Source organism: Anabrus simplex, chromosome 6, assembly GCF_040414725.1.
Source record: "Anabrus simplex isolate iqAnaSimp1 chromosome 6, ASM4041472v1, whole genome shotgun sequence".
Lineage (NCBI taxonomy): Eukaryota > Metazoa > Arthropoda > Insecta > Orthoptera > Tettigoniidae > Anabrus > Anabrus simplex.
This window is the reverse complement of record NC_090270.1, coordinates 54937696-55081874: the sequence shown is the minus strand read 5'-3', so window position 1 is coordinate 55081874 and position 144179 is coordinate 54937696.

Genomic DNA, 144179 nt, shown 5'->3' with positions numbered 1-144179 from the left:
AAACAGGGGCCTTGTAGGGGGATGGGAAGATTGGAAGTGATAGACAAAGAAGAGGGAAGGAAGCGGCCGTGGCCAGTACAATTCCGTCATTTGCCTGGAGGTGAAGTGGGAAACCACGGAAAACCACTTCGAGAATGGCTGAGGTGGGAATCGAACACGCCTCTGCTCAGTTGACATCCCGAGGCTGAATGGACCCTCGTAACGCTTTTCAAATTTCGTGGCAGAGCCGGTAATCGAACCCGGGCCGCCGGAGGTGGCAATTGATCACAGTAACCACTAGACCACAGAGGCGGGTTTAAATATTTCTTACTTCTCTGAAAATGTTGACTCCCATTTTCTGACCAAGACGCTTTGCCCGCAGTGTTGACAGATAAAGAATAAGAACAGATCATTGAAGTTTCATGTATTACTATTTTAAAAAATGTATTTTCTAACTATCCTCTTTATGACTTTTGAATTAAAGCATAATGTGACTACTCTGAGTTCCCTGAGAGAGAAATCAATTTCTCGATGGTCTTTCCGATGATATATTTATACGAGGAAAGATTTTCAAAACTTGTGTTCGGTTAAGGTATACACAGTAGCGCTAGTAACATTCAAACTTATTTGTGTCTTTAATAGAAAATCATATATCTTAAGCTAAAACAAGTGTTAATTTGGGTGACCATTAGTAAATATTATTATTAAAACGTGAAACTACTTAATAATTATTTAATCAGTTTTGTTCTAATTTCCATCTTGGAAATGATCTCTCTGTATACAAATGTGTGACCTCAGCTACCGTGCGCAATTTGACGCCATCTGACTGCTTGTTCGTCAATTTCGACGTTCCGTTTTACTCTAGGCCTACTAGATGGCATGGTCAACAGAATCTCTCTTGGGCCTCTATGACTAAGTTTTGTGAATTTTGTCGGGTAGACCCCAAATTTTACACCAGAAATCTTTTAGATGTCGACATCGTGCGACCTGGAGTGTGGAATGGACATTTTTTTCCGCCCTTCAAAAATACTACTACCTCTGCCGGATTTGAAACCACTATCTTGGGATCCACAGGTCGACACTCTACCGCTGATCCACAGAGGAAGCTAACAATCTGTATAAAGACGTGGCATTATTAGCTTACGGGGCTCTCTTCAACTTCGAAAGAATTATCTTTATAAGCAACAATTAATGTCTTGGTCAAAATGATATAATCTTTCTAAATGTATAATTTAATATGTTTACAGACTCATATACTGTAGAAATACTCTTTCTGTGGTATACTTTGTCCTGTGGCAACCCATAAATTGGGAAGTATGGATAAATAAATACATTCCCATTACTACTTCGCTCCACACACGTATCTCTTCACTAGCACGGCGCTTTAACGCGTCATATTCTGTTACCTGTCCAAGAAAGGACCTCGAACGTGTATTTAAGTGGTCAAATGATGATAAAAAGCTGAATTTAGAGGATATATACAGTGGCTGATACAAAATAGTATTAATTAATTAATTAATTAATTGTTTTATGTATATATGTATGTATGTATGTATTTATTTATTTATGTATTTATTTATTTGTGCCTTTTTACAGTGGCGAAGTAAGGACTCGAGGACCTCTCTTACACTTAACCACATTCTAATTCAAATCTTGCCCCACTGTCGGCAGCCCTGAAGATGGCATATCGTGGTTTCCCATTTTCACACCAGGCAAATGCCAGGGCTGTGCCTCAATTAAGGCCACAGCCGCTTCCTTCCACTTCCTAGGCCTTTCCTATCCCATCGTCGCCAAAAGATCTATCTGTGTCGGTGCGACGTAAAACAGTTAGCAGAAAAAAAAAACAATCAAACAATTAAAATCTTAAACAAAATGCTAAGATATTTACAATAGTTAAAACTACATAAATTAATATTTAAAACACTTATAACCTATCAATCCTTAGGCATACACAAATTCATATTTCAACTATTCAGTCAGCTGTCCTCAGCTAGGTACTAGGTACCATCCCGGCATTTGCCTGGTGGAGAAGTGGGAAACCACTTGGAGGATGGCTGAGATCGAATCCAACCCCCCCCCCCCCCCTTTACTCAGTTGACCTCCCGAGGCTGAGTGGACCTCTTTCAGTCCTCGTACCACTTTTCAAATTCGTGGCAGAACCGGGAATCGAAGCCAGGCCTCCGGGAGTGGCAGCTAATCACACTAACCACAAAGGTGGACTCACTAAATCTTACGAAAATGTATTTATGGACAGTCTAAATTACTTCTACCGCTTCTAACTCTGTATCCGTATGCATGAAATACCGATATGCGATTTAACAACTCAGCATTAATGTTGTGCGCCTCTGTGGTGTAGTGGTTAGTGTGATTAGCTGCCACACCCGGAGGCCCGGGTTCGATTCCCGGCTCTGCCACGAAATTTGAGAAGTGGTACGAGGGCTGGAACGGGGTCCACTCAGCGTCGGGAGGTCAATTGAGTAGAAGTGGGTTCGATTCCTACCTCAGCCATCCTGGAAGTGGTTTCCCACTTCTTCTACCACCACGTGTGACGTCACATAGCCGACTCCGCTCCGACCCGGAACAGTTTCTTACTGTAGCACCCGACAGGGGCCAGCGGGTTCGCGCGCACTTGGACTCGCATTAATGTAATAATTTCAGAAAATACTGAAATATACACTTCCACTGTAGTACTCATGATGACATGAGATCATCCCCAGCAGTCATTATTAAAAGTAACTATAAGTATATTTTAAAATTCGAAGTTCTTTTCCTTTTCAGAAATATAAATACAAAGTACACAATAAATTTGATATTAGACTAAATATCACTTTTGTCAGAAACATAATGCTGCTTATTCGTTTAGATACCATAATACAATTGTACAAAGATAATATACACAATTTTATTCATGAGTAGCTAGTTATCTCCCTAAAAATTATGTCTTTAGTTAATCTCCGTTTCAACGCAAACCTCGTAATTATCTCTGTTTCTGTTTATATCTCCATGACAGTGAAAAGGTGGTGGTGGTGATTATTGTTTTAAGAGAAAATACAACTGGGCAACCATCAACCCTTAATAAACTAATAACAGGAAGAGGTCCGACACTTCGACAAATGAATGAATCGGCCAAAGAATGACAAGGGGCACACAGGGTGTGAAAATGAAAGATCCATTCGCAGATCTAATACCGCCGGGGTCGGAAATGAACAAGAGTTGACCAAGAGAGGATGGATAGGACTGATGAAAGTGTGGAGCCTGGCACAACTAGTGGAAGCGATGCCAGGACTCAGCGAAGAACCAACCCATGCTCCCAAATTGAAAGCCCCGGGGACCCCTTTTAGCAGCCTTTTACGACAAGCAGGGGATACCGTGGATATATTCTACAGGCCCTGCAACCTCAGAGGGTACCGAGCGAGTTGGCCGTGAGGTTAGGGGCGCGCAGCTGTGAGCCTGCATCCGGGAGATAGTGGGTTCGAACCCCACTGTCGGCAGCCCTGAAGATGGTTCACCGTGGTTTCCCATTTTCCAACCAGACTAATGCTGGGACTGTACCTTAATTAAGGCCACGGCCGCTTCCTTCCCATCGTCGCCATAAGACCTATCTATGTCGGTGTGACGTAAAGCAAGTTGTAAAAAAAACATCAGAGGGCTCCATGAAAGCCGTTATATATTACGAACAAAAAGCCTACACAGTACCTCAGTTAAACTTTAATATTAAAGATTTCTAGATTGGATACTAATTCTGAATTTTAAAAAATAATATGCATAGCTAATTTATAACAAATAAAAATGTTTATTTAACAGATATTATCCTACGCTGCTATTAGCTCCGTAGCTTCTGGCCAGCATCAAGACCTCTATTTCAGAGCGTCATAGGTTCGATTCCCGACCGGGTAGCTTTTTAACTGCGTCTAGTTAATTTAACTCGGGGACGGGATGTTTTCTTTTTTTGCTAATGGTTTAACGTCGCATTAACGCATCAGAGCTACCGACGGTGGGATTCAAACCCACCATCTGCCGCATGCAAGCTAACAGCTGCGTGGTCCTAACCGCATGGCCAATTAACTCGGCACTCGTAATACTGAATACATCCCTCCACATATATTTGGCGTTAAGAAGGGCATCCGGTCGTAAAGCAGGCTCCAGTTCACATGTGCAGCGCAGTTGGCGTACTACTAGTATTCACGAATAAAAACTGTGTATATTTTCTTTGTATAATTTTATTATTTATTGAGAACTGGTAACTAATCGAATCTTCGTTTTACTTTAATATTAAAGTTACACTGAATTTTAAACATATCGTTTGCCGTCATGAAAATATTCCTTTTGTAACAGTAAATATTCGTTATTTACGGAGAGACAAAAGTCTAACAGAACAGTTCTGAATAAAATTATTTTATGGTATATTCCCATCCCGCTGAAGTTCAGCATTACGTTTCTGACAGTGATATTTAATATAAAATGTATTGTGTAGGCGTATTTTGTATTCATATTTCTGAAAAACTTCACATTTTAAAATATACCTCCAGTTATTTTCAATAATTATTATTACTGGGGATGACCTCATGTCATCATTTATAAAATGCGTACTACAGTGAAAGTGTATATTTCAGTATTTTCTTAAATTATGACATTAATGCGAGTCCCATTAAACGCGCAACCACTGGCCTCTATCGTGTGCTGGAGTAAGATACTGTTTGGGGTCGGAGCGGAGTCGGTTATGTTCGGCTTTGCGTGACGTCACGCTTGGTGCTAGATGGCGGTGAATCTTAGGCCTCCCCTTCTCCTCCAGGCAAATGCCGGGATGGTACCTAACTTCAGGCCACGGCCGCTTCCTTCCCTATCCTTTCCAATCTTCCCATCCCCCACCAAGGCCCCTGTTCAGCATAGCAGATGAGGCCGCCTGGGCGAGGTACTGATCATTCTCCCCAGTTTTATCCCCCGACCCAATGTTTCAAGCTGCAGGACACTGCCCTTGAGGCGGTAGAGGTGGGATCACTCGCTGAGTCCGTGGGAAAAGCCAACCCTGGGTAAACAGATTAAGAAAGAAAGAGAAAGCAGTAATGTTATAATTATTTGTATGTCCAAATAAGGGCAGGTTAATAATTATAATTTTAATACAAGTTATCCTGTGGTATAAATTTATGAATTTAGTATAAATGTTTATATATAAATCTGTATATCAATTTTTCTATGGGACTGATGAGTAAAGAAATAAATGTAAACAACACAAAACAAGTGCAATATAACCCAAATATTTTACATCATAATTTTAAAATGTTCGGTGTTCGCAACTAGGCAATCGTTCCTCCTGCTCTCCAGTGGCCACTATGAGTAACACAAAACTGTGATGACGTGATACTAGTATAGCGCAGGCAGCGGTGATACGCAGAATCCATACGCTCCATCTTGCTGAGTAAAATATATTTCTAATTCCCGAAAACGTTCAGTCGTATGAGTTCAAGTGGCAAGGGCCAAACAAAGGGGAAAATGTCACATTCCAGTGTCTCGTGAAAGTGATAGATGGTAACATGGGCGGTGACTACTACCCCGTCGCCGGTATCCCCTGCCTGTCGTAAAAGACGACCCGGGAACTTTCATTTTGAGAGCGTGGTTTGGCGGCTGAGTCTGATATTTCATCCACTTACTGGTGCCACACTCCTCGCCTTCATCTACCCTATCCGACCTCCACTTTTCCGACCCCGCCGTATTAGGTCTTTGAGACTTAGGGAGTCTTTCATTTTCACGCCCCTTGTCTTTCTTTGGTCGATGCATTCATTTTTTAAGTGTTGGACCCCTTCATTTTTAATATTTCACCCCTCTGATTGTTTTCTTTCTTTCTTTCTTTCTTTCTTTCTTTCTTTCTTTCTTTCTTTCTTTCTTTCTTTTCTTTCTTAATCTCTTAACCGTCTGGTTTGGTTTTTATTTCCGACTCAGCGAGGGATCCTACCTCTACCGCCTCAAGGACAGTGCCCTGGAGCGTGAGAATTTGGGCCGGGGGATACAAGTGGGAAGGAGGACCAGTACGTCACAGAAGCGGCCTCACCTGCTATGCTGAACAGGGGCCTGGCGGGGGACGGAAAGATTGGAAGGTATAGACATGGAAGAGGGAAGGAAGCGGCCGTGGCCTTAAGTTAGGTACCATCCCAGCATTTGCCTGGAGGAGAAGTGGGAAACGACGGAAAACCACTTTCAGGATGGCTGAGGTGGTAATCGAACCCACATCTTCTCAGTTGACCTCTCGATGCTGAGTGGACCCCGTTCCAGCCCTCGTACTACTTTTCAAATTTCGTGGCAGAGCCGGAAATCGAATCCGGGCCTCCAGGGGTGGCAAGCTAATCACACTAACCCATACACCACGGGGGTGGACGTATTATGAAAGTTTACATTATTGTTAAATAGTCTGTTGACAGTACAAGTCAAATGCGCTCAGTGTAGCTGTATCTTGTGTTTCGTGAATAATTAAGTGAATAAATAATAATAATAATAATAATAATAATTAATAATAATAATAATAAACTGAAGAATTTACCTTGGACACAAAAAACAAAAGTGGAACATGAAGAACGCACAAATTCAACCTGAAGAAATTTTGAATCGAGATATACACTGACTGACAGAGCAAATGCAACACCAAGGAGGAGTGGTTCGAAAGGGAAGAAAGTTGGGGAAAAAACAGAGTCGGCACGGAAGAATAATTGATGTTTATTTCAAACCGATATGCAGGTTACACAATGCGCACGGCATCGACTCAGTAGGATGTAGGACCACCGCGAGCGGCGATGCACGCAGAAACACGTCGAGGTACAGAGTCAATAAGAGTACGGATGGTGTCCTGAGGGACGGTTCTCCATTCTCTGTCAACCATTTGCCACAGTTGGTCGTCCGTACGAGGCTGGGGCAGAGTTTGCAAACGGCGTCCAATGAGATCCCACACGTGTTCGATTGGTGAGAGATCCGGAGAGTACGCTGGCCACGGAAGCATCTGTACACCTCGTAGAGCCTGTTGGGAGATGCGAGCAGTGTGTGGGCGGGCATTATCCTGCTGAAACAGAGCATTGGGCAGCCCCTGAAGGTACGGGAGTGCCACCGGCCGCAGCACATGCTGCACGTAGCGGTGGGCATTTAACGTGCCTTGAATACGCACTAGAGGTGACGTGGAATCATACGCAATAGCGCCCCAAACTATGATGCCGCGTTGTCTAGCGGTAGGGCGCTCCACAGTTACTTTTTACTGCCGGATTTGACCTTTCTCCACGCCGACGCCACACTCGTCTGCGGTGACTATCACTGACAGAACAGAAGCGTGACTCATCGGAGAACACGACGTTCCGCCATTCCCTCATCCAAGTCGCTCTAGCCCGGCACCATGCCAGGCGTGCACGTCTATGCTGTGGAGTCAATGGTAGTCTTCTGAGCGGCCGCCGGGAGTGCAGGCCTCCTTCAACCAATCGACGGGAAATTGTTCTGGTCGATATTGGAACAGCCAGGGTGTCTTGCACATGCTGAAGAATGGCGGTTGACGTGGCGTGCGGGGCTGCCACCGCTTGGCGGCGGATGCGCCGATCCTCGCGTGCTGACGTCACCCGGGCTGCGCCTGGACCCTTCGCACGTGCCACATGTCCCTGCGCCAACCATCTTCGCCACAGGCGCTGCACCGTGGACACATCCCTATGGGTATCGGCTGCGATTTGACGAAGCGACCAACCTGCCCTTCTCAGCCCGATCACCATACCCCTCGTAAAGTCGTCTGTCTGCTGGAAATGCCTCCGTTGACGGCGGCCTGGCATTCTTAGCTATACACGTGTCCTGTGGCACACGACAACACGTTCTACAATGACTGTCGGCTGAGAAATCACGGTACGAAGTGGGCCATTCGCCAGCGTCGTGTCCCATTTATCGTTCGCTACGTGCGCAGCACAGCGGCGCATTTCACATCATGAGCATGCCTCAGTGACGTCAGTCTACCCTGCAATTGGCATAAAGTTCTGACCACTCCTTCTTGGTGTTGCATTTGCTCTGTCAGTCAGTGTATATTTTACTTTTTAGTTCTCAATACATTATAGATTATGCAGAGGATATAGGTTTTAAACTCAAAAAGAAGGCGACCAGTACACTGACTTAGCAAATGTCATGGGATAGTCACCTAATAGTGTGTGGGGCCTCCTCTGGCCCTGCGAACTGCAGTGAGACCCCGTGGAAGTGAGTCGACATGTCCCTGGTAGTCCTCTGGACGTAGCTGACCCCAAATCGTTTGCAGAGCGGTCGCCAATGCTGGTCTGTTCGTGGGTGCAGGATCCATGGCATGAAGCCTGCGTTCCAGGACATCCCCGATATGCTCGATAGGATTCATATCGGGGCTCCTGGGTGGCCATGGCAGTCGTTGGACCTCCGCTGCATGTTCCTGGAACCATTCTCGGGCGACGTGGGAGCTATGTGGGGCGCGTTATCATCTTGAAACACCGCAGAACCGTCTGAGCGCTGGAAGGCCGAAAATGGGTGGAGATGGGCTCCGAGCAGCTCAACGTACCGCGTACCATTCAAAGTCTCTTCCAGAACAACTAGGGAGCCCATTCCATACCAGGAAAATGCACTCCAAACCATAACAGAGACACCAGCGCTCTGGACCACACCTTCGAGGCAGGCGGGATCCATCGCTTCATGTGGTCTGCGCCATACATGGTGCCTCCCATCGGCATGGTGCAGTTGAAATCGTGATTCGTCCGACCATATCACGTTACGCCATTGTTCCAGTGTCCATCCCTGGTGACTGGCGACAAATGCGCGTCGTTGTGCCCGATGACGTTGGGTTAACAGTGACACCCGTGTGCGGCGCCGGCTCCCATAACCCATAGAACCCATGTTCCAACGGATTGTCCACTGGGAGACGTGTCTAGCACGGCCTGTGTTGAATTGACCCGTGATTTGTTGCACGTTTGCCCGTCTATCACTATGGACAATCCGTCTCAGATGTCGCCGCTCACGGTCATCGAGGGTGGCTGGACGGCCGGTCGTTCGTCTGTTGTGGACGGTGACACCCGCATTCAGCCATTCACGATACACCCTGGACATGGTTGATCGTGTGAAGCCGAATTCCGCACCACTTCCGAAATCGCACTTCCCATCCGTCGGGCACCGACCACCATACCCCGTTCGAACGATGTCAGCTCACGACGACGTTCCATGTTACACCTGTCACATGCACAGCCACTGTTCACAAGGTCTCCTATACAACTGCCGCTAGCACAGGGGACTTGTGGTGCGCAGACTACACACCTGCGCATCAGTGCTCCGCTATCCCATGACATTTGCTCAGTCAGTGTACTTCTAAAACGCACAATCTAGCTAGATGCAAGAGCGAAAAGTCGTTGGGTCAGGTTCCGGTCACAACCACCATTTGACCACAGTGCAGCCGTTTTTCTTTTAAGTACTTGGCCTCCGAACATTACCGTTGGCTATGTTTCTTGGAGAACTGGCCTGCTGTCACTAGAGAGCTCCGGTCACAAGCAAACTCTGACCGACCGGGCAAGTTGGTCGTGCGGGTAGGGCCGCGCAGCTGTGAGCTTGCGTCCGGGAGTTAGTGGGTTCGAATCCCACTGTCGGCAGCCCTGAAGATGGTTTTCCGTGGTTTCCCATTTTCACACCAGGCAAATGCTGGGGCTGTACCTTAATCAAGGCCACGGCCGCTTCTTTCCCATTCCCAGGCCTTTCCTGTCCCATCGTCGCCATAAGACCTATCTGTGTCTGTGCGACGTAAGGCAAAATAGCAAAAAAATCTCTGACCGAGAAAGGTAGCAGGTAGGTCTCTGAAAAAAAAAAAGTTACACTGTTCACTGATTTGTATTTACGAATGTGCTATTGTTAAAAATAATAATATAACCATACCAATTACTACTGTGGAAAGAGAAATACAAATATATGAATAAATATATCCCGAGAAGAGCAATGGCAAATGTGAGGTAAAAATGCGCTGGCTGTGATCGACCGATTTGCTACCAGTGGAGAAAGAAGGGTGGATCTGTCGTAAGAATTATTGATACGGTAAGCCTGGGTGAGTTTTGACATATTGTCTTTTAATGTTAATGTTTGCTTATATTTACGTGCCTGTAGTTCAGACTTCTATTATCCGTGTCTGTATTTAAGCCACAGCGTGACCTTCCCATATGAGACTTTACGAACCGCCACTGCTTACAATGTTCTTTCGTTAGTGGTTTCTTGTGAAAGTTACTTTTAATTGCGGATATGGTTCCACTGACTAGTGCAGTATTTATGTACTTGACAAAAACAGACAGTTAATTGCCACAGTGTAATAAACAAAGCTGTAAATATGTCAGATTCAGCTTGGGTGGTAGTGGTAGTTTATTGGTGGGTTTATTATATCATTTCAACTCAAGTAACAACAATCCACAGCTAACTCCTTATTCTGTTAGGGATATTTATAAAACATGCTCCTTTTCTTTTCTTCCTGGCCTTTTTCCAATCATCTAGCTGCCTCGGTGGATCAGTGGTAGAGTGTCGACCTCCGGATCCCAGGATAGCGCGTTCAGATCCGGCAGAGGTAGTCGGATTCTTGATGGGCGGAAAAATGACCGTTTGACACTCCATGTCGTACGATGTCTGGGGACACATTTGGTGTTCACCGGACAAAATTAACTAAAACTCAGTAATAGACGCCCGAGAGAGATTCGGTTTACTCTGGTCTCCAGTAGGTCTACAGTAAAACGAAACGTGAAAACTGATGAGCAAGCAGCCAGATGGCGTCAAAATGACATGCTTCCGGGCGAGTTGGCCATGCGGTTAGGGACGTGCAGCTGTGAGCTTGCATCCGAGAGATAGTGTGTTCGAGTCCCACTGTCGGCAGCCCGGAAGATGATTTTCCGTGGTTTCCCATTTTCACACCAGGCAAATGCTGGGGATGTACCTTAATTAAGACCACAGCCGATTCCTCCCCACGTAGGCTCTTGCTATCCTACCGTCGCCATAAGGCCTCTCTGTGTCGGTGCGACGTAAAGGAAGTTCTAAAAAATGGCATGCTTGAACACACTGTAGCTGAGCTATTATTATTATTATTATTATTATTATTATTATTATTATTATTATTATTATTATTATTATTATTCCGCGTATCTGTGGAACGCAGAGGTGATGAAAGAAGATGCGGGCTTGAATGGGTCTAACTACAATATGAAAATTAATTTAAAACTTAAACTGAATGTTATATTTACAGAACTTCAAACTTAACAATTTTTCATCATAATAATGAAACATCAGGTACAGTGATAATCATAAAACAAGTCTAGGAAAAGACAAGATTAGTGGTCTTAACAAATCCTGGGCCTCAAGCCCCTCGCTTTACATTTCATGAGCTCCTAACTCAAATTTACAAAAAAACACAAATTATTCAAGGGCAGAAGTCCCCTAATTCAAGAGCACTTGCTCTCCAAAATACAAAAATCTAGCCTTCCAGAGGCACTCTTTACATTTACAAGACTTGCAAAAGAGCTAACAGGCTCTCCGTTTCCTTTCAGCCTTCTCGAGGCAAGATCAAAAATCTTACACTCTCTGGCCTTCCATGGCCCAGCTTACAGTTTCAAACAGGGGTATCTTGTACCCAACCTACAGGGCCTTTGCGGAAAAGAACAGGTTAAGTAAATGGCCCGAAACACAAACTGAATGGAGGCGTATGCTTGCACTCCTAGATATGAACACTAAAACAACCTAAAGGCCTCTAGGCCGATAAAACAAGGGCTATTCCCAAACTACTGAGGTGACTCGTATAGGATTTACTTTAACACATTACGGGAGGAAAAACTGTTACAACGTAGTCACCTCAAACCAAGTTGATGGGGAGCTCGAGGGGGTACATCACTCTCTATCCCCGATTTAAAGTCAAAGCTTTATGAAATTTTTACATTAGCCGAAGAAGATTTACATTTTAGAAAAGTTTGTTACATAACAAAAGAGTCGGGCCTTTCCTTCGGCTTAAACTGCGGAGGTAGCAAGAAAGAAAGAACGAACTTATGTGGCCATTACCTTGTAGATGTTCTGTTGACGGATGAAAGAGGCCGCCCGCCTCCTGCTTTGACACACACACTCAGTAAAATGATGATGAATTGGCCAAGAAACGTGAAAAGCCGCAGTTTATAAACCGTCAGGAAAGGTTCGAGATAATTCAAGACTAAACAAGCCAAACCCTCTCAATTTTATTGGTAGATTTTAAAAGTAACACTTAGAACCAAACAAGGAGCCTGTGATGGGTGGAAAATTAATTACAGAAATTAGTTATTGGCTAGATTCAAAACTGGCGGATATAAAAAGGAAATACTGCCAACCCAAAAATAAATGAACATCAATAAGTTACCAAAACCTAGATATACCAAACTTCTTTAAATTATAAGCTCTTTTACTTTGCACCAGGGTGAATGATCTTAGTTTTAGTGGTGTCCTCTGTGGGGAAATGTCCAAACTTCTTGATAATGGCAAACAAAACAAGGAGAAATTCATCCAGTTTAGGAAACTTTACAATAACAAAATTACTCAATATTTTAGTGGTGACATCTTCTGATTAAAGTTCCGAGTTGGTGTAGTTTCAGTTTCACTGTTTCACCAATAGAGGAGTTAATTTAGGCGCTAGTTTTGAATGTGCGGCGTTGAGGTTTATCTCCTGGTACAATTATTATTATTATTATTATTATTATTATTATTATTATTCCGGGGTATTCTGTGGAACGCAGAGGTGAAAGAAGGTGCTGGTGGGATTGGGTCTATCTACGATAGTTAGAGATTAATTTAAAACTTGAAAATAAAGGTTATATTTCTTTTCAGATATTAAATTTTAACAAACAACAAGATTTCAGGCACAGAGGTAGTTTTGTACAAAATAGAAAAGCAGATAAACCAAGAATCGGTAAGTTACACTTTCAGCTTCAAGCTCATAATTTACAAAGGTTCCAACATCTCAAATGTTGCGCTTAGGTAGATAGTCAAGGAGACGAATCTCCCAATTTCTTTCACAGGAAATTCTAAATCACAATTCAAAGAGCACTTTGCTAGAAAGGTTACAAGTTATTGCCTTCCAAAGGCACCACACAAATATCTATTACCCTACAAGAGAGCCTCTATGCTCTATAATACAACCAAGGAGACTGCGCTCCCAAACCCTAACCTCCTACTCAAGGCAACTTTTACCTTTCACACTAGAGATTAGAGCGTCTTTGCACAATAAAATTACACTTTCAGGCCTCACTAGACACAGCCTACAATTTACAAAACCATATTGGTAGTCTCTTAAGTTTACATGAAAGAAATATTACACAGGTAGTGAGTACCCATTCTACCGGATCTTTGTGGAAAAGTACAGGTTAAAGTTACTGGCCCCAAAATCAAAATGTATGGAGGCTGAAACTTGCGCTCCTTGAAATCAAAGATTAAAACCTTACTTGGGCTAGTGGCCCGACGATGCAGACGCAAATCCCACACTACTGAGGTGACTAGATGGACAAGTTAAGTTACAATTTATAAGCGAAACGGTTACAAAATCAATCACCTCAATTGAAGGGGAACTCGAGAGGGTAACGCACTCTCTTTCCCCGGTTTTCATTTTAAGTACTTATGACTTACTTGAACTTTTATATAAGAAGAAAGAGAAGTTTACATGTTAGGAAAGTGACTGTTACATAGTTAGAGATTGGAACCTTCCGCTCGGGTCGGCTTACGGAGATAACTACTGAGTTAGAAACTGATGGCCATTACCTCATCTGATGTTCTGCCTGCCGAAGAATGAGACCCCCGCTTCCTCTCTTAACACATACACTCAATAGCGCGACGATCAATAAGACAAGTTAACTCGAAAAGGCGCCAGCATTTATACCCTAGAGGAAGGTTCGAGAAAGCTCTGGACTAAATTCGGACACACCCTCTCATTTTTATTGGACAGTCGAAAGGTTACAAGAAGCCCATGATTGGCTGAAAAATAAATACACAAAATTTCTTATTGGCCAGACTCCAAAGCTAGCGGGATGAGTAAGAAGTATGCAAACCTTGAAGTGTCAAAAATAAGGAAAGTCAATTCAGTTCAGAAAACTTATGAACACAAAATTTCTTTAAATTTCTAGTTATTCCACTTTGCACCAGAGTGCATGACATTTCTTTAATAGAGACGTCTATGGAGAAAAGTCCAAACTTCTTGAAATCGCTGTTGTAAATTTTGATACACTCAAAGAAAAACAATCCAGTCACTTTCTTTTTCTTAATGTGCCATCTTCTAGCGAAGGTTGGCGGTCAACATGGTGATCTTGAATTTGGATGCAGCGACACGGAACAGAGCCATCGTGTCCAACCCATACCAGTCTACGGGGTTCTTCATCCATAGAGTTCGTCGTCTACCAGGACTCCTACGTCCTTCTATTCTTCCTTGTATAACAAGCTGCAGGATTCTGTACTTATAATTCCGCATTATATGGCCGAAGTATTCCAGCTTCCGCCTTTTAATGGTCAGCATGACTTCAGTCTTCTTTCCAAGTTGATCCAACTTCTCGAAATTCCGGATTCTGTCTGTCCACGAAATGCGAAGCATCCGTCTGTACACCCACGTTTCGAATGCTTCCAGTCTTTTACAGAGGGCTTGAGTAAGTGTCCAGCCTTCCATTCCATAAAGTAACGTGGGAAAGACGTAGGCACGGACCAGACGGAGCCTTAGGTTTAGTTGTAGGTTGCACTTGTTGAGCAGTTTCTTCATCTGCATGAAGATGCTTCTCGCATGTTCAATGCGGACCCGTATTTCTTGGCTGCAGTCCCATTTCTGGTTGAGGTAAGATCCTAGATACTGGTATTTGTGAACCCTAGGGATGGGTTCATTGTCGAGAGTGTGCTGCACATGGACGTCTTGCCGTTTACTGATGACCATGAACTGGGTTTTCTTAATGTTTGTTTTCAGTCTTCTGTTGTTGCAAGCAACAATCACTTTGTCTAATAATACTTGAAGGTCTTCTGCGTTGTCTGCTACCAATACCATTACTCTATCATTTTTGTAGTGACATCTTTTGGTGAACGTTCCAACTTCTTGCACTAGTTGTTTCAAGTTTTGTATGTTAGCTAGCGTTCTTCAATCCACTTCCTTTAAATGCACGGGGATGAGATGTACCTCCCGGTACGATTATTATTATTATTATTATTATTATTATTATTATTATTATTATTATTCCCAATCATCTGGGATCCGCAATTATAAGGATTAAGCCAAATCTGAGCACTTTTGCTCATGAATTTTGCACACAATTTTGTTCATTATATTTCCTCTTCTTCTGCTGATTTTCCCACACTAGTGGTGTCGCGAGTGCGCACAATGTCTGACATGTAGACATGGTCCTGTTTTACTGCCAGATGCCCTTCCTTCCACCAATTCTGTGTGGAGGGATGCATTTTCTATTACATGTTTCTGTGGTGGTTCGTAGTGTGATGTGATGTGTTGTGTTGTGTGAATATGAAGAGGAGAGTGTTGGGACAAACACAAACACTCACTCCCCGAGTCGTATAAATTAACCATAACCGGTAATCGAACTGAGGCCCTCTGAACCGACCATTCAGCCAAGCAGCCGATTTTGTTCGTTAAGGCTATATTTAATTCTCTTAATTATCTTGTTTTTTTCTTGGAACTGCCGTAATTCCGAATTTACCATTCTTCAATAACATTTCGAATCCTTGTATCTTGGAAAGAGAAAATCCATTTGATATCGAGCGATATCGATATTTTGTTTTGATAATGTGTGGCGTATCGATACATCCAATATCGAATGAATTGCCGATATTTTAGTATATCGGAACGTCCCTAGTTTCGGTTGGCTTGTGGCAGAACACGGCACCAAGCAATGAACTGTGCGCAAATTAAACCTATACAAGACGTCACATGACTATCATTCGTCTTAGACTAAATCATGCCTTCACACCTAAACATCAATTTAAAATAACAATAAAAATTATAGTCCGCCTCTGCGGTGTGGTGGTTAGTGTGATAAGCTGCCACCCCCGGAGGCCCGGGTTCGATTCCCGCCTCTGCCACAAAATTTGAAAAGTTGTACGAGGACTGGAACTGAGTACACTCAGCCTCGGGAGGTCAACTGAGTAGAGGGGAGTTCGATTCCCTCTTCAGCCTTCCTCAAAGTGGTTTTCGGTGGTTTCCCCCACTGCTCCTCCAGGCAAATAGCCGGATGGTGCCTAACTATAGTGTTATTTGCTTTACGTCCCACTAACTACTACTTTACGGTTTTCGGAGGGTACCTAACTTGTGGACATAGCCGCTTCCTTTCTTCTTCATTGTCTATCCCTGGGCGAGGTAGTGGTCCTCCTGCCCAGTTGTATCCCCAAACCGAAAGTCTCACGCTCCAGGACACTGCCGTTGAGGCGGTAGAGGTGGAATCCCTCGCTGAGTCCGAGGTGAAAACCAACCCTGGAGGTAAACGGATTAAGAAGAAGGAGGAGGAGGAGGAGGAGAAGAAGAAGAAAGTTATAGAGAACAATACTGCATGTGTGAATGTTGAAATGAAGTGGTACCATTACCCATCTCTTGTTGCAATGTGACAAATATAAAATGCAAGAACAAAAATTCCTTAAGAAATGATTTTTATTAAGATATCAATTACCTCTAAATATTGACTATTTAATATACAGACCTACAGTTCCCATTGCTGAATTGCCGGTACTAATTAAGTTCCCTGAAGAACGTAAAATTCACAAATAAATAGACGCTTCAAATCTACAGTTCCTATTGCTGATTTATTAACTAAATCCCACCTCTACCCCCTCAAGGGCAGTGTCCTGGAGCGTAGGACTTTGGGTTGGGGATACAACTGGGGAGGATGACCAGTACCTCGTTCAAGTGGCCTCAGCTGCTATGCTGAACAGGGGCCTTGGTGGGGGATGGGAAGATTGGAATGGATAGACAAGGAAGAGGGAAGGAAGCGGCCGTGGCCTTAAGTTAGGTACCATCCCGGCATTTTCCTGGAGGAGAAGTGGGAAACCACGGAAAACCACTTCCAGGATGGCTGAGGTGGAAATCGAAAGCCCCTCTACCCAGTTGACCTCCCGAGGATGAGTGGACCCCGTTCCAGCTCTCGTACCACTTTTCAAATTTCGTGGCAGATCCGGGAATCGAACCCGGATCTCCGGGTGTGGCAGCTAATCACACTAACCACTACACCACAGAGGCGGACACTAAATTACTTACAGAACGTAAAATCCAAATTAACTCTACCTGTATGTGTTATCCAGTCGTGTACGTTCAAATAGGAAAGCCATGGTGGATCACTCAGGCGGGAAGACATAGTGCCCCATATCGCTGTGCTATTTCTTTGTGATATGAGGCTAACAGCACAATATTTTATTTTATCCAAATGGTATTACTAATAGATAACCTCACAAATGATCCTTATAAGCACTTCTATTTACTTTATTCTCTGATTTGCTCATTTGTTAGTTTAAAGGAAAATAGTCATCGTAACTGGTTGTAGTGCTAGAAGCCAAGTCCAATAAATGATCAACTAGAAGAAGAACATGTGCAAGGTCAGGAGTGTCGACTTGTGAAGATCTTTTGCCCATTTTAGAGGAACCTACGTGTAAGTGGAATTGCGGGAGTGTAGAGTGTTGTATGTGAGGCAAGGAACGTTAAGGACGACACACCCAGTCCCCAGGCCAGGGATATTAATCAATTAAAATTAAAATCCCCTGACCCGGCCGGGAATCGAACCCGGGGCCGCCGGGTGATAGGCGGTCGAGTTGCCCCCTACACCGCGGGGCCGGACAAGGTCAGGGGTACTCCAAAAAAAAAAGGACGGAAAACGGATGGGAAGTATATGACTAGCACTGAGGAAAGATGATGGGCCTCTGCCTGGGCCCTTCCCCGAATCGTTGCATGTGAACGCGTCTGTCGAAGAGCAACACATGTGGACAGACATTTCGGCACCTATTTTTCTTTCCTTGTGTCATCAGTCCTTGGAAGATGCAATTCTCCACACTATCTCACCTTACTCCATCCTACCACACTTTTCCAATTAATCTACTGTATATAATAACCTCATCACTGCAGACCGCCTATTAAAAACCTATTACAAGCTTGTTAGAGCCTCCGTGGCTCAGGTGGCAGTGCTCCGGCCTCTCACCGCTGGGTTCCGTGGTTCAAATCCCGCTCTCTCCATGTGAGATTTGTGCTGGACAAAGCGGAGGGGGACAGGTTTTTCTCCGGGTACTCCTGTTTTCGTAGTCATCCTACATTCCAGCAACACTCTCTAATATTTCATTTCATCTGTCAGTCATTAATCATTGCCCCAGAGGAGTGCGACAGGTTTCGGCAGCCGGCAAAATTTCTACCCTCGCCGCTACTTGCTGGCTTCATTCATTCCATTCCTGACCCCGGTCAAATGACTGGAAAAGGCAGTGGATTTTCATTTATGAGCTGTGCTATTATTCCTTTATAAACAACAAAGTACATACTAAGAAATTATGTAGCAAAATGTTATGTTATACTCCCCGAAAACCTGCAGGATTATTCAAAAATATTTATCCTCGACGGTGCCGAAATATACAGTAAATATTATATGCCAGAAAACTGAATCTTAATGAGGCTCATGATAGTTCAAGTTTCATTATGATACAGGTTCTCTACCAATCAGAGTTCAGAGTATCATTATGATACAGGTTCTCCACCAATCAGAGTTCAGATTTTCATTATGATACAACTGTTTGACCAATTAGGTAAGGATAGAATCGCGCCTGCGCTCAGCGCACTAGTTTCGCAATTGTTTCCAAAATCAAACATATCGGAAACACATATTAACATCAATGCAGCTTCTACTTTCAATATTCCACAACCACACGGCACATTCCCGCAAAATTCACTTCACCAACTGTACAATAAACAATTTGAATTTGAAATCAAGCTAACTGTTAAGCGACATCTCGACAGAAATTTATGAATATTTAGAAAATAGAGTTATAATTATCGTCGAGCATAAACAGTCGTATGCAACACTCCTATAATGGTAATTAAGACGCTCGTATGGAAATGATTAAACTCGCTTCGCTCGTTTTATGAAAACACTCATGTCTTAATTATTGCCATTATAGGCTTGTTGCATAATATACCATTTTTACCACGAAGTCCGGCACCATGGCTAAGTGGTTAGCGTGCTAGTCTTTGGTCACAGGAGTCCCGGGTTCGATTCTCGGCAGGGTCGGGAATTTTAACCTTCATTGGTTAATTTCGCTGGCACGGGGGCTGGGTGTATGTGCCCTCCTCATCATCATCATTTCATCCTCATCACGACGCACAGGTCACCTACGGGTGTCAAATCAAAAGACCTGCATCTGGCGAGCCGAACATGTCCTCGGACACTCCCGGCACTAAAAGCCATACGCCATGTCATTTACCACGAACAAATGCAAAGAGACATACAAATTCTCTTCTTTATAGATCATGGTCATTATACTCGTAAAATAATAGCATTCTCTTAGTATTGATACATTTTACTATACACGACGACAGTGTGATATGAAAGGGCTAGGAGTGAGAAGGATGCGGCCGTGGCCTTAATTAAGGTACAGCTCCAGTATTTGCTGGTGAAAAAGAGAAACTACGGAAAACTATCTTCAGATCCCCTGACAGTGGAGTTCGAACCCGTTATCTGGCGAATGCAAAGCTCACACCTGCGCGACCCTAACCATACGGGCAACTTGCTCGGTCTGGAGAATTTAATGGATTTTGTAGTATATTAAAAAGTATTTTGAATTATAGCTGCCATGTTTCCAGTTCAGTTTATTTATTATTGTTTGTTTCTTATTGATTCTTATTGTTCTTTAAGTTCCACTCAATTATTTTAATATAATAATGCATGATATTAACTTAATCTTTTCATTTCTTAGTGGTTTAACTTCGCAATAACACATCGATGATTTTCGGCTACGTAAGAATGTGAAAGGGCTAGGAGAGTGAAGGAAGCGCCGTGGCCTTAATTGAAATACAGCCCCAGCATTTGACAGGTGTGAAAATGGGAAACCACGGAAAACGAACTTCAGGGCTGCCGACGGTGGGATTCGAACTAATTATCTTCCGAATGCAAGCTCACAGCTGCGCAACTCTAACCGCACGGCCAAATTGCTCGGTAAAGTATGTTTTTCTCTTTCCTATGTAACAATTGTATGGTTAAAATCATGAATTATTTACTATTTGTCTTTATGAAATCTGGATAAGTGTGTCATTTATGTTTCTACAATATAATTGCTTTCTTATATACTTTGTTTCCCTTTTTGCTTTATTTTTCTTTGTTTCCCTTATATATTATTTCTTTCTTTCTTAATCCGTTTACCCTCGAGGGTTAATTTTTCCCTCGAACTCAGCGAGGGATCCCATGACTACTGCCTCAACGGCAGTGTCCTGGAACGCAAAACTTCGGGTCTGGGGATACAACTGGGGAAGAGGAGTAGTACATCCCTCAGGTGGCCTCACCTGCTATGCTTAACAGGGGCCTTGCTGAGGAACTGGAATATTGGAAGTGATAGACAAGGAAGAGGGAAGGGAGCGTCGTGGCCTTAAGTTAGGTACCATCCAAGCATTTGCCTGGAGGAGAAGTGAGAAACCGCAGAAAACCACTTCGAGGCTGGCTGACATGGGAATAGAACACCCCCTCTTTCTCTAATCAGTTGACCTCCAGAGATTGGTTATATATTCAAATATTGAACTTGGTCTGCCTCTGTGGTGTAGTGGTTAGTGTGATTAGCTGCCACCCCCGGAGGCCCGGGTTCAATTCCCGGCTCTGCCACGAAATTTGGAATATAGTACGAGGGCTGGAACGGGGTCTACTCAGCCTCGGGAGGCCCGGGTTCGATTCCCAGCTCAGCCATACTAGAGGTGGTTTTGCGTGGTTTCCCACTTCTCCTTCAGGTAAATGCCGGGATAGTATCTAACTTAAGGCCACGGTCGCTTCCTTCCCTCTTCCTTGTCTATCCCTTCCAATCTTCCCATCCCCCACCAAGGCCCCTGTTCAGCATAGCAGGTGAGGCCGCCTGAGCGAGGTACTGGCCATCCTCCTCAGTTGTATCCCCGACCCAAAGTCTCACGCTCCAGGACACTGCCCTTGAGGCGGTAGAGGTGGGATCCCTCGCTGAGTCCGAGGGAAAAACCAACCCTGAAGGGTAAGCAGATTAAGAAGAAGAAATATTGAATTTTTATTAATTACTGTATATGCTGAATGTATCGCTGAATGAGTGAATAAAGGAATTGGACTTACGGCCTGTATATTCATATTAAATAAATAAATATTCATGTTTTTTATCACGTTCGGGTGACGCGTTTTGATGTTAAGTACTTTTAAAGTGGATGTAAGTCTGTAGAATGCTATCTTCCTTTGTTTCTGAGCACTAAAACAGAGAAGCGTACTTTTTGACTTACTTTGGTACATACAGTACATGCGTATGTACGTTCAGCCCTCATCTCTGGTTGATTGGATGCTCAACTGCTCTACTAGTAACGGTTAGAGATGGCCTAGGCGTCACTGAAGAGGCGTACTAGGGAAATGAGAAGTGAGGTAGTTTCCCGTTGCTTTCCTCACTAAGCCAGAAGTTGCTATTACATATCAGTCTGCCATGCCCGCTGAAATACATGCACCAACTGACCCTATGATCAAGATTTTCACACCATTCATAGCAAGGACTGGCTGTATAAGGAATGGCATTACCAGCATCGCTCATACCTCAGTCACTTTCATATCGTCAAAGCCGTTACGAGGTGAACTCGCCAAGTGTAACGATCCGATTTCCCAAAAACTTCACTCAGCGAATGAGGGGTCGAAATAAGTGAACACATGTTTCGCACTCGGCCGTTTCCGAAAAAATGACGATCGAAGTTACCGACGTGCTTTATGTGCATTTTAGAGCGTAACAAGTTCAAATGACGTGGTAGCGCAGCGGATATCGCCGCGGATTCACAATTTTTCGCCCGCTATTCAAATCCCGTTGAATGGTTTTTGTTTCTTTCATTTATCTACTAATGTCCACCGACGATTATTACATGTTCCTTATCAAGTTAGTGGATACAAGGGCGTTATGTTGTTTGTAAAATTACAACTGGGTTTAACAGTAAGTATTATGTACTTATTATGTATATACAGTGCCACGCTCCAAATGAAAGTCTTCAAACACTTCTTTCTAATTCCTATATCAATGTTCAAAGTGAGCAATTTATTTTCTTAAGAAAGGCCTTCCTTGCTTGAGCTAGTCTGCATTTTATGTCGTCCTTGTTTCGTACATCGTTAGTTACTTCACTACCCAAGTAGCAATATCCATCTACTTCATTTAATACTTCATTTCCTAATCGAATATTTCCTGCATCACCTGACTTCACCCCACTGCACTCCATTACTTTAGTTTTGGACTTGCTTATTTTCATCTTGTACTCCTTTTTCAAGGCTACGGTATGTCCAGACCATTAATTAATTTCTCCGGATCTTCTAGAGACTCAGATAAAATCACAATATGATCGGCAAATCTGAGAGGTTTGATTTCTTCTCCCTTGATTGTCATTCCCTTTCCAAATTCCTCTTTGATTTCATTTACCGCCTGTTCTGTATTGTACCTTACTGGGTCGGTAAACAAATAAATCACAATAAACAAAGTGGAACATTACGGAGTAAGCCACAATTTACCATATTTCCTGTCCTCCATTTGACCTAGCTAGTTTAGCGGCATCGCCCGCGGAACGTCCTTAATTTTGTTCTCCAAAAATCACCAAATAATATCTCTTAAAGATCTAAGTAGGACAGAAATTGCATTTTTGTGAGTGGATGAGGACTAAAAATTTGCATAAAATGTTAATATTCTAAAACATAAAAGATGGATAAGAAAAATGATAAATCCCGTTAGATAATTGATACAATTATATTACAATAAATGTTATTAGCCATCAAGCGGCAACAAGTCAAAAATAATTTATATTGGAATCCGTGGGGCGTTACTAAACACTAAACTGAATATTTAAATAAGTTTGACCAGACTCGACTATCTGCGTCGTACTCAAACGTCGTGGTACACGAGATGAGCAACAGAAAACTTCGCATATATAAGAAAACTAAGATTAAAATTATTCCCAATTTAAATCTGGGATACAAAACCACACGAATGCTTAGTTAGGACTTTCTGATAACCCCAAAAGACACTGAAGCTAATATGAGCCCGATCTCATAATTAGAGACGAGGATTGAACCTCGCAACCCCTAAAATGCATGCGTGCTTCCCTATTAGCAATGTACAATGAAATGACAAACATGAAAATTGAGACACAACAAAACACCAATAATCAAATCACAAATATTCTACTCCATCTGAAATAAATACACAAAATACACAATGGTCTTGCGGGCTTGGTGATGTAATCGCATCTCTAATTGTCTTCTGGAGCGACGTCCATTGACTTTACCTTACTGAGGGACTGGCAAGACCGTCTTACTCGCGCTGTTTCTAACAATAATATTTGTCTGTCCGCAGATACACATAGCTATAAGACGAAGTCTCTTTCACATCTGGTTTTCGTCAAAAAGGTAAAGGGTCCCCTCTCCCCGTTTGACAGTCCAAGGCGGCTCTCAGCTGACCGAAATCTTACTCCGTCACTCGGGACAGACTCCGGGCGCTTCTTGCTTCTTAACACATAATAAATAGCATATCTCTCTGGACTGGAATCATTTTCCTCAGACTCGTAATTCACAGGCCTTCATTCTTGACTTGCTTCAGGCCATCCAGAATATCCGGAATATACTCCATAAACCTCTTTTCTTCATGCAACGGATCCCAGTTTATGCCACGTCCATAGTCATGTGATAGCTTGCCGGAATTATTTCGAAAACCCTTTCTGATGCAAAGTTGGGATTCACTGTCCTCGGCTTCTTCTGCATATCTGTTAAAACTCATGCACATTTTCGTAACATACAATTCATATTCTTTAGGTCGCCTGGCACTCGAGTAAGAGTCTCCCTATTCGATACTTATAAGGCATCACCGTCTTTTAATTTTCAAGGATCCTAGCTCCACAAGCTTCCATAAATTACTCCCCAATAAGAATAACAATCTATATATCTATCTCTATAATTATAAAATGAAGTGTTTGTCTGTCTGTCTGTCTGTCTGTCTGTCTGTCTGTGCGCGATGCCCAGCAAAATCTACAGCACGCAGAGATCTGAAATTTTGAACATAGGTAGATGGAAAGGGGTCCGAAATCACCTCGAAGCCGGAGTTTTCATTTTCGCTTTCGTTGGTGAGTTATGAACGAAAAACCATCGGAAAACGTGCATTGGGATATGACAATCCAACGTGCTGTCACCAAGAGGAAATGCATCGAGTCGCTGTCGCTAGGCAACGTACATATAGGTAGAGAACACAATATTCAAGGAGCCATTTTACGTCCAGGACGTAGGAAGCTGTTTTTGGTCTTATATGGTGTGAGGGCATATGACGGTGTTGATGATGATTCGTCCGTCGGATCAGGACGTTAAATTTTGAGCTATTCGAGAGGAGTGGCATATGTGCCGGCGCCGGGTTTCATCCTCTTCATTCTTGCTATCATATATCATGACATTCTTTTCCTTCAACAATCAACTTTTACAAGAATTACCCGATGTTCTACACATTTACAAGTCAATCGACTACACGGCAGAGCTTCGAAAGACTTGGAGTCACCTGGAGTACCCTCGAACATCTTAGAGCGGACGATTGTGGCACCAATTATCCTTCTTAAGAATAAGAATCCTGCCCTCTGCAATGAACCCGACTCTGAAACTGATGACTAATATTATTGAAGCCATTCTCATGATTGGGTACGCCGCGAGCGAAGTATTATTCATTCCTCGGATTCGAAAAATTTCTTCGGATATACAGTTTAAGTTTAGATCTCTGCAGTGCTCAAAATAAAATATCTCTGTGTAATAATAAAGCAAGCATAATCTTCTTCTTCTTCTTCTTACTAAATATAAAAATGGATGTATGCATGTGTGTGTGTGTGTGTGTGTGTGTGTGTGTGTGTGTGTGTAAATGACACATCTCCTCCTAAACCACTGGAGCAATTTCATCCAAACTTGGTGCACTTATGACTTTTTATCTGGAGACGAGCACTGTGGGGGTAAGCCATCCGTAGCTCCCTTAGGGGTGGGGGATCAGGGGGGGCAAGGTATAAAAATAATCGAAAAAAGTGCCGAATCCACAGTTTTCGGGGTCGCTGAGATGAATATTGACACTCCCCATTTTTCAAATGTCAAAGTTCAGCTCCCTTTCGCATGGGGGCAGGGGGGGAGTGATATATAAAATTAAACGAAAATAGTGTCGAATACATAGTTTTCGGGGGTCGCCGAAGTGAATTGTATACTCTGGATTTTTAGTATCAGGAGACAAACAACGTGGGGGTATGAAAGCCCAAGAACCCTTAGGGACGGGGGGGCGAGGGGGTCAGATAAACAAATTAACGAAAATACTGTCGAATCCATACTTTTTGTGGTCGCTGAGATGAATATTGACACTCCGGAATTTTCTTTAAAGTTCAAGTTCAACCCCCTTTGGGGTGGGGGCGAGAGGGAGTGATATATAAAATTAAACGAAAATAGTGTCGAATACATAGTTTTCGGGGTCGCCGAGGTGAATTGTACACTACGGATTTTTAGTATCAGGAGACAAACCACGTGGGGGTAAGACAGCCCTGGAACCCTTAGGGGCAGGGGAAGGCGAGGGGCTGAGATATAAAAGTCATCGAAAATAGTGTCGAATCCATACTTTTCGGGGTCGCTGAGATGAACAATGACACTCCCCAGTTTTCAAATGTCAAAGTTCAGCTCCCTTTCGAGTGGGGGCGGGGGGAGTGATATTTAAAATTAAACGAAAATAATGTCGAATACATAGTTTTTGGGGGTCGCCGAAGTGAATTATATACTCTGGATTTTTAGTATCAGGAGACAAACAACGTGGGGGTAAGAAAGCCCAGGAACCCTTAGGGGCGGGGGGGGGGCGAGGGCGGTCAGATAAACAAATTAACGAAAATACTGTCGAATCCATACTTTTTGTGGTCGCTGAGATGAATATTGACACTCCGGAATTTTCTTTAAAGTTCAAGTTCAACCCCCTTTGGGGTGGGGGCGAGGGGGAATGGTATATAAAATTAAACGAAAATAGTGTCGAATACATAGTTTTCGGGGTCACCGAGGAGAATTGTACACTCCGGATTTTTAGTATCAGGAGACAAACCACGTGGGGGTAAGACAGCCCAGGAACCCTTAGGGGCAGGGGAAGGCGAGGGGCTGAGATATAAAAGTCATCGAAAATAGTGTCGAATCCATACTTTTCGGGGTCGCTGAGATGAACAGTGACACTCCCCAGTTTTCAAATGTCAAAGTTCAGCTCCCTTTCGCGTGGGGGCGGGGGGAGTGATATTTAAAATTAAACGAAAATAATGTCGAATACATAGTTTTCGGGGGTCGCCGAAGTGAATTATATACTCTGGATTTTTAGTATCAGGAGACAAACAACGTGGGGGTAAGAAAGCCCAGGAACCCTTAGGGGCGGGGGGGGGGGCGAGGGCGGTCAGATAAACAAATTAACGAAAATACTGTCGAATCCATACTTTTTGGGGTCGCTGAGATGAATATTGACACTCCAGAATTCTTTTTAAGTTCAAGTTCAACCCCCTTTGGGGTGGGGGCGAGAGGGAGTGATATATAAAATTAAACGAAAATAGTGTCGAATACATAGTTTTCGGGGTCGCCGAGGTGAATTGTACACTACGGATTTTTAGTATTAGGAGACAAACCACGTGGGGTAAGACAGCCCAGGAACCCTTAGGGGCAGGGGGGGCGAGGGGCTGAGATATAAAAATTATCGAAAATAGTGTCGAATCCATACTTTTCGGGGTCGCTGAGATGAACAGTGACACTCCGGAATTTTTTAAAGTCCAATTTCAGCCTCCTTCGTGGTGGGGGGCGTTGGGAGAGTTATATATAGAAATAATAATGATATATAGAAATAATAGTGTCGGATACATAGTCGCTGAGATGAATAGTAACATTCCGATTTTTTGAAACTCAAAGTTTAGCCCCCTTTAGTGTAGGGGTAATGGAGTGAGATATAATAGTAATCGAATATACTGCCGAATCCATAGTTTTCCGCGTCGTTGAAATGAATAGTAACATTCCGGATGTTTAAAGTCTAACTTCAGCCCCCTTTGGCATAGGGGGTGAGAAAGGGTGAAAAAATAAATTGTTAAAAATGACCGAGATAATGGACGTGTGTATGTTCCAGTATGACTTTCAAGTATGACTTACTACCTGGAAAACGTATTGTGGGAGTAAGACGCCCCTAGAACCACTAGGGAAGCGGGTAAAATATTATCCACACTAATAAATGGAAGTCTGTTTGGCGCGATCTATATATATACATAAATTAAGGCATAAAAATGAAACCAGACGAAAAATTAGTGAGACCATTCTAGGCATCTTAGAAATTTAAAACTTGGTACCAGACAACCTGATGACTTCAGGATCCCTAGAAAAATCTCAAATTCTCATAATTCTCTGAGGGGTACAGTCGGTGATATTTATCCAGAACCTACAGGTTTTATGGGCTTAAAAGCTTCCTTAAAGTCCTGATTTTTAACCCACTCCTCCATATCAAGATAGCAGCACAATCTCCCAGACAAGTTAGAAAATTGAAATTTGGCAAAATTATAGCTTTTAGCATGTAACCGACGGAAAATTTACGAGATGTTTAAAAATTTTATTTTTTACCCCTGAAACAATATCGAAATATGGAGGCAATTTTAATGACGGTGCAGTCCTTCCTTTCGATGTATTTCGTGGCTAAGCGGTAAGTCGTATCACAAAACGGATGGCACAATCTTCGTTCAATTTAGAGTGAAGTACAACTTCGGTCCTAGGACCTTTTGTCGTATGTCTGTCCCTTATACATTAAATATTTCGCTATTTCTGGATTTACCTAAATTTTGCACTTTGTACACGTACAATTGATGGCTTGATTCACTTATAGGAAACATGGGATCATCAAATTCTACACGAATATTGGCCCACCCAGTAGCCATATGTGAGCCAAATTCTATGTTTGAAGCTGTCGCATAAGTATCTGAAAAGTAATGCACTGTGTGAAAATCTTACACAAATTTCACCCTATTCAACGTTTCTAAAACATAATGAATTGTGGTAGACAAGTGCACCTGTCCTTATCATCACAACTCCACAACTCGCACTTTACATCGGAAACATCGTCTGCGGACCTCCTTATGCTTTTTCTCGGATAACGCTAATTTACATGCAATTTAAAAATTATTATTCACTTCATGTACAGTAATTTACTTCGATATCCGTATACAATCTGGAATACCGTAGCGAAGCACGGGTACAATTGCTAGTATAAAATAAGAGTTTTGTCTGTACATTGTTCAGAATTTGAAAAGAATGGTGTTTCTGTATCGTTCATGTACACAGTAACAAGGAAATGCATTTTTACTTTTCCGTAATTTCTGTCTGTCTGTCTGTCTGTCTGTCTGTCTGTCTGCCTGTCTGTACACGCATCACGAAAAAACGGCTGGAGAGAATTTAATGAAAATCGGTATGTAAAGTTGGGTGACGAACCACTACAATGTAGGCTAAAAATTATTTTATACACGCTGAGTGAAATGGTAGTTTAGGGGAAGGCCTAAAATTTAATTCTCAAATATTTATGTTATTAGTGGTCGTGTCGTAATGAAAATCCGTATGCAAAGTCGGGGTAACAAATCGATATAATCTAGGCCATAAATAATTGTATTCACGCTGAGCGAAATGGCACTTTAGGGGAATGCCTAAAATTTAATTCTCAAATATTTATGTTATTAGTGGTCGTCTTAATGAAAATCGGTATGCAAAGTCGGGGAATAAGTCGCTATAATCTAGGCCATCAATAATTTTATTTACAGAGTGACATGGTAGTTTAGGGGAAGGCCTGAAATGTAATTCTCAAATAAGTTATTTATGTTATTAGTGGTCGTATCGATATTATACTATATAACTAGCATAACTTGAGTTACGTCGTAAGTTAGTAGTAGTTATGTAAGAAGTTATTAAATTTCCGATCACTTATGTCTTATACATTGTTACCCTACCGCATATAATCACAGAGATATTCATGAATTTGGATTTTTGTTACTAAGTCCATATCACCGCTGAGTCACGAGAAAATGGGTAAACAGAATTTAGTGAAAATCGGTATGTAAAGTCTGAGAATAAGAAACTACAATCTACGATATAAATAATTTTGTAAGACGCCCCAATATCACAGAGTCGAAAAGGAAACCAATGTGAACGCCTGCAATATAGAAAGCTCATAAACTTCATCAACAATAACATTACATTGACCATTGTTTGTTGTGATGTGCTTTTTGTCGTCTCTCTCCACTCATCCCCGATATATAGGATTACTGCAGCATACCAAGGTTTTTTAAAATTTGCTTTACGTCGCACCGACACAGGTAAGTCTTATGGCGACGATGAGATAGGAAAGGAATAGGGGTGTGAAGGAAGTGGCCTTGGCTTTAATTAAGGTACAGCCTGGTGTGACTGGTGTGAAAATGGGAAACAACGGAATACCATCTTCAGGGATGCCGGTAGTGGGGTTAGAATCCACTATCTCCCGGATTTAAGTTCACAGCTGCGCGCCCCTAACCACACGGCCAACTTGCCTGGTCGCACCGAGTGTAACAGCCTGCCTGTATATTGGCGGGAAGTAGCTGGGGAGTTATATAACTTTCTTCTTTAGCAAGCCATTCCTCTGGCTCATTATTGTCATATTTCTGATATTGCTGGTACGTAACACACTGGTTCATCATAGCATTCGAGCTATTCAATCCCTACTCTGAGGCACTGATTGTAATGAGTAGTGTGCATATTTAACGGAATAATGACAGAGGAGTGTTCACGGCAGTCTGCGATCTGGTTATTCCAGCTCTGGAACTTTGGACTGTTAGATCGGCACCGTAGTACCGTTCGTTGAAAGTGAGAAAGTGTGCGGTTTTTCATTTGATCGAGTATTTTATATGATAACATTGCTTTCAATCGCTACATTCCTACTGACGTTTTTGTCATGACCTATGTTGAATTGAGTTAGGAAAACCACCAAGTCAGTCTTTCTGAGAATCCCGTAGCGAAGCACGGGTACATCAGCTAGTACTTTATATGACTATAGAACAAACCTAATTTAATCTTAACACACTCGTAACCAAACACAAATGATACAAAGCTAATAACACTGAGAAAACACGCATAAGGCCTAAGTATAATTATATGATCGCCATTTAGGCATAATGAACGTTTATTTGTAAAGAAAAATATGCGGAGCTAAACTATCCTTCTCTCATGCTAACAGAAAAGTATGTTCAAACTTATTTGTTACATTGCGACCTCGCGGATCCTCCATACCGGACTGTTGTGGTATGGATTTAGCCCAATATTTCGCTAGCGTCGTCTTGGGCTGCTGTTCCTCGGTTAACTTCCATGGTACGGTCCATCGTGCTGCCGTCTGCTTGAGTGCTGGTTTGTAGGAAGGTCTCGTGCTTAAACAGCTCTTGCCGTAGATTCCCGTACCGCCAATAACTGCAATTTTACGCACATAGTTAAGATGGCTGTTTGCGCACTCCCGTCATTCCTAGTTCAGAATATTATGGGTTAGGACTGAAGAAACTTTATAACATGTCTCCTATCTGGGCTTATTGTTCGACCCGTTGAGCTCCTAGTCACTTGTAAAAGTTTGTTAAAAACTGTAGCATGCAAATGCACACGGACCTCCGGATAGAAGTTTATTCAAATATTATTTCCTAGCTCCGTGTAATAGCTACTTCTCCAGGCTACGAATAATAAAATCTGGCGGACACTATATATTCTAACACTGACTTTGTGTAGTTGCTACAAGCTCGCGACGCACTCTGCCTCATCGTCTGTCTTCCAAACAATCACCATCTCCATTCAATGCTTCCATTTATATGTTCTTGACAGAGACGCCACACACAGGGAAACCCCATGATACAAACGTTTCTCCTTTGTGCAAACGAAATCCTGGTTCCCACGCTCATCCCGCTCAAATCATACTAAGAAAGGCAATTACACTTAGCACATCGGAGCACACAGTAAATTACAATTTTTTTGTTACTTCAACTTCGTCAAATTTCGTTCATAGGAGTAATTATCGTCATATTGTCATACCTTGCCAGGCCTGCTTCATGCCGTGATTCTTCTTATAATGGTGGTATATGTGAATCCCCAGACAGTATTCGAGTCGTTCTATCATTTTCCCTGACTTCCTCGCTCTCTCACACATCTTGCCACGCCCGGTCTACCTTGCCTTGCCGTCCTTCGAGCTCTTCGCGCCTTTCCAGTTTCGACTCCCGGTACAGCGTTCCCGATGCGTTAAATATATCTCTATCACCATGGAACGATATGGTTCAATATAAGGACTGAAAAGGCGGGGCGGAGGACAGTGTGCAGTCTTGCCTCACTATTTCTGGATTGCTGCTGCTTTTTCAAAGCCCTTGATTTTTATCGCTGCACATTTTTTATACAGATTGTAGATAATTCTTTTTTTCTCTGTATCTGATTCCGGTCACCTTCAGAATCTAAGATACCTTGGTCTGTTGCGTTTGAATACACCCGTTACGAACAGCGTAATGCGACTTGCAACGCGTTATTTTGGACTATAATTTATAATAGTCATCTTTTTCCTTATCAAAATATATTATTTTTATAATATTGATCCATTGCTTCGAGATTGTGTACACCAACATGCTGCAGGTGAACGAGTTAATTGCGTTTTCACTATGTAAATGAATGGACCGGTGCTGATAAGCATGCTGCATGGAAATAAATCTGTTATTACTCTTACATTTAAAATAAACAACCTGTCATATGTTTGCTATTAACTGATTTATCTGCTCATTTTACATTATATGTTATATTGCACAACATTTGTGTGTGTAGCTTAGTTTCATTGCATTGAGAAAATATAGTGGAAGTCAGTTTTTGGTAAGCTCAAATGCCACTAGAAGGCATACAGTTGAAGCTTGAAAATTCAGGGAAGACGATTCAAAAATACCACGTTCAGCGAGGAGAAACTTAGTATAGCAGTGTAGCAGGTACGGATTAGGTTGACCACATGGCTATGTGGTTTTCGTCTGGTTTTCGTCAAGCACACAGTACTACAACGGCACTACTGAAGGTCACAGAAGACATCCGAGAAGCTATGGACAACAAGGAAGTGACAGTTTTAATACTCTTAGATTTGAGCAAAGCTTTTGACTCTGTTGACATTGACATCTTGCTCTCGAAATTGTATTCCCTCCATTTCTCGGACAGCGCCCTCCTTTGGTTGCATTCCTACCTGCATGGCCGTCGGCAGTGTGTTACAGATAGAATAAACAAATCAACTTGGCGGTCTGTGCAGTGTGGTGTGCCCCAAGGGTCAGTGTTAGGACCCCTTCTTTTTTCCATTTACATTAATGATGTCTCCCAAAACCTAACGCATTGCAAATACCATATTTATGCTGATGATGTACAAATGTACCTCCATACATCTCCAAATCTAATACTTTCCGCCATAGACAAAATCAATCAGGATCTAACATCATTTTCTTCTTGGTCTTTGAGATGTGGGCTTAGGTTAAACCCAGCTAAAACGCAAGCCATCATCCTTGGATACCCAAAACTACTCACGAAGGTCAATCGACCAGAGATTCCATCTATAAGGTTGTGTAATACTAACATACCATTCACGTCTTCAGTAAAAGTCCTAGGCATTACTTTCGATGATGACATGTCATGGAAAACGCATATCACGAACATCACCCAGAAAATATTCTCTGCATTGCACATGCTGCGCGGGTATAAATACTTATTTCCTGAAAAACTAAAAAAAAATGTTGGTAGAAAGTCTGGTTTTCCCTCATTTCGACTATTGTGACGCGATTTATAGAGACGCTCGAGGCAAGTTATTGAGCAGATTACAACGTGGTCAAAATGCTTGTGTGAGATACGTCTGTAACCTACGGTACTATGACCACGTAACTCCTTCATATAACCATCTATCTTGGCCCCGACTAGAGATCCGTCGCACTGTGCATTCCCTATGCCATCTCCATAAAATCCTTCATTCTTCACAACCATTTTACCTTACTTCATATTTCAAATACTTATCCTCTTATCACAGTCGTAACACCAGATCCACTAATAATTCCATCCTTGCTTTACCTACCCACAGAACTGCCATCTATGATAAATCATTCACAGTAATTGCCTGCCGTGAGTGGAACCTCCTTCCCGAAAATATCAGGGGGTTAAGCGCTATTCACACTTTCAAGGAAGCACTTTGGAGACATTTTATGCACCAGTAAGGATCATCTGTAAACTTGATGCTGCTACTTACAACCATTCTATTGTTATGGATGTCCTGGTAGAGAGTCTAAAATTTTTATCCGATTTGTCTTTAAAATCAAATGTTATGTACTGCCTTTTTTTTTTCACATGTAGGATATTAGTTTTAAGAATTTATCCCTTTTTATGTCTGATTTATTTAATCTTAATTTAATCTTAACTTAATCTTAATTTATTAATTTAATCTTAATTCATTTCATCTTAATGTAATCTCACCATTCTTGTATTATTATTAATTTAATTTGTATTAGACGTAGTTATTGTAATACAATGCAACATATGTATATTTCAGTTCCTGGTTAGATGGAAGAGAAGGCCTGAAGGCCTTAATCTTGCCAGGTAAAATAAAACATTACTAAAACATTACTATGTCCGAAATATTATTTCGTTTCAGAGTGTTCATACAGTATGAACAGTACAAATATACTCGTACATAAACCATAAATTACACATTACATTAGAAAAAATACACGGGATATCTCTAACCGATCAAAATACAGATCAGTGATCAACAACTTTAAGGGCTTCCAGGATGAGCAACAGCAAAGCAGCGGCTGGACAGAAGAGAGAAGACAGGAGGCCAGAGAAGGCTGCAAGAAAGGCTTTCAGAAATGCCTTGACGTGGTCTTTAATTGCCCTAAACGAGAATAATAATAAAATACACGGCACACAAAGTTGCAGATATAATTGGTTAGGTCACTGCGTGCGTAGAATAATTTGATTTTCCCCACTCTGATTTCATAAATACCTCCACTTCATAAGGTTGTCCCTAGCTCTTCCAGTACCACTCCTCAAATGATTAAGTGGCCTCCAAGTAGCCCACCTTATCTGATGTCCAGGAGATGGAGTTTCATGAGGTACCATCCACTCCGAAAGGTGTTGAATTCTACTTTGCCACAGGTGCCGGCGTGCTGTTGCTAGTGATTTGTTTAAAGTGATAGAGCCATTGGGAAAGCTCTCTTTTGATTTTAATCTTTTTGGAAGCGGTCGAAGACCAAATAGTGGGTGACTCCTGTTCTCCGCCTTTGCCCTCTCGTATCTTGCTGCCACTTCCCTCTGAATATCAGGGGAAGCGATGCCAGCCAGGCATTAGGGGGTTGCATTTAGGCATCCTGTAACTACGCTGCAGATTTCATTCAAAGCTACGTCCACCCGCTTTGTATAAGTCGAATTAAACCACACGGACCTTGCTTATTTTTCCACAGAGAGACTGATAATGAGAGCCAAAGCAGATGCCCTCAGTATGGTTGGATGTGTGTCCCACTTGGACGAACAGAGTTTACCAAGGATATTGTTCCGCGCTAAGACATTTTGTCCAGTAAGCGTGTCCTTTATGTTAGGGCCCGATCCAGGGTGACTCCAAGGTCCTGTACTTTGATAAAATGCAGTGCTCTAATCGCCTGTCCTCCCACTCCACAATCTATTGCCCGTTAGCTTTCTGATACCTAAGATGAAATGCACACACCCCGGTTTTACCAGGCTTTTGAACTAACAGGTTTTTTTCATAATAAGTTGATAGTTCTTCAAGTTTGGATGTCAATACCCTTCAATAGTCTGGAAATCACGACATAAATGAAGCTCTTAGTGAGAGCGATTCGTGGTTGGTCATTTGTATATGTAAAAGAGGATAGGAGAGAGAAGACTACCCTGTGGAACGCCATTCTTGTGGTCTCTCCATCTACTATTCCTCCCCGGGAACTCAACGACAAACCTGTGGTTCTGTAAGAGAGTCTCAATGATCTTTGTGAATTCATACAGTAGTTCTTTGTTATGCGGTAAAACATGCAAACGTGCTGTGGTTCACCGTATTATATACCGCAGTGAGGTCCACGAAGGGCACACCAGATACCATGTATTTCTCCAATCTACTGGATGAGATTCAGGACTTGTGAGGCACAGTTCCTACCAGGTCTGAAACCTGCTTGTTCAGGGATATGAAGTTGTTGTACCTTCGAAGTCATGCACTCAAACAGGATTCTCTCGAATATCTTATAGAGGTGACACAACAGTGATATCGACATATAGCTCCCGTCATCTGATGCATCTTTACCAGGTTTGAAGATGGCAATAACTCGGGTCTTTCTCCAGACATTGGGTTTTTGCTTACTTATGTCCGCATGCAAAGTTTTAAATCCCTTCCAAATGATTTTATCGATAAAGGCAAAGTTCGATAACGAGATAAAAGACAAAGAATAGTTACTTGTGTACTTACGTAAAATAGATATTTTAATAATAATAATAATAATAATAATAATAATATAATAATAATGTCCATTAATGTGATTAGCTGCCACCCCCGGAGCCCCGGGTTCGATTCCGGGCTCTATCACGAAATTCGAAATGTGGTACGAGAGATGGAACGGGGTATACTCAGCCTCGGGAGGTCAACTGAGTAGAGGGTGGTTTGATTCTCTCCTCAGCCATCTTCGAAGTGGATTCCCATGGTTTCCCACTTCTCCTCCAGGCAAATCCCGGGTTGATACTTAACTTAAGGCCACGGCCGCTTCATTCCCTCTTCCTTGCCTGTCCCTTCCAATATTCCCATCCCCCACAAGGCATAGCAGGTGAGGCCACCTGGGTGTGGGACCGGTCCTCCTTCACAGTTGTATCACCTGACCTAAAGTCTTTCCCTCCATGTCACTGCCCTTGAGGCGGTAGAGATGGGATCCCTCCCTGAGTCCGAGAGAAGAACAAATCCTGGAGGGTAAACGGATTAAGAAATAATAATAATAATAATAATAATAATAATAATAATAATAATAATAATAATAATAATTCCACTGGGAGTACACCTTCTCCGGCCAGATAAACTGCGCGCCTTCGCTAAGGCCATGTAAACAAACTTGAACTGGTGTAATAGAAGATACTTTGGTCTTCAACTGTTAGATGTCTCTACAATAGGTTTAATTTCTCCCTCTAGCGGGATAAACTCTACTTATTTCATAAAGAAATTTTATTGTTTGTTCTTTGTTAAGCTGGTTCTTAGGATTTTTTTATGTACCATGATGTCAACACTTCAGCCAACACCTCCTACATATAAGGCAACACAACCGTTCTGGGAATATACTGTGATGTCAGCATTGGGAGGCAAGCTTGAACCTTTTCAGTAATAAGACAGCAATGAGTTTGGCCATGTAACGTCTAAATTAGAAGAATTTAAATTCGTTTAATGGTGCCAATTGCTAATATTGTTGTTTGTGAAGGTACTTATGTGTTGCATACTCAACTGTAAGGAGAATTACAACAATGATAACGAAGTGCATGCATCACGTTTCCGAAAGACGAGGTTATGCGGCCGATAAATTTATGTGCAATTCCAAGACAAAACTTTTTTTCCCTAGTTGCTTTACGTCGCACCGACTCATATAGGTCTTATGGCGACGATGGGATAGGAAAGGGCTAGGAGTGGAAAGGAAGCGGCCGTGCCCTTAATTAAGGTACAGACCCGGCATTTGCTTGGTGTGAAAATGGGAAACCACGGAAAACCATCTCCAGGGCTGCCGACAGTGGGGTTCGAACCCACTATCTCCTGGATGCAAGCTCACAGCTGCGCGCTCTTAACCGCACGGCCAACTCGCCCGGTCAAGACAAGACTACAGATTTAGTAATTATCCAATGGTGAGTTAACACTTATTATTGCATTCACACACCATCATAATGAGTATAGGCCTATGACGTATTTAACTACACGCAACAGCTGGTGATACGTAGGCATATTTACTCTTCAAAGATATAATGTTATGTTAGCTCACAATCATGGGATATATTATTTTAACGGTAGGTATTCTTCTTCTTCTTCTTCTTCTTCTTCTTCTTCTTCTTCTTCTTATTATTATTATTATTATTATTATTATTATTATTATTATTATTATTATTATTATTATTATGTGCGTATGGACCCAATGGATCACGCAAAGCTCTAACGATTCTGTTTTCTGAGTTGCCAAACAGCTCTCATCCTTTCTCTGTGGATCCTTTTTCGTTCTTCTGTCCACTTTGCTCCAGTCTTCTTTTTCACTTCGTTCTCTGGTTGCACTTTCCATCCATTAATTTTTTTCCTATAAAGGTTTCTGTCCGCGGTGTCATTTGGGTTTATCTGGGCTTTTTCCAGATCCTTCTTCACTTCTAGTACCCATGGAATGTTTTTTAGATGTTCTATGTAAGTGAGAATCTTGTGTGTCAGTCTACTTGCCGGCAATCTGTGGACGTGCCCATAGAATTTCAGACGTCTTTTGCGGATGTCTGCTGCAATGTTGGAATGCTCTTCTGTCTCTTTGCGTGACCTCATTCTATATCCATCTTCTGTTTTTCGGGGGCCGAGAATTTTCCTCAGGATTCTTCTTTCTTCTTTTAAAATGTTTTCTAGGTCACCTTTCCCGTTCAGTGTAAGGGTCTCGCTGGCATATAAGACTTCGGGCTTTATTACTGTATTATAGTGTCTGATCTTTGCATGGCGGGACAAGCACTTTTTATTGTATATGTTGTGAACCCTACCGTAGGCTTTCCGAAATTTTTGTAGGCGAATTTTCTGGGCAGCCTTCTCGCCTCCCGTTGGTTCAAGTATTTCTCCCAAGTACTTGAAGTGTGGTACTCGGTTGATTTGCCCATGTGTCGTGTTCAAATTTTGGATGTCAAATTTTGAGCAGAAGAACTTAGTCTTTTCAAAGGAAATTTGTAGGCCAACCTTTCCAGCACATTCGCTAAGGGTTTCAATTTGTTTAACGGCTGTGAATACATCATCTGTAAGTATGGCCAGGTCATCTGCAAAAGCGAGGCATGATATCTCAATACACATTAAAACACACGACATACAAGAACTGCTGGTGTAGGCCGATTCACTCTGTAAATGCATTAATTTCGCTCATGGTGATAAATTATTTTACAGGTATTCCAGAGACATTTCAAAGTCAGTGATATTTTGTGGGAAGTAACTCGTACTGATCCTCAGAAAAAACCTTTAACTACTTCTCTTCCAAGACCATGACTGTCAGAGAATGCAGTGCCTTATATCTTTCCCAACTGCCCATCATATTTATCGTCACATTCTGGCAGGTGAAGAGAAGAACCAGACAAGAAAGTAGAACAGAGAGAGAAGCAATAAACAGAGCCATTGAAGATGGTATTAGCAACCATACCTCATACACAGACAGAATTTCAATACACAGTCTTACACTGATGAAAAGTACAATAAACATGTTGTTACCTGATGGTTGGGGTACTGTGATCAAGGGAACGTAAATCATTGTTCTGTATGTGGATACATCAAGGCAACCATACTGCATAGCATATGTAATCATGGAATAGGACATAGCCTTTATTCTAAATGGGTTTCAGTAAAGTATAAAATATTTCTAATGCATATGTGGACAAAATTATTAATACAAATGCGGTATATTCATTAGGTACAAAACTTCATAGCTGCATTACAAGGAATGAGTGTAACAATGTGCAGAAAGATACAAGAAATAAGTTAATTCTAGTCCTAGTTTGTGAACTGAACAGCGAGGATGATGACCGCACAGTGAATTTAAGTGTGTGTGTGTGTGTGTGTGTGTGTGTGTGTGTGTGTGTGTGTGTGTGTGTGTGTGTGTGTGTGTGTGTGTCTGTAATGTGCTCTTATTGCCTTTATTAAGAAGGGACAACCAGGAAAGGAGGTTGCGTGACTGCCTTCGCAGTTCACGCACCTCGCCTGGTCCCTTGGCACCGTCCATACCGAGTGGCGATGGGGACCACCACATCTGTTACAGCGGGTAGCATTAGGGCAAGAAGCCGCTGAATGATTTAACATTAGGCAATTGTAGCACTGTGTTACAAGGGCGGGTTGGGTGGGGGTGGGGGGAGGGTTCGAGTCTCTGTATTAGTAGTGTGACGTGTTGGTGTTGTTTGAGACTTGGGAGCAGGTTTTCGACGTCTACTCCTAGTCTGAGTGTACTTGGGTTGTGTGGCCTTGCACGGTTGCGAGGTTGAAGAGGTCTCGCTTCCGGGCTCAGGACTTGCATGTAGGGGGAGGGGGGGTTTCTGAGTTGGGTGATATAGTGATGGTGGCTTGTGTTTCCTGTGGTGCTGAGTGTGGTGGAAGAGGGGGGGGAGTGGTAAGAGAACAGTCGGAGTCAGGAGAGAGAGTGATGTTGGTTTGGGTGGCTGAGTCATCAGTAATGACATCATCCTCACAGATTTTGTAGAACACGTTGTGGAGTTCTAGACGGTCTCTGATCTTCTCATAACTGAGCTTGTCACGTGAAAAGTTGACGACATAGCCGTTATCAATTTCCTGAAGGAGTTGTATGTGGTGCTGGATGGAAGAGGTGGCTGTGGAGGTGAGTTTACGATGGTCATGAAGGGCTTGGAGTTGCTGAAGGGCGTCTAATTGCTGGGAGGGAATGAAGGGTATGATAAAGGGGGTGAACCTAGAATCTGGTAGAGTGGTACGATAGAGAAGGGGAAGGTGGTGGGAGGAGTCTGGTAATAGGAGCTCAGAGTAAGAGGAAAACGAAGAGTCGGAGTCAGAGGACATGATTACTGGAAATGCCGTGGTCCTGGCTACTCAATCCAACAGGGGGGTCCCGACAGAAGTGAGAGAGATTGAGGGGGGGGGGTGAACCACTAAAACGGCCAAACTCCGAGGAGGACCTGCGTACGGGCACACCGCGGGCATCAGTCGTACCAGGTTTAGTTTTGTCGGATCGCACCGAGACAAGGCACGAGCAGGTACCCACAGAGTGCAGACAAAGTTGCTCTTTTCACCGACGAGTTCTTCACCAGGGAGGGCTGAAGATGGCTGGCTGGGCGTGTGTCCTGATCGGTGGTCGCTGGAGTAATGGCGGAGACCGCAGAAAGTCCAATTGGAGTATATCAAATTGGTCGGACCGCGCGGAGAATTCTTGGCAGGTGGCCTATCTGCTAGGGTGCTGGGGGTGCGTGATGTCACCACGCTGTTGTTAGGCCTTATTATCTAGGAGGTGTTGCTTCAGCTGATTTCTCCTCGATTATAATCAACCTATTAGATTTTTTGATAATTATATCTTCTTTAGCCAATTAAACCAGGAGTGTGTATAGGTATCCTCCTATCAGCAAAGAGTTCTGGAAGCTTCCCCTAAATGTACTATAAAAGCAGGGCGCTTTAGGACCGTATGGTCTTAATTGCTCCAGTGATTTGTGGGTACAGTATTTTCTAAGGGAGGCAGCGGTGCGGCCTGCGTGAGGAAGGCCCAGGTACTCAGTGTAATGGCAGAATTTTCATAGCATGTGATAGCTCTTGCGTCGTGTGAGGGGAAGCTATCAACCTCTTTTATTTAATGTACATTTCTAAATTTGTTGGTTAATGTTGAATTTTTGACTATTCTGACGACTCTGTTCTATTCCCTACAGAGAAATATGCAATGTAAGCGAACAAAGAGTGATTACCCTCTGTTCGTTCCCATTCAACTTGGCATGGATTGACTACAGTTTTCAAACCTCTAAATTTCAGAAAACTTATTTGGCATTAACGTTTCTCATGTAGTCACCCCAGTGTAGTATAGTACTAGCCTCCGTATCTTTGGGTCATAAGCCCACTTAGGATTTTAAGTATTTCTAGAGGGAGTGCAGGTGTTTCGCCTCCTTGTATTTTTTCATGGCCGGTTAAAACCGACCTTTTCCTTTTGTTAATAACGCCATTTAGTATGGGCAATCATGCCCGTATTTATTTGGACGTTGTTTCTGGTGTTAGTTCCCTTTTTGGAACAGTGAATTATAAAACTGTTGAGCAATACAAACGCCCACATCGGGCAACTGTGAACAAATACTTTAATTGAAACCAACCGATAGGTTATAAGGTGGAATTGGAAGGCGCCATAAGAAACTAATGCCTCCGCGAGGCGGGACTATGGTATATTTGCAGCGCAGACTCCTATACTGTGTAAATGATCTGAGCAAAATATGCTCTTGTGAAATATTGTTCCTGCCAAGAGCAATAAGGCTCTTTCCTATCTAAAGCCAGAAATTGATAGTTATCTCAAGTTTTGTACCTGATGTTCGGACTTCTAAGTCCCCTGTATTGTTAGAGCTGACGAGCTCATTATTATTTTTATTATTCGCTCAGATTTACCAATTTTTAAATTTTAAACTAGAAAAAATGGAAAGAAAAATTCAAAATTTGTTGTGTTCATAAGTTCTGCTTTAGTTAATTCCTTGTACAACCATTAAACCCTCACGTTCTTATCCCTCTACGAGCCACGATATTACCTTAATAATAATAATAATAATAATAATAATAATAATAATAATAATAATAATAATAATAATAATAATAATAATAAACTTTCTGGCTATTCCCCAGTTTATTAGGGTAGGCACCGGAAGTCGAATTGGTCCAGTTTTACGGCCGAATGCCCTTCCCGACGCAAAATTACGTGGAGGATTGTTTTCAATATTGTATATTTCTGTGGTGATTGGCAGTGAGATGTGCTGTATGTAAGTTAAAATGTGTGTTCAGATGATCACAAATACCGAGTCCCCGAGCTAGAGGAATTAACCATACGCAGTTTAAATCCCCGGCCCAGTCGGATTTTGAACCCATGTCCTGTTAATCGAAGGCTACTGATCATTCAAAGAGCCTGGCCTGTTTTATGATGATGAACATAATAATAATATGCCGGCCCGCGTTGTAGGGGTAGCGTGCCTGCCTCTTACCCGGAGGCCCTGGGCTTGATTCCCGGCTAGGTCAGAGATTTTTACCTGGATCTGAGGGGCTGGCTCGTGGTCCACTCAGCCTACGTGATTGCAACTGAGGAGCTATCTGATGCTGAGATGGCGGCCCCGGTTTAGAAAGCCAAGAATAACGACCGAGAGGATTCGTCATGCTGACCACATGACACCTCATTATCTGCAGACCTTCAGGTTGAGCAGCGGTCGCATAGTAAGCCATAGCCGTTCGTGGCTGTTGCACAATGGGGTTTTAATAATAATAATAATAATATTATTATTATTATTATTATTATTATTATTATTATTACCGTGTTTTTGTGGTAGTTAGGCGTGAAAGAAGGTGCGGGTGTGAATGGGTCTCAAGCTACGAAATTATAGTGCATGTAAAATTAACAAGGTTATATTTTCTTTTCAAAATAAAGAAATAACAATCATGGCAGGTACAGAGTAGCAAGGCAATACAATTACAATATGTACAGGATTTGGGCTTCGAGCCCCAGCCTCACAATTCTTGAGCAATTAGCCCAGTTTTACCCCAAACACAAGTTTCAACAGAGGGGCAGAAAACCCCATCCATGCCTAGGAGCACTTGTTCCAAAATACACAGTAAGGCCTCCTCGAGGCGCGCAGAAAACAAAATTTTCGGGAAAAGAGCAACTTGCTCTCAAAATTCAGGCCTGTCAAAGGCCACACCTAATTCCACTTTCAAGCTGTCCTCTAAGGACATATACACAGGGGTAAAATACCCAACCTACTGAGGTCTATTAAATGAGAAGAAGGTTAATTACATGACCTCTAAAATAACAATTTGAGAGGAGGCGATCTGCACTCCTAATGCATTTGTTTTAAAACCTAATCTGGCTCTAGGCCACTAATGCAAGGGCTAATCCCATACTACAGAGGTGACTTTAGAAAAGAACAATTTGCTTTACGTTAACGAAGAATAGGTTGAGAAAAATAAGTTCACCTCAAAACAATATGATTGGGAGCTCGAGAGGGTTAAGCACTCTCTATCCCGATATGCAGTTTAAAGATAGAATAGATACATTTTAAGGAAGGTTACATTATGGAAAAACTTCGGACCCGCCCCGAGAGTTAAACTGCTGAGCTAGCAAAGAAAGAAGTTATTAATCGGCCATTACCTTGTTGTTGACCGCTGCCGAAGAAAGAGGCGCTTCCCGCCCCCTGCTATGTACTTTACACACTGAAAGGTGGAACAGAAGTGGCGCAGAGACCCTCAAATCAGCAGTTTATATACTCTCGCGGAAAGTTCTAGGCGTTTCAGGAAGGAAAACACCCGCCCACAATCTTTTTATTGGTGGATAACGAAAACCCCTACACAAGATGAAGAAGAAACACATTATTGGTGGAAAATTAATTTAAGAAATTCGGGATTGGCTAAATTCAAAACAAGGGGAAAGAAAGGGTTAATATTGCCAACTTAAACAATGACTGAAAGAAATTTAGCAAAGAACAAACTTTTGAAATTAAATTTTCTCCAAAAAAAAACAGTTCTTTCACTCCGCACTAGGGTGCACTATTGTTGATCTTCAGTAGTGTCCTCTAGAAGAGAAAGTTCACACTTCTTACTATAAGCAAAACAAAATACGTCGAAAATGACACAGTTCAAAAACTCCAAAATTTCCAGGTAGTGACATCTTCTGAGAAAGTAGAAAATTAATACCGTAGATAAAGTTCAGACTTCCTCCAGCAGAGGAGTTTCAACTGGCGCACATTTTAAATTAGCGGCGTGGAGGTGTACCGCCCGGTACAATTATTATTATTATTATTATTATTATTATTATAGTAATACTCTGACCGAGGGTCACGTAGCTGTCAGCTTGTAATCGGGAGATAGTGGATTCGAACCATACTGCCAGTAGCCCAGAAGACGGATTTTCATGATTTCCCATTTTCACACCAGGCAAATGCTGGGGCTGTACTTTAATAAATGCCACGGTTACTTTCTTCCCAGCGGGCGAGTTGGCCGTGCGGTTAGGGGCGCGCGGCTGTGAGCTTGCATCCGGGATATAGTGGTTTCGAATCTTACTGTTGGCAGCCCTGAAGATGGTTTTCCGTGGTTTCCCATTTACACACCAGGTAAATGCTGGTGCTGTACCTTAATTAAGGCCGAGATCGCTTCCTTCCAACTCCTAGGCCTTTCCTATCCCATCGTCGTCATAAGACCTAACTGTGTCGGTGCGACGTAAAGCCACTATGTTATAATCATAATCTTCATCATACACACAGTAAGACGCGGAGGTCGTCAATGGGCGTCAAATAGATACTTGCACCTGAAGACCACACGACTGCACCAAACAGTCATAAGCCTTCCCTTCGCAAAATGTGCATATCCCAATGTTCTGTTTCACCAATTTGTTATTTTTGGGAACATTTTTGTATGAAGGTATTTTGAACTAAGTCAACTTTACGAGTTTATACTAGGTGATCTTGTTGGCTGTGTATTGCTGTCATTTCGTGCTTATAAGTTTCCTTCACTTATCAGTGAGGATTTTTTACTGGTCTTGCTTCAAGACAGGCTCTCTTTTATGTACTCATAAACTTGACATTCTTTTAGTACAGAGATGAAGTTCACTTCGACAACAATACTTTCTCAGTGTTAGCTGTGAGTTGTACATATAAGAAAAGCACGGAGGAAAGTGCGTAAGATCATATGTCCCATACATTTTAATTAAACTACAGATGTTAAATGTACTAACCAACCATTCGATAATCTACTCTGTGTAATTAATTTTATAATGTATCTTTTTTTTTGCTGTGTAGTTCGTCCTCAAAGGTAATCTCCAAATGGGGAAAGTAGAAATAAATACAAATAAAGCAATCAATACACATCCCAAGTTCAGAATCTCTTTCGTTCAATTTACGTAATGAGTTCTTGAAACAATTGCTCAGTTTACAACCAGATCAGACGCAGGTAAACTCTGTTCAGTTTACCTACACCCTTCTGTAAGCATCAGCGTTAGGTGACACCATCATAGACATGACTTGTACAGGGTGGTCAAGAACAACGTGAACCGGGTATATGAGTTTTGCATGGTCGGCCATACTGTATCTGCCCCCTACCCATAGTGTCTCCGGCGATAAATCTACAGGGTTAAAATCATGTGGACATCAAATATACGATTAACTTACCGGCATAAAGGGTAGGAGAATACGGGTGTCATATAACTACAATCGAATGTGAACAATATTTTGAATTTTAAAATCAAACGGGTTTATTATAATCCTAATGATGATGAAAAATGACGCAAATATATAAGGCGAATACGTAATCGAATTTCACATAATAAGACTTTATGTTGAGCATTGTTCATACTTTAGGGATAAGACCGAGTATAACCATTCAAAAATAGTCTATTTCATGACTTCACGTGTACGGAATATTAAGTATTAATCACTGAAGCTACTTCCAATTTTACTGGACAAACACAATCATAATACTCAAATATAATAAATCTGAGTGACACCTAATCTAACATTAACCGATTTTCCACTGGAGTAACCTTAAATAATATAACATAAACAAACACAAACTTCAGATGCCTTGGGTTCAAATCAAACCTCCACCCGGCATATACATAAACCCGTCTCACCATTGGTAGATACCAATGTCGACGCTGGATGACATCACAACCCAATTAAACACATTAACACTCAAGAGAAATACAGAAATATGTACACGACACATCGAAACACTGATCACTAGTCCCAACATCTGTGAGACTGTCAGTTGCACACCCAGAGCCAAGCCCTGGATCTTCGGCGTTTGCAGAGGAACTGAAGTCCCTACTTAATTGTTTTTCGTGCATCTAAATTTATTAAGAAAAATAAACCGGGTTATTGATTTCCGACATTTATTTAAGTCGGCTGAGGAAATGAATCAATTAGCACTCCACGCAGGAACAAATACGAGATGTACCACGATTTCACGGTGTGGGGTAGAAGCCACAAAAAATACAAAGCCACACACACTAAGAGACAAGCCTCAGTTCAGTCACCTTCCGGCCGTAGGTGTGGCGAACAAGACATAACGCTGATAGGGGAAGACAATTCGTCCCCTTTTAAATATCTTTCAACCATCAATTCGCTTAATAGAATAAACACCCTTATTACAACGAGGTGATTCATAATTCATTTCGTATTTCTCAGTTCAAAAGCCTTCATACAGGTACACCCACAATGTGACTTCGAAAAACTCACCGTGAGTCCTGACTTCAACTCCATTCTAACATCGTCGCCCGACGCATTTTTCAGCAGATCATTTCATTTGTTCCACACACTCTTACACACAACTGGACCGTTCATAACCCAGCAGACACAGAAATATAAATAACACAACACCGGTTTCTATTATTATTATTATTATTATTATTATTATTATTATTATTATTATTATTATGATTATTATGAATCTTTTAAAATGGGCCTAATATCTACCTGATGGGCCTCCGTGACTTACATGGTCACTAATTCTTACTTTACACTGACTTCATGACGATAGAAACTCAAGCGTTAATTACAAACAAGCACAATTGTAACTTCACACAACTCAAAGTGTAATTAGGGGCCTACTGTTACCGAAAACACAGGTAATAGTCGTTGACAATTATTTTAAAAATATGGGACCTAGCTATATATTTCATTGGAGGTCGTCGCTTTGGCTCTCTGGGTGATTTCACAGCAACATTTCTTCTTTCACGCTGGATAAGATACACTAATATTACTTGGCATTAATGATAGGTTAGCCAGTTGAGTACCAGCCCCCTTACACAAGCAATCCTACGAGGCGTCAATCCTGGGTTTAGTGTTGACTCGTTTCCACGTTGACAGCTGTTGATTCCATCTGCTGGCTGCGACTGCTACGGCAAAATTCCATAGTCCTAAGTACTGGGAATCTTCAGTATCTATGGCACAGATACACGCACAATTAATACCCGCTCCGTTCATCTGTGTCATCGCGCACTAATCGATCCGATCTTTGATTCAATGTCCCGGAATCAAATAGATTAATACAGGGTATTTTAGTCATATCATACAGCTTATTGATAGCACGACTTACTGTATCACTGCTCATAGTGATTCCTACAATATTGCCCGTCTCCCTTCTTTGTCTCGGGCGATGGAAATAATAATTCTATGAGCTCAATTTATTATTAAAAAATCGTCAAAGTAATTCCACAGTGCACTTCATTATATTCATCTTCTTAGTTCTATTCATACACCACTCGAATTAAGTCGTTTCGACTATTCTCTACATTAAAAGTTCCGATACAAAGGGAACTTTGGTCCGATACCGACACACTCCTGTACCTTGCGAGATAAAAACACCTACTGCCCTGGGGTGACGCTTCCAAAGCCTTATATTAGCTGAGAATATTCCCCCTCTCAAATTTTCTATACACCCTATTCTCGGTGTATTTGAGGCGCAATAGTGCGGTAATCAAGTTACCAGTGATCGTATAATATGGTTAAAACTCATCCGGACGAAATCCGATCGCAGAATCACTTGTATTGAATAAATAACTGTCTTCAAATTTCCGCTCGCACACGGGAGTCCACCTGTCAAGTGGGCGTCAAGACATTTAACACATGGCCTCTATAACTTTCCACTATTATATAATCATCTATTTCTTCTTTTAACAGAGGATTATCACCATACAGGACATCACACACTCCAAATAAATTCACAAATCACGAACAGCTCTTTTGATTCCTTGTAAAATGCAGTTTATTAAAATCGTTAATTCCTTTAATGTAGAAAACGAAGTTGGTCATACTGTTTCAAAGATGGTTCCCAGATTGCGATGCTAAAAAGTGAACCTCTCCCGCTCACCAAATACATGTGGTGGAGATATCTTTTCCCTCCTTTCCATCCAGGGGTTCCCTAGCTCTGTTTGGGGGAAATAAATTCTGGCCTTACCCGCTGCGTTCCAATCTTCGAATTCCCGAAGACCTGCTACCAGAGAAAGAAATGCGCGTTCAAATGATCACTAGTCCTTGGTTCATGTCCCTGTCGGGTAAAATACTGACACATAATTTGAAAGAAATAATTCGATACCCCGCGCCGTTCTCATTTTATCAGCTGCTAAATTTAGCCAATCAGATCGCTTCGCGGGCGATTTCAAACGGACACGTGTCTTAAGATCAGCTTGGGCCGAGCAAGTGGCCGTTCGGTTTGGATCGCGCAGCTGTGAGCGTGCACTCGGGAGACAGTGGGTTCGAACGCCACTGTCGGCAGCCCTACAGATGGTTTTCAGGGGTTTCCCTGTTAAGCTGTCATCCCCAGAGGCCCGGGTTCGATTCCCGCCTGAGTTAAGAAATTTGAAAAGTGGTACGAGGGCTGGAACGGGGTCCACTCAGCCTCGGGAGGTCAACTGAGTAGAGGTGGGCTCGTTTCCCACCTAGGCTATCCTTGAAGTTGTTTTCCGTGGCTTCCCACTTCTTCTTTAAATAAATGCCGGGATGGTACCTAACTTAAGGCCTGTCATCTTTCATTCCAGCAACACACTCCATTATCATTTCATAGCATCTATCAGTCATTCATAAATCACTTTGGGAGTAGCGACCCCATCGTACTAATAGCCTATACATATGATTCATTCATTTCATCCCTGACCCGGTCACAGACTGGAAAACAGGTTGTAGGTGATCATTTTCATGTCCCAGACGGTGGTCTTCAAAAGTTAATTGTTGACGGGCAAGGTCCAAGGAACCAGATCACGGGGATTAGTACCAACCCGATGGATCGACATGAGGGGTCTTATAAAGTTCTTTCCGAGTAACCACACTCTGCTCTGAACAGGGACCTTGTAGGGGGGGGGGGGGATTGGAAGGGATAGACAAGGAAGGGGTAAGGAAGGCTTTGGACTGGGAAGAATGCCGGAGTGTGACCATGCTCGCTGAATTAAGACAGCCACGATGCCTCGGTTATGAGGCAAAAGTAATAATACAGTAATAAGAAGACCTAGTGGCAGTTTATTTTTCATCGAACCGGGCTGAGTGGCTCAGATGGTAGAGCGTTCGCCTTCTGGCCCCAGCTTGGCAGGTTCGATCCTGGCTCAGTCCGGTGGTATTTAAAGGTGCTCAAATACGTCAAGCACATGTCGGTAGATTTATTGATAAGTAAAAGAAGTCCTGCGGGACAAAATTCCGGCACATCGGCTTCTCCGAAAACCGCAAACTGGTAGTTAGTGGGACGTAAAGATATTATTCTTTCTTAATCTGTTTACCGTCCAGGCTTGGTTCTTCCCTCGGTCTGAGCGAGGGATCCCACCTCTATCACCTCAAGGGCAGTGTCCTGAAGCGTGGTTCCTAATCTGCTACGCTGAACAGGTGCCTGGAGGGGGTTGGGAAGATTGGAAGGGATAGACAAGGATGAGGGAAGGAAGCGGCCGTGGCCTTAAGTTAGGTACCATCCCGGTACATGTGTGGAGGAGAAGTGATAAAGCACAGAAAACCACTTCAAGGATGGCTGAGGTGGGAATCGAAACCCCCTCTATTCGGTTGGCCTTCCGAGGCTGAGTGGAACCCGTTCCATCCCTCGTATCACTTTTCAAATTTCGTGGCAGAGCCGGGATTCGAACCCGGGTCTCCGGGGGTGGCAGCTACTGTAATTCCACTAAGCACTACCCCACAGAGGTGGGATATTATTATTATTATTATTATTATTATTATTATTATTATTATTATTATTATTATTATTATTATTCATGGCATGTCGGACAACCTAATCAAGAAGGAATCTTACCTTTCCGTCCTTCTTTAGAAATTACAGAATATTTTCTCTTTTTTAACATGGCCTTTTTTTTTGGAGTGGTCTATCTGCAATTAGCGTCATTAACTTTCCGGCACTATAGTAACCATGACACCCATTGTTTGTTTATGTATACTCGGTCAGTAGCGTCATCTTCTCACTGTGCGCTTTCTTCCTGTAACCATGACGAATAGAATACCTACTGTAGTACGAACGGATCACTCCGCTCCCTTAAAATTGTCGTTGGTGGCCTCGCCGGAGTGTGGCGCTGCAGTCGCAACGAACCAGCTGCAACAACACGTGCGCCGAATTGTCGACGAAGCTAATAGCGTGCGTGTGTGAAGTCATGGTGATAATGTTCACGTCTATCAAGGAATTTCTATTTTGATATTTTCCGAATGTGTGTATTAATATCTGTGCAGTGCTTTGTGTGTGCAATCAAGTATTTATCTATTATTTCGAGAAAATGTCGGACTGTTTCGTTCCTGCTTGTAAATCGGGTTACGAAAGGAAGCCTGGTGATAGACGATTTTTTATACCGCCAAAAGAAAATAATCTGTTTGCGAAGCGGACGAGAGTTATTCCGCGGAAAGATACGCATTTGTCAGCCAAAACTAGAATATGTAAGCTGCGTTTTTCGGCACTTTGAATTGACTTAATAAGGCGCACTGTTGTGTTGTGAACGTTAAAAATATTGAAATTCCTCGTGTATGGTGGAAATTAAAACCAGGAGCGGTGCCTCATATTTTTTTCAAATTCGCCGAAGTATCTATCCATTGAGGTAAAATCGCAAAAGGCACCCAGTAGGAAAAGGAATGAAGACAGTATCAAGAGGGAAACGAACAAGAATGACGGTGTGAGTGAAGCAGTGATGGCAACAGTGAGCGGTAAAATTTATGGCCAGTCTAATTCTCTTACCGATGCACAAAAGGCAGCAGTGTCTTTCAAAAGCGGACTAAAGGATGAAACGCGTAATTTAATGCGAGCAGCTAAATGTCTCTTTCCTCAGTCAAAGTTAAGATTAATTTCCTACAGGGGCAGATTAAGAACACGGAATATTTAATGTTTTATGTGCTCTGTGTAAATCTTTCTTTTTTTTGTGTGTGTGTGGGGTGTTGTATTTGGTTATTTGCGCATCAGTGTAATTTCCACTAAAAGAGCTGACCGTGCAGCGTTTGTGATCAAGGTCCGTCTAGGCCTTTCCTCTCCCATCGTCGCCATAAGACCTGTGTGTGTCGGTGCGACGTAAAGCCACTAGCAAAAAAAGAAAAAAACATAATAAGACCTATAAATACAAAACATCTTCATATAAACATACTGTTATTCAGGAATAATACGAATGTATTTCACTAACCTCGCACAAGAAGCAATTATCTGTAGGTTGCCATTTGTCACGCCTACAGTTTTGTACCCACTGAGCTCTCCTTTGCTTATCTCTCGGGAAGCGAAACACTCTAATTCCGTCAGTTATCTTATTTTGACAATTTGGTGCGGCGCAGTATCCCGTTTTCCTTCAAAATACAAGTAATAACTCACATCATTACATCGGGCGCGCCAACGTAACAACGATATTTGAGACCCAATATGGCCGCCACCGCAAAGGATTGTGGTAGCGTGACCAGACCTCCCTAGACAGACCTTGTTTGTGATTGACTCCACTAGCGCTGTTCTGTGGGAGCACGCTTGAACTCTGTGAGTAATCTCCACGGCCGACTGATAATCTCACTAGGTATTCTATTCCTCATACTCTAACTATATTTTAACAAGAGCGTGAGAAAATGGCGTATCATTTAACCTCGTTCTACTCTTAAGTCCAAAATTAAAATTTTTGAAGTGGCCATAAAACGAACCCAGGATTTTGGTTGGTGGTCGTGATTATTGTACAACTAGGCAACTATCTCTCTTAACACTAAACAGAGGGGAAATAATGGAAGCGGTCCGACACTTCGAACAATAAAGATATTGCCGAAGGAAGGACAAGGGCCACGGAGGGCGTGAAAATGAACATCTCATTATGCCTCGTAAATCTAAAACCGTCGGGGTCGGAAAAGAACAACAATTGACCAAGGGAGGTCAGATAGGAAAGATGAAAGTGAGGAGCCTGGCACAAGTAAGTGTAAGCAATGCCAGAACTCAGCTAAGGGCTCCACAGTTGCCAATCCACGCTCCCATGTTAAGAGCCTCTGGGGCCCTTTTTAGTCCAGGACCTTGGAATAAGAGAAGGCAAGCCACCTCTAAACCACAGGGCTGGCTAATAGTAATAATTAGATTTTTTTTGCTAGGGGCTTTACGTCGCACCGACACAGATAGGTCTTATGGCGACTATGGGATAGGAAAGGCCTAGGAGTTGGAAGGAAGCGGCCGTGGCCTTAATTAAGGTACAGCCCCAGCATTTGCCTGATTTGAAAATCGGAAACCACGGAAAACCATCTTCAGGGCTGCCGATAGTGGGATTCGAACCTACTATCTCCCGGATGCAAGCTCACAGCCGCGGGCCTCTACGCGCACGGCCAACTCGCGCGGTAATAATTAGATTAGTATTGTATGTACGTAATTTATGAGCGTTACGATTATTTTTGTGGAGACACACATTTTACTTTCAATTTATAGCAACTCTTTTATCTCTCCTGTGCGTGGAGTCAAAGAAAGCATTATGAATACATCCTGCATGTTGTAAGAGGCTGCTAAGAGAGGAACAACCAAAGAATCTACACTCGTTCTTTCATCTCGTAAGCCCGTAAAACAGATTCATAATTCTATATTTTTCCGTGTAGGAGAGAAATTGTACGACTGCGAAGTTTTTTTATAAAACTAATAATAATAATAATAATAATAATAATAATAATAATAATAATAATAAACTTCTTTGAAGGAAGCAAAGTACTTGACTAACATCCCCGCAGTTCCTAACAATTAATGACAAGGTAAGGCAAGATGGAAGGAGTTAACAGCTTCAAAATATATCGGTGAGTTTGTGTAGATAGGATCTGATGAAAGAGAAGCTAACAACAGTAGGCGAGATAGGATGGTCGCAGCGTTTCGCAGAACACACGACCTGTACAAGGCAATTTTAATGCAAGCTGAACTCAGACATTACATCACGGTGATTAAACCCGAATGTCTCTATGGAATTGAATGCCTCCGAGTTACTGAAAAGGCTGGTCTGAGAGAAGCTGAGAAGTTTGAGAGGAAGATCCTTCGAAAGATAATGGGCCCAAAGATCGTGGCTGGACAATACAGATTGCAAGGACAAGAGGAAATGCACTGGACTACGTCGTGAAGACATTTTTTAACATAACTAAGTACCGACACCATATCAATAACTTCAGGGGCTTTCTTGAAGAATAATAATAATAAGAAGAAGAAGAAGAATAGCAGAACAGCGGGTGAACAGCAGAAAGGAGACAGGCTGCCAGAGAGAGAGAATGGAACGATACCGTGATGTAAAGAATGTGTACATGTTGCTTATTGTGGTCTCTAATGGCCGTAAACGTCAAACAATATAATAGTAATAATAATAATAATAATAATAATAATAATAATTACAGCTGTCGATGAAATGACGCAAAAGAAAATACACACATATGATACAACACCTGGGATCGAACCGACCGTCGCTATTATAGACATCGCCAAGCTGATGGACAGAACCACCACTGACCTTATTTACAACCACATATGACATAAAGAACACATAAATCATACATGATGTGCAACAAAATACGTAAAGGCACTTTGATCTTTCTTCTGACGCTGTAGGCCTCCTATGCCTACGTTGAGCATCGAACTGACAACCTCTTGCGATGAAGGCAGGGTCCTGTAATCCCTATCTATATTATACTCGAACAATTAACAATGATTCATTGGCAAACATTATCATTATCGGCCGGGTCGCTTGTTAATAAATACACTGCTCTGGCGTGTTAGGTAAATCACATATTTTGCCGTTCAAAGAAGCCAACTTCTCTTTAACAACAATGTCCCTCCTTCCTCAGCTTACGGGACACCCAAACAAAAAAAGGAAACACAACTGGGGCAAGGTCAGACGGCCGCGTCCGCCACCCCAAGGGTCAACAGCCATTCCCTTTTCAAAAGGAAACAGTAACACTTCACTCGGAAGTACGTCTACAATAAACTGCGGTCTCAAAGACCCGCGCAAATCACCTTGAGTTCAACACATATTTACCCAACAGTATCACGTCATTTTCACAACGCGACTCCGGTATTACAATGCTAATCTTTGCCCGATCACTATTATTATTATTATTATTATTATTCCTTCCGTCCTACATGGCTTACCCGCTACATTAATTATACATGGTCATCGTGCGGAATCTATTCAGCAATTACATCACAATTAAGTGCTCGCGCGGCAATTAACATCTGATTACTGACTGCTAATTAATCGATGGTCAGAACATGGTTACTTTATCGTCACACGGCAGTACATTCATTAATTAATTAATATTCACACGGATTGATATTTGACACACGCATTATGATCACTTCCTGGTAAATTTAATCACATAATCAATCTAAATCATATCACTTCCTATCTAAGTATTTCAAAGGGTGGGGTTTTTGGCTGTCAGTTCGGCCGCTGAGCCTCGTAGTTACGTGCCCTACGCACTGTAGTACTTACCGTTTTACTTGCCATGCGCTTATCAAATTAATGATTACTCTAATTAATACCTACTCTCACTGCACTCCCCTAAACTGATTACTCCTGGTCTTCTGACGCCAATAAACAAACAAAATCTCCCAAGAAAGAAATAATTGAATAAATCTCTACCCCATGCAAAGATAAAGTATTATATTCCCTAAATTATTTACAATTAATTACTCAGACCTGTCGTCGTTTTCCTAAACTAAGAATTAACAACTACGCGCCCATTTCGGCGCTCTATTTCAACAGGACTACATCTTTAATCTCTTATAGCGTCAGTTTACAATAAACATTTCCCATCCCCTCTATGCATGCCAGATATTAAAACTTTGTACTCATCTCTATCACATGATGACACCTTCGTCAGCTCGGGAAGTCCATCCTGGACTTACTCCTGGTCCATGGGTACCGCGGTGATTACTTGCATTTCCATACCACCTTGAAGTTGAGAGTCCATGGTTCCGTGCTGGTGGAGCCGCTGGCAGTTAATCCTGTACACACAAAACGCCACTGTTTAATTCCACACTCCGGTTAACAGCGTTCAATGTGAACGTCCGGTCACGATCTCGTATGCGACTACGTAGTCCGCGGTTCAGTACCGAATCTCGTCTATCTCTCGGCCACTATTCAGTCCGCCGCTACGTAATACTATCGGGCTATAGTAATGATAATAATATTACTTTACACATCACGGTTTTCTAAAAAGTTAACACTGGCGTCCCAGAGACCGAAACTATACACTGTTTATGCGAATTGTATTATTTCACTTAAAATGGGAGTTAACTTCACTTGAACAAAGAACTAACGAGGGCTTAACCGAGCATAGCTTCGCCGTCGATGAGCCGCTGGCCCCGAATGACGCTCGTCCCTTACTGCAGTAGTTTTTACAAGAGAACGATACCCCTTCCACTAATTTGCGTATTCCCTATTCACGGCATACTCGAGGTATAATAGTACGGCTAATCGGTGACCAATATTTAGTTGATGCGATTGAGACATAACCATTCAATTATCCTTCGATGGATCTCCTTCAATTAATTAAAATCTGTCCGGCTTCCCCCCTCCTTGCGTGGTGAACTCCCTTCTTCGAGGACGTGTCATGAGAATAACCAGATGGCCCAGTACTTTTCCACGCAGAAACCACACAGTATTCTTTCTTCTTCCGAAAGTTATCAAGAAAAGGGACATTAAGCACTCTAAATAAATGTCCCACCTTTTAAATCGGGAGACGACTGCATAATTTGTGTTTCATTAATTTTCTAGATCGTAGGTAATTAAGCTGGCTAGTCCGAATCCAAGATGGCTCCTATATTTCGTTTCGAAAAAGTTGGTTTCCCCTCATTCTGTGAGTCTTGAGGAGGGATGTCTTCTCTCGAGTGATGTCACGGGGAATCCCCATTCATAACCCCTCCCGGGTCTAAGGTGGCTTGGCTTCCTCTGCGGGCCCCCGCTACACAAAGGATAATACTGCGCAATAAGTCGCAGACAAAGAAATCTCGTAGAATAATGTTTTAAAAGATACAATTTATCTATCTCAATGGTATGAATATTAATTAGTTTCGGTATTACCTCTATTAATGATATGAATATTAATCAGTTTCAGCATTGTTTCCTTTAAATAGCATTGCGTGCGTAATTACGAGGTTCAATATCAACCAAAGGTCCTTGGATCATGCCCCTGTCGGGTTCAATATGTGGACATTTACAAAAAACCACAGTCAGGTGGCATAATGAAAAGAAGTGGGAAAGGTACTTAAAGCGACTCTCATTAAGAAATTTCCAGGAATTACCATGTAATGTGGGAATTGGCAGATTGCTAGAAAGAGTACATTTGAAAAGGTGACACTTAAACGTCAGTTCCTGTTCGGTTGTTATACAGTGTATATATTTGCATTCAGTGTTTGTGAACTTCAGATAAAAATACGGCTAATGAACTGAAGCGAGGAAAACTTGGTGAATTTTCCGGACTTTAACTGAACGACTGTTGTAAGGAAACAGACAGAAAAACAGTGTTTTGTAAGAAATGCGGAAAAATGTTATGTTGGAAGTACAAGTAGTCTTCAACATCATCTTTAAAATATCCATCGCTTCCGAAGTGTACCTGCATCTATCAATGTCTCTACCAGTTCATCTTCTCAGTAATAATAATAATAATAATAATAATAATATTAATAATAATAATAATTTTGTGTAGCTATTTCTAGCCGAGTGCAGCCCTTATGAGGCAGACCCTCCGATGAGGGTGGGCGGCATCTGCAATGTGTTGGTAACTGCGTGTTATTGTGGTGGAGGATAGTGTTATGTGGGGTGTGTGAGTTGCATGGATGTTTTTGACAGCACAAACACCCAGCCCCTGAGCCATTGGAATTAACCAATGTGTGTTAAAATCCCCGACCCGGCCGGGAATCGAACCCGGGCCCTCTGAACCGGGCTAGTACGCTGACCATTGAGCCAACGAGTCGGACATCTTCTCAGTCAACGCTGTATCACCTAGTAGTGAATGAAGCCTGTGTCCTCTAATATAGTAACTAAAAATACGAATAAACTGAGGATTGTGCAGGATAGCAGGCCGCGATGTGCCTGATCGTGATATTGAAGAGGTTTTGCGGGAAGATCTCATTTCTTACTTACTATTTTCTCTCTAGAGACACTGTAACAAGGAACAAAAACAGACAAGTTGTATGACATAGAAAGGTCAAATTATTAGACGAACTGAAACAAGCAGAGTTTGTTAATCTCGCGGGGGATTTTTGATCTTCCGTATCTAACCGTAGCTACCTGGGGGTTACAACTCATTGGATTGATTCAAATGTGTAGTATCGTCATTCAACATTACGAGTTGAACATCATAGAGAAAACCACAATGTCGCTAACTCCACAGACGTTTTGTTAATAATAATAATAATAATAATAATAATAATAATAATAATAATTGTTACCGAGTTTTTGTGGTAGTTAAGCATGAAAGAAGGTGCTGGGTGGTGAATAGGTCTCAAGCTACTAAAGAGAAATTAAATTTTAAAATTTAACAAGGTTATATTTTCTTTTCAAAATTAGGTAACAACAAATAGAACAGGTACTTAGTAGCCGAAATACAACTTGAAATGTACAATTACAGGGATTAAAGAATTTGGGCTTCGACTCCTGAAAACACAATTCTTGAGCAACTAGCTCAACTTTACGATATACCAATTTCAACAAAAGGGGCAGAAGACCCCACTCAAACCCTGGAGCCTTTGCTCCAAATTACACAGCAAAGCCTCCTCGAGGCATACAACTCTCAGTTTTTAGAAAAGAGCCACTCGCTCTTAAAGTTAAGCCTCTCCCAGGCCACACCAAACTCAACTTTCAAGTTGTCCTCAAAAGACATATACACAGGGGTAAAATACCCAACCTACTGAGGTCTATTAGGTGAGAAAAGATTAATACATGACCTCTAAAATACAACTTGAGAGGAGGCGAACTTGCACTCCTAATACACTTTGCTTTTAAAACCTAATCTGGCTCTGGGCCACTAACGCAAGGGCTAATCCCATACTACAGAGGTGACTTAGAGAAGAACACTTTACATTACATAAACGAAGAAAAGTTTGAGAAAATAAGTTCACCTCAAAACAAATGTGAGTGGGAGCTCGAGAGGGTTAGCACTCTCTATCCCAATATGTAACTTTACAAGAAAAAGAAGAAAAGAGTAGTTACATTTTAGGAAAAGGTTACATGATGGAAAACGCTTCGAACCCGCCGCGAGAGTTAAACTGCCGACCTAGCAAGAAAAGAAGATATTAATAGGCCATTACCTGGTAGTAGATCGCTGCCGAGGAAAGAGGCGCTTCCCGCCTCCTGCTATGTACTTAATACACTGAAAGATGGAACAGAAGTGGCCCGGAGACCCCAAAATCAGCAGTTTATATCCTCTCGCGGAAGATTCTAGGCGTTAGGGGAAATAAAACACCCTCCCACAAAATCTTTATTGGTTCGGGAAAAGAAACCCCTACATAGAGGAAAAAGAAACACATTATTGGTGGAAAATTAATTAAAGAAATTCGGGATTGGCTAGATCCAAACTAAGGGGAAAAAGAGGGGTATACAGCCAACTTAAACAATAACAGAAAGAAATTTAACAAGAAACAAACTTTTGAAATAAAAATTTCTCCAACAAAATAGTTCTTTGATTTCGCACTAGGTTGCACTATTGTAATTCTTCAGTAGTGTCCTCTAGAAGAGAAAGTTCCCACTTCTTACTTCAAGCGAAACAAAAACACATCAAAAGTGACACAGTTCAAAAACTCAAAATTTTCCACGTGGTGACATCTTCTGAGAAAGTAGAGAATTAATAGAATAGATAAAGTTCAACCTTCCTCCAGAAGAGGAGTTTCAACTGGCGCAACTTTTAAATAAACAGAGTAGAGGTGTACCGCCCGGTACAGACCTCCCCCCCCAAAAGTTCCTCCAAGGGGTAACACAGAAGAACATAAGCTTTGTTTCCAAAATAAGGTCCAAGTTTTGATGTTGATATTAAGATTAATTGCGGAAGCATTTATAAGATTTTAGTAATTTGGTTGGTTGCAATTTCAAAATTTTGTTGTTGCCGGTGCAGTAAAGTTTTTATGTTTGTAGAATTTGTATTTCTGAAGATAAACTTTTAATACTTAAAGGTGAAGAAAAATTTTGCAATGTCCACCAAATATTGTTGTTAAATTCCCAAATGTAATTATTGCTTATGGTGACTGTCCATGTAGTTGATGTAGATTGAGTCGGATGGCCAGACCGGCCGTTGCAGCTTGCGTCCAACGGAGGCCGCTCGGACCCCTCAAGTACCCTGAGATACCGCTCGCCCGCACTATGAGGGGAGCAGAGGTGTTGAAGTACGCCGCGCCCGCGGTGAACAGATACAGGCTGCGGGCATGTAGCAGGTCGTGCGCCGCACATCAGCCTTGGCCGGGAGGTGAGCTCCGGCTCGCCGTACACATGTCGTCCTCGCTGGAGAGGAGGGGGCCCATCCCCCTCCCCAGTCGCTGCACGGCGCTGCGCGGCTGCGGGGGCGCTGAAACATTAAAGCTAGGCGGCAGAATTGTGTTGGACAATTATTTTCTTTGAGGGTACAGGCTTGTAGAGAGAGTGAGGGGCCAGCGGCGTGCAGATATTCATGGTATTCATTAAGCCACTGTGTAGAGTGGAGCAGGAGACGGGAGCGTGGTAATGGCCGTGGCAAGAACAGGATGGCAGTTTAACGGGTCGGGGCAGGTTTTACATAAGGCTTACATCTAAAACCAAAATATTACAGAAGGGGCAGAATGCCTTAAAAGTGAAACTCAAAAAAAATATAACCTTCATATCCTTTCAAAATAATATGGAGCAAGTTAACACAGAAATTACACCGGTTTCACCTGGGACAGGTGAACTCTAAATATCCTCTCGGTGGCTGGATTACTTAGCAATAAGGTAACCGGCGTAAGAAAATCGAGAATGATACAAGGCCCATGAAATCTGGGGGCAAGCTTGCCCGCGGGAACAAAATTTTTGACCATAACCTGGTCACCTACCTTCAAAGTGGTGGGTCTCCGTCCACGATCATACCTTTCCCTAACCTTTTCATGAGACACTTTAAGATTAGCTTTAGCCTTCTTCCAAAGATCTTTAATGTTGTCCGGATCTATTGTCTCGGGCAGAATGTCATTCAGAGACCAGAGGTTAGAGAGCGGCGTGTTGGGAACGAACTTAAACATCAAAGAAGCTGGAGTAAATTTGTGAGATTCATGAACCGCCGAATTCAAAGCAAAAGCTAACCAATGCAGGGACGTGTCCCACCTAGAATGATCTTCATGATGATAGGCAATAAGTGCGGACCTGAGATTGCGGTTAACCCGTTCAGCCAGAGATGGTTGAGGGTAATAAGCAGATGTAGTTACATGAGAGATGGACAAGTCAAAACAGAATTTACGAAACAGATTTGATGTAAAAGCTTTAGCATTATCAGATACAATGTATTGGCACGGACCAAAAGAAGCAAAAATAGAATTTAGGCAAGTAATGGTGGACTGAGCGGTAGCCAGCTTAGTCGGAAATAACCAGGAAAATCTTGTAAAACCATCTACACACACAAAGATGAACTTGTTGGCATTACCCTTTGACTGGGGGAAGGGTCCCACATAATCGATATACAGGCGTTCCATGGGGCGCGACGCTTGATGAGAAGACAAAAGGCCTACTTTAGTGGACATGGTGGGTTTACTGATCAAACAAGATTTACAAGCTTTTACAAGTTCTCGAATTTCACCGTCCATACCTTTCCATATGAACATTTCACGAATCTTTTCACGAGTTTTAAAGATTCCAAGATGCCCCCCCAATGGGGTCTCATGATAGTATTTGAAGATCATAGGTACAAGAACCGCTGGAACAACAACTTTCATCAACTTATCATGCCTCGAAGGGCAACATAGAACACCATTCCTCAGAACATAAGGGACAACATGTTCCCCAGAAGAAAGGGTTTCCATTATAGGAGCCAGCGTCGGATCTTCACGTTGGTATTTCTCAATATCCCTAAAAAGCATGGGAGCACCTGTTAAGATGGCATTAACACCAGATAGTATGGACTCGGAAGGTGATGAACTATCGACCGGTTCGTGGGTCTCGACGTCGTTATGAAACATACGGCTGAGTCCATCAGCAACAACATTTTCGGTACCTCTGATATGTCGTACATCAAATTGGAAGGCAGAAATACGGATGGCCCAACGGGCTATACGACCAGTACGACGCGGCCTACCTAAGACCCAGCTTAAGGCTTGATTATCTGTCTCCAGGTCGAATTTGACATGTTCCAGATAGAGACGGAACTTTTCTAAGGCGAATAAGACTGCCAACCCTTCGAGCTCATAGATGGAATACTTGGCTTCTTGAACCGATAGAGTCCTAGATGCATAGGCGATGGGACGCCTCCCTAGTTCAGTCTCTTGAAGAAGGACTGCAGCTACAGCTGACGACGACGCGTCCGTTTGGACGATGAATTTCTTCGAGAAATCAGGCATAGCAAGTACAGGGGCATTACAGAGAGCTAATTTAAGATCTTCGAAAGCGGCTTGTTGAGAAGGTCCCCACTCGAATTTGATGCCTTTCCTACGAAGAAGGTTTAAGGGCGCCGCTCTATTAGCGAAGTTAGGAATAAACTTCCTGAAGAAATTCACCATACCAATGAATCTAGCGACACCTTTGATGTCCTTAGGAGGTTTAAAATCACGGATGGCCTGTGTTCTAGAATGATCGACTGCTACACCATCAGGTGACACAATATGCCCTAGGAATGACATAGAGGGCTTAGCAAAGGCAACCTTGGACAACTTAACAGTTAACCCAGCCTTACGAAGGCGATTGAGAACTTCTCGCAAATGATCTAGATGTTCTTCAAAGGTTTCGGAAAATACGACGACATCATCCAAATAGTGATATAAGTACTCAAATTTGATGTCGGAAAAGACCCTATCTAGTAGCCTAGTGAGCACAGCTGCCCCCGTGGGGAGCCCGAAAGGCACGCGGTTGTATTCATATAAATTCCAGTCCGTGGCAAACGCTGTAAGATGTTTAGACTCTTCGGCAAGGGGAATTTGATTATAGGCCTGATTCAAGTCCAAGATGGTGAAGAACTTGGCCTTACGAAACCATGAAAAGCAAGAATGAAGGTCGGGAAGGGGCACAGATTGCAACACCACCTTCCGATTGAGAGCCCTGTAATCAATGACAGGCCTGAAGCCTCCTTGGGGTTTCGGGACTAGAAAAATAGGCGAAGAATACGCTGACTTAGAGGGCCTAATAATACCATCCTTCAACATCTGATCGATGATTTCTTTCAGAGCCTTCATTTTAGGTGGAGATAGCCTATACGGTGGAAAACGGACAGGAATTGAATCCGTGACCTCAATTTTGTATTCAATAAGGTCAGTAACACCAAGAGTATCAGAGAACACCTCGGGAAACGACTGACACAGTTTCCGAATACTATCAGCCTGCTCCTCAGGTAGATGTCTAAGGTCTAACAACATCTCATCCTGGGTAGGCGAAATAGATGAACATGATACAGAATTACACTTTAACAAGGGAATTCTACAATTGGACGCAAATTTGAATATGCACGACCTACTCTGGAGATCGAGCACAAGACCAGTGTGAGAAATGAAGTCCGCTCCCAATATGATGGGGCAAGACAAACGCTTGGCCACAAACAATTTGATCTTCCATGTAAACTTAAAAACCCGAATTTTGACATGTATGGAACCTAGAATTTCTAATGGAGATGAATTAGCCGAAACATATTGAACAGGAGAAGAGACATAGTCAGGGAGTTTACAAACAGATTTCAATTTAGAATACCAATCAGCCGAAATAATGGAACAAACACTGCCTGAATCTAAGAGAGCTGTTATAGGCTCGTTATTTAACTCAATCTTAAGAAAAGGAACAGGTGCGGGGGTATCCGCCGCAATCCTAAGACACTCTTTAGGGCATTCAAAAGATGAATTTGAAGGCTGGTCGTTCTCTGCATTTACAACCTGTTTACTAGGGGCTAAGTCTCGGGAAGATGGATTAGTCGGCTCAGCCGACGCCACTAGTCACTTTTTATTATTGGAATAGCTGGAATTTGCACCAGAAGTTGAGCAGGAGGGGGTGCTATTTGAGTTTGGGCAATTCTTGGCGATATGTGAGAAGGCCCCACACTTAAAACAGCCTTGTGATGACCCTACTCCATTCCTTGTCCCACTTGACTTGATCAGAGGACACTTATTCCGCAGATGGTCAGGCGACCCACAAGCATAACATTTACGGGGATTGACTGGTCGGCGAGGTGGAGGCCGAGTGTTACTAAAGGAAGGCGGGGGTTCTTTCGCCACACGCAAGGAATCGGCATACCTAACTCCTTCCGCAGAGACGGCTAATGCTTCCAGTTCAGAGAAGGTTTGCGGGCACGCCGCGAAACACAAATATGACCTGTAGGGTGGTGAAATCCCTTCAACAATAGCTTGCACGATCTGATCCACAGGGAAGTGGAGAGCAAACACCCTAGTATAAAACTTAATATCTTGGATGAAGTCTGCCAGGTTTTCATCCAAGCGCTGTACCCGATAATAGTATTTCTGAATAAGGGAGGACCTGGCCCTAGCCGGGATGAAGTTAGCTAGCAAATGGGCATGGAAATCCTCAATAGAAGATTGCTCAGCGATGGCTCTAACTATTTTGTCAGATAGAACACCAATAGCATAAGGATAGATAATTTGCAAAATTTGACATGGGGAAAGAGAAAACACAAGGGCATGATCCTGAAATTCCACTAGAAATCTTAAAAATGAAATTACATCACTGGTGGTGTTGACGGAAAACTTAGAGATACCTCTAAGCAACATTGCCAATGGATGAGGCAAGCTGCTGAACCCAGGTGTCATAGTCGTTAAAGGTTTCAAGGGCAAGGAAGTTAATTCAGAGCGGATGTTACTCAATGACGCACGGTGTTCAGATTCGTTGTTCGATGGGGCAGAGATAGTTTGAGCAGCAACGGTTATCCTATTGACTTCTCCCTGAGGAGGCTCTTCCTCGTTACCTACATTCACCGTGGCGGGTTGATCAGTTTTGGGAGGAGCTTCGCCGGTTAGCAATTGAGTGACCTTATTAGACAATTCAGAAATAGTTTCAAGGAGCGTATTAGCTTGCTTCCTCTGAACGTCATTCACCTTTAGAGACAATAGATCATTAACTCTATTTGCAAAGTGATACAGCCTGCCTTGCACACGCTTAATTTGATTAGGAGATGGATCGTTTTCATCAAAAAAGCTGACTACCGATGCTAGCCCAGTAATATTCTCGACAATCGTGGAAAGAGAGTCGTCAATTTCTTTCTCTCCCAAATTGGGGATGGAAATGGGCAAATCAAGGGACTCTCTAAGCTTGTTAGTGTCTATTGCAACCGTGCCTCCAGATTGAACGTTTCTGATAGTTAACTCATATATCAACTCCTCTTTGCGCAAATAGTTAAGGAGGAGAACATCGCGAGGGCCGGGCATGATGACAGAAAAATTTTGAAAAACTCAAAAAATTCCAGCAACTGAGAAAATTGTTAGAGTTCGGATTAAAGCAATGTTTAGCCGTCAAAAGGGGCTAAATTGAGACCCATTCAACCACGCTCTGCTACCACTTGTTACCGAGTTTTTGTGGTAGTTAAGCATGAAAGAAGGTGCTGGGTGGTGAATAGGTCTCAAGCTACTAAAGAGAAATTAAATTTTAAAATTTAACAAGGTTATATTTTCTTTTCAAAATTAGGTAACAACAAATAGAACAGGTACTTAGTAGCCGAAATACAACTTGAAATGTACAATTACAGGGATTAAAGAATTTGGGCTTCGAGCCCTGAAAACACAATTCTTGAGCAACTAGCTCAACTTTACGATATACCAATTTCAACAAAAGGGGCAGAAGACCCCACTCAAACCCTGGAGCCTTTGCTCCAAATTACACAGCAAAGCCTCCTCGAGGCATACAACTCTCAGTTTTTAGAAAAGAGCCACTCGCTCTTAAAGTTAAGCCTCTCCCAGGCCACACCAAACTCAACTTTCAAGTTGTCCTCAAAAGACATATACACAGGGGTAAAATACCCAACCTACTGAGGTCTATTAGGTGAGAAAAGATTAATACATGACCTCTAAAATACAACTTGAGAGGAGGCGAACTTGCACTCCTAATACACTTTGCTTTTAAAACCTAATCTGGCTCTGGGCCACTAACGCAAGGGCTAATCCCATACTACAGAGGTGACTTAGAGAAGAACACTTTACATTACATAAACGAAGAAAAGTTTGAGAAAATAAGTTCACCTCAAAACAAATGTGAGTGGGAGCTCGAGAGGGTTAGCACTCTCTATCCCAATATGTAACTTTACAAGAAAAAGAAGAAAAGAGTAGTTACATTTTAGGAAAAGGTTACATGATGGAAAACGCTTCGAACCCGCCGCGAGAGTTAAACTGCCGACCTAGCAAGAAAAGAAGATATTAATAGGCCATTACCTGGTAGTAGATCGCTGCCGAGGAAAGAGGCGCTTCCCGCCTCCTGCTATGTACTTAATACACTGAAAGATGGAACAGAAGTGGCCCGGAGACCCCAAAATCAGCAGTTTATATCCTCTCGCGGAAGATTCTAGGCGTTAGGGGAAATAAAACACCCTCCCACAAAATCTTTATTGGTTCGGGAAAAGAAACCCCTACATAGAGGAAAAAGAAACACATTATTGGTGGAAAATTAATTAAAGAAATTCGGGATTGGCTAGATCCAAACTAAGGGGAAAAAGAGGGGTATACAGCCAACTTAAACAATAACAGAAAGAAATTTAACAAGAAACAAACTTTTGAAATAAAAATTTCTCCAACAAAATAGTTCTTTGATTTCGCACTAGGTTGCACTATTGTAATTCTTCAGTAGTGTCCTCTAGAAGAGAAAGTTCCCACTTCTTACTTCAAGCGAAACAAAAACACATCAAAAGTGACACAGTTCAAAAACTCAAAATTTTCCACGTGGTGACATCTTCTGAGAAAGTAGAGAATTAATAGAATAGATAAAGTTCAACCTTCCTCCAGAAGAGGAGTTTCAACTGGCGCAACTTTTAAATAAACAGAGTAGAGGTGTACCGCCCGGTACAATAATAATAATAATAATAATGTTATTTACGTTACGTCCCACTAACTACTTTTACGGTTTTCTGAGAGGCCGGGGTGCCGCAATTTAGTCCCGCAGGAATTTTTTTACATGCCAGTAAGTCTACCGACACGAGACTGACGTATTTGAGCACCTTCAAATCCCACCGGACTGAGCCAGGATCGAACCTGCCAAGTTGGTCAGAAGTGTTTGAAGCTGTAGTTCGAGAAATGGGGGTTGCAAGTCAAAATCACTGTTTCCACTGACAATGCAAGAAATATCGTTCTAGGAGTTGAGAAAGCAAAGTACGACAAAATTTTCTGTCTGCATCCCACACTCTACAGTTAAGTTTAAATAAAGCTTTCAAAGATACTGTGAAAATGAAAACCAGTCAATCATCGGGTAAGGGATGGAATGAATAAACCCTCCATCTAGCGGCGAGGACAGGAATTGTGCTGGCTGCCGAAGCCTGGGGCACTCCTCTGGGGCGATGATTAATGACTGACAGATGAAATGATATGATAGTAGAGAGTGTTGCTGGAATGAAAGATGACAGGGAAAACCGGAATTACCTACTTCTTGTCCAGCACAAATCTGACACGGAGTGACCGGGATTTGAACTACGGAACCCAGCGGTGAGAGGCCGACGTGCTGCCGTCTGAGCCACGGAGACTACTTTCAAAGATACTGTATGAACTCTATTAAAATTCGAATAATCGACCCATTAATCGAATTCGGTTAACCAATCAAAATTTTTAATCGATCGACAGCTCTAATAATAATAATAATAATAATAATAATAATAATAATAATAATAACCTATGTTGAGAGATGTATTTTCTGTTTGTACTTGTATTTTACATTCTTTCTACGTTGTAAACTTATAGTAATCTAACATCAAAGAGTTGATGAGCAGGTGGCTATGTAATTCGTGTGGGAGGCTGAAGACCCCGGCCTCTCACTAGTCAGTATACCCATTTCCATTAATAAAAATCGCGAGGAGGGCGATATGCGGTGCGTGGGTGCTGTCATCGGAGACGCATGCGCCAATTCTATCTCTGTCACTAATATTGTTTCGTTTAATAAGACGATTTTACTGCAGGCATTCTAGTTGAGAGCAGTCCTTGTATTATTTATAACGTGTTTTTATCGTGTTGAGGTTATGTTTCAAGTCGTTCTTTTGTTTCAAGTCTGGGCGGCCCATCCCGCTCTTCCGCCTGCCACGAGAGCCTGGCGGTAGGTAGTTGGCCAAGTCAGTCGCCTGTGCGCTACCGTAGCGTGCGGATCGGTTCGCGAGTCGAAGCAGGGGGCTATGCTTTCTGTTGGACGTGGTGTTACGTTACGTGACGATGTTGTAAATACAGTTGTTCATCCTAATCAAATTCCACAACAATCCTTTATCATTTGAATAATATTAGATGCGACTACTAGAATATTAACACTTTTTTTCTTTTATATATTTTGAAGTTAAAAACACGATAATTTTTACCTCGTACCTGCCGACATTCAGTAATATGAACTCATTCTGAAGAGTGATTTTCTTTACATCTTCAAATCCAATACGGTAAATAACACCAGATTTCTTTTTTGGTATTTTGCACGAAACATGAGGGCGTTATCTGTTGTATTCTTCAATATTTTGACTTAATTGTGTGCTTCGATAAGAGTGATCGGTAAAGTCTTACCGGCACTGAAGGGTACTATTTTCCATAGTTTCCTTCGCATAAATAGGCTTTTTGTTACGAGAATAAAAGGAGTTTATAACTTTGAAAGGTAGCGAAAACCATTACTTTCTTTTTAGTGCTAGAGTAAATTATTGTAAAAGTTCTTAGCCTATACTTTGTATCAAAATTTCTTCAACTACAGATATATGATAGAGTGATACTCTACCTTTCCTACAGGAAAGTGAGATGTGCCAAAAAATGATTATTTATATCATTCTGTTTTACTTTCCTTGCAAACTGTTCACACTGCGTTCTTAAGAAATTTTGAATTACTCCGTATTTGTGCTTCCTTAGTCCCGCTAAGACTTTTCCAATCGTCAAATTACTGCATATTCGTATGTGTGTTATTGCATAAAATATATGAACAATTCAGTAATATCCCGGTGAACGGTGAAAAATGTTATTTTTTTTTCAACTTTTTCTTTCTTTTATCTAGAGCTCGTTTTCTGCGGAATTTTACTGTTCTTTTTTTCCGCTCAACATGTGATTTATGATGCAAATGAAATGAAATAGTAATTATTTAGCTAAAGCTGAAGCGTGTTACAAAGTAAAAAATAATTAATATTTGACATTTCAAATGCAATTACAATTTTCGCATGTGACCATTAAAATATGTCACGACGGCGGCTCATCCTGTAGTTTGCAGTGATTCATGGGAATGAATAGTAAAGAGTTATGCCGACATTTATTGAACAAGGCTAATAGAATCCACAATAATTCTTGGCTACAAGATGAAAGATAGAACCGAAATAACGAATAAATTATATTTCGATAAGGAAATACGAATAGCTTATATTGCGTACATTGTACAGCATTAGGTGATTTGTGTATTACATTGTAACCTATGTACTGTATTATTATTATTATTATTATTATTATTATTATTATTATTATTATTATTATTATTATTATTATTATTATTATTGCCGGACTATGTAGCTCAGACTGTAGAACGCTGTCTTTCTGTGTTCAAGCAGGCGGGTTCTATTTCGCCTCAGTCCGGTGGTGCTTAAATACGTCAGCTTCGAATCGGTAGATACTGCCACATAAAAGTACTCCCGCCAGACAAAATTTCGACAACGTAGCGTCCCCGAAAATAAAAAGGTAGTTAGTAGGGTGAAAAACAAATTATTATTATTATTATTATTATTATTATTATTATTATTATTATTATTATTATTCCACTGAGTGGCCATGATAGTTAAGGCGTCAAGTCTACATGGTCTGACCCCATGGTTAGCCGGTTCGAGTCCCGTTGGTCCAAAACGTTTCAGGCAGTGTAGGAGAGGTGGTGGTATACAATTTCTAATCACTAGATCCGAGCCAAAATCCGGTACAGTAAGGGCATAATGCTATTAATGGCGATTAGTCGGTCGGATGGGGGCGTAAAGCCTTGAACAGATCCCTTACTGTGTGCTGGCACCGGGTTTCACTCTCTCCCTTCGTACTATCATATATCACGTTGTTCTTTTCATCTCTTTAACTCCTCTGATGAGATTGATTTCAGGAAGGGCATCCAGTCGTAAAAATTTGCTACGAAAATTCATTTCGCTTCATTTCCCGAGCCCGTAGAGAAACGTGACAGCAGTTGGATTATTGTTTTTTTGTGCAATTTGTTTTACGTCGCACCGACACAGATAGGTCTTATGGCGACAAAGGGATAGGAAAGGGCTAGAAACGGGAAGAAAGCGGCCGAAGCCTTAGTTAAGGTACAGCGCCAGCATTTACCTGGTGTGAAAATAGGGAACAACGGAAAACCATCTTCAGGGCTGCCGACAGCGGGGCTCGAACCCAGTATCTCCCGGATGCAAGCTCACAGCTGCGCGCCCCTAACTGCACAGCCAACTCGTCCGGCATTATTATTATTATTATTATTATTATTATTATTATTATTAACATGGATATGTTTCTTTGGCTTGAGTCTATCTGGAATTGTCATCAATTTCCGGACGCCATTGTAACCATGGCAACCAGTATTCCTCTATGTACAGTATACTAGGTCAGTAGCGTTACCTTCTCACTGTACGCTTTCTTCCTGTAACTAAGAGCGTGAGAAAATCTCGAGTCAAGTGAAGCACGTTCTAGTCCTCAGTCCAGAATTAAAATCCTTTACTACCGAGCTCGATAGCTGCAGTCGCTTGAGTGTGGCCAGTATCCAGTAATCGGGAGATAGTGGGTTCGAACCCCACTGTCGGCAGCCCTGAAGATGGTTTTCCGTGGTTTCCCATTTTCACACCAGGCAAATGCTGGGGCTGTACCTTAATTAAGGCCACGGCCGCTTCCTTCCCATTCCTAGGCCTTTCCTATCCCATCGTCGCCATGGGACATATCTGTGTCGGTGCGATGTAAAGCAAATAGCGTAAAAAATCCTTTACTGGCCGGAAAGCGAACCCAGCACCTTGGAATAAGAGACAGGCACGATGCCTCTACACCACAGGGCTGATGATGATGATGATGATGATGATGATGATTATGATAATAATAATAATAATAATAATAATAATAATAATAATAAATTATTATTAGTCTATATTCACGATGTCTAGAATATCCTTCATTTTCTCGCAATTCATCAGCTTTGCCATTCTTTTGAGGATCCATTCATTTTTCTTTCGGTTTATGGGAACTTTTTATGTCCCCTGTGGGTGGAAGCAAAGCTGCTAAGAAGGGAACAACCAAATAATCTGTACCCGCTTTCTCGTCTTCTTAGACCAAAAGCATATCCGTGATTTTATTCTTTCCCGTATAGCGGAGAATAGGTACAGTACGAAGTTTTTAAATTATATTGTACGTTTCTTTAAGTGAAAAATTCCTCCCACGTTTTAAAGTGGTGATAATCTCACATCAAAGAGTGGACGAACAGGTGGCTTTGTAATTCATGTGGGAGAGTGAAGACCTCGAGTTAGGCTACATATTTGCATTAATAAAATTCGCGAGCATGACGATATTTGACGATGGCATTTACTTCTCCTTGTACACTTCTTTGACGCGTGATTTTTGAGCAGCATTCTTCGCAAATTCTGGTGTCTAGCCTGAATTAGAAGAATTGCTTTACGTCGCACCGACACAGATAAGTCTTACGGCGACGATGTGATAGGAAAGAGCTAGGAATGGGAAGGAAGCGGCCGTGGCCTTAATTAAGGTAGGCCTAACAGTCTAGTGTGTGTCTGGTGTGAAAATGGGAACGACATAAAACCATCTTCAGGTCTACCGACAGTCGGGCTCGAATTCACTATTTTCCGGATAAAGCTTACACCTGCACGCCCCTAACCGCACAGCCAACACGCCCGGTAGCCTGAATTAGCAGGACGTACCAACAGCCGGCCAAATATATAGTCGAACAGCGCTCAGCCGGCGAGTGCTTTAACACACAAATGGCGATTTTCATGTAGAATAATTAGAGTTACGAAATAACTGTATGTGACCTCTTTAGTATAAAACTGACTGGTGATAGATCTAACAAATTTTATGTTGGTTCTTTCTTCCTTTCTTAATTCTGTTAGCGTCCAGGGTTGTTTTCTCCCTCGGACTTAACGAGGAATACCACCTCTACCGCCTCAAGGGCAGTGTTCTGAAGTGTGAGACTTCGGGTCGCGGGACAAAACTGGGGAGAACCCAGGCGGACTCACCTGCTATGCTGAACAGCGGTCTTGTACGGGTTGGGGTGAGAGGATCAAGAGGGATAGACTAGGAAGAGGGAAGGAATCGGCCGTGGCCTTAAGTTAGGCACCACCGTGGCATTTGCCTGGAGGAGAAGTGGGAAACCACGGAAAACCAATTCGAGGATAGTTGAGGTGGGAATCGAACCTCCCTCTACTCAATTGACCTCTCGCGAATGAATGGACCCCGTTCCAGCCCTCGGACCGCTTTTCAACTTTTGTGGTAGAGCCGCGAATCGAACCCAGGACTCCGGGGTGGCAGCTAATCTCACTAACCACTACACCACAGATGACGTATTTTGGTTCTTGGTGGATAAAATATGTGCAAGCTCAGTAAGTACCTACATGCTAATGACCAACATTTAAACATGTTTTGTTAATTATTGAAAACTTAGAATACGTTTATCTTTGAACTGAACATTCGAGGTACATCCATACCAAATTTCAGCTCAGTTGGTGCAGGTATTTAGCGTGATTGCGTGAGAAATGAAGATAACCATCTCATTTTAATATTACGCGAGTTTTTTTTAAATAACTCCGCAAATTTTAAATTACCAAGTCAATATCTTGGAACAAAACAGAGTAGAACGTACCCATCGTTTAGTTTCACTTCCACACCTCTAATAATTAAATTAGCCGTGCTGAGTGGCTCAGACGGTGGGGGCGCTGGCTTTCTGCTCCCAACTAGGCAGGTTCGATCCTGGCTCGTTTCGGTCGTATTTGAAGATACTCAAACACGTCAGCCTCATGTCGGTAGATTTACTGGTAAAAAGCAAAGCAAAGAAGCAAAGTCGTCTCCGTACAGGCGATTAAGGCCCTTGGAGGGGTGGAAGGTAAAGGCTTCCACTATCCGTAACCTCGGCACTTGATGGGGTAGAGGGTTAGTTCTACGCCTGGACGCCTTTGCCCCCTGGAATTAACCTGGTACTCATTTTTGATGTAGGCTGAGTGAACCTCAGGCCCATGTGCACCTCCGGTAGTGGAAGTCTCGTTTCTTAAATTTTACGACTTCCTGACGTGGATTCGAACCCACATCCTTCCTGGCGAACCGAGCACGCCTTTACCGCCTCGGCCAGGCAGTCCCTAGCTTTACTGGTACGCAAAAGAACTCCTGCGGGACTAAATTCCGCCACCACGCCGTCTCCGAAAACAATTAAAAAGTCGTTAGTGGAGCGTTAAGGCATTATTATTATTATTATTATTATTATTATTATTATTATTATTGAAATCCTAGGATAGGTTAATCTTTGAACTGAATAACTGAGGTACATCCATTACAAATTTCAGCTCAATTGGTTCAGCAATACAGGCGTGATTGAGTGAGAAATGAAGAGACACAATCACATTTTAAACTTTTACGTGATTTTTTAACGTAACTCTGAAAATATTATATTTTCGAGTCAATGTCTAGAAACAAAATATAGTAGAATGTACTCATCGTTTAGTTTCATAACCATACCTTTTATAATTACATTATTAAAAGCTGAGTCTAACCATCGTCCCCCTGATTCCCCTCTACTTCTAGTCCCCCAAGACCTAGTTCATTATTCTCCTAGGTAACCTATTCTCCTCCATTTAAGCAGCTTCACCCATCGAGTTTATTCCTAACTTAGTATTTATCTTCTCTCCTGCCAGTAATCATTCTTGCTACTTTCATATCCGTTACTTCTAATGTATGAATAGAGTATCGTGAGTCTACCCAGCTTTCACTCCTGTACAGCATAATCGGTCTGAAACTTTTTTTTTTTTTGCTATTGGCTTTACGTCGCACCGACACAGATATGTCTTATGGCGACGATGGGACAGGAAAGGGCTAGGACTGGGAAGGAAGCGGCCGTGGCCTTAATTAAGGTACATACCCAGCATTTGTCTGCTGTGAAAATGGGAAACCACGGAAAACCATCTTCAGGGATGCCGACAGTGGGGTTCGAACCCACTATCTCCCGCACTTAAGCGACTGCAGCTATCGAGCTCGGTCGGTCTGAAACAAATCAATGTCAAGATAGCTTCGTCCTATAGTCCGGCAGCAACTTGTTTGCTATAAGGGTATACGAAATGATAAACCAAAATCTGTAATGTATTTATGGAACATTATTTTAAACCCTACAGGCATGTGTTTGATACCATTATTTTAGAAATTTATGCTATTTTAACACATTACAATTCGAATTTCAAATTCTATTGAGTTTTACTTTTATAAACTAAAAATGTAACAACAAAACCATACAACCCCCATGGCGCAACAGCCCCGAACGGCCATGGCCTACCAAGCGACCGCTGCTCAACCCGAACGCCTGCGGATGACGAAGTGTCGTGTGGTCAGCACGACGAATTATCTTGGCCGTTATTCTTGGCTTTCTAGACCGGGGCCGCTATCTCACCGTCAGGTAGCTCCTCAATTGTAATAAAGTAGGCTGAATGAACCTCGAACCAGCCCTCAGATCCAGGTAAAAGTTCCTGACCTGACTGGGAATCGAATCCGGAGCCACCGAGTAAGAGGCAAACATACTATCCCTACACCGCGGGGCCGGCACTAAAAATATAACAGAAGTCTTAAACTTTAATTTAGTTTCTTCCAGACTTTTGAGTGGGTTTGTAGCTTCTAGCACTCTTAGATATACCGGGGGAGTTGGCCGTGCGGTTAGGAGCGCGCAGCTGTGAGCTTGCATCCGGGAGATAGTGCGTTCGAATCCCACTGTCGGCAGCCCTGAAGATGGTTTTCCGTGGTTTCCCATTTTCACACCAGGCAAATACTGGGGCTGTACCTTAATTAAGGCCACAACCGCTTCCTTCCAACTCCTAGCCCTTTCCTATCCCATCGTCGCCATAAGACATATCTGTGTCGGTGCGACGTAAAGCCACTAGCAAAAAAAAAAAAAAAAAAAAAACCTCTTAGATGTTGACTTGATAGAAATCTGAGGTCAATGAGGAACGAGAATTCTTCATCCGTTGACCGTCCAGTGTTGGTATTTCCCTCGGACTCAATGAGGGATCACACCTCTACCTGCTCAAGGGCAGTGTCCTTGAGCGTGAGTGAGTCTGGGGATACACCCGGGGAGGAGGAACAGTACCTTGCCCAAGCGTCCTCACCTGCTATGCTGAACAGGGGCCTTGTGGGGGGAATGGCAAGATTGGAAGGAATAGGCAAGGAAGAAGGACGAATACAGCTGTGTCCTTACGTTATGTACCATCCCGGCATTTGCTTGGAGGAGAAGTGGGAAACCACTTCGAGGATGACTGAGGTGGGAATAGAATACCCCTCTTGACCCTCCGAGGCTGAGTGGGCCCCGTTCCAGTTCTCGTACCATTCTTTGCAAATTCCGTGGCAGAGCCGAGAATCGAACCCGCGGCTCCGGGGATGGCAGCCAATCACACTAACCACTACACCACAGAGGCGGACACGTTAAACGTGATAAACTAAAACTATAACAGAAGTCGTAAATTTTAATATCATTTCACCCAAACGTTTAAGTTGTTTTGGAGCTTTCAGCGTTCTAGATGTTGATTTAATATAAATCTGAGGTTAAATGGGACAAATAATTTACCAAGAAATATTTCTGGTGTAGGAAATCTCTACAGAGCCGACGTACTTTCACCTCGCTCGCCGAACCTCGGACTATCAATAAGTCTGCTATCACCTTCCTATCAGTTAACTTATGTCATTACTGTGCGCGCGTAACCATGGTACCTGGTGTGGAAGTAGGCTACTACTAGTTTTTTATGTTGAAAATACTTCTTAGCAGACAAAGTAGTAGGGGCCCCCATACTACGAAAAACGTAAAATTAATCAAATTCCTCAACTGTGCCGTAAGTTGAAAGGTTAAAGGCCCCAGAAATGTTCCAAATTGTAGGTCTTGGATAGCTCTATCAAACTAAAATGGCAAATTTCGAAAATCACTTGCAACCTAGATGCAGTTCCGGGAAAGCAGCCTCAAATAGCTTGTTTCTTTACTCATTTTCTGTTTTCCTATTTAAATGCTAGTCAGATTAACTTGTTTACACAATTATTTCTGTAATGTTTTCCTTGGTACGATACCGTCAAGGGATTTTTTATTTTTTGAAAAATTACCACACCGAATGTAGTTATAATGGCTTATGTGCAACTCTGCATTCACTCACATTAGCGCTCGTAGTGATGCTTAAGTGAAACAATACATTGACTCACATTAGTGGTCGTAGCGGTGCTTAGATGAAACAATGCATTAACTCATATCTTAGCCTAAAAGCTCACATCTCTCACATCAGCACTCACTAGCATTGCTAACGGGAGTTAAAACTAGCACAAATTTTCCTCTACACTATAATTCCTGTATATTATATACGTTACTGAGCGGAATGAAGTAGAAAATAATAAATGTTCACCTTTTACCCCTAGGAGTTCAATTCAGCTGTGGTCCCATCGTCGCCATAAGACATATGTGTCGGTGCGACGTAAAGCCAATAGCAAAAAAAAAAAAAAAAAAAAATCAGCTGTGAATTTTCATTTCAGGTAACACACAAACTGTCGAAATTTATGTCTGGCATTTAAAAGGATAGCCGGCCCCGCGGTGTAGGGGTAGCATGCATGCCTCTTACCCGGAGGCCCCGGGTTCGATTTACGGCAAGGTCAAGGATTTTTACCTGCATCTGAGGGCTAGTTTGAGGTCCAATCAGCTTACGTGATTACAATTGAGGAGCTATCTGGCGGTGAGATGGCGGCCCCGGTTTAGAGAGCCAAGAATAACGGCCGTGATGATTCGTCATGCTGACCAGACGGCAACTCGTAATCTGCAGGCCTTCGGGCTGAGCAGCGGTCGCTTGGTAGGCCATGGCTCTTCGGGGCTGTTGCACCATGGGGTTTGGTTTTTTGAAAAGGAACGACTTCAACGATTTTCCTTGATATTTCCTTCTCATAAATTGTTTATCTTCTCAAGAAGTATTCTCGGCGATACTCATCTGTCATGCCATTAGCGTACTTAGTGACAGAGGGGCGCAGAAACTTCTGCAGTATTATTCTGCTTAGTTCCTCAGGATGATCACTTTTCCCACACTGTAGAATATCATTTTTAGCAACATGTGGCAACAGTATTTCGGTTAATGTTTGTGCTATTTTGGACTGCACAGCGTTACCGACATCATTTCGTCCGTTACTTGCCCCAGTTTCATCAGCAGTGAAACAGAACTTGGCTTTGGATACCTAACACCACCTCTGTCTTTGATTTTTATTAATGACGTTAGTGGAGATGGACTATTGATACTACTCATTTTATCAACACACTCTTAACATGGCATGTGGTCTTCGACAACTCTTACCAAATACCCTCCAATATATGTCATAGCAGCACTCGACATAGAAAAGCATTGTGCTCCTTCGACTTCCTTTTCGATGCTTTCCAGTTGTGTTTGAAAATTTCTTGCTAACTCAGGATTCGTTGCTGCCGGTTCATCCGCGTGAATTGTTGAGCTAGTACGTTTTCCTGTTGAGTTAGATGTTGCCATCCAGTCACTGTAGTCGGATTCATGTGCTACATTTCCCGTGAGAGATGCATTAACGAGTCCAGTTGTAAAATTTGTATGTAGGACCTGTGTAACACTTGCAGCGTTTGTTTGGTCATTGCTACCTCCAAGTTGTCTGATGCAACTAAATAAGCTTTCCACTTCATCAGAAGAAAATTTTCTGGTTTAGTACAAAATGGAAGCCATTCTCAAGCGGGTACTTGACACGCAGGATGGCAGATTTTCTTGTCAGACAAGCTGCTTGTTAAGTTTCTTATGAATTCCACCGGATTTGCTGATGCTTTCTCCCAGAGTTCCAGATAGGAAATGAAGTCGTTCTCCAGCCATTCCAGTCTTTCATCATCAACTGAGAAGAAATGCATTGCGCCTTCATTCCGAGAGCGAATATGCTGCAAAGTGTTCTTCACGTTGAGGATGGTGAATCATTTATTAACTATTTTCAAGAACTCAATAATACCTTCAGCATCCTGAAATTCTTTTATCCCAAACTGAGACCCATATTGCCTCAGGAAATCGAGCGCCGAAATGACATCTGAAGAGAAAATATCCACGGCTCTGCCCACGTGCATATTTTCAAATGTTGTCGGGTTGACATGTTTGTGTGTCAGTCTTCTTATTAATTTTACTTTCATACCCTTCTGTAAGTCGTACAACAATACGACGTCACCAGTAAGCATACAATGTATTGAAATACCGCCAACCGAGGTGTTCATGTGAGGTTGAATTGCAGCGCCTCTAGCGGGAAATAGAGCATCCACAGGGCGGACAGCTATGAGTGGCTGTTGAGTTAGCCTTGTATTCCTTGTAAAGCTCACTATAGCGCTTGTAGTGATGGTTGGACGGCCCTGTGGTGTGGGTAGCGTGCCTGTCTCTTACCCGGAGGCCCCGGGTTCGATTCCCGGCAGTTCAGGAATTTTTACCTGGACCTGAGGGCTGGTTCGAGGTCAACTCGGGCTATGTGATTAGAATTAAGGAGCTATCTGACGGTGAGATAGCGGCCCTGGTCTAGAAAACCAAGAATAACGGCCGAGAGGATTCGTCGTTCTTACCACACGACACCTCGCAATCTTCAGGCTTTCGGGTTGAGCAGCGGTCGCTTGGTAGGCCAAGGCCCTTCAAGGGCTGTAGTGCCACGGCGGGGGGGGGGCTAGTGATGCTTGCTAGGGGGCTTTACGTCGCACCGACACAGATAGGTCTTATGGCGACGATGGGATAGGAAAGGCCTAGGAGTTGGAAGGAAGCGCCGTGGCCTTAATTGAGGTACAGTCCCAGCATTTGCCTGGTGTGAAAATGGGAAACCACGGAAAACCATTTTTAGGGCTGCCGATGGTGGGATTCCAACCTACTATTTCCCGGATGCAAGCTCACAGCCGCGCGCCTCTACACGCACGGCCAACTCGCCCGGTAGTGATGCTTGAAGCGAAACGATGCATTGACTCAAGCGTAAGAAAAAGGTTGTAGTTTTTAGGAATAAATGAAGAATATATTCTCATACATTATTAGGCCTATATTTTATTTACCTAAAATCAAGACTACCCACTTTTTCAAGAGTTTGTCCCTGCGTTTTATTAATGATCATGTAGAAGGCTAGTCGACTTGATACCTTCCCGTCTGTACGTAGGCTACGCAGACTGTTTTGCCTTAGCAGCATGTAAGTTATTAGGAACGTTCTGCCTTCTGTTGAGTATATTCAGATGCTTGGGAAAGAATCAAAGATTACTGTATTCCTCCAGAATCAGAGGAAATGTACTCTCTGGGTTCACAGATATCAACGAGCTAGAAATTAGTCCTCTTTCTAGCTCGTTGACAGATATTAATCAAGCGTGGCTGCATGCAATGTCATTACTAAGGGTGAAAATCATATATATTAGAATATTAATGAAAGTGTTAGTCGCTTAGCAACCTGGTAAATACAGAATGTCTTACGGGTTAGCGTATCTTTGCCTGCAATTATTGCAATGATTATTTAATGATTTGATTTCATAATTACCCAAAGTTGGTTGAACTTAAAGAGACCTATACATGTCTGATGATTCACCAGCAGATGATTCCGGAGGGAATAAACAAAGAAATGAAGCAAATCGGACCGGTAGAATGGACGGACGGATTTGCCAAGGCTGCTTTTAGTAACTTTTAATATATACAGGATGAAGCGAAATTCGCGCACTCGGGCGTCGCAGCGCGACTCCTCACATGCCAGCAATAGAAAAATGTCTCTCACAAAAGTTCGTCCTGCGAGTATATCCGGGAGAAAAAAGGACGTTGAAGAGTGGCAATCTGGCAACACTGTAACCACATGTACGGTAACTACCTCTGTCAGCACTTATTAGTCGTGCTGTACAGTTGGTGCAGTGGATAGAGTTTTGGGTTAGCATGCAGGACGTCGAGGGTTCGAGTGCACGAAATTCGCTTAACCCTGTAGAATGTCTACTTTAAAACAAGACATTAAAATCTCCACAGTTCTATTTCTTGTCGTTGTTTAAAAATATATCTTCTTTTTTTTCTTGAGGAAAGTTATTCAGTATTAAAATCCTATAATATTGTGCAAGTAGAGTGGGCCTACTATTCACTGAGTACGGCATTCTAATTATTTAGCTCTGTTGGATGTTATAGTTTAAAACTGTTGTTGAGGAATTCAAATTTTTATCTAAAAACAAGTAAAAATTGCCTATGTTTGTGATTGACACGCAGATCCTTTCTTATTCAAGAAACCGATATTGTGATGTGAAAGGGTATGCACTTTATGACAGCCCAAAAATAAATCTTCTTATCCTACATTGAAAACAACCCATATTAAAAGTCTACATGAAGCTCATTATACCTGTATACCAAGGAGGGACACTCTAAGTATGGAAAATACAAAACTTGCAGTGTCAAAAGTGTAATTACGCATAACAACTGAGCGTCAGGCGGGCACAGAGTAACATGATGCCTTGTTTCCCATTTTAGCTAGAACACCGGAGACCACTGATCCCTTATACCAATACACTCAGAAAGTATCCCTGAACAACCTTCGAAAGTTTGTCGGTGGAGTTCGGCTTCATATAATTTGAAATTGTTAAAGGATTAACGTATCCACAAAGCGCACACGAGATGCTATCAGTTGGTACAAGTACACTATTTTATTTACACGTATTTACAAATTACACACATAACCTTAATCACTGTTGTCAAAAACAAAACATTCACAGCACAAACCGCCATTTAAGGACAACTGCCAATCGCTGCACATCGAGATGACAACACTGAAACACAAATAAAACAGTTGACTGCGTAAAAGTATGTCGTCCACGAAGTCACTATAACCTTGCTATTTCCGTCAACCAATAACTTCCAAACAACAACTTTTAACAACTAACTTCACCGACAAGATCGTCTCTTTATAGAGGTGCCTGGCCAAGCTTCTAGAAATTTACATTACAAAATATATCTTCGTGGAAATTCTAGAGCGCGTAAAGCACAGTTCATAATGTACGGAATATTCTCAATCGTTCTAGTGTCTATATCATTCTGGAAGTCACAGTGTGTTTCACAATTATGGATTACAATTTATATATAGAGGTAAGAATAAATTATAATATTACTTTAAATACATTAACAGAACTGATACTCGTATAAATGTCTATGTACACGACATAACCTCACATACAATACGATCATTCGACTACGTAAATAATAATAATAATAATAATAATAATAATTCGAGCTCGATACCTGCATTAGTTACCCATTGGTGAGAGTATATTGTTTTCAAGGTATACGTGTTCCCGCACTTGCGTCAGGATTCCAGCACGTCTAGTACCAATCAGCAAAGTAACCATGAATGGAAATTTCTCATTATTATAATATAATATAATATAATATAATATAATATAATATAATATAATATAATATAATATAATATAATATGTATGTTCAGTCTTCAGCCCTAAGGCTGGTTGGATCCCCAACAGCTCCGCCATCAGTTGTCATAGATGGCCTAGGCATCACTGAAGAGGCTTACTAGGAAAATGAGGAGTGAGGTAGTTTCCCGTTACTTTCCTCACCGAGCTAGAAGTTGCTATTACATATCAGTCTGCCAAGCCCACTGAAATGCATGCACCAACTGACCCTATGAGCAACATTTTCACACCATTCATAGCAGGGACTGGCTGCATAAGGATTGGCATTACTAGCATCGCTCATACCTCAGTCACTTTCATATTGTCAAAGCCAAGTATAAGACAGACGGATCAATGAAAGTAAAAAAATTACTCTAAATATAATATAATATAATATAATATAATATAATATAATATAATATAATATAATATAATATAATATAATATAATATAATATAATATGCTTTCAGGAATGTCTGAATGACAGAAAATGTTACAAGACGGAGATTCTATCATCTAATAAACAGTGCTATGTAGGTTAATTAAGGCCACGGCTGCTTCCTTCCAACTCCTAGGCCTTTCCTATCCCATCATCGCCATAAGACCTATCTGTATCGTGCGACGTGAAGCCACTAGCAAAAAAAAAAAAAAACTTTGTTAGCGTGCGCCTCTGTAGAGTAGTGGTTAGCATGAGGCCGGGGTTCGATTGCCAGCTGTATCATGAAATTTGAAAACTGGTACGAGGACTGAAACGGGATCCATTCATCCTTGGGAGGTCAGTTAAGTAGAGGGGGTTCGATTCCCACATCAGCCATCCTCGAAGTGGCTTTCCGTGGTTTCCCACTTTTTTTTACAGCCAAATGCCGGGTGGTACCTAACTTAAGGCTACGGCCAATTCCTTCCTTGTGTATCCCTTCCAATCTTTCCATCCTTCCGCAAGGCCCCTGTTCAGAATAGTAGGTGCGGCCACTTGGACGAGGTACTGGTCCTTCTTCCAACTTGTATCCGCGACCAAATGTCTCACGCTCCAGGACACTGCCGTTGACGCGGTAGAGGTCGGCTCCTTCTCTGAATCCTGGGGATAAAACAACCCTGGAGGGATCATGGGTTCAATAAATAAATATAATGAACTTTGTTAGGGCAAATAAGAATTGTATAGTATATTAGAATCGATTACTAGTGTGTGGTCTCTGAAGAGGCCTGGTGGAAGTCTTTGAGTCTGACGCCCATGGGCACTCTGTGCGTCTGCCTGTCAGATTATGATGTAGGCAGGGGGTGAAACCTGGTGGTGATGGTGGTGGTGGTGGTGGTGGTGATTATTGTTTTAAGAGGAAGTACAACTAGGCGTCGATTTTTTTCCAACAGATGAATCACCATGGGCAACCATCCTCTATTAACACCGATCAGAAGGAATATATAAGAGGACCGACATTTCAAAGAACGAAGGTAACGGCCAAAAATGGACAAGCACCACGAAGGGCGCGAAAATGAATGAGTCTCTAAGCCTCGCAAAACTAATATCATCGGGGGTTGGAAGAGAACAAGAGATGACCAAGAGAGGTCGGATAGGAAAGATGAAAGTAAGGAGTCTGACACTTGTGGAAGTAATGCCAGACTCAGTGTTCACCAACCCTCGTTGGTTCTCCTTTCATTCGCCTCTCACAGGGCGCGTCTGTGTCTGAAATGATGATCATGATGACAAATCTGGAATTTAAAAATGCCGTGTGGCCTCCGGAGAGGCCTGGTACAGGTCTTGACTCCCGTAGGCAACTTGCGCGTCGTGATGAGGATGAAATGATGACTAAGGCGACACATACACGCAGCCCCCGTGCCATCGAAATTAACCAATGATGGTTAAAATCCCCGACCCTGCCGGGAATCGAACCCGAGACCCCTGTGACCAAAGGCCAGCACGCTAACCAGTCAACCATGGAGCCGGACAATCTGGAATTAAAATATCACTATTGAACAAGTAGATAAATGAGTTTGAACCATGTTGGTGCTGTACTATCTCCGACTAAAGATTGTTGTCATTTGCAGGCATTAAATTATGATTTCAAACCATTGTTCGACAATATATATATACAACCTGTGACAATAAATTCCGATGAATGAAGTCAGAACGGTCAATCCAGCAACACTGGCGACACACAACGCTGCACCTGCGTAGCAGCATGTTTTGACCACTTGCTCCCAACGTTGTTCAGTTGAGCATCGCGTGTGTGCCGTGTAAGACCTGTTTGACACAGTGCGTGTTTAGTGCGTTGGTCCTGAACTGCGAACAGGAACATGAACGACCAAAAGATCAATTACAGTTTTGTTTTAAGCTTGACAAGACACCGAAAGAAACGCGTGCGATGCTGGTACGTGTTCATGAAGATCAAGCACTCTCCTTGAAGAGTGTGTACGAGTGGTTCGCCCGTTTTCGAGGAAGCCGGGAAAGTGTTTCTGACAAATCCGTTAGCGGAAGACCGGCGACCGCTGTCAGTGACGAAAACATTGAGAAGGTGACGACATTAATCACGAACGATCGGCGATTAACTGTGCGCATGATAGCGGATGAACTGCAGATTAACCGTGAATCCGTGCGACAAATCGTTACCCAGAAGTTAGGGAAGAAGAAAACGTGTTCCCGTCTTGTGCCACATCACTTGACTGACGATCAGAAGCAGGCACGTTTAGAGGCTTCACAGGATTTTGTCAAAACGGCGGATGCGACACCAAATTTCTTGAAATGTATTGTCACTGAGGATGAAAACTGGTGTCTCAGGTACGACCCTGAAACGAAACGGCAAAGCATGGAATGGCGTTCTCCGGGATCCCTTCGTCGGAAAAAGGTCAGAGCCGAAAAGTCACGCATCAAACTCTCTTTGAACGGAAAGAGATTTGACGATATTCCTGACATCCAACGAAACGTGACGAGGCTTTTGAACACCATCCCAAAGGAAGCCTTCTTGCAATGTTTCCAGGACATGTATCGCCGATCTCAGCAGTGCATAGTTATTGGAGGGGACTGTTTCGAAGGACAGTAAGGTCACTGTCGTGCATTGTTCATCTATGTTGATAGTACAGGACTATTCACCGAACTTCATTGTCACAGGTTGTAAAATAAGAGTGTTGTCTGTGCATGCTCAGAATTTAAAAAGAACGGTATTCTTGTATCGGTCGTATTCATAATACAAGGTAATGTATTTTTCATGAGAAAATGGCTGACAATCTGTATGTAATGCACTACAATCTAGACTGAGTGAAGTGGTAGTTGACGGGAAGCCTGAAATTGGATTCTCAAATATTTATAATATTAATGGTTCTATAAATAAATACTACATTACTAAATAGAATGAAATTTTCGATCATTTATGTTTTATACAGTTTGCTATGAACATAGTATAACTCAGTTTCTGACAGGACATGAAAAGTTTCGATCATAGGCCTACTTCGAGAGGTTTAGAATCAATATTCAGAAGCCCCACAGCTGTACCTGTGAAATGCCACGAACTGTTCCTCATCTTTTACTTCAGCGTCCAGTTTTTGACAGGAGTTGATATGAACATGCATTTAAACATGTGTAATATCGAATACCAAGCTCATCTCACTGTGGTATTTCAGAGAAGATGCTGTTATGAAGTGTTTGTTAAATTTCTCGACCTCATTTAAAAGTCATCTCCATTTTAAATGCAATTGTCATGTAATAACTTAATCTCACTATCTACAGCCCTAATATACTACTTATAAAATAGGGTTTGTAGCTGGATACTCAATAATAATAATAATAATAATAATAATAATAATAATAATAATAATAATAATAATAATAATAATAAATTTAGACGTTTGTTGCTTAGTCCATATCAACGCCGAGCATTGTTAACATGGAAATATTCTTTAGTAGTGTTAACTGCCAATGGGAGCCTCCGTGGCTCAGGCGGCAGCGCGCCGGCCTCTCACCACTGTATACCATGGTTCAAATACCGGTCACACCATGTGAGATTTGTGCTGGACACAGCGGAGGCGGGACAGGTTTTCCTCCGGGTACTCCGGTTTTCCCTGTCATCTTTCATTCCAGCAACACTCTCCACTGTCATTTGAATTCATCTGTTAGTCATTAATCATTGCCTCAGAGGAGTGCGACAGGCCTCGGCAGCCGGCACAATTCCTATTCTCGCCGCAAGTTGGGGGCTTCATTCATCCCATCCCTGAGCCGGTCATTGACTGGAAAACAGGTTTTAGTGTTAATTGGCGATGGTTTATGTCATGATTGTCTTAAGGTGTAAAACTGCGTCGTCATTGGTCCGCATCGACAAGGAAAAATATGGAGACGATTATAAGAAATGTGAAAAAACTTAAAGGAACGATCGTATCAAGAATAAGACAAGAGAGAGTCAGGAGTACCTTTACATTAGGTGCTCTAATATCCTAGAGTCAGATAAAAACTAAATCTGAAGGCCTACATTAGAGATGGCTGAAAAATAACGTAGCAGTTACTATGTCACAGTTAAATGTCTGTCACTGTTACAAAGTAACGAGGACAAAAAAAAAAACACGTTACCGAGTGACGGCAATAGAATTCAGAGTTCAGATAGTACGCATGTGTTCCAAGTGAGAGCGCTTTCGTAGGAGATTGCTTTAAGTCAAATACACTATAGTGTATAATATACTCTCCGGTCTAGAAAGCCATGAATAACGGCCGAGAGGATTCGTCGTGCTGACCACACGACACCTCGTAATCTGCAGGTCTTCGGGCTGAGCAGCGGTCGCTTGGTAGGCCAAGGCCTTTCAAAGGCTGTAGTGCCATGGGGTTTGGGAGTTTGGTTTGGTTTGGTATAATATACTCTATAGTGTATTTGTTTAAGTTGCTGCTGCCATCTGGTAACTAAAGTGTAAACTGTTATGGCATATTCAACTGCGCAGGGATATCTACATTACAATAGTATTATAAGTTTCACCCATATAATTTTTTCTTGTACCATGAATAAATTAGTATGCTAACTTTCCATATTGATATAACATAACATATAACATATTATAGACAACATAACATTACTTCATTTTACTTCATCGATCCTCTTGTACCGGTTTGTGTACAGGTTTGGCACACAGATCATCATGTTTTCTTGTCTTCTATCCTTGATCGGGGCATTGTCAAACTCACTCCTCTAGATTTCAGAAAAGACGCTATGTTGTCGTCTCATTTCATCCGTTGTTTGTCTCTCGTTAACTTTATAGTAAATAGGAATGCGTGTTTTGCTGCACCGACTTTCAACAGTGTGGTGATGTGTGCGCGCGTGTGCAAGTGAATGAATAGGAATTCGCAACACAGCTGTAAGGAGACAAGCTTGAAGCCGTGACCGGGCTGTGACCAATAAAAGGTGAGTAACGTTGGACGTTAACTGTTACTTTTCACAGTTACTTTATTGTAGCAGTGACAGTTGTACCAGTTACACAAAAATAACAGTTTGTCACACCTCTAGCCAACAATATCGAAAGCTCATAAAACTGATCAACAATAACATTATATTGACCATTGTTGTGATGTGATTTCTCTCTTTTGATGCCACTCATCTCCGACACATGGGATTACGTCTGCGTCCCGAGTAAAACAGCCTGACTGAATGTTGGCGGGAAATAGCGGGGGAGTTAGAAAACCGTCAACGACGGGGACTGCAGGTAGTTAAGCGATAATACTCACCTGTACTGAAATAAAGTAGTTGACGTAGATGGTGATTGTATTGTGAAAAAGAAAAATCAATGAATTGAAGTACTACAATACCGGGTCCATCCTCTACTTGAATGAGCTGCCATGTTTGTTTACACACATTGGTGTATGTATTTGGTAGATGTACGAGGACGAGAACCGAGCGAGATGGCCGTGCGGTTAGGGTTGCGCAGCTGTGATCTTGCATTCGGGAGATAGTGGGTTCAAATCCTACCATCGGCAGTCCTGAATAAAGTTTTCCGTGTTTTCTCCATTTTCACAAAAGTCAAATGCTGGGGTTGTACCTTAATTAAGGCCACGCTGCTACCTTCCCAATCCTAGTCCTTTCCCATCCTTCCTCGCCGAAAACCTTCGAACTGTTACCGCAACGTTAAAATATCAAGTAGAAGAAAAGAACGAAAGAAAGAGCGAAGACGAGAAATATGCCAATAAGGAACAAATACGCGCAAATTTGTTACTAAAAAAAGACCTGAAATGTCTTCTTTATGACAAATCGCCTTCTGACCCCAACTTGGCAGGTTCGATCCTGGCGCAGTCCGGTGGTATTTGAAGGTGCTCAAATACGTCCGCCTTGTGTCGGTAGATTTACTGGCATGGAAAAGAACTCCTGCGAGACGAAATTCTAGCACCTCGGCGTCTCCGAAAACAGAACAAAAGTAGTTGGTGGGATGTAAACCCAATAACATTATTATTATTACTTTACGACAAATCAACGTTAAGTTAGAAATAATTCCCTGGCAAGTGGTAGATGGCAGAGGAAGTAAAACCTGCACAAGGGCCATCTTTAACTGAAACGAAATGAATTTTTAAAATAAAATTGCTAATATTTATAAAGTGAAAGTGCAGTTCGTCACTGTTGCGGGATATTACTCTATCTCTTTTTTGACACCTCATTTGTTAAGATCGGTTGGTTTCAACTTATGAGGCATGGCACTTACATTTTGTATATTTGTAACCTACATGTCAATCCCTTTCAAATAATAAATAGTTTACTTGCACTAATACGCTCGTCAAACATAGACTACTTTATACCATTCTAAATCATCCCAGGCTTCCCGGACATTTCAGTTCTCTAGTGTTGCATCTACTCTAACGCACCATGCTTTTGCTGTCTTAACACTGCACTTGCTGTAACTTTGTGGTAATCAGATCAAAAATCAGATGTAAGGTTTTTCAGGCGTTTGCTCTATTAACCAGCGTTTCGTCTTAGGTCTGACACTAGACACAGAGTGGGATGTGTCAGACCCTACCCACTGACGCTGGGGTGTATGCAGGTGAACTTATCATAAGCCCGTTATAAAAGGCACAGTCTGATAACTGCATACGGGAGATAAAAATGAAATGGCGTATGGCTTTTAGTGCCGGGAGTGTCCGAGGACAAGTTCGGCTCGCCAGATGCAGGTCTTTTAATTTGACTCCCGTAGGCGACCTGCGCGTCGTGATGAGGATGAAATGATGATGAAGACGATACATACACCCAGCCCCCGTGCCAGCGAAATTAACCAATTACGGTTAAAATTCCCGACCCTGCCGGGAATCGAATCCGGGACCCCTTTGACCAAAGACCAGCACGCTAACCATTCAGCCATGGAGCCGGACTACGGGAGATAAATCTCCACAATGGAATTATTGCCCGCCAAGCAATTCCGAATGGAAATTCTAATAGAGCAAACGCCTGAAAAACCTTACATCTGATTTTTGATCTGATTTTTGACATGCTATATTGGTGGAAAAATATCGAATTCCCTCCATGGGAACTTAGATTTTCCATTCTGCGGTAAGAATGCATGCTTTATCGGACATGTCTTTAGTCCTGCAAGGCGTGTTCATCCTTCCGATTTCACCTTCTCAAGTAGAATGTTTGATGGTGGGACAGTAATTTTTTCATGAATATTAATACGCAATATTTATGATGGCTGCTTTTCTAAAAGACTTTCAAGAGGAAGTGGTTTTAAACTTATAAGACTACTTTATGGGCAAATCTTTCATTTAGTTTTCAGATCACACAACACATAACCAGTTGTCTTCCGCGAACTACGTCTGCGATGTTGTTCTGCGGACACCATCTGTCACATTAGGACTGGATATGAGTGATATCCAACTTTGCAGGTTGTTATGATACAAGCTCTTCTTTATTTGCTCTGCAGACCACGTGACATTCATATCACGTAGTGAACGGTTGCAGTGTAATTCAGTTCTCAAGTAACTTTGTAACTAGCATGTAGTAGCAACATGTGGACAGTGCCAGAATAAAGTCATTAACTTTTAATCTCACTAACGATGACGATCAAGGGTAACAGAATTCGGTTCTGGAGGAGCTATGTGAAGGGTTTCACACATTAGCGAACAAATATTTCAGAATATATTATATTCAACTAGCATGTGCCTCCGGCTTCACCGGCGTTTATTTATTCAACCGTGGTAGATATTTCTAAACTGTTTATTTAAAAGCAAAATAAAAATAAATATTTATTAACACATATCGTTATTTCATGAATGACATTGACATTGTTTTATTTTTAATTATATTGTTACTTTTAATAATTAAGATACCGGGTTGGTGGATGGTACAAATGCTATTAAAAAATGTGAAAGATAATCTTCTCTAATAATAAAAGGAAATGTCTGTCTGTCTGTCTATCTGTCCGTCTAAGTTTGCGTGATGCCCAGTCAAATCTACGACATGCAGAGATCTGAAAGTTTGAACATAGGTAGATGTAAGGGGATCCGAATGCACCTCGAAGCCGGTTTTTTCATTTTCGCTTTCGTTAGAGTTGTGAACGAAAAATCGTCGGAAAACGTGTGTTTAAGTCAATGGTGTAGGAAGTCAATTTCGGTCCCAAACACGAAGAGCCACATTTAGTCCGTAATATCCGGAACTGTTTGTCTGTATGTATTTGCGCGATCCTCAGACAAGTCTACGGCAAACATCTGAAACAAATGCTACATCTGCAATGGAACAAAACGCATGGAGAGAGGTGGAATACGGTTTCGACGTCTGTCGCGCCCTTAATGGTGAGCATATCGAGGTGCATTAGATACATTCAAAAAACTGAGTTTTTCTACTTGTTGAACTAAACCGCCAATGATTATCTCTATTACTTCTCAAGATATTAATTTTTATTTTATGATATTTTCAAGACGAAAACTCTATTTTTTTATTTCAAAGAAAATTTGGAGTCCTACTTTACCTGCTTCCTACTTCAGTATATTCATGTGCTCTGCAACTGTATTATTATTATTATTATTATTATTATTATTATTATTATTTTTCCGAGGTATCTGTGGAACAGCAGAGGTGAAAGAAGGTGCGGGGGTGAACGGGCCTCAAAGTACGAAATTAAAGTTAAGATAAAATTTAACAAGGTTATATTTTCTTTTCAAAATCAAGAAATAACAAGCATGGCAGGTACAGAGTAGCAAGGCCACTACTTCGAAAGTGTACAGTTACAGTGTTACAAGATTTGGGCTCCGAGAGCCAGGCACACAATTCTTGAGCTATAAGCCCAACATTACGATATACAAGATTCAACAACGGGGCAGAAGACCCCAATAATGCCCAGGAGCTCTTGCTCCTAATTACACAGTAAAGCCTCCTCGAGGCACACAGAAATCAAAATTTTCAAGAAAGAGCAACGCGCTCTCAAAATTTAAGCCTATCAAAGGCCACACCAAACTCCACGTTCAAGCTGTCCTCCAAGGACCTATACACAGGGGTAAAAATACCCAACCTACTGAGGCCTATTAAGTAAAGAAACAGGTTAATTAACTGGCCTATAAAATACCAATTTGAGAGGAGGCGAAGCTGCGCTCCTAATACATTTTATATAAAACCTACTTGGCACTAGGCCGTTACTGCAAGGGCTAATCCCATACAAAAGAGGTGACTTTTAAAAGGAAACAATTTACATTACGTTAAGGAAGAAACGGTTGTGAAAAATAAGTTCACCTCAATGCAATATGAGTGGGAGCTCGAGAGGGTTAAGCACTCTCTATCCCAATATGTAGTTAAAACAGAAAGAATTGACACCTGAGTGTCTTTACATTTATAAAGGAAAGTTACATGGAAAAGACTTCGGACCTGCCCCGAGAGTTAAACTGCTGAGCTAACAAGAAAATAAGTTATTAAACGGCCATTACCTTGTGGATGAACTGCTGCCCGAAGAAAGAGGCGCTTCCCGCCCCCTGCTACGTACTTTACACACTGAAAGATGTTACTGAAGTGGCCCGGAGACCCGAAAATCAGCAGTTTATATACTCTCGCGGAAAGTTCGAGGCGTTTCAGGAATGAGAACCCCCTCCCACAAGAACTTTATTGGCTAGGGTTAAGCAACATATCCCCTTTTAGGAAGATACACCTGATTGGTCATAAATTAATTAAAGAAATTCGGGATTGGCTAAATTCAAAACAAGGGGAAAGAAAGGGTTATACAGCCAACTTAAACAATAACCGAAAGAAATTTAACAAGGAACAAACTTTTGAAATAAAAATTTCTCCAAAAAACAGTTCTTTCACTTCGCACTAGGGTGCACCATTGTAGTTCTTCAGTAGTGTCCTCTAGAAGAGAATGTTCACACTTCTTACTACAGGCAAAACAAAAATACATCGAAAACGACCCAGTTCAGAAACTTCAAAATTTCCAAGTAGTGACATCTTCTGAAAAACTTGAAAATTAACACATTAGATAAAGTTCAGACTTCCTCCAGTAGGGGAGTTCCAACTGGCGCAAAATTTGAATTAGCGGCATGGAGGTGTACCACCCGGTACAATTATTATTATTATTATTATTATTATTATTATTATTATTATTATTATTATTACCGCCACCACCAATTTTGACTCCCTCATGGCAAATAGAACCCGACTTGTTCCAGGTGACATGAGAACGCCTTACTGCCTTGGAAAGCCGGTCCCTGAATTAAGAATATCGCATCAAATACGGAAAGCACAACGTAAATAAATATAAACAATATATTTAAAAAAAACTGTAGAAGAATATGGAAAGGCCCAGGAGGAAAATGAGCAAAACAATGAGACATAAATGCTTTGAAAACAGAACGTGTAGGTCTAACTTTTATCTCAGTCTAAAAAGAAAAAGAATGATGTTGTCAAAAAAGGTACCGTCTCCACCAATCAGTTTACACCAGTGCCGTGCGGTGAACATATTCATTACCCCAGCTGCAAAAAAGTGTTTTAAATATAAACAATCGTAGCCCCACTACCCTCTCTAAAGTCAACATTACCATTTTATAAGGCTGCATTTTTCGTGGAAAGGTCTACTTGAGAAAGATCTTTCAAGAATATTTTCAACCACACGCTCGCACATACTATCAAATTGATATTCACGGCAGGGACGACACCATCATAACTTAATCTATAGAAGATTTTAAACAATGTACTTACAGTTTAATCCAGTGACGCTTCGTCATACAGTAGTACAGCCACGGTTTTCACAAAAATACACTGGGAATATTTGTTTTTTACTTAAAAAACCTAATCTAAACTAATCGGCAAAATTTAACTGGTATTTTACTGTCGTTGAAGTTTTATGGTTTCACTCGCATACTGAGTGTTCGTGAATGAACGACAAACAAGGGAAAATATTTGTCACGACGTCTAACACACGTTATATTAATGAAAAATGCCACAGAACTTGCGAAACCTTCAGTTATAATCCAAGGGGAACACTACAAAAATTCACTATATACCACCATCACACACAACCATTCGTGCTTAACTCTGTGTTCATGCTGGGCAACCTAAATATTTTTCTGCGGCTATCGGAACACGTGCCATCAATTCATTGCTCGAAAAAACTGTATACGTGCCGAAACCCAAGACTAAAATATATTCTTCTATATTACAATTGATTTCATATACTGGCTCTATTTGTATTAGCAAGACGATGTGCAAGTGGCTATACTGTTAAGATGTTGATATTTTTTCTTGCAGTCTCTAGAGCGGTGCGCTGAAGACTTCGAGTGTCAAGTATTAAAACTAACACCCCTTACCTAAGCTAGCTGGCCTGACGCCGTAAATTGCTGTCGAGGGAGGGGGCACAGCTCCGCACCGAGAAAGCTTCAAGTGCATGCGTCACCCAAACGACCTTAAATCGCACTGGCAAGGAAACCAGTGTTGCCAACTTATATTTTCAAGATCCGCTAAATACTACTAAAATCCGCTAAAATTCCGCTAAGAAACCCGATCACAAATAATCAGCAATAAAATAATAATAATAATAATAATAATAATAATAATAAATGTCTGCACTCACGTGATCTGTGATTTTCACTGGGATTAACCCTGTGCCTGTGAGGCGGCGAGCTAAAACTTACAGGCATTTTAGTGCCGGGTACAAACTAGGTGAATCCCCTACCTCAAGGGCCACACACAAAACAGGCCAGTTCATTAAACGGTCTTCCTTCAGTTTCATTATCTGTCGTCATTCGTCAACTAAGAGAAAAGTACCCTTCCCCCACGCATTACAAATTTATGATACCTTTATTTCATAACATAAAATCCAAATAACATATTTTCCTCATGTGACTGCTAGCTCCTGATAAGAAATGCTGAATAGCTTGGAGACTGATACATTTTAAAAAAACATAAAATGGATAAAACACTAAATTCCGCTATAATAAATCTAGAATTCCGCCAAAAAAATCCGCTGTCCGCTAAATGATAGTATTTCTCCGCCGACAGTCTTCTGATTCCGCCAAATTTAGCGGAAAATCCGCTAAGAAGGAAACCCAGCTCGCTGGAGAAGCTGAACTGCAGTAGTGTGAGCGGATTGTCGAAAAAGCTGTACTTGGTTTGGCTTGGATGTACGCAATTTTTTAAACATTATAAAAAGCGTTCTAAGGAATAATTAGAAAATGTTAATACAAAGTTCTTTACGCCAGCAGCGCTGGGGTAGATGGGATTCAGCGCAGGCCACTGGTTTACACATTGAATGTTCAGTTTTGTTTCAAGCAGACTGTCCTTCCTTGTCGCCATTTCGCTCCATTACCCTGAACCACTTGAGCAAATCCCAATTGCTCGGCCGAGTATAATGCGCTCGGTAAAGTGACTAATAGTTGAACAAACAGTGCAGCCAACAGTCGGATCACCTGACCAACACGGATCTGTTTATATCTGTAATTGGAGATTTGCGGGAAGATGGAAGTGATTATTGCCTGGTTGCTCGGTAACCAGTGGTCGATGTTCATATAATGAACCGACATCATAATAATATCATAATTAAATTTCACCGATCTCAACTGTTAAAAACATTGAAGGTCTTCAGACCTTTTTGTCTATCTGTTAGGTCATCAGCCCAGAGGCTGGTTGGATCCTCAAATAGCACCACCAAAGGTTAAGCGGTTATAAGGAAACCCCAAAAACCAAGGGCAGCACCAAAATGAGGCGTACTAGGCAAGATGAGGCGTGAGGTAGTTTGCCATTGCTTTCCTCACTGGGTCAGAAAGTACTATTGCAGCACGACTGACCCTATGAGCAGCATCTTTCATAACACTCAGATGCACTAATCATGCTCTGAATGTCATTACTCAGCACTAACCAAACCCCAGCAACTTTCATATTGTCATAGCCATGGATGTTGACTGGGATTTCGGTGGAAGCTACACTTTACTCATGCCTGTGCCAAGAGATGGATGCAAAAGTACTATATCCATCAAGAAATGACAGCAGGCCTTTTTAGAAGTCCTTAAGAGTTTGAATGTTTTTATTATAATGTGTGTTTTGCTGAATGTTTGCTGGTACTACTCTAAAAGTGGTTTGGTGTTGAGGGACTCGTTTCAATGGAGGAAAAAGAAAGAACAACCTATTTATTACTGTACATGTTTCGTATACCTATTTGTGCATTTTATACTGCTTTTCTTTAACAACTTACATTACGTCGCACCGACACAGATAGGTCCTGTAGCGACGATGAGATAGGAAAGGCCTAGGGAGTGGGAAGGAAGCGGCCTGGCCTTAATTAAGGTACAGCCCCAGCATTTGCCGGGTTTGAAATTGGGAAACCACGGAAAACCATCTTCAAGGCTGCCGACAGTGGGGTTCGAACCTATCTCCCGGATGCAAGCTCGCAGTTGCGCGCCCCTAACCGCACGGCCAACTCGCTTGTCTAAACACTGTTAGGGTAAATAATAATTGTCTATTAGGATAAAGTAGTAATGTTTTCCCCATGACTCAACAGCTCCATGTCAGTAGTGCGGTTGGGAGAGTGGGGGGCAGGTCGCAGAATGCCTGCTTCCAAAGCGTCACCTGTGGTTCAACCCATGGATCACTACTGTTTCACGTTTGATTACAACAGCGAACTCATTTGTTGATGCGTTAGAAATTAGACTACAAACACATCTCTCAATACGCACAATATGTGAATATAATTAATAATCTCAAACTGTCATATGTTGCAGTATTGTGCTGTATTTCACACGGTAAATTAATAACTGAATTTCCATTTTTTTCTAAAAGAGGTACAACTAATATAATCAAGGAACGAATGGCGGTAAATTCATGTTTAATTGTCAGAATGGACGTTGTGTTGCCGCAGTTATTACACAACCGTGCGTTTGATTGAGCTAATGGACAATAGTGTGATCTCGATTAATTTACAGCATGTCTTGCATTCCCGCGATCTAGGGTTAGCGAGCTTGCCTCTTACCCGGAGGGTTTAATTCCTGGTTAGGACAGGGTTTTTACTTGGATCTAAGGGCTAGATCTAGATCCTCTCAGCCTACGCGAGAGCAGTTCAATAAAATTTATTCACCGGGCTCGATAGCTGTAGTCACTTAAGTGCGGCCAGTATCCAGTATTCGGGAAGGAAGAAGAAGTAGTAAGGGATTGGAATAAATTATCAAGGGAAACTTTCGATAAATTTCCAAGTTTTTGAAAATAAGTGGGTAGGTAAACAGTTGATAGGGAATCTGCCACTTGGTAACAGCCCTAAATACAGATCATTGTTGATTGACTGAACGTATTTTCTACACGATTTGCTTCTCGCTAAGCAACACATTCTAATGGGGAGGGAGGAAAAGTTTTTAGATCTAGCGCTGGGCATGGCATAATCAGATCAGTCTGTTGTACAACGAACACGTGGAAAAGGCGATTCACAACTCGATACAGTACTGGATGCAACGGAAGAAGGACGTGTTTGCCATGATCAAGTCAGCTAAGTGAACTCCTCTGCATTCTCAACTTTAAAAATAGAATTCTGGATATGGACTCGCGCTCTCGACGTCTAAGCGCCCCTCCCCCCACCCGAAAAAATCCGCAATTCTATGGTTTTCCATAAAGCGGAAAAATGTACGATTGCGATTTTTTTCTGTCCTCTATCGCCAATATTCTTTCATACCCTGGCTTGCTCTTGATCTTTCACCTTCCATAATACCCTATTTATTTTTTCTCCTGTTGCTTCCCTTCGGACTGATCCTTTATCGCCACAATTTTCCTCCTGAACACTCCTCTGTTGGCCATGGCTTCCGCTATGAGGCTACACTTTACTAAATCTTGATGGACGTCTGCTATCCCTTCTGCTGTAGTTACGTTCTTTTGATGCGTCCATAGAAAGCCATTCTCCTCTTCTTTATTGAGGTTGCGTTCTTTTCAAATTTTTAATATGTCGTCCGGCTCCATGGCTAAATGGTTAGCGTACTGGCCTTTGGTCACAGGGTACCCGGGTTCGATTCCCGGCAGGGTCCGAAATTTTAACCATCATTGGTTAGAGTAATTCCGCTGGCACGGATGCTGGGTGTAGGCTATGTGTTGTCTTCTGCATCATTTCGTCCTCATCACGGTGCCCAGGTTGCCTACGGGAGTCAAATCAAAATACCTCCACCTGACGAGCCGAACATGTCCTCGGACACTTCTGGCGCTAAAAGCCAAACGCCATTTCATTTCTTTCTTTTTCTTTTTTTTTGCTATTTTCTTTACGTCGCACCGACAAAGATATGTCTTACGGCGACGATGGGATAGAAAAGGCCTAGGAATTGGAAGGAAGCGGCCGTGGCCTTAATTAAGGTACAGCCCCAGCATTTGCCTGGTGTGAAAATGGGAAACCACGGAAAACCATATTCAGAGCTGCCGACAGTGGGGCTCGAACCCACTATCTCCCGATTACTGGATACTGGCCGCACTTAAGCGACTGCAGCTATCGAGCTCGGTTCATTTCGTTTTAATATATCTCCTGGTTTATCTCGTGTGGAATGTAAAAGCGTTGGCTGTTACTTTTTTTGAGTCCTAAGACCTTCCTTAATGATTCACATTTGTTCCTTAGCTGTGTATAGGAATTCCGGTTTCACTGAATTTGGTCAGATAAGAGAGGGGCTTAGATTTTTATTAACCGAGCGTGTTGGCTACGCAGTTCAGGTCACGTAGCTGCAAATTTGCATTCGCGAGGTGGTGGTGGTTTCGAATCTCAATGTTGGCAGGCCTGAAAATCTTTCTCCATGCCTTCCCATTTTCATACCAGGCAAATGCTGGGGGCTGTACCTTATTTAAGGCTTCCTTCCCACTCCTAGCCATTTCTTATCCCAATGTCGCCATATTATCTGTCTGACACGGCGCGACGTAAAATCCATAGAAAGAATTAAAAACTTAGAAATCAATGGATTAAATGGCAAGTTATGTTTTATTTTTACAAGTTGCTTTACGTCGCACCGACGCAGTCTTATGGCGACGAGTGGGAAGCAAGTGGCCGTTGCCTTAATTAAGGTACAGCCCCAAGATTTGCCTGGTGTAAAAATGGGAAACCACGGAAACCATTTTCAGGGCTGCCGACTGTGGGGTTTCAACACATCATCTCCCTAATGCAAGGTCACAGCTGCGCGACCCATACCGCGTGGCCACTCGCTCGGTTTACTAAATCTTGATGGACGTCTTTCACTCATGAATCTTAGCCTAGCATGCCTTATCCCATTATCGCCGAATTATCTGTCTGTGATATTAGCCTATCCTAATGTGTCAAAGGGCCTAAATCTAGGGAATCGAGAGGGCTGTTCTAATTTATTAGGGGCTGCCTGGCCGAGGTGGTAAAGGTGGAAGGACGTGGGTTCGCATCCCCCTCAGGTAGTCGTAAAATTTAAGAAACGAGATTTCCACTTCCGGAGGTGCATATGGCCCTGAGGTTCACTCAGCCTACACCAAAATGAGTACCAGGTTAATTCCTGAGGGCAAAGGCGGCCGAGCGTAGAGCTAACCACTCTACCCCATTACGTGCCGAGGTTACGGATAGTGGAAGCCTTTACCTTCCACCCCTCCAAGGGCCTTCATGGCCTGTACGGAGATGACTTTGCTTTGCTTTGTTCTAATTTATTGTTGACAGGGTTATCCGCATGGTCCCAAAAGGAAAGTATACAAAATTTGGTTCTAATTAGTAGAACGGCATAGATTTGTATAAGGAACGGATACTCATTCTGTTATATACAGGGTGGCCCACTTAAACGTTTCACCACAGATATATCTGGAACAACAAGAGATATTGAAAAATGACTTCCACGGGCATGAAGGCAGGGAAGGGGCTAATTAACGTAAATACTATGAGCCAGTCTGAAACGTAGGAATCGTCGCCATAAGACCTATCTGTGTCGGTGCGACGTAAAACAACTAGCAAAAAAGAAAAAAGAAAAAAAAAAGAAACGTAGGAAAATAGTATTTTTAACATCAACTTACGTATTTTTAAATGGACACCCTATATTATTTCGTAAGCAATCGTTAATATGAAAAATCACATAAGTAATGGCGTTTGTTTCATCGCAATAGGTTAATACATCCCGAGATATTGCAACGTGAAGTTAACGCTTGAGATAAACGAAACGCGCAGCAGTTGCACATCCCGAGAGTCAAGCGCGAAACTCACGGTCCTCTTACTCACTGTACTTAATGCTATTTGCACTGCTATCAAGAGGGTTGAAAGTAAGAGAAGGGTTTCCTGCCACAGCAAAAGGATATGTAAATAACGGTTTATCTCTTGCGTGTTTTATTTACCTACACAGTACATTGCAGTACTCTGTACTGTACTACTTCAGAATGTACATAAATCGTACAGCAAAGTTACTGTAACGAAATTCTCTTATTTTCATCCCTCTTGATAGCAGTGCAAATAGCATTAAGTACAGCGCTTGTCACATCGTAGTACGGCAATCATATCGTAAGAGGACCGAGAGGTTCGTGCTGGAATCTCGGGATGTGCAACTGCTGCGCGTTTCGTTTATCTCAAGCGTCAACTTCACGTTGCAATATCTCGGGATGTAATTGACCAATTGCGATGAAACAAACGCCATTACTTATGTGATTTTTCATATTAACGATTGCTTACGAAATAATATAGGGTGTCCATTTAAAAATACGTTGATGTTAAAAATACTATTTTCCTACGTTTCTTTTTTTTTTTTTTTTTTTTGCTAGTTGTTTTACGTCGCACCGACACAGATAGGTCTTATGGCGACGATTCCTACGTTTCAGACTGGCTCATAGTATTTACGTTAATTAGCCCCTTCCCTGCCTTCATGCCCGTGGAAGTCATTTTTCAATATCTCTTGTTGTTCCAGATATATCTGCGGTGAGACGTTTAAGTGGGCCACTCTGTATATATCAGATAGATTCAGCGCATTTTTCTAACTTTAGTGCATATTTTAAACTATTTTAGGAAATATTTGTATGGATGTATTTATTGGATATATTGCGCGCTGTCCAAATAGTTTCGAACGAAGAGAGAAATACAGCAAGGCAGCGCTTTGTCACCCCTCCTATTAATCACTGTGATGGATGCCAAAACAAAGGCTCTTGCAAGATTTCATATTTGCAGATAACGGGGTGATCTGCGGTGAAACCGAAAACGATGTGGAGGAAATGATGCAGAAATGGAGTCAAGAGTTGAAGGGATATGGTTTAAATATCAACAAGGCTAAGACGGTAGTGATGAAGTTACAGAGGGGAGATAACAAACCACAAATCAGAATAAACGACACCAAACTAGACAGTGTCCCAGTGTTTAAGTATTGGGGTAGTATAGTATCAAAAGACAACCTTGCAAAATGTGAGATGGTCAGTCGAATTAGCAAGGCAACTCAATTTTACCATAAAGTAGGACAACTGCTGTGAGATAAACAAGTACCATTGAAAGCTAAGATGACATTATATAAATCATTTTATACATCCATCCTCACGTACAGCTTGGAAACTACGACGTTAACGAGACAACTCAAAACTTCACGCTGCAGAAATGAAGTACCCACGCACCATGATACAGAAGACCAGGAAGGACAAGTTCAAGAATGAAAAAGTTCGAGAGGAGGTGGGAATAGGAGACTCGCTACTATAGAGGATCCAGAAAACAAGACTGAAGTAGTTTGGCCATATAAGGATAAGAGCAAGCAGGACTGCAAGAAGAGAATGTGAAAGAGAAGTAAAAGGAGAAAGACCCAGCAGAAAATGGACCGATCTGGTGAAGAAAGATGTCGAGGAGAGAGGACAAGATTGGGAGATTACGAGAGAACAGTGGCTCATAGACAAAAGATGGAGGGGACTCGTACAGCACACCCGGGCAACTGGAGATGGTTACGGCGATGATGATGGTGATATTGGAATGTTAAGTCCACCCGAGTCTAATAATAATTTGAATAATCACCTTCGTCCTTATTAACCGCAGGAATGCACTGAGCTACTGTGGGCTTGATGCAGTGTTACTTACGCACGGTGATAGACCTATGAGACTGTCAAAGTAATGGTGGACCCCGGCTATTGAATCTATTGTGCTGTTGACTCTAAGTTAGGCCCTGTGAATTGCCTGTAATGGCGAGCCCGATGTCTTTCATCCCCCCCCCCCCCTGCAAAGCACGGGAGGGTGGGTCAGCTTCATCAGGGGTATATACAAATTCATCACCCATCATGTACACCTTGCGACCGTCACGTCCGCCTCCATGGCTTAGTGGTTAACGTGCTGGCCTTTGGTCACAGGAGTCCCGGGATCGATTCCCGGCAGAGTCGGGGATTTTAAACATTGGTTAATTTCGCTGGCACGGGGGCTGGGTATATGTCTTGTCTTCATCGTCATTTCATTCTCATTACGATGCGCAGGTCGTCTTCGGGCATCAAATCGAAAGATCTGCACCTGGCGAGCCGAACATATCCTCGGACACTCCCGGCATTAAAAGCCATGCGCCACTTCATTTTTTTGTGACCGTAGCCTACTTGGTTGGTGGTATTTGGGGAACCAACCAGCCTTCGGGCTGATACTTAACAGACAGTGGCGCGACAAATGGGGGACTCATGGACTCACGGGCTTGTGGCCAATGTGGTGGAACTGGAAATCCTGTGGCTATGATTAAAATATCAACAGTTTCATAAAACTATGGCTCCGCGGCTCAGGTGGTAGCTCCCCTTCCTCTCACCGCTAGGTCCCACGGTTCAAATCCCGGTCACTCCATGTGAGATTTGTGCTGGACAAAGCGGAGATGGGGCAGGATTTTCTCCGGCTACTCCGGTTTCCCGTGTCTCCTTTCATTCCAGCAACACTCTACATTATCATTTCATTTCATCTGTCAGTCATTAATCATTTCCCCAGAGGAGTGCGACAGGCTTCGCCAGCCGGCACAATTCCTATCCTCGCCGCTAGAGGTGCTTCATTCATTCTATTCCTGTCCCGGTCGAATGACTGGAAACAGGCTGCGGAATTCTAATGTTGAAAACATTTCTTAACAGACAAGGTTTTCGAAAAATCAATTCCGGCCTGAATGCAGTTCCGGAAACACGCTTGTTTCTCTACTCGTTCTCTGTTTGTTTCAAATCCTAGCCACATTAACTTATTTATATAATTCTTTCTGAACTGTGTTCCTTGGTTCAATACCCTCAGGAGTTTTTTGAGTTTTTGAAAAATGTCCACACCGAATGTATTTATAAGAGCATTGTCTCACATTAGCGCTCGTAGTGGTAGAAAAAGGCAAACTGCTAATCTAATCGACCTGATAACGATGATTAAGAAAAAGGATTGCAATTTTTAGGAATAAATAAAGAATACATTCTCATATTTAATTATATTTTATTTACCTAAAATTCGTAGCTCATAACCCTAGGATATTTTCAACATTGAGTTGCTTGACTGAAGTGCTAGAACTGTGGATTATTTTCACAAAACTGGAAACTTGCTTCTCTTTATTTATTTATTTATTTATTTATTTATTTATTTATTTATTTATTTATTTATTTGAAAGTACACAGGCAGTAAGCACTATATAGTACCTTCTTGACATATTGGTCCTTATAATACATCTTTCTTATCCCGCCTTTTTTTTCTTTACTTTTCTGTATGTCTTCAGTTTTACTATTCAATATTCTTGCTTTTAACGTTCTTTATTTCTCCTCATTTTTTCAATAAATTTTTATTTGTTTCTCCACCATTGTTTCTCTCACGACCTCCCCTTCTATGCCTAAAGAGAATGGAGTGTTATCGAAACAACGAACGCTCTCATTTCTCAATCAAGAGATCCTCTGGAAATGCAGGTCGATGACCGAAGCCTCGTGGTGTGTGTCAGGTCATAGATGGGTCGTCGACATGGCGAGTGACTCTCAAACTGTGTCGAACGCTAAAAATGGCATGTGCTTCACAGTGTCGCCTTCAACACTACATCGCTTCTTTTCATTTTAGCAGGGACCACTAATTCACTTCAATAAGAACTCATATTTCACATGGCAGAAAGAAGCTTCACCTTAAAGAGACTATGTTACTCTTTAATGATGGACGTAGATTATTTTAAAATTTAATAGTGTACTGTGTGTAAATATAATGGTTGAATCCACTTCTGACCCCCAGCCAAGAACTGACCCAGTGGCAAACCTGCCGCTGGGAAATTCTGTCACATGTTAGGGCGAACTCTTTATGGATTATGATTGGAACTGTAGTGTCCGCTTCCTCGGTTGAATTGTCACCATATAGGCCTTCGTATAAGGATTCCGAATTCGATCCCGACCAGGTCTGAGATTTTAATCGCACTTGATTAATTCCTCTTACTAGGGGACTGGGTGTTTGCGCTTGTCCCAACACTCGTCTCTCCATATTCACACCACACACCACACTACCTACCACCACAGTGACAAGCAATTATGAAGACATACCTCCACATAGGATTGGCATGAGGAAGGGCATCCGGCCGTAAAACAGAGTTAAGTCTACATGTGATACACATTTCGCACCAACGACCCCACGAGAGTGCGGCAAAAGCGGATAATAATAATAATAATAATAATAATAATAATACATCCAAAATTTGAACACGACACATGGGCAAATCAACCGAGTACCACACTTCAAGTACTTGGGAGAAATACTTGAACCAACGGGAGGCGAGAAGGCTGACCAGAAAATTCGTCTACAAAAATTTCGGAAAGTAGACTGACCCACAAGATTCTCACCTACAAAGAACATCCAAAAAAATTCCATGGGTACTAGAAGTGAAGAAGGATCTGGAAAAAGCCCAGATAAAAACAAAAGACACCGCGGACAGAAACCTTTATAGGAAAAAAATTAATGGATGGAAAGTGCAACCAGAGAACGAAGTGAAAAAGAAGACTGGAGCAAAGTGGACAGAAGAACGAAAAAGGATCCACGGAGAAAGGATGAGAGCTGTTTGGCAACTCAGAAAACAGAATCGTTAGAGCTTTGCGTGATTCATTGGGTCCATACGCACATAATAATAATAATAATAATAATAATAATAATAATAATAATAATAATAATAATAAATTGTACTCTTTTAGAAATAATGGAACCGAGCTCGATAGCTGCATTCGCTTAAGTTCGGCCAGTATCCAGTATTCGGGAGATAGTAGGTTCGAACCCCACTGTCGGCAGCCCTGAAAATGGTTTTCCGTGGTTTCCCATTTTCACACCAGGCAAATGCTGGGGCTGTACCTTAATTAAGGCCACAGCCGCTTCCTTCCCACTCCTAGCCCTTCCCTGTCCCACCGTCGACCGTCGCCATAACACCTATCTGAGCAACTAGCAAAAAAATAAATAAATAAATAAATAAATAAATAAATAAATAAAAAAAATAAAATAAAAAATAAATAAATGGAACTTCAGTTATTAATTTAGCGTGTGAAATACAGCACAATATTGTAACATATGACAATTTGAGATTAATTATTAATTAAAACCAAACCAAACCAAACCAAACCCCATGGCACTACAACCCCTTGAAGGGCCTTGGCCTACCAAGTGACCGCTGCTCAGCCCGAAGGCCTGCAGATTACGAGGTGTCGTGTGGTCAGCACAACGAATCCTCTCGGCCGTTATTCTTGGCTTTCTAGACCGGGGCCGCTATCTCACCATCAGATAGCTCCTCAATTCCAATCACGTAGGCTGAGTGGACCTCGAACCAGCCCTCAGGTAAGGTAGAAACCCCTGACCTGGCCGAGAATCGAACCCGGGGCCTCCGGGTAAGAGGCAGGCACACTACCCCTACACCACGGAACCGGCTAATTATTATGTTAACATATTGTGCGTATTGAGATACGTGTTTGTAGTCTAATTTCTAAACTCATCAACAACTCAGTTCTCTGTTATAACAATCCGTTATATTGAAACATGAAACAGTAGTGATCGATGGGCTGAACAACAGGTGACGCTCTTTTGGAAGCAGGCATTCTGCGACCTCCCCCACCCTCCCACTGTCCCAACCGCACTGCTGACATAAAGCTGTTGCATCATGGGGAAAAATTACTGCTTTATCCTAATAGACAATTATTTACCCTCACAGTGTTTAAACCGAGAAACCGATTTGTCCAAATCGGAGAGCAGTAGTTCAAGAGAGGTCGAATGATCGTGAGGAAGAAGTGACGAAGAGCAGTGGGATCAGATATTTCTGTGGCTGGAATCATAGTGATTTATTTATTTATTTAATCGTATGGTGATTATAACAACAAATTCATAAGTCTAGATCCGAGATTTTCAGCCACTCTACAGCACTTTCTGAAAGATGATACAGGTCTCTGGGGCTTCCGATGTAGGCATGCAAAGGGCAGCGCAGGATGACATGGTCCATGGTCTGCTCCTCTTCACTGCATTTACACATTGGAGAATTCATCCAACCCCATTTATGGGGCAAGAATTTGTAGCGTCCGTGCCCAGTTCTCAGTCTGTTGAGGTGACACCATAGTTTTCTTGGGAGGTCCAATCCCTTTAATTTTCCGAGTTGGATTTAGCTCATGAGCATTAGTTCCTGATGTTGAATTTGACCACTCATCCCGCCAGCTCTGGTTTAGATAAAAATTATTCTTCAAGAGTAGGCCGGCCACTACACTTATTGGTCCCTTAGATCGAAGTCGTTCTGGCGATGGGTAATACAATTCGTGGTGAACTGGTAATGAAGGAGATGGCCAGATACAATCATAGTGATGAAAATGAAATGAAATGGCGTATGGCTTTTAGTACCGGGAGTGTCCGAGGACAAGTTCGGCTTGTCAGACGCAGGTCTTTTGATTTGACTCCCATAGGCGACCTGCCCGTCATGATGAGGATGAAATGATAAAGAAGACAACACATACACCGAGCTCCCGTGCGGGCGAAATTAAAAAATTATGGTTAAAATTCTCGACCCTGCCGGGAATCTAACCCGGGACCCCTGTGACCAAAGGTCAGCACGCTAACCATTTAGCCATGGAGCCGGACATGATAGTGATAATGGAACCAGATTACTCGAAGAAAATCAGGCCCTCAAATCTATCCCTCCTCCAATCGTTTCTTTTTTTCAATCTGGTCACTTAGTTTTGAACCCGGGAAGGAGTTACGGTAGAACTTTGAAAATCTAAAGCCTGTTTCCAGTCAGTCGACCGGGTCAGGAATGGAATGAATGAAGCTCCATCTAGCGGCGAGGATAGGAGTTGTGCTGGCTGTCGAAGCCTGTCGCACTCCTATGGGGCAGTGGTTAATGAATGACAGATGAAATGATACTGGAGAGTGTTGCTGGAATGAAATATGACAGTGATAACCGGAGTACCGGGAGAAAAACCTGTCCCGCCTCCACTTTGTCCAGCACAAATCTCACAAGGAGTGACCGGGATTTGAACCACGGAACCCAGCGGTGGGAGGCCGGCACGCTGTCGTCTGAGCCACGGAGGCTCCTACGGTAGGACCTTATTATAATTAATTTATTCATTATAGACCAACCCATTGGCTGAATGGTCAAAGTTCAGAGGGTCCCGAGTTCGATTCCCGGCCAGGTCGGGGATTTTAATCGCCTGTGATTAATTCTCTGGCCCGGGGACTGGGTGTTCGTGTTTGTCCCAACACTTCCCTCTTCAGATTCAGACAACACACTACACTACCAAACACCACAGAAGCTTGTAATAGCTATTACATCCCTCTATGTAGGTTGGTGGCAGTAGCGATCAGTGAGACATAGATATTTCCAGCGGACAGTATAAGTCAACATGGGTAGATGTAAGGATGCGACAGAGTGGCAAAAAGGGGCATTTGTGTTTGGTCGTGCCCATGGACATACGGTCATGAAATTGCTGGATTTGTTGGTGTTTCGCAGCGGACTGTTCAGCGTGTTTACAAGCAATGGTATACTACACGTGGTCACGAAACACGACGTCAGAATAGGGAACATGCATGATCCGGGGTTTTAATTAAAAATATGATAATCTGATACAAAATTGCATGCAGAATTCAAAAATGTGATCAGAATGTACAAATAATAACTCCAAACATGATAAAAATCTACGAAACTGTCACGTCACGCAAGTACGCGATCTCATTGGCCTGACGTCATCGTACAGGTTGACTGAATTAGCAGACGAAATAACACGTAGTGTGCTGTGAGAAGCAGGATACACTTCGCGTATTTCTACTTTACGTTAGTGTCTAGTATGGTTAAATTCGAGGTCTATACATTGGATAATAATCTCAGTGGTATATTTTAGACTTAAAATGAATCCTGCGCAGACAGTGAGGCAGAAAACTTATAAATGGTGTAGAGTTCCGATGTGCTATTGCACATCCCAAACAAATTGTTTATAAACGTTCCAAAGACGCTAAAACTAGGGAGAAATGGATTTTGGCGAGCTGGAGAAATGCTGGTGATATATCGGAAAAGTCTACAGTTTATTTTTTTGAAGATTTTAACGTAAGATGAATTTGTTTGAATTTTCAAATCACTTTTCCATGTCAGCTGTTCTAGTGGTAAAACTTTAAATTTTAATGTATGATGCTTTATTTAAATGCTTCAATTACATCTTGGAATATGAAAGTAATAAACGGTGCATTAAATAATGCTGATTATTAAAGTATTCTCCAAACCTAACCTATGTTTTGGGTGATCCATGTCAAGATAATAAATCAAAGGGGTTATGAACCATTTTGACAGCTCTAATTCTACCAATATATCTTGGCATGGGACAGTTATGTATGTCTTTATTGAAGAGCTTAATTGGTAAAGAAATTTAAGGCTATATCTAAATACCCTATAATGTAACAAAGAATAGGCGTGTAGTCATGAAACGAAACGACGTGAATTTAACAAAAGTATAACTCTACACAAAATCAATGCTTGTCTGTTGGAGTCTTATAAGTTAACAATGCTCAATTATGATAATTATCATAATATTAATGAAATAAATAACATAATTGCATACAGGTGAAAATAGTGATGTAGGTGTTTAAAATATAATCCAACTTAGCCTAAGTTTTAGGTTATACAAGCCAAGTCAATAAACCGAAGGGTAAAAATACCGCGCGAGTTGGCCGTGCGGTTAGGAGCGCGAAGCTGTGAGCTCGCATCCGGGAGATAGTGGGTTTTGAATCCCACTGCCGGCAGCCCTGAAGATGGTTTTCCGTGGTTTCCCATTTTCACACCAGGCAAATGCTGAGGCTGTACCTAAGGCCACGGCCGCTTTGTTCCCATTCCTAGGCCTTTCCTGTCCCATCGTCGCCATAAGACCTATATGTGACGGTGTGACGTAAAGCAAACAACAACAAAATAAAAAAATTAAAGTCACAGCACCCAAAGACATTCCTGTATTGAGCGACTAAAATGTCACCAGGACACTTTTCTTTCCTGATATGCTCAGCTTGTTAAAAGCCAAATGTAATTAATGTTACTGGCTTCACGCCCCGCTAACTACTTCTACGATTTTCGGAGACGCCGATGTGCAGGAATTTAGTCCTGCAGGAGTTATTTTACGTGCCAGTAAATCTACCGACACGAGGCTGACGTATTTGAGCACCTTCAACTACCACCGGACTGAACCAGGATCGAACCTGCCAAGTTGGTGTCAGAAGGCCAGCACCTCAACAGTCTGAACCACTCAGCCCGACTTGTGAAAACTAGATGAAGTCATATTTACCTTTATCATGTTTAACTTTTTCCCTCCACAAAGATATTTAATTATCTTTCATGGGCCCCGGAAGTGGGTAGGCCAGTTGTCCCAACCATAAATATATATATTTTTTGGGAATGATAGATTACAGCCCTATAGTACTATGATCTTTCTTTCTTTCTTTCCTTCTTTCTTTCTTTCTTAATCAGCTTATCCTTCAGGGTTGGTTTTCTCTCGGACTCAGCGAGGGATTTCACCTCTACCACTTCAAGGGCAGTGTCCTGGAACGTGAGACTTTGAGTATGGTGATGAAACTGGTGAGGAGGGCCATTACCTCTCCCAGGAGGCCTCACCTGTTATGCTCAACAGGGGCCTTTAGAGGATGGGAGGATCGGAAGGGATAGACAAGGAAGAGGGAAGGAAACGGCCGTGGCCTTAGGTGCCTGGAGGAGAAGTAGGAAAATACGAAAAACCACTTCGAGGATGGCTGAGGTGGGATTCGAAACCGCTCTACTCAGTTGACCTCCCGAGGCTGAGTAGACCCCGTTCCAGCCCTCGTACTATTTGTTTTCAACTTTCATGGCAGAGCCGGGAATCGAAACCGGGCCTCCGGGAGTGGCACACATTAACCACTACACCACAGAAGCGGACTAGTACTATAATGCTACCTATATGTTTATGTTAGTGCTGAAATCCGATTTCTTACTTTACTAATGCTGAAAGCCCGAAAATGTAATGTTATTCTTTAATAGGGGAATCAGTCTAGAAGGAAATGTTGAAAGTGATGTGATATCTATCCAGATTCGTTGTTATCCTTATACTATGGGTTACAGTACATTGCACGTATATAAAAGACGCCACTTACAAACTTGCTTTTTATCCGCGAATTTCTGCGGCCACAAAAGTCACTATTTTTCAAGAATGATGACATCTACACATGATAGATTGTCTGATTGTGCTGTTTTGAACCTTTCTTCTGTCATTTTGAAGTTATTCGCGATCATGAATAATAAACAATCGGCTTTTAGCAACGGCTGATGCACAACGGCTGGTAGAGCTCCATGCGGTCCTGGATCGTGACGTCACAGCGCGCCGCTTACGTCAGAGGCCGTTTCACTCGCCTTGCGGAAAGGCACTATTAAATATTTTTTTAATGGTAGAAAACAAGGCAACATACCACAATGTAATACGTTTACATACTATTTCATTGGTGTACTTTTCAAAAAAAATATTTTTGAAAATGATGCATGTTCCCAATTGTGGTCGGATAAAGACTCTGACTGAGAGGGGCCGGAGACGCGTTTCACGGCGTATGAATCAAAATCGCTTCCAAACCCGACAGGAATTGCTGCAGTCAGTGAATGAATGTCAATCCCAACCTGGTAGCGGGAGAACATTGCGACTGGAACTACTGTATAGAGATGAGAAGAATGCAAGAATGAGGAATGTGGCCTGCAAGCACGAACTTTTTGTTCTGCCCAGACAGATCGGCTCTTATCTGCTACACGTAAACATTGACTCACACCTTGCAGTTTGCTGGATTACAACAGACAAGAGCGAAGAGCTGCCAGTAGAAGATAATACAAAGTCGCCTGGGTAGTAGCGGAGTTGCTATGGTAACCATTGCGTCACTGGCTCTGCTGGTGAAAACCCCTTTCCCCGTGCCTCACCGGGCATGTGCATTCGTCTGATCTCCCAACAATACATGCAATGAACATTTGGAGTCGGTCACCTCGCAAGAGGCCATTGCTTACACAGGCACATAAAGCTGAGCGTCGTCTTTCGTATCATGGAGTGACCATTAACATGAAGTAACATGTTTATTTAAACATTCTGGATGATCTGATGTTGCCTTCTGTCAACATCTGCATGATGAGTATGCTATTGGTACTCCGATTTTTCAAGATGGCAACAGCAAAGTTCATCGGGGCTGGACGCATATGTGACTGGTTTTATGAACGCTCCCCAACTCTATTTCATCTTGATTGTCCTGCAAAATCACCTGACTTGAACCCCACTGAAAATCTGAGGGATATCTTGGAACAGCGGGTAAAACGCCGAAATCATCACCCCCACACTTTGGTGGAATTGCGAGGTTAAATCCTCTGCGAGAGACTTAACCTGGATGCAAAGTACCTGCACAACCTTGTGGACTCATTTCCTAACCCAATCCTGGCGATTATCAATTCCAGAGGCGGAGTAACACATTATTGAATGAGGCTTGTAATGATTTCCCAATGGGAGACTAATTTTTTGTCCGGTGAGTTTATTATCATATGGATTGGCTGCACGCCTCATGTCCCGTAGCTGTGAGCTTGCTTTTGGGATGTGGTGGGTTCGAATACCACCGTGGTTTTCCACTTTCTCACCAGGAAAGTGCTGCGACTGTACATTATACAGGCCATGGCCGCTACCCTCCCCAATTCTAGCTCCTTCCCATCTTTGCATTGCCGACAACTTTCTGTGTGTGAGTGCGACTTTAAATCACTAACGTTAAAAGAAAATCACGCGGATATTTCGAAAACATGTCTCCAATAACACATTTTAGCATGGATATGTTTTTGGACTCGGTAAAAATGAAATGGCTGGGAGTGTCCGAGGACAAGTTTGGCTCGCCTGGTGCAGGTCTTTTGATTTGACTCCCGTAGGCGACCTGCGGGTCGTGATGAGGATGAAATGATGATGAAGACGACACATACACTCAGGCCCCGTGCCAGCGAAATTAACCAATTATGGTTAAAATTCCCGACCCTGTCGGGAATCGAACCCGGGACCCTGTGATCAAAGACCAGCACGCTAACCATTTAGCCATGGAACTGGACCGTAGGGTTATGATCATACCCTACTGTCGGCAGCTCTGAAGGTGGTTCTCCGTGGTCCTATTTTCACACCAAGTAAATGCTGGGGGTTTTACCTTAAGTAAGGCCACGGTTGCTTCTTTCCCACTTCTACTCCTTTCCTGTCCCATCATCGCCATAGACCAATCTGTGTTGGTGCGACATAAAACAAACTGTAAAACAAACAAAAATGTTCAATGAAGACATCTACAAAATTTCACTTCACGCATAATTAACAGGTAATACACATTCTAAAAGTAACGATCAAAGAAAGCACCAAGGCAGTACATGGAGCAATTTTATATCAAGACACCAGTGTTGCCAACTTAGCGGATTTTCCGCTAAATTTTGGCGGAATTAGAAGACTATCGGCGGAGAAATATATCATTTAGCGGACAGCGGATTTTTTGGCGGAATTCTAGATTTATTATAGCGGAATTAAGTTTTTTTTATCCATTTTACCTTTTATCTATATCATTTGTACTCCAGTCTGTCTCCGAGCTATTCCGTATTTATTGTCAGGAGCTAGCAGTCACATGAGGAAAACATGTTATTTGGATTTGATGTAATGAGATCATGGTATCATAAATTTGTAATGCGTGGGGAAAAGGTACTTATATGTTAGTTGACGAATGACGACAGATAATGAAACAGTGCAAGAGACCGTTTAATGAACTGGCCTGTTTTGTGTGTGGCCCTTGAGGTAGGGGATTGCACCCGGCAGTAAAACGCCTGCAAGTTTTAGCTCGCCGGCTCGCAGGCAGGGGGTTAATCCCGGTGAAACTCACAGATCACGTGAGTGCAGACATTTATTATTATTATCATTATTATTATTATTATTATTATTATTATTATTATTATTATTTGAGATCGGATTTCTTGGCGGAATTTTAGCGGATTTTTAGTAGTATTTAGCGGATCTTGAAAATATAAGTTGGCAACACTGCAAGACACGTTATCTGACCTATTTATAACGAATGCTGTGGAACAGCACGGGTCCTATAATAATAATAATAATAATAATAATAATAATAATAATAATAATAATAATAATAATAATAATAATAATAATAATATTATTATTATTATTATTATTAAGTATTAGTAGACACATACTCCATAGCATTCCTTATAAATAGGTCAGGTAACTCGTCTTGATGTGCCTGTAGTAGTCATATGTTTTGCCTGTCTTTTCCAGTAGTTTTATAAACATGTAATACCGGTAATTTAGTTTATAACACTTCCTTTTATACAATATTCTCTGTGCGTCGACCATTCGGCCATATCTGGATCTTAACATTTTCAAACGATCTGAATACTGTTTCGAGTAAGTAGACTACCCACAGTTTCAAGAGTTTGTCCCTGCGCTTTATTAATAGTCATACCGAAGGATAGTTGATACCTTCCCGTCTGTAATAAGTTATTAGGAACGTTCTGTGATTTGTTGAGTATATTCAGAAGCTGGGGAATGTCAGAGAATCAAAGAGTGTATTTGTATTCTTCCATCATCAGAAGTGTATACTCTCTGGCTTGAAATCAAACATAGCTACTTGCAATGGCATTACGCCCCAGGGGCTCTGAACTTTGGAGCGTGGGTTGGTGACCACGGGGCCCTCAGCTGAGTCCTGGCATTGCTTCCACTTACTTGCGCCAGGCTCCTCACTTTCATCTATCCTATCCGACCTCCCTTGGTCAACTCTTGTTCTTTTCCGACCCCGACGTAGGTTTTCGAGGGCTAGGGAGTCTTTCATTTTCACGCCCTTTGTGGCCCTTGTCTTTCTTTGACCGATATCTTCATTTTTCGAAGTGTCGGATCCCTTCCATTTTCCCTCTGATTAGTGTTATATAGAGGATGGTTGCCTAGTTGTACTTCCTCTTAAAACAATAATCACCACCACCACCAATGGCATTACTAAGGATGGGAATCATATATCAGAATATTCATGAAAGTGTTAGTCGCTTAGCAACGTGTTAAGTACAAGTGTATTGCGATTAAGGGTAAGCCTTCGCGTGCAGTTATTGGAGCGATCATTTAATGATTTGATTTCATGAATACTCAAAGTTGGCTGAACTATCAATGTCTCGTGATTCACCGGCAGGTAAAAGAGAAATGGAGCAGTAGAACGGATGGACGGATTAGCCAAAGCTGTTTTCAGTAAACTCAATTCATATAATGATGTGTGTTGAGTGTTCAGCCCGAAGGCTGGTTTGATTCTAAACGCTCCGTCATCAGAAGTCATATATGTCCTAGGAGTGACTGATGAGGTGTCCTAGGGAATGAGGCGTGAGATAGTTTCCCGTTACTTTCATCACTGAGCCAGAATGTTCTATTACAAAATATTAGTCTGCCAAGCCCACTGAAATGCATGCATCAACCGACCGTATGAGCGGCATTTTCACACCATTCATAAGCTGCATAAAGAATGGCATCACGGGCATTGCTCATACTCCAGTCACTTACGCATTGTCAAATGCAAGGTTGAGACTGAGACAGAACAGTGAAAGTAACAAGTTTGTTCTAGTCCACACTATAAGACGTAGTGGACTGTAAATACTAGATCTAGCCAGCGAAGGCAGATGATGATGATGATGATGATGATGATGATGATGATGATGATATTATTATTAATAATAATAATCATAATAATAATAATAATAATAATTCTCGTAGCCTTTTGCTGTTTTCCTTGTTTATGGACGATCTGCCGTCCAAACTCAACGAAACATCAAATATTCTACTCTTTGCTGACGACTACAAGATATTTAGGGAGATCAGGAATCCAGCAGATGCACTAGCTCTTCTAAAGTCCTCACTTAACATCCTCTCGAACTGATGTCGTACTTGGAAACTTATCCCCAGTCCACAAAAATGCAGCCACATGGCCATAACCCAGGGGCGTATTCTCCTTGAATGCAAGGCATTCATTGCATGCGTTATGATAACACAAAGAACTGTCTGGTGTACGATTTTAGGTTGTTTCAAGTCGAATATTAACGACTTCATCTCTCAGAAGTTCAAAAGGTCCGCGCAACTGTACTGGTTCCGTTGCTTGACTACGTGTGGTGCTGGTGTAGTCTCGCCGTCTACACCACTCTAGGAAGAAAGAGACAGCGAATGGACGAGTTCAGGAAGAAAGGCATTCAATCTTAAAATTGCATTCGGTGGCAGACGTAGTTCTGAAACCCTCCGAACGATGTCGCTGCAATTGAAACTTGGTCAGAATTTGTCACCCTATATCCGTGCTACCCTCTGCCATCTGTTAGCAACTTGGAGAAAGTCGGCATCTTTACAGCGAACGGGACTCACAGATTACCCCCCAGCGAGAACCCAACGTGACGAAACTGACCAATGCCACTGGGGTGACTTACCTCCAGTGCTTGAGTTGTGGCTAACTAGTGAGTTAATTCATTGTATTTTCGGTGTTTTATTATATCTTGCGCAGATGTGGTATTAACGATGGATGAGTCTAAAACGGATATAATTGTAAATCAGTTTGAAAAGCCGGGAGACCTCAACCTTCCCTCGTAAATTTCTTCCTCTTCTTCTTCTTAATCTGCTTACCCTCCAGGGTTGGCTTTTCCCTCGGACTCAGTGAGGGATCCCTCCTCTACCTCCTCAAGGGCAGTGTACTGGAGCTTCAGACTCTGGGTCGGTGGATACAACTGGGGAGGATGACCAGTACCTCGCCTCACCTGCTATGCTGAACAGGGGCCTTGCGGGGGATGGGAAGATTGGAAGGGATAGACAAGGAAGATGGAAGGAAGCGGCGTGGCCTGAAGTTAGGAACCATCCCGACATTTGCCTGGAGGAGAAGTGGGAAACCACGGAAAACCACTTCGAGGATGGCTGAGGTGGGAATCGAACCCACCTCTACTCAGTTGACCTCCAGAGGCTGAGTGGTCTCCGTTCCAGCCCTCGTACCACTTTTCAAATTTCGTGGCAGAGCCGGGAATCGAACCCGGGCCTCCGGGGGTGGCAGCTAATTACACTACACCACAGAGGCGGACCCTCGTAAATTTAAAAACAGAAAACAAGAATTGTGTACACACGTTCAATCCAGAAACTTACAGTAAAACTGTTTGGCTCGAGTTCACCTACATGTAATTAGGGTGAGTAGAATTGAAATTTACTTAATACGTTGTGTTAACTGCATGGTTACTAGTTGCCTGCCTCAGTGGAGATTCCAGGATACGCGACTGCATAACCCTACGTAAATCTTCTCTACCGACATCATATCACCTACTCGACAAGCCCATCGCCGCAGTTACGCAACAGCGTGATTTAGATGTAATATTCAATACTAAATCTCATAGAAACGTATGCAACCAAGATTATGAAATTACTAGGCATTCTCTACCGTTTCACAGACATTTCTGATCCCACCGCTCTTCGTCACTTCTTCCTCACCATCTCTTGAACTACTGCTCTCCGATTTGGACAACAGCCTCCCCTTCCAGTATTAACCAGTTAGACAGAGCAGTGTCCTTCTTTGCTGCAATTGTAAGGAACAGAAACCCCAAGCTCTGAAATCTGTCCATGGTCAATAAATGTGTCACGGCTGCACATCAGGCGAAAGGTAGCTGACCAGAGTTTCTTCCATGGGATCTTAAATGGGCATTACCGCTCGGTACATCTTGTCTCGCTCTTCTCTCTCCGTGTTCCTTCCCGCTCCACCAGATTCAAAGACTTTCTCCACATCCTCCACACTCAGCACTCAATACTTCAACGATCTTTCCTAATCAGCCTCCCAACTCTCATTAACTCTATTAATAGGAAACAAGAGCTTGATATAGCATTACGTAAAAGTATATTCTGGAGGGGTGTAAATAATCTCTTACGGATAAGTTGACGTCAAATTGTTATACCACCATCTTGTCCCACGACGACTTGGCTATGAACATGGATATTCTCATGGTTTTCGATTTGGACAGTTATTATTAGTAGGCTGTGTACCTTATCTTGTTACACATTCGTTAGGCTTATGTTTGTTATATTGTATTATGAAAGTTTCTTCTTCTTTATCTGTTTACCCTCCAGGGTCGGTTTTTCCCTCGGAATCAGCGAGGGATCCCACCTCTGCCGCCTCAAGGGCAGTGTCCTGGAGCTTCAGACTCTGGGTTGGGGGATACAAATGGGGAGGATGACCAGTACCTCACCCAGGCGGCCTCACCTGCTATGCTGAACAGGGGCCTGGCGGGGGACGGAAAGATTGGAAGGTATAGACATGGAAGAGGGAAAGAAGCGGCCGTGGCCTTAACTTAGGTACCATCCCAGCATTTGCCTGGAGGAGAAGTGGGAAACGACGGAAAACCACTTTCAGGATGGCTGAGGTGGTAATCGAACCCACATCTTCTCAGTTGACCTCCCGATGCTGAGTGGACCCCGTTCCAGCCCTCGTACTACTTTTCAAATTTCGTGGCAGAGCCGGAAATCGAACCCGGGCCTCCAGGGATGGCAAGCTAATCACACTAACCCATACACCACGGGGGTGGACGTATTATGAAAGTTTACATTTGTTAAATAGTCTGTTGACAGTACAAGTCAAATGCGCTCAGTGTAGCTGTATCTTGTGTTTCGTGAATAATTAAATGAGTAAATAATAATAATAATAATAATAATAATAATAATAATAATAATAATAATAACCTGAAGAATTTACCTTGGACACAAAAAACAAAAGTGGAACATGAAGAACGCACAAATTCAACCTGAAGAAATTTTGAATCGAGATATATATATAGAAAGTAAATTGACGAGTGGGAAGTTACTCCAGAGAATGAAATACCATCAAGAGCAGGTACCAAGTGGACGGAAGAAAGGAAGAGTATCTTTAGTCAACAGATGAAAGCATCCTGGATCCTCCGCAAATGGAATCATAAATAAAGCTTCATGTGTTCCGAAAGGGACCGTTCACGCATAATAATAATAATATTAATAATAATAATAATAATAATAATAATAATAATGTTTAGATCCAGACTGGCGGTGGCTTCTTGGAGGATCAACAGTTAGAATTTACTCGCTAATAAGCCTCTAGTATTGCTCAAGATGACAGGTATGGTAATGAGTGGTGAGTGCCAACATTAATATTAATCCACTAGATCCTCAGTGAATGCTAATGAAAGTAGAAAGCCCCTTTCTTATGTTAAATATCTCAGCAGGTTTCTGTAAAAGTAGCGAAAACGTTAAATGGACAACCTTGGGAGGTAAGATTGCTGAAAGCTGAATTAGAATAAACTGAGTTCCATACTGGGTAGGTAATTATGGAGATATTTCCATGAATTTTCAGGGATGTACAATCATAACCGGCTTGGTAGCTCAGTTGGTTAATGATTCGCCTCTTGCGCTGATGGTTGGTATCTGAATATCTAGCTCGAACCCCACTGTCTGTTGTTTTCTGTAGTTTCCCATTTTCACACCAGGCAAATGCCGGGGCTGTCCATTAATTAAGGCCAGGGCTGCTCTCTTCCCATTCCTATCCCTTTCTTTTCCCATTGTCGCCATAAGACCTATCTGTGTCGGTGCGAGGTAAAGCAGATTGTAAAATAAATCTGAATACCTGTGCAGCTGGTAGGCATTTCAAAGATATTACACCCGAAACAACCGTATTAATAGAAAACTGTTATGCTAAAGAACACCAGTGGCCGGGTGATAATAATAAAAACCCCGGGCGAGTTGGCCGTGCACATAGAGGCGCGCGGCTATGAGCTTGCATTCGGGAGATAGTAGGTTCGAATCCCACTATCGGCAGCCCTGAAGATGGTTTTCCGTGGTTTCCCATTTTCACACCAGGCAAATGCTGGGGCTGTACCTTAATTAAGGCCACAGCCGCTTCCTTCCAACTCCTAGGCCTTTCCTATCCCATCGTCGCCATAAGACCTATCTGTGTCGGTGCGACGTAAAGCCCCTAGCAAAATAATAATAATAATAATAACGCCACGGCTGATTGCGTAACCGAAGTTTGGTTAAATATCTTACCACCTGCGGAACAGATTTTTCGCGTGTTGCATAAAATAGAAAAATCAATATAGGCCTAGTGTTATTATTACAATGTTCTGTAGAATGCTGTACAATAATTATTTGTTTTCTGAGAAATGTGGCGTAGAAAACCTAAAATTTTGGTGTGCGTCATTATCATTGTTGAGTTTTTGTATCATATGAGAATATTTGATGCCCTTGCTGGCGAGATGTAGTGTTTACAGTGCACTATGTCTTCTGGTATGGGCTAGAGCAAGTTGTTACTTTCATTGCCCTGTCTGAGTCTCATCCTTGGCTTTGACAATATGAAAGTGACCGAGGTATGAGCGATGCTAGTAATACCATTCCGTATGCAGCCAGTCCCTGTTATGAATATCATAAAAGATACCGCCCATAAGGTCGGTTGGTACGTGCATTTCAGTGGGCTTGGGAGACTGATGTGTAATAACAACTTCTGGCTCGGTGAGGAAAGCAACGGGAAACTATCTCACTCGTCATTTTCCTAGAGTGTCTCTTCAGTGACGCCTGGCTTATCTATGATAGCTTTTGGTGGAGCTGTGGAGGATCAAACCAGCCTTCGGGCTGAATACCCAACATACTGTACATACAACAATATTTGATAGGCAGCCTATTATAATACTATACACAGCGGATAGCACAAAGATTTGGCTAATACTATTAGTAAATAAGTATTCATTCCGGTGACGCCGTGTCTCAGGTCAGAGAGATTTGATACGGTGAACGAGATGTTCGGAGAATGTGAGGATATCGGCGGCCGTGGCCTATATCAGGAACTGACCCGGCATTCGCTTTAGTTCAGGAGAATGAAAAACCACGGGAAACTATGCCCAGGACAGCCGACGCTCGTCTCCGTCTCCTCAATACAGAGGCGTAGAGACACAACAGATTCGTGGCCACCCCTCCTATGCTCGGTTGGCCGGCCGGAGTACAGAGCTGTTGGACCACGGACCAGCCGTGGCCATTTGTAGGCCGAGCATTCTCTGCAACCGCCGACCTTATTTCAATGGGGTTGGAACACTTGCACGGATCCATTCACTCTATCTAACAGTACTTGGTGAGTCAGAAGTAGGATGGTAATATTTGCGTGGAGTGATACTTGCACGGAGCCATTCACTCTATCTAACAGAACTTGGTGAGTCAGAAGTAGGATGGTGATATTTGCACGGAGTGACACTTGCACGGAGCCATTCACTCTATCTAACAGAACTTGGTGAGTCAGAAGTAGGATGTTGATATTTGCACGGAGTGACACTTGCACGGAGCCATTCACTCTATCTAACAGAACTTGGTGAGTCAGAAGTAGGATGGTAATATTTGCGTGGAGTGATACTTGCACGGAGCCATTCACTCTATCTAACAGAACTTGGTGAGTCAGAAGTAGGATGTTGATATTTGCACGGAGTGATACTTGCACGGAGCCATTCACTCTATCTAACAGAACTTGGTGAGTCAGAAGTAGGATGGCAATATTTGCACGGAGTGATACCTGCACGGAGCCATTCACTCTATCTAACAGAACTTGGTGAGTCAGAAGTAGGATGGTAATGTTTGCACGGAGTGACACTTGCACGGAGCCATTCACTCTATCTAACAGAACTTGGTGAGTCAGAAGTAGGATGGTAATATTTGCGTGGAGTGATACTTGCACGGAGCCATTCACTCTATCTAACAGAACTTGGTGAGTCAGAAGTAGGATGTTGATATTTGCACGGAGCCATTCACTCCATCTAACAGAACTTGGTGAGTCAGAAGTATGCTTGCGATACTTGCACGGAGTGACACTTGTATTGATCCTCCATTTTTATGTATTCCGGTATTGATAGACACCTGCAGTACTTCTCATAGCCTCGACTGATAAGCTGACCTACCTCCTCGGTGTAAATTGTTGAAATCATACTCTCTGTTTCCCTTGCACGTTTTTTCCCTTTTGTTACACATTTTCTCACTTCATTCGCAGTCCGTCTCCGTAGCGCAACGGTTAGTGTTATTAGCTGCCGTCCTCGAGGGTCGGATTCGATTTCAGGTACCGCCAGAAATTTAAGATTGGCAGGAGGGCTAGTATGTGGTTGAGATGGTACATGCAGCTCACCTCCTTGGGGGTGTGCCTGAAAAGAGCTGCACCACCTCGAGATGAAGACACGAGTTTACTTTTTTACTTTAATCGACGCTTCATCAGGATTGTAAGCGTGACTTGCCTCACCTAAAACTATATTTCAGTGGCGTATGCTGGTATCAAGACGTGGGCTACCACTAGACTTAGGCGACCCCTTTTCGATAGTTGGTTTAGGGCGTAAGCATTTTGAGCTGCATCCAATAGCCAACGGAGCTGCCCGCTGTATTGTCAAAGCTGCTTCACAAGCTACTGCCCTGGCCTCTGCCACCGCCAATACTCAACACCTGATCAATCGAGTTGGTAGCCTAAGGTTTAGCAAATTGAAGTCCAGCTTTGAGGCTAAATGGATAGAATGCTTGCCTTTGGTCCGACGGCCCCGGTTTAATTTTCAGAATCAACCCCCTCATACTGTTAATTCCCCTGGCTTGGGAAGTGGGTGTTTTTGACGTCTTCGCCATTCATTTTATCCTTATTAGGTCACCACCAAGCCTATGTAGATGCCATGCACCATTATTATTATTATTATTATTATTATTATTATTATTATTATTATTATTATTATTATTATTATTATTATTATTATTGAATAACAATGTGGAATTTTACAGCGGTCGTACCCATCGTTCAATGGTTAATTATCTTCCTCGGAAGATCAGTGGTGGTGTCCGACCCATGATCACGGGTTCGATCATGGAGAACACTAAACCTGAAAGATTGCGTTTCATTTTAGCAGATCTACCAATAAAAAGAAAACTATATTACTCCTATAACAGCAGCCCTGCAGTGTCTCCCTACAAGGATGTAGAAGTAAACGGGAGTGAAATACCAGCACTCTGTTATCTATATATTTAAGACAGAAGGATGAGGTGAGGAAGTATATACGATGAGTAACGCATGGTGATAGCAGTGGCGATCTGACGGACCGAAGCCTAGCACAGCTATCCTCCGCCGGTCTCCGCACCTATAGGCAGACAGCAGCAAGCCGCGTGAGGCGAGTCGACGGGAAGGGACGAGAGTCTGGGCTGCAATATCAGTCTCCGAAGCCTTGTTGTCAGAAATACGTGCGACGTGTTTTCTCATTGCTTTCAAGGTTTGCAAATGGAACAATGTGTCAGATGCTCACAATATAATGTGCTTTAGATTTCCATCGCTTGCATTTGAGGTTTGGGCTTCACTGATAGCCTTGGTAGCCCTCAGTATTCGCCACTGCTATATTTTCTTGTAATTCTTCCTTTACAGCCGGGCTGAGTGGTTCAGACGGTAGAGCGCTGGTCTTCTGAGCCCGACTTCGCACGTTCGATCCTGGCTCGGTCCGGTGGTATTTGAAAGTGCTTAAATTCGTCAATCCCGCGTCGGTAGGTGCTTTTTTACAATGTTCTTTTCGTCACGTCGACACAGATAACTCTTATGGCGGTGTTGGGATATAGGAAAGGGTTAGAAGTGGGAAGGAAGCGGCCGTGGCCTTAATTAAGGTACAGCCCTAGCATTTGACTCGTGAGGAAATGGGAGACCACGGAAATCCATCTTCAGGGCTGCCGACAATGGGGTTCAAACATATTCTCTCCCGGATGCAAGCCCACAACTGCACGCCGCTAAACGCACGGCCAAGTCGCGCGGTATCAGTAGGTTTACCGGCACTTGGTGAGTCAGAAGTGGACCAAAACTTCGGCAGCTCGGCGTCCCCGAAAATCGTAAAAGTTTGTAGTGATTGGGACGTAAACCAATAACGTATCAACTGTGACAACGAACTCTATAGGCTTTTATCTATATCAATCAATCAATACTGATCTGCATTTAGGATAGTCGCCCAGGTGGCAGATTCCCTATCTGTTGTTTTCCTAGCCTTTTCTTAAATGATTTCAAAGAAATTGGAAATTTATTGAACATCTCCCTTGGTTATTCCATTCCCTAACTCCCCTTCCTATAAATGAATATTTGCCCCAATTTGTCCTTTTGAATTCCAACTTTATCTTCATATTGTGATCTTTTCTACTTTTAAAGACGCCACTCAAACCTATTCGTCTACTAATGTCATTCCACGCCATCTCTCCGCTGACAGCTCGTAACATACCACTTAGTCGAGCAGCTCGTCTTCTTTCTCCCAATTCTTCCCAGCCCAAACTTTGCAACATTTTTGTAACACTACTCTTTTGTCGGAAATCACCCAGAACAAATCGAGCTGCTTTTCTTAGGATTTTTTCCAGTTCTTGAATCAAATAATCCTGGTGAGGGTCCCGTAAACTGGTACCATACTCTAGTTGGGGTCTTACCAGAGACTTATATGCCCTCTCCTTTACATCCTTACTACAACCCCTAAACGCCCTCATAACCATGTGCAGAGATCTGTACCCTTTATTTACAGTCCCATTTATGTGATTACCCCAATGAAGGTCTTTCCTTATATTAATCCCTAGATACTTACAATGATCCCCAAAAGGAACTTTCACCCCATCAACGCAGTAATTAAAACTGAGAGGACTTTTCCTATTTGTGAAACTCACAACCTGACTTTTAAGAACACCGTTTATCAACATTTCGTTGCCTGCTGTCCATCTCACAACATTATCGAGGTCACGTTGCAGTTGCTCACAATCTTGTAACTTATTTCTTACTCTACACAGAATAACATCATCTGCAAAAAGCCTTACCTCTGATTCCACTTCTTTACTCATATCATTTATACATATCAGAAAACGTAAAGGTCCAATAATACTGCCCTGAGGAGTTCCCTTCTTAATCATTACAGGGTCAGATAAAGCTTCGCCTACTCTAATTCTCTGAGATCTATTTTCTAGAAATATACCAACCCATTCAGTTACTCTTTTGTCAAGTCCAATTGCACTCATTTTTGCCAGTAGTCTCCCATGATCCACACTGTCAAATGCTTTAGACAGGTCAATGGCAATACAGTCCATTTAACATCCTGAATCAGAGATATCTTGCTATACCTTGCTATCTATCTATCTATCTATCTATCTATCTATCTATCTATCTATCTATCTATCTATCTTTCTTTCTTTTATACCGGGTGGATCTTCCCCTCCCCTGCTTCTGCATTCCAACCCTCTTTGGGTCTCCGTGCAAGTGTCACAACTTCAATTCACTAATTCCTCTGGCGCAGGGACTAGGTGTATGTGCCGCCTTCAACTTAGAACTCAGCACAGATCCTCATAGACAAGCAGATCGCGTATAGGCGTCAGTTCGAAGGATTTACACCAGGCTCCTTCGGCGGTCATAGGCCATTATTATTATTAGACGGTTTTATATGTTATAAAATAGTCTGTGCCCCCTTCTCGGCGAGCTGAGTAATGAACGTCTCCTTCCATGTGTTGTAGTCCTTCTTATACAGTCTAGATGGCTCCACCATGTCAAAATTAGGTATATATGATGTGTAAAATATTTCAGAACACATCTTGATGTCTCTAAATTATTCCTGCAGCTAAATGCAAGCTTAAAATTCCATGCATCTGATTGTGAATGGTAGGTCTCAAAGGTGTTAAACTTAGTTTACTAGACAGCGCGAACAAACATTGTAAATGCCAAAAAACTTATTCAAGTTGAGATTATTTCTACAGCCAGGAACATATTTTAGTCTATACACGATTTGCTCTAATCTTGGCAGTTACTGTCTGCTCTTGATGTTCATTTTCTTAGAAATCTGCTTTGTAATGCACCTTTCTTTTTTAATCCGTTTACCCTGGAGAGTTGGTTTTTCTCTTGGAGTCTACCGCCTCAAGGGCAGTGTCCTGGAGAATGAGACTTCAGGTCGAGGATACAATTAGAGAGGAAGACCAGTACCTCGCGCAGGCGGCTTCACCTGCTATGTTGAACAGGGGTCTTGTAGGAAGATTGGAAGGGTTAGACAAGAGAAGGGGGGGAGGGGGGAGGGAGGGAGCGGCCGTGGCCTGAATTTAGGTACTGTAAGATGTTCCTGACTCGCTGACTAAATTTACAAATATTATATATATAAAACTGTATTTAACTTGAAAAATCTGAATAGCTGCATTTAAAATGGAAAATCTGAAAATAAATATTCATTCAATAAAATACACACTCGTCAGACCTTATACTCACACTTACTTGTTACCTGCTTACTTACACATACGTTATTTGAAGGGCGCCAGCTGTCACTCAGTACAGCAATAATAGAATGATACTCTTGACTATCTCTAGGGTGTGGGGTAATAAGCTTACTTTTGACAACATACCATATAAGTTCTGGGAAAAGGAGATTGGCGTTCGGTTTCCCCATTAATTTTGAGGTTAATATATTTTACTGTCAATGAAATGAACCTATGAATTCGTTTGATAGAACAATATATATTCTTTAAATAATATATCAAAAAATAGTGAGTCTTGTTGCGATAAAACAGATGAGAATATGAAATTATGACATTGCAACTGAAAGAAACTAGGCATGAATTTGAATTCTTCTTGACCGGACATTTAACAATTTATACGAAATATTTCCCTCACTGATTCACTTGACTGTACCTTCAACACTTTGAGTGTAATTACGACGTAATCCATTGCTCTGGTGTTTACTGTAGATGTGTCACGCCTAACTTGGTGATACATCCTTGTGACTGCTTCTTCTCCATATCATTTGACTTCTTTGTAAGTCAATATGGTATTACCTCTTGGCAGGTCCAGGGTTGCCCTCTCTGACTTCATGGTAAGCCCTTGCGTCCGTGTCTTCAACTAAGTGACCAAAAATTAATGGCTCACTAAGTCTTCACCATCTCTCGTTCACACTCGTTGACTGACCAACTAAGGCCTCTTGATCTAGTAGACTTCTTCACTGTACTGCATCCGTATAACTAATGACTGACGCTACAATATGCATCCACCTTATATAGACGTTGGTTGACACAGCTACGTAATCTCCAGAAATAACAATGACATACTCAAACAACGCGGCAAATATTACAGACAGTGGTGAAATAGCCCGGGGCGGCCGACTCTCTGAGCGCATATCTAAATAAATACGATGACGTAGGCATGGAGTGGCGATGACTTGGCAGAATCGCCAGTGGTATAGCAATATAACAACGTCTTCCACATCTGATACATCGAAACTCTCACTGTACAGGTATTTAATGATAATCTACACATACGTATATATGCATACATCTAAGTACAATCTTGCAAGCAACAGGCATTGCAAAATAGAATTGAATAAGACTGATAATTACAATAATAGTAATAATATCACAGATAACATAATAATAATAATAATAATAATAATAATAATATAATAATAATAATAATAATAATAAAATACAGATAAAATCATACAATAATAAAAATACAGATATCCTCTTGTAACGAGATTTGAACCGTTACAGTACCATCCCGGCATTTGCCTGGAGGAGAAGTAGGAAACCACTTCGAGGAAGGCTGAGGTGGGAATCGAACCATCCTTTTTTCAGTTGACCTCCCGAGGCTAAGTGGACCCCATTTCAGTCCTCGTACCACTTTTCAAATTTTGTGGCAGAGCCGGGAATCGAACCCGGGCCTCCGTATTATTCTCCGTAAAAAAAGTATTTCTTATTGCGACCACTTCGTTTAAAGCGGGACGGTGGAGCGAACACCCTATCTCGGGTTACGAAATTTCTCTTTCACTGGGTTGAGTTGGCAGGTTCGATCCTGGCTGAGTGCGATGTTATTTGAAGGCGGTGAAAAACGCCAGCTGCGTGTCGGTAGATTTACTGGCACCTAAAAGATTTCCTGTGTGACAAAACTCCGACAACTCGTCGTTTCCAACAACTGCAAAAGTAGTTAGTGGAACTCAAATCCAGTAAGATTATTTTTAAATTCGTTTTCTTCTCCAGAACTACCTCCCTTTTGTGGATCCGTGTTTGAGATGAATTATTGCGACAATAAACACGGAACAATGGATTTAGTCCCCACCTATACAGAACAACGGGCTTAACACAGAGGAAATCACAAGAATGCAACCTTATCAAGCCACCTGTCGGTAGAATACCACCCTGTCGTAAAAGGCGACCAAAAGGTGTCCCAGGGGCTCTTAACTTGAGCGTGTGTTAGCGACCACGGGGGACTTAGCTGAGTCATGGCAATGTTTCCACTTACTTGTGCCAGGCTCCTCTCTTTCATGTATCCTATCTGACCTCCCGTGGTCAACTCTTGTTCCTTTCCGACTCCGACGGTATTAGAGCATTCGAGGCTTACGGAGTCCTTCATTTTCACGTCCTTCGCGACCTTTACCTTTCTTTTTCACGATATTTTCGGTTTTCGAAGTGTCGGACCCCTTCTATTTTTCCCATTTGTTTAGTTGTAACACTAGAAGGGCCAGAGCGGTCATTTTGACAGTTAGCCAATTTCAGGGTATTTCCACGCTCGTATTTCTTTTTCCACACGAGGTTGTTCTTTACTGACTTTTAATCTTTTAGTGTTATGCACATTCACACCAAAAATTACATCCGTAAATAATAAGGGAACACCGATATTGTCCATTATACCTAGGAAGGCCATAAGCGGTGCGGTAGAATAACACCCACGGTATCCCTTGCGTGTGTAGGCGAACATGGGTACCTTAGCTGAGTCCTGGCATTGCGTCCATTTACTTGTGCAAGGCTCCTCAGTTTCATCTATCCTGTTCAACCTCGCTTGGTCAACTATTTTTCCTTTTCGAACCCGAGGGTATTAGAGCATTCGAAGCCTGGGGAGTCCTTTATTTTACCGAGCGAGTTGGGCGTGCGGTTACGGGCGCGAAGCTGTGACCTTGTTATCGGGGGATAGTGAGTTCAAACCTAACTATCAGCAGCCCTGAAGATGGTTTTCCGTGGTTTCCCATTTTCACACCAGGCTGTACCTTAATTAAGGCCACACGGGCTGAGTGGCTCTGACGGTTGAGGCGCTGGCCTTCTGACCCCAACAAGGCAGGTTCGATGCTGGCTCAGTCCGGTGGTATTTGAAGGTGCTTAAATACGTCAGCATCGTCCGGCTCCATGGCTAAATAGTTAGCGTGCTGGCCTTTGGTCACAGGGGTCCCGGGTTCGATTCCCGGCAGGGTCAGAAATTTTAATCATCATTGGTTAATTTCGCTGGCGCGGGGGCTGGGTGTATGTGTTGTCCTCATCATCACTTCATCCTCATCACGACGTGCAGGTCGCCTATGGGAGTCAAATCAAAAGACCTGTATCAGTGAGCCGAAAATGTCCTCAGACACTCTCGGCACTAAAAGCCATACGACATTTCATTACGTCAGCGTCGTGTCGGTAGATTATTTGGCTCGTAAAATAACAAGTGCGGGATGATTACATTCCGGTACAACCGGGCGAGTTGGCCGTGCGGTTAGGGGCGCGCAGCTGTGAGCTCGCATCCGGGAGATAGTGGGTTCGAACCCCACTGTCGGCAGCCCTGAAGATGGTTTTCCGTGGTTTCCCACGTTCACACCAGGCAAATGCTGGGGCTGTACCTTAATTAAGGCCATGGCCGCTTCCTTCCCACTCCTAGGCCTTTCCTGTCCCATCGTCGCCATAAGACCTATGTGTGTCGGCGCGACGTAAAGCAAATTGGAGAACATTCCGGTACCTCGGCGTCTCCCAAAGCTGTAAAAGTAGTTAATGGGACGTAAAGTAAATAACTTTATTATTAATTAAGGCCACGGTCGTTTCCTTCCCACTCCTAGTCCTTTCTTATCCCATGTCTGTGTTGGTGCGACGTAAAGCCACGTGTAAAAGTAAATAAAAATTAAGTCCTTCATTTTCACGCCCTTTATGACCCTTACCTTTCTTTGGCCTGATGCCTTCATTTTTCGAAGTGTCGGAGCCCTTCCAGGTTTTCCCTGTGATAAATGTTAATAGAAGATGGTTGCCACGTTATACTTTCTCTTAAAACAATCACCACCACCATCATCACCACCAAAACCACCACAGAAACCTTAGCAACAGGCAATTCGAAGCCGCACTGTTGACCAACGTTCCCCGTAATCAAGAAACTACTCTACTCTATTCTGGCAATTGCTACAATTCATAATCTTGTTCGTACCACACTCTTGCTTGTCTGAAGTAATTGTTACGAAGCTTTTGCAATTGCTAGAGACCAAATAGCTCAAGCAATATTGTTCCATTCTTATTCAACACACTCGATATCACGAGTATATAAGATGGGAACACAGAATGTTTTAAATTTATGTTTAAATGTCGATTGAATTGTACGTTTATAGCCTATTGTCTGAGAAGTTATCTCAGTGTGTTCAGCCTCACAATATTAAAACTGTTAAATTAAAGGTAAACATTGGAAACATGGACAATATTATCACTCATCGTTAGAGGTAATAACAGGCCAGTGTACGTCTTTTAAAGAGAGCAAGCCTTCCGTGCCGTATAACCACTTCCATTAAGTAAAAGGCAACCGGTTTCAGAATAATAAAGCATAAATGCATATTTTATTCTGATAATTGAATTACAGTAATATGCTGCGGTCTCAGCTACCAAGCTGCGCACCTGTCGGAGTGGTGCAATTTAGGTGGCCTATCCAGCAAATTTCCATATTTCGATTGTGTTGCTACCTACCAACGAAAGCAGAATTATACTGAATGTTTAATTCGAGTAAATTTATCTCGCCTTATTCCGTAACACAGAGTGCGCCATCAGAGATCGTTAATATGCCAACATAAATTACATAAAGTGCCAAGATTGTTTTTACCATCACTGCAACATCGACTGTTCGAACCAATGAATTTTGTATCCGGAAACCGACAATAATACTCATACACTGAGGGTTATTATTATTATTATTATTATTATTATTATTATTATTTCCGTGGCTCACAGAGGAAAAGGAAGCGGCTAGGTTGAATGGGCAGACAAACAATATTCACCAGCAAAACTAGCAGAATCCCAGAAAATTTCTTTCTTTCTTTCTTTCTTTCTTTCTTTCTTTCTTTCTTTCTTTCTTTCTTTCTTGTCTAATAGACTTTGGTTGCGTCACAGTAAGTTTGCAATTCTTAGAAGAGCAAGGTTGCTCGATAAACCCTTACCACTTTGAAACAATACTGTAGCTCGTCAGCTCGAGAAAACAAAATAAGACCTAAAAAGTTCTAACACCTGTACAACATGACCCTGTTTACCTCCTAAAAGGTACATGACCATGATAAGGTTGAGGTTATTCATTATCTGTTCAAATAGAAGCTATCCTTAAAATTTGAGAAAGAGACCATGTATCCATTATTACACTTCCGAACATGACTCACAACTCATTTCACAAACAAGGTCAGCCCCATAATGAGCTTTTGATACAGTCATTCAATTTACATCAGGGACAATAAATTAACCTCTTAGGCGGAAGAACACAGATCTAGCTTACTTACTAATGTTACCCTTGCAGGAACTTATATACAGAGGCCAAAGGCCAATACTACTTGGCCAGAGCAACACAAATTTTGAAAAGAAAATCTTTACGATAGGCCGATAATAACTACTGTAATTAGAAAGGAGGGGGGCACCAAGCGCTCCAGAATGAAAGGTTAGAATCCTTAGTAGGCTGATGGCCCTATGAAGCAGAGGCTAATCCCATTTGAAGCGGAAAAACGTAAGTTCAATTTTGGAGCTACAAAAACTTAGTCACTCAATTTAATTTGATTAGGAGAATTACGAGGGTAACCACTCGTCCTCCCTTACATTCAACCAGTTTCCCATAAGGGAAATAATTAATATGTCCGGAGACCACTCTACATTACGATAAGAAAAGACAGCCCAAACGGTTACATATTAAATGATAGCTGTGCAAATCTTCCCTACATTTCACATGCAGTTAAGTTCACTTGGATAAGTTATTCCGTCATACCTTATTAGTTGGAACGTCTTTCATGCCAGAAACCCCGCTTCCAGCAAATCCCCGAGGGGAATTCAATCTCTTTCACGACGTGCACACAATCACAACAGCAATGCAAGACACCGAGGGTAAAAATACCTAATTTTATATAGAGAGAGCTCGAAAAATCTAGATGTTTACAATCCAAGGATCGGATTGAACGGCTTCCATTCACCAAGAGAGACTCAGATTGCTCATAAATGTTACATTCTAGCTTAAGATAGACTGGTAGAATTAGAGGATGTGGTAGAGAAAGTATGTGAAACTTCGGAACTAAAATCATAACAGCATGCAAAACATTTCACCAACATCGAAATACTAACTTTCTTTTAGGATAAGTTAGGATTTTACCGTCAAGAGGTCTCTTATATATGTATGGCAGAGCCATATAATCATAGAAGAAAAACTATTAAAGCATCTCAAAGTTCAGAGACTTTAGCAGAGATGGACATAGTAGAGAACAGCTCATGGAATATATAAATAGAGCAATAGCAATAATAATAATAATAATGGTGGAGGTAGCTTTAAAAACCACCCGGAACGTATATAACGATTTTTCCTCATCTTCTTGTTTCGCTGTGGCCCCTTGGACCACGTGGTTCCTAACTCTGGTGTACTTTCTTATTGGCACAGTATTCCTTCATCTTTGCACTGCGGGTTGCTTTCCTTTCCTGAGTCCACTTCACTCCCACTCCAGGACACAACGGTTTAGCTGTCAGTGACTGGGGACTGTCGGAAGTTCTAATCAGCATTTTAAATTTATCCCCGTTGAATATATCCTTGGGGCAATTTTTTAAAAAAATCTAGGTCTTTTCGAACCGGTTTCGTCCATTTAGCGTTCGTCCCCTTTCCTTTAGAAATGGTGTTGAAGATTCTTGAGGTCAGTCTCTTGTTGTCCATTCTGACTATGTGACCGTAGATGATAAGACTTCTCTTTCTCGTGGCTGATATTATGCTCTCCAAATGTTGGTAAATCCCGTTGTTATACCTAATTTTGTATTTACCTTGCTCTTTATAGGGATCCATGTTTTTTCTCGGGATCTTTCGTTCTTTCAGTTCCAAATTCCTGAGTTGTCCCTTTTTGACCATGTTCAAGAATTCTGAGCCATACAGTACTGAAGGTCTTACTACGGTTTCATATTGTCGACGTTTGACGCGAAGGGAAAAGGGATTTGGACTTGTAAACGTTCCTACAGAGATGGAAAGCTCTCTCCAGTTCGATACACGTGGCTTTCATGGCTACATCCTCATTGAGGCTGGAGGTTATCCATTCTCCGAGGTATTTGAGAACTTATTCTTTATTACTGTATCCCCGTGTGTGCTTAAGTTGCTATTCTATAAATACCAAAATTTTAATGTTTAGTTTGTCTTTGGTTCAATAATTTCCTGACGACAGCCATGCTCTCATAATGTGTGCAGTCTTTGTACAAGGCAATATATTAATCCCTACTGCTCCACTCAGTTCTTCCACACTCTGGATTGAGCCTGGAATGTGCTTTCGGCCAAAATTACACTTGCACCTGCGTCCGTCTGAATTGGGTGGCCTCAGATGCTCCTGGTGAAACAAAGTTAACTCGGGGATGCAGAAAATAGACTAAACTTCAGTTCCTACTTCATGTAAGGGAAACTGTAATGCTAAAGATTTCAACAGCCCCTTTCTTTTCAGACGAAAAACACCATTTTATGGAGCGTGAATCATGCCTAACAAATGCTACCACAGTCTAATATATACAGTCGCGAACCTCTAATAAGAGGAAGGTTCATCCAATTGACAGCTGGAGCGACACTAGCACCTCTAGCGGCGAGGTAGGGGCAGCTTGCTAGCAGACAACAGGGAACGAATTACCACTACATTCTAAAATGGTCATAACTTCTGAAAACATCCATACAAATAATGTCCTGACAAGGTTACTTTAATCCTTATGAAACGGTGGAGGAGGTCAAACAATTTATTTCGATGAGGAGGTCGAGGATAGTATCGAAATATTTATTTAATCTTAAGGAGTTATTTTTTACCGTGGACTATAACTTAAAAATGCTTCTAGAGGGCAACCGGTTCGTAATAGGTATATACGATCGCGGACTTTTTTCTAGAGATTTTATGCTCTACAATTCGTACGCTTACACTTGGGGTCTATCGTTGACTGTTCAGGCAGCGTAAGCCAAGAAAGCAAGTGACAGACCATGGTAGAGCGCTGGCCTTCTTAGCCCAACTTGGCAGGACGTCTGCGTTGAGCTTGGTATACTCTGCGGCGGAGTACTGCGCACCAGTATGGTTGAACAGCGCCCATACTAACAAAGTTGATGTCCAACTTAATAGTACTATGTGCATTATTACAGGAACAATCAGGTCTACTTCCACCATCTGGCTGCCTGTCCTAGGTAACATACCACCCCCTAACCTGCGAAAGATAGTAACTTTGCTAGTTGCTTTACGTCGCACCGACACAGATAGGTCTTATGGCGACGATGGGACAGGAAAGGGCTAGGAGTGGGAAGGAAGTGGCCGTGGCCTTAATTAAGATACAGCCTGGTGTGAAAATGGGAAACCACGGAAAACAATCTTCAGGGCTGCCGATAGTGGGGTTCGAACCTACTATCTCCCGAATACTGGATACTGGCCGCACTTAAGCGACTGCAGCTATCGAGCTCGGTGATAGTAACTTTGATCAGAGAATACAACAAGATCCTAGCGAACCCTGGACTACCGGTACACTCTGACATCTCGTACCTCAAAATCAAAAGACTCCGTTCGAGACATCCACCTCTTGCAGCCGACATCAGTCACATCGGGTTCAACATCACCGATTCCTGGAGGGAAGAATGGATGCAAATTGCTCCAGCTACATGCCTGGAAATGCCATGCATCGATAAGACAGTTCCAGGGTTTGATCAACCTCGCAAGGTATGGTCAATGCTCAACCGACTCAGGACGGGACACGGAAGATGTGAGGATTCACTTTTTAAATGGCGAATGCTGTCCTCACCGGTATGCGACTGTGGTGCACCGCGACAAACTATTAAACACATCAGGGAGGAATGCAGCATCAGAGCATATGAAGGGCCATATGAAGACTTCTTGATGGCAACCCCAAAATGTATTGAGTACATACAAGATCTAGATGTTTGTTTGTAGTCAGGTTCATTGATTATTGTTGTTCATGGTAATAATGTATTTGTATGCCATACGCTAAATAATAATACCAACCAAATTGTCATATTTTAACATTTTGGATCTGAATAAAAGTCTAGAGTACACATATCTCTGCTCTCTTCACAGAATTGTTAATGGTACTCTTAAATGCACATCTACCCATTGCATGTTCATCCACGTAGGATCCGAAACAGACAACAATTACATATTCCTCGCGTGCATCCAGCAACGCTTCATATTCTATCGTCTTCCCACAACAGCAAATGCTCTGCATGAAAATGACATCTTCTTTCCCTATCATCTCTTCAAAACAAAACTGAAACCTATACTAAAGGAGTAAGCTCTCAATTCTCTGTTGACAACCTGGCCAGAACATTACTATAGCTCATTCCATGTTAAGGAAACTGTACTGCTCTTATGGACCTCCAAGGAGTGAACATACCCCCCCCCCCTCCCTCTTAGACACTCATAATTATTCGTCATTAAGGAGTATTATAATGTACTTTATATTATATTATGAAGGAAAGAAAATGGATGAAGCATGTTTTTGCCCATGAATTATTAAAATAATTGCTGAAGCTTTTCTATTTCATAAATTCATTCGCAGGGAGGAAGCACAGTGGCGGTAACAGCCATCGCTTTGTTGCCTTTCTTCATTTTCCATCTGAGTTGCTCTGGTACATGCAACGCGTAATTCATTACGCTGTGAATCGCCGGCAGCTTATCGCTGTTGGTGTTGGTGTGCCGCGATACATCACGGCATGACTTGTATTGAAATGGAAATTTGCTGTGCTTATTATCTGTGCTTGGTTTTCTCATTTAGCTTTTGTTTAGTAAGCGCATTTTATCTTTGCCTCATTTTAACCACTTTTTCACAAGCGCATTCAATTGGGACCATTATTGCGGTTGCCGTACACGGCATTGCCTGGGAAAATTTAGTAAATGCAATTAACTGCATCTCACACTCCGAGCCCATAAAAATTATCCGCTGTCTATTTTCTCCCAGTTTGCCTTGAATTTCAGTATTGAGGTTTTGTACACTGACTGACAGAGCAAATGCAACACCAAGAAGGAGTGGTTCGAAAGGGATGAAAGTTGGGGAAAAAACAGAGACGGCACGGACGAATAATTGATGTTTATTTCAAACCGATATGCAGGTTACACAATGCGCACGGCATCGACTCAGTAGGATGTAAGACCACCGCGAGCGGCGATGCACGCAGAAACACGTCGAGGTACAGAGTCAATAAGAGTGCGGATGGTGTCCTGATGGTGTCCTGAGGGATGGTTCTCCATTCTCTGTCAACCATTTGCCACAGTTGGTCGTCCGTACGAGGCTGGGGCAGAGTTTGCAAACGGCGTCCAATGAGATCCCACACGTGTTCGATTGGTGAGAGATCCGGAGAGTACGCTGGCCACGGAAGCATCTGTACACCTCGTAGAGCCTGTTGGGAGATGCGAGCAGTGTGTGGGCGGGCATTATCCTGCTGAAACAGAGCATTGGGCAGCCCCTGAAGGTACGGGAGTGCCACCGGCCGCAGCACATGCTGCACGTAGCGGTGGGCATTTAACGTGTCTTGAATACGCACTAGAGGTGACGTGGAATCATACGCAATAGCGCCCCAAACCATGATGCCGCGTTGTCTAGCGGTAGGGCGCTCCACAGTTACTGCCGGATTTGACCTTTCTCCACGTCGACGCCACACTCGTCTGCGGTGACTATCACTGACAGAACAGAAGCGTGACTCATCGGAGAACACGACGTTCCGCCATTCCCTCATCCAAGTCGCTCTAGCCCGGCACCATGCCAGGCGCGCACGTCTATGCTGTGGAGTCAATGGTAGTCTTCTGAGCGGACGCCGGGAGTGCAGGCCTCCTTCAACCAATCGACGGGAAATTGTTCTGGTCGATATTGGAACAGCCAGGGTGTCTTGCACATGCTGAAGAATGGCGGTTGACGTGGCGTGCGGGGCTGCCACCGCTTGGCGGCGGATGCGCCGATCCTCGCGTGCTGACGTCACTCGGGCTGCGCCTGGACCCCTCGCACGTGCCACATGTCCCTGCGCCAACCATCTTCGCCACAGGCGCTGCACCGTGGACACATCCCTATGGGTATCGGCTGCGATTTGACGAAGCGACCAACCTGCCCTTCTCAGCCCGATCACCATACCCCTCGTAAAGTCGTCTGTCTGCTGGAAAGGCCTCCGTTGACGGCGGTCTGGCATTCTTAGCTATACATGTGTCCTGTGGCACACGACAACACGTTCTACAATGACTGTCGGCTGAGAAATCACGGTACGAAGTGGGCCATTCGCCAACGCCGTGTCCCATTTATCGTTCGCTACGTGCGCAGCACAGCGGCGCATTTCACATCATGAGCATACCTCAGTGACGTCAGTCTACCCTGCAATTGGCATAAAGTTCTGACCACTCCTTCTTGGTGTTGCATTTGCTCTGTCAGTCAGTGTATTTGCTGCAGTTTACCCATGTTGCTGTAGAAACATAAATAAGTCGTCCACCGCCTCCCTTTACAACCGCTGTACGTTGGATTTATAATAAAATGCAGCTTAGTTTCTTCATTCTCTTAGACTTAAGTACTAAGTTTCACCACCGTTTACCCTGATGCTGTTGAGCAGAGCTATTTCCATAAGAGTAATAACGTTTTTTAACATTCCACGGACATTATTATATAGCCAAAACCGTTTATAGCAATATCGCTTATAACGACGTATTGGATATAACGGCGACATCTAACGGTCCCGTCTAAATCCTATATAAAGACTGTATTCTAAAAAATCGCTTAGTACGACGTCCGTTATTACGACATATGGTATAAAATGACGTATTTTAATCATATTTTCGGATAAATGTATCGGCTATAACGTCTAGTGCTGATTTTTGTTTATTATGTGTTTGCTGATAACAATGTAACGCTTATTATTGAGGATTTCAAAACATTCTGTCTGTTAAATAAATGAGAGCATCACTGTCAAGATATCGCAAAAGAAAAGGAAAGTGTTAATTATTGAAGAAAAGTCACACGTAATATGGCGATTAGAAAGTGGGAAAACATGGGGAATGAATTGGGTGTTCGACATTGAACGATTTCTACAATTCGGAAGGACACATAGAAAATATTGCCCCTTTTCGAAGAAAATTCTTTGAAAATCAAGCCAGCCGTATTATCTGAGCTACAAAGATATTTAGGAATCTTTACTTAGATGGTTTAAGCAGCAAACAACAAATAATGTGCTGCTTAATGGGCCTATTCTTTAAGGGAAAGCCAATGAAATTGCTGGTAGTCCCACTCCACTAATATTGTACACTAAATATAGTTACCGGTACGTTTCCTGAAGTTTTACTTACTTCTGTTAATTAACCATGTAAGTGTGCAGCCTAAAACGTAAAGATACGACATGTTCAGCAACAAAAATCACAGTTTGTACGACTATCGTCAATAAGGACCATTGATTTCCGGTTCCTTTGGTGTCGTTATAACCGATTTGTGCGACTGTGGCTATAATGACCATTGATTGCCGGTTCCTTCGGTGTCGTTATAACCGATTTGTGTGACTATGCCTATAACGGCCGTTGATTGACGGTTCCTTCGGTGTCATGATAACCGATTTGTGCGACTGTGCCTATAATGACCGTTGATTGCCGGATCCTTCAGTGTCGTTATAACCGATTCCGGCTGTATACCAGGTGTATGCATAATCTGTTGCCGATTTTTGGTGAAGAATACACGTAATTTTCAAACGAAATTCATTTTTGGTTTATTCAAAATATTGCCGTCGGCTTCTGTACACTTCGCCCATCTTTCAGGTAAATTACGAATACCATGCCAGAATAATTGCTTGTCCTTTGCGACAAAACATTCGTCGAGCCTCTTTTCAACTTCCTTGAAATTCCTCAAGTGCTGCTCTGCGAGGAGGTGATAGTCAGATGGCACCAGGTCGGGAGAGTACGACTGGTGCGGAAGAATGTTCCATCCAAGCAATTTCAAGTTGTCTTTCACTGGTTTTGCTGTGTGAGACGGCGGCGCATTGTCGTGTAACAAAATCACTTTGCCATGTCTTCTGGCCCTTTCCGGTCGTCTTCCGATCAATGCGTGATTTAAATTAATCATTTGTTGGCGATAGCGTTGTGCAATAACGGCTTCGCTGGGCTTCAATAGTTCATAATACACAATACTGCTCTGGTCCCACCGGATAAAAATTACCACGTTCAAAATTGTAGAAGCCATGTCTCTTATGTTCTAATCGATGGAGCGTTTTCACCATATGTTTCTACCAGCAAATGACGACTTTTCGCAGCCTTTTTTTAAATTAAATAATAAAAGTAATGCGTGCCGCAAATTTCTTTTTCAGGCACAAACGTCGACATGATCATTGAACGATACAACACAGACGCTAGTGTTTGGCGGACTCATCTTGTATGTGTTGGTAGGTTAATGCCAGACAAACAAACTGACGTATGTGTCAAATTCATACGCTGCGTACTGTTCGCTGACGCCATCTCTTAGTGAAACCGGAAAAGACTCATGCGTACACCTGGTATCTTTTTACCCCTTGTTATTTAATTTATTTGTTATTTAATTTCTAAACAGTTTGTTAATATTAAATCCCTTCTTTGTTTTTTTGTCGTTTTTCTTACTGTTAATATTTTATACTGTTATGGACGGTAACTAGCTCAGAAAGAAACAGAATAGAAGCTTTTGAAATGTGGTGTTACAGAAGAATGCTGAAGGTGAGATGGATAGATCGAATCACGAATGAAGAGATACTGAATCGAATTGGTGAGAGGAGATCGATTTGGCTAAATTTGACGAGAAGAAGAGATAGAATGATAGGACACATCTTAAGACACCCAGGACTTGTTCAGTTGGTTTTTGAAGGAAGTGTAGGTGGTAAGAACGGTAGGGGTAGACCAAGGTATGAATATGACAAACAGATTAGAGCAGATGTAGGATGCAATAGTTACGTAGAAATGAAAAGGTTAGCACATGATAGGGTGGCGTGGAGAGCTGCATCAAACCAGTCTATGGACTGATGACTCAACACACATACAGTCGGTGTAATATGGAGTACTTCGTACCTGTATCTTACTGATGCTAAATTTTAAAAGTCGGCCTTTTCTGATTTCTTAATACAGTTTATGTGCCATTTGTTGAGTAACTCGTTCTTTACCTTATCCCAAGTACTTCTGGGGTTGCTGAAACCATCCTGTCTGATTTCGTATTTAAGATCGGTTGCCCGTTCCGATGCCACTTCACGGATGAAAATTTAACTGTAAGTTCCTTCGGGATTCGATATTTTGCCTTCTGGGTGGAAAAGACAAAAAACAAAATTGATAATAATTTTTATATGATTACTTTGTTATCAGTAGAGGGTGAATTCTTATGCGCTAAAAGCGGCAAAATATGCTTGAGTCTATGCACTAAAAAGCAGGAATATATGCACTATTGCATACTCTGCAAAATACTTGTTTTTCGTCTATGTATAAAGTTGGTTCTCTAAATATCCTCTGCTGTGGTAGAACACCTGAATCTACGTTTTCTTTTGGCGTCATTTTTGGTGGTCACTGGTCTTCATACAACGAAGGAATGAAACTATAGCTCCGGTGAGCGCGCAGTGCACTAAACAGGCTTGCCAACTTCGGCGCATTATACACAGATACTGAATAACACGAAAGATGAACGGCAAAAATGAAAGGCAGGTTAGAGCTGTAAAATATTGGTCTCGACAAGACAGTTGGTCTGGATTAGTTACGGCCTGCTTGTGACAAAGGAACAAAGAAAATGGTGACATTACTTAGTTTCAGACTGTCTCTGTTTTAATTCTTCTATATAAGTAAGAATACATTTTTAGGGTGGGCAGGTTGGCGCCTGCCAAGCACCGAGGAAGCTCCTCTCTACTACTTTAGGTGTCGTAAAACATTATTTTTCTAGCTCTTGTTAATATTGTCGACTGCCAACAACAATGCATTGTAAATGCTTTCGGCGGAGAATAGATCTTTTTATGTGTTCATTTCTTTGCATTGTTGTACCGAATTGAATATCAATATAAACACTGCCTGATAAAAAACGGAAGGAGGGGCTGAAAGTGAATGAAACTACATATGCTGAAAGACCATGCGCCTTTATTGAACCGATTACAGTATGGGATGATAGATATAAGGACGCCAGATCAGTAAGGTGTCGCACATCCCTAGCCCCAATGCCTGCCTTTATACGGTTCGGAATGCTGTCAAACACCATTGGGATACCCTGCTGAGGCAAGTTCGTCCACAGTTGTTGCAACTGCCCCTCCAGATCCCGCAGGTTGGTACTGAGACGGAGTCCCCTTCCAATGTCATCCCTCGCGTGTTTAATGATGGAGAGGTTCGGGGATTTTGCTGGCCACGGGAGGATCTCAACATCCTCTAGGCAGTCCATAGACACACGTGTTGCGTGAGTACGTGCATTATCTTGTTGGAACACTGTCCCAGGGTGCTGTGCTCTAAGGAGTAGGAGTCCGGACGCTGAATGTCTGTGACGTATCGCTGTGCCGTCGAAGTCTGCCGAAGCACAATTAGAGGTGACCTGAATGCATATCCTATGGCTCCCAACACCATGATGCCAGGTATTACGCCTGCGTGTCTTTCCACAATATGGGCCTCTGACCTCGACGCCGCTAAACCCGCACGCGATGGTCATCGGAGGTTATGGAGAAGCGGGACCCATCTCTGAACCTGATGCGACACCAGTCGTCCTCTGCCCATGCCTACCGGGCTAGGCACCACTCCACACGCAGGTGTTGGTGTTCTGGTGACAATAGCGACGGACGCATGGGGCGGTTGAACCCCAATCTAGCGGATGCGAGTCGTCGAAACACTGTGCGGGAACTCACAGAATGTTGTAGAGTCTCCAGTACATGTTTGGGGATTGCGGGTGCCGAAGTTAATGGATCCCGCAATGCTTGCAGCACCATACGACGGGCCTCCCTTGGGGTGGTGTTTCTTGCTCGACCCGAACCTGCACGACGTGATTGGGTGCCCCCCATGTTTCCAGTGAGTCCAACATCGGGCCACTGTAACATCAGAATGGCCCACATGCCTGGCAGTCCCACGATACGACCAACCAGCCACATGCAGTCCCACTAATCGGCCTCTGTCAAATGCTGTCAGTTGGTGGATAGACTGTCTAACGCGTCTGCAAGGCATCGCGGGTGCTTCGTACTGTACGTAGTCCTCTGCGCACGTCTTTCTTGACTGTCTGACTCACAGCAGTTGGCTGCTAACAACATATCAACAACAGAACTGTGCCATCACGAATGCACTCTGCTGGGCGTTCAACATATTACAGATACTTGTAAATCTAATCATTTTCTCACGCATCAATGGTGTGCACGTAGGCCAGAGGTGCTCAAATGGGGGCCTGTTGAGGCTAGCCCAGTGCGGCCAAGCTGGCGTGACGTAAATTCGGGCAGCTTACGTAACAAGCACATGTCACAGTGAAACGAGCGAGTGAACATACTTTGTAGGGAAGGGAAGGAGCATTGACGTTCGATTGTGATTACGAAGCTCTTCTCCATTACTCACCGAAGTGCTGAGTGGAATATATTATTTAAAATACAACTCTATAATCGCAACAAAATCCTGACGTTTCCAAGATACTCCGGTTTGATTTATACAGCGCTCGATATAAAGTCAGTTTTATTTATATTTATTCATTCAAAGAAAACTGACACGTTATAATGTTTGTATTACCGTCTACAAAGGTAAAAGGTTTAAGCGTACAAGCTACGATTTACGATTCATTGCATGGGAATGACAGTATTTTTATTAAGAAAAGGTAAAATTCATGTAATTCATTAAGCAAAAATGAATATAATTACATGATGCGACAATTTATCTTGCACAGCGTTGTAGTGTTGTGTGACTTTCTCTGTTCACTGAATTTCTGAAAATAGTATTTAGCATTTAACGGGGGTCCGATGATAACAGCTAGCCTCTAAATGGCAAGAGGAAGTTTCATCCCGAGCAAGGACATAGATATTTACTATCCAAGATTAAAGTACAACAACAACAACAACACAAATTTATCTACCAGATAGATGTACAGTGTGCCTCACTGATTTTATTCTCGGTAAGTATGATTGGGTTTTTGGTGAGTTAAAAAGATAATTTAAACCCAAACAACCAGAAGCAACAGCTTATCCATCTTAATCCGTATTATATTACAAATGTTTCTAAAGCTCCTCTTAAAATGTAATAGTGAAAATTGTAATTCATTACGTACATCTATATATCTATCTATATAAAAGCAAGTCGGACTGGAGCGATGTATATATAAATATTTAAAAATGAAAAAAGACGTGAATTAATGAGGCACTTCCAGAAATCGCAGAAATTTGAAACTTGGTACGAGAGAAGCTGATGACCCCAGGATCCCTAGAAAAATCGAAAATTCTCAAAATTCCCTGAAGGGGGCACGCTGGGGGCCTCAAATTTTGGGCTCAGCATAAGAACGCAGTCATGTAATTTATCCAAAGCGACAACCTAGAGGTTTCGTGGGCTTAAAAATGTTCAGGAATTTCCCAATTTTATCCCCCGCCCCCCCAAATCAAGATGGCGTCACAACCTGCCAGACGAGGTAGAAAATTGAAATTAGGTGAAATTATAGCTTTGGTCCTTAACCGACGGAAAAATTCCAAGATGTTCAAATTTTTCACTTTTTACTCCCAAAGATATCGAAATATGGAGGCAATTTTAATGACTGTGCAGACATTCCGTTTGTAGGTGCAATTTAATATAGTCTTACTCACTGCATTTACAGTAATTTACGGAGAAATCCGTATACAATGTAGAATACCGTAGCATAGCACGGGTACATTTGCTAGTATAAAATAAGAGTTTTGTCTGTACATTGCTCAGAATTTGAAAAGAATGGTATTTCTGTATCGATCATGTCCATAGTAACAAGGAAATGACATTTTTACTTTTCCGTAATTTCTGTCTGTCTGTCTGTCTGTCTGTCTGTCTGTCTGTCTGTCTTCCGACTGAAGAGAATCTAATGAAAATTGGTATGTGAAGTCGGGGGATGAGTCACAACAATCTAGGCTATGGAAGTTTAGGGGAAGGCCTAAAATTTAATTCTCAAATATTTATATTATTAGTGGTCCTATCGATAAATACTATATAACGAAAGTTATATAGAATTAAATTTCCGATCATTTATGTCGTACATTGTTACCGTACCGGCTTTGATAACACAGGTATTCATGAATTTGTATTTTTGTTGCCAAGTCCATATCAACGCCAAGCCACGAGAAAACGGGTTAACATAATTTAATCAAAGTCAGTATATAGAGTTTAGGGGAAGGCGCATAAAATTTAATGTTTAAATACCTATGTTATTGGTTCTATCGAAAAGTACTACATAACAAAAGTTGCAGAGAATACAATTTCCGACCATTTATGTTTTATTCAGTTTTACCGTACCGACTATGATAAGAGTGATATTTCAGAGTCGGAAGAAAATTAAATGTGAAGGCCTACAATATTGAAAGCGCATAACATTGATCAACAGTAACATTACATTGACGATATTATCTGTGATGTTCTTTGTCTCTTATGCTGCCGCTCAACTCAGATAGATGGGATTATCGCTGCGTACCGAGTATATCAGCCTGACTGAATATTGGCGGGAAATAGCTGCCGTAACAGACTGGTTCATCATAATATTTCAGCTATTCAATCCCTACTCTGACGCGCTGGTTTGAATGAGCAGTGTGCATACGTAAGGCAGACTCTCACGTAGTAGTAGTAGTAGTAGTAGTAGTAGTAGTAGTAGTAGTAGTAGTAGTAGTATGGCCTGGTCTAGAATTGCAATTTAGGCCTATTCCAAATTAGAACACCACAATTCACTAAATAACTCAAAATAAACCTTGAAAAGAGCTGTTTCTTAAGAAAAGCTTCTTCCTCTTCACTTTTATTAAATTTTACATTCATTTTATACCAAATTAGCAGTGAAGAGGGGGTTTCTGCTCTGGCTTAAGGAAAAATTTACCTCCAAGTCAGATAGATTTTTCCGCCGCCTGTGTAGTGAACTGAGATTTTCCGACTCATCGGGTACTCCTAGGAAACAGATTAGTAAAAGGGAATTGTTCTTGCCCTGGGAGTCTCCACTATTCGACACCCCTACCCGGCCGAAATAAGACGAAGTGTGTTCACGGATCACGGCTGTCTGAGGCCTGGTCATTCCAGCTCTGGAACTCTGGACTGTTAGATCGGCAGCGTAGTACTGTTCGTTAAAAGTGAGAAAATGTGTGCTTTTTCATTTGATCGAGTATTTCATATGAAAACATTGCTTTTAATCGCGCCATTCCCACTGACGTCATTGTAATGACCTATGTTCATTTCAGTTGGGAAAACTACTAAGACGGTCTTTCTGAGCATGTAAAAAGGCAGGTGGAGAGTGACTGTCTGCCATTATAATGAAAACTTTCCAATCTGATTGTAACTGATGGTAGGCAATGGCCTACCATTACAATGAAAATTCCCTAACCCAGTCTTCATATGAGAAAAGATGTTTGGTAACTTCCCCGTCGCGTTTCTAGGGTAACGTTAAGAGCTATGCAATTTAATACGATCTTGCTCACAACGTGTACACTACCTAACCTAGAATTCTGTACACAATGTACAATTCCGTAGCGAAGCACGGGTACATCAGCTAGTTATAAAATATTTCAGATTGTAGGTCTAATTCTTTATTGTATGCGATCAAAATACTGTAAACTGGAATAAACATAAATAACTTATGTCACACAACGTAAATTGAAAGTGACGTGGATTTCTGCCCTCTTTATAATATTTTCTGCCTCCAATTCAAACTCGGATACCGCAGCAGTGATCGCGTGTGACTGGGAGAACTTCGTCCAGCCTTCACGGCGTGTGACGTAGCCACAACGTCACTGTGGTTGAATAGCATACGCTGCGCTCATCGCCTGCCAGTCCGCCCGCTTACAGTGCTGGGCACCCGCGGGACGGAAAGCCCAGCGTGAGCACCTCCGATGTATACCGAGATGGGATAATATTTGAACACTCATTCTGGGTGCTTAACTTTATTGTCAGGCAATTTAATGAACCCTTTGGTCCATATTGAGGGATACCTACCTTTCTTACCTATCAGCAAAGTTCATG